General features: G+C 36.6%; 2 protein-coding genes, 1 long non-coding RNA gene and 2 pseudogenes across 3 annotated transcripts; 3 read left to right on the forward strand and 2 right to left on the reverse strand.

The window, feature by feature from the left end:
• Nucleotides 1-1,054: 1,054 nt before the first annotated feature.
• Nucleotides 1,055-1,999, reverse strand: LOC143686710 (olfactory receptor 14C36-like). The gene has a single exon (XM_077163289.1). The coding sequence runs from the start codon at nucleotides 1,997-1,999 to the stop codon at nucleotides 1,055-1,057; it is 945 nt and encodes a 314-aa protein (XP_077019404.1).
• A 1,724-nt stretch (nucleotides 2,000-3,723) lies between these two features.
• LOC143686141 (uncharacterized) lies at nucleotides 3,724-82,320 on the forward strand. The gene is made up of 3 exons (XR_013176926.1): nucleotides 3,724-4,150; nucleotides 6,255-6,400; nucleotides 82,203-82,320. It is a non-coding gene; the product is annotated as an uncharacterized LOC143686141 (long non-coding RNA).
• LOC143685670 (ATP synthase F(1) complex catalytic subunit beta, mitochondrial pseudogene) lies at nucleotides 24,491-26,876 on the reverse strand (annotated as a pseudogene).
• A 3,587-nt stretch (nucleotides 82,321-85,907) lies between the features above and the next one.
• LOC143686711 (olfactory receptor 14C36-like) lies at nucleotides 85,908-86,852 on the forward strand. Its single transcript, XM_077163290.1, has one exon. The coding sequence runs from the start codon at nucleotides 85,908-85,910 to the stop codon at nucleotides 86,850-86,852; it is 945 nt and encodes a 314-aa protein (XP_077019405.1).
• A 26,712-nt stretch (nucleotides 86,853-113,564) lies between these two features.
• Nucleotides 113,565-115,434, forward strand: LOC143686712 (uncharacterized; annotated as a pseudogene).
• Nucleotides 115,435-144,179: the final 28,745 nt, after the last annotated feature.

Here is a 144,179-nt window from a genome sequence, read left to right on the forward strand (position 1 = left end):
TTCAGTTCCAGATCAAATAAACCTTTCTTCCTTAGGTCTCAAAGATTATGTGTGGTCCTAAAATATAGACATTGTCTTCCTTTACCCCTGTGTTCTGAATTACTTTAACCCCAACCTGTCCAGCTTCGTTCTTATCTCTAAATATCAGGTTATATATATAAAACAACCCCTCAAAATCCAGAAATAAAAGTCACCACTCCAGATTTAATGTGTCTGCTCTAAAAGCTTACAATGTAGGTCAAAGCCAATTTATTTTTCACTCTATAGAGATTATCGCGTGTGTATCAAGCATTACTTTGTAGATTCTGGGCCCTCAAATATGTAACCTTTATATGAAAGTCTACTTAAATTAATAATTCCATCATATTATTTTCTTAATATGTTAAAGCAATGAATTAGAAGCTTTATAAACTATAGAGACATAAGTATACCCTAATTTTGCATTCTTTTCACGAGAACATAAATACCTACTATTAAATAACCTTAATCCTAACTTTTCGAAATGTACACTGGAAAATCATTTGTAAATATTACTTTCTCTTTGAGAAAAGTGTTTTTATTGAAAATCTATCCTTTGATATCATGTAAAACAGATGAAACATTATTGATCTCTCTTACCAATCACACCTTTGTCAGAGGCTTCTGTTTAATTAAGATAAAAGATATAATTATTTACAATATTGGTATATACTAAAACATGAATGAATAAATGCCTCTGCTTTGTGATTGCATAAACCAAGCAGGCAATGTTAATGTAGAGCTCTTGTATGATAGATTCCCTAGATTTAGGGGAGAATAATTGGAAAGAAGGCTACTTAACATGTGCTCTTTAACAAATCACCTTAGGCAGTGATTCTTTAGGGATTAGCATATGTGCAATTATTGGAAGGGAAATCTCAAAATAAGATACATTTGTTTTATTTCTATGCTGACACATAATACAATGAGCACATCTTAGAACACATATTAGCATCCCCCAAATTAGAAATAGGAAATAAAGTTAATTTTGAAGCATTTTGAAACTCACCAATTCAACAAGGGAAATTCAAAATAACTAACTTTTCACTTCCCTGAATAAAGATTTTTTGTTCATAATTCTCTTTATAGCATCTTTGATTTGCTTATTTCTAAGACTATAGATAATAGGATTCAAGAAAGGAGGGACCATGGCATAGAATACAGAGGTGATCCTGTCCTGAATTGTGGAAGAATGAGAGTTTGGCTTCATGTACACAGCAGAGACTGAGCCAACATATAGACTCACCACAAGGATGTGGGGAATACAGGTAGAAAATGCTTTCCCTCGCTCTTTCCTGGTTGGAAACTTGAGCACCATAGAAAATATATGAATATAAGACTTGGTGATGAATGCAAAGCAGCCACCAGCAATCATCACTGCAGAAATAAAATTAAAAATTTCATTGAATAAGGTGTCAGAACAGGAGAGCTTCAACAGAGAGGGAACTTCACAGAAGAACTGATGGACCACATTGGACTGACAGAAGGACAGCCGGAATGTGTTGCCAGTGTGGAATCCTGCATAGACCATGCTGCTCAGTACTGAGGACAGTGTCATCCGGAGACAGACCTGAGGGCTCATGATCACGGAGTAGTGAAGGGGCTGGCAGATGGCCACATAGCGGTCGTGGGCCATGATGGAGAGGAACAACAGTTCTGTACAAGAGCACAAGTACACCAAGTAGACCTGAGCTGCACATCCTACCATCGATATCACCCTACTGTCAAGCAGGAAGATGACACAGGCCTTGGGGACAGTGACAGAAGTGTAGCATATGTCTAAGACAGACAAATTCCTAATGAAGAAGTACATGGGGGTGTGAAGTTGCTTGTCGAGGGTGGTTACTGTGGCAATAAGCAGGTTTCCCGTCAAGGTTCCAAAGTACATCAGTAGGAATAGCATGGCATGCGTGACTCTCTGTTCCCACACATCAGAAAATCTTGTAAGCAGGAATTCAGTCACCACGCTGGAGTTGGGCATCTTTAAGGAATATGCTTTTTACACGGAATGAGAAAGGCAGATAGTCCCCAAGCTGCATGGGGTATAAACATGAGGGGAAAAGGGATCTATATATATCCATCAATAGAATCTTTCAAATTTTATTCTTTATAGTTCTTATTGGTTAGAAGCAAGTCACATGGTGTTGCTTTAATCTCCTACAGTCTTGCTATTTGTGTATCTTAATTGCATGGTAGGGGTGGCAATAATGGAAATTTTATAGAGATTCATAGTAGATTACAGGCTGTCGGAGATTAGGGCACGGGGCTCATTGGAGGGGCAGATCTATTGCTTAAGAGTGCACACTTAAGAGAGTGCAGAGTTTCTGTTCCAGTCAATGAAAAAGTGGTAGTAATGGATGTTGGTGATGATAGTACAATATTTTGAATGTAACTAATATCAGTGACTTTTATACTTAAAAATGTTTAATATGAGAAATTTTGACTTCTACATGTGACTAAAATGAAAAGTAAAAAAAAACTTTTAGCGCATGTACTAATGTTTTATTAATTTTCATTACATACTAGTGAAACAATGTAGGACATATTTCCATATTTCCCATCCCTTCCCTACAGGACTTGATGGTTTCAACTCAGGATAATTTATTATTAGCTGGCTTAACCCATGTATAGCAGTATAATATCTGTTTCCCTGACTTTTCCAAATATCGAATGGTTTTATATTCATTTAAAAGTCCCACAATATCTTCTCCTATTAATTATTTCAATAAAATAATTGCTCTGTATTTTCACTCACTTTTCATCCTTACTGCTGTTTTAGAATGAATAGATACATCTATATCTAAGAGTAATTCACACTCTAGTCTTCATTCTCTTTTCTCTTCAAGTAATGTTAAAGTTGCCTACTAAATGCTGTTTTCTCTTTCATTCTTTCCATGTTCCTGAACTGACATAAATGCTTAGGTAATCCTGTTCAAAATATGTGGCCCAAAACTTTGACCCATTAATTGAATATCTTGTTTTTCTGCTACTTCCTTTAATTAACCTTTTAAAAACAATGTTTATCCATCCAATTCAGATTTTTATTTGAAATTTAACAATATGTCTCCTGCCATCATCTTAGATTTTTATTCCAATAACATCTACACCAGAAGACCAAACGGCTGTTACATTCGATCTTCAGCTTTCCTGGCCTTATCAACTCTGAAGTGTGGGATAAGGATTTCAGTGCCACACCTGCTCTGATTCACCATCATATTGGTTTAGTTACTCATTTCACTAAAGACATATGTGGGTGGGTCCAAGGTTTCCTTCCTCAATAGTGAGGTTCACATTGTAGTTTTTATGACATTTAAAGATTCTTTGGAACTCTTTCTTCAATCTTTTTCTGCCCCATTTCCTTTCTACTTTATCTTCTTCAATACTCTGCTGTCATGTGATTTTACATCACCGTATCCCTGTCTTTTTCCCATCTTTGAAAATGTCACTCTTGATTCCCCTTATCCATTGCACAAACTGCAATCAGTTGCAGTAATAATTCTGTCAAGTCACAAAGATGTATCTCATATTACATTTCTTAAGTACACTGCCCTTAATTACAGGTGATGAATTGTTAACATTTCTGACTTCTGATAACACTTCACTTCTTATATTACTTTTTAAAGATCTCATGCTACTTAAAGTTGATTGCATTTGATTTTGTCATGGATATCCACTAGTTTGTTATAAAATACGTTAGTGCAGTCAGTGAGCTATTGAATGAAGACCAACTTACATATAGTATATGACATCATTGAAGCCCATAGAGAAAAGCTCTCCCAGATGGATGTCCAATAATAGCCACTGCATTAATTTAATAATACTAAAAACATATCAAAATGATGATCTCTGAAATATTTTCAAAAATCCTTAAAACATGTTCTTTTAGGGGCAGCTAATGTTTGGTGGTTATTCTTCTGCTAACCTTTTGTTTCCTTTGCATGATTAAAAATTTCTGACTATTGTCATTTTATTGCCATAGGTATAGCAATATTTTGGGAATGATGACCATATCTGAAAAAGCAATGGACTGACAATTCATTGATTCATGTGGATTCCCCACAATCAGTCTTCATGATTCTAAAAAATAGCAATAAACATGACTGCTAGTATCTTTCCTTGCAACTTATAATAAGTAAGTATTAATTGTGGGAATGAGAATTTATCTAATAATATTATGATACAGAAATATGAAATGTGATGTTTCCTGTGTTGTATGAACTATTATGATTTCCCACAAATCCTGAACATATCCTAGAACTTCTATATGCTGAATCAGAAAAAGATAATATTCAGCTCATGGGCAATCCTGTGCATTTTTGGTAATATGTGAGTAATTAATTGATGTTCAGTCACACCTAACTCCTTTAGAACATTCCTTTTAATTATGTCACTATAAATTGTGGAGTTTTAACTTGCTTATGCAATCCCTTGAAGAAGAATCTCAGGCCCCTACACCAAATCAAAAAACTTTTAAGCTCAACACCTATTCTCCTGGACCTATGTTCTTAGATGCCTTGACATGATGAAAAGTACATTTCCGGATCTTTTAATCCTTGACCCCTCTTATTTTTACTGAAAATGCAGCATTCATCAGCCACTGTAATTTATATTTTTCTTTCCTAGTTCCCTTTTCCTTGTGACTAATGTAACCACTGAGAATATAAACAAACTCTGCTAAATGACAGAAGGCAGCATGAGCGTTACCTTCTGTTTGCAAGACAGTATTTTCTCTTTTTTTTTCTCATTTCTGGTGGTCATTAATTCAGGACCCTCAAATATTACTCATTTAATACCTTTTGTCTTTGTCATTGTTGAGGTTTTATGTCAACAGATTGTTGACAGCATTGTGTGACCAACTTACTTAAAATGGCCATTTTTATGTTTATTATTTGCTCCAACCTATTGAAGTGTTTTTCACCTCCATTCAACCATCTACTTGCTTTGTAGCTCTGGGAAATTTTCAGCTTCTTCAAATTCTTCAGCTTTCTTTCCTTTTCTGTAGAATTGCAGTAATGCCTACTTCATGAATCTAATATTTATAAAATATTCCAAATTGGTGAGGAATTCAAAATGGTAGTCAGTTTAAAAAATTAAAAAGCACAGACAGAAGAATCAAACAGCTGATAACACCAGCACTTAAACATTTCTCCACATTATACCCATACTCCTATTGTTTTTAACCGTGCAGCAATAGAGAAGGAAAACTAAGAGCTCTGCATTTGCTAATGTGATTTCTGTTAAAATAAAGGAGTTAATATGAACTGTTCTGAACTGATTTGCATAGAAACTGTTAAATAGAAACCATGTATTTACCAATAGACTGGCAGCAGCCGGGGATCCACTCCACAGTACAGTTTTCCTGGGATATGTAAAATATCGATTGCACGGGTGTTCTCATCACTCCAATTGTAAAAAGATGTTACACATTGCCTTCTCTGCAATAACATGAAGAATATACTTCCAATCTGAAGAAATGGAAGAAGTATTCTGTTCATTAATATATGTATTCATTTATTTCTTCATCCCCATTCTTTATAATATTTAATACCTTTATACTTCACTTAGTATATTTGGGTGGTTTATATGCAGCAACTGCACTAGATAATTCAGTGATAAATGCCTGCATGCCTTTTCATATATTTTAAGCATCTCTAAAAGTACTCCTAACATTTAAGGGGCTGTGCATATATTTTATTTTTGTAACAGGGATTCACTTACCCACTTTGTACAACTGAGGAAATAACACAAAACTTGACAAAGGAAAGATAATACGTGAAAGGTATAAATATTAACTAAATAGCAATAATATAGGCAAATAATTATATCTAATTTTAAAGATAAAGCACAACTCATTATGATTAAATTTCTTCAAGAGTTTTAAGTTAGCATCCTGCATGCTGAAACCGTGGGCAGCCAGCAGAGCTCCTCCTGTCCCTACCTGCTTTGCTGGCATTGACTCCATCAGGTTCTGTCGTTCACTCACTCGGCACTTCCATTAATACTTATAACTTCTGCTAATTCTGCTGGAATGAGTTTTTAATCTGATGAATATAAAAGATATGCTGGTCTCCTTGTGTGAGAATCTTCCTTACCTATGATGATCTCTGAAACATTTTCAAAAATCCTTAAAACATGTTCTTTTAGGGGCAGCTAATGTTTGGTGGTTATATTTTGCTAACCTTTTGTTTCATTTGCATGATTCAAAATTTCTGACTATTGTCATTTCATTGCCATAGGTATAGCAATATTTTGGGAATGATGACCATATCTGAAAAAGCAATGGACTGACAATTCGTTGATTCATGTGGATTCCCCACAATCAGTCTTCATGGTTCTAGAAAATGGCAATAAATGTGACTGCTACTATCTTTACTCGCAACTTGTAAGTAGATATTAATTATGGGAATGAGCATTTATTTAATAACATTATGATGTAGAAATATGAAATGTGATGTTTTCTGTGTTGTATGAGCTATTATGATTTTCCACAAATCCTGAACATATTCTAGAACTTCTATATGCTGAGGCAGAAAAACATAATTTTTCTAATTTAATTCACACACACACAAAAAAATCCAGCAGTGCAGGAGAGAAGTGAGGTGACTCATGGAGAGAGGGGAAGAAGTGGAAAAGAAGAAATTAATAACATCAGACACACATGGGTCATTTACCTTTTCTTATGCAAATAATCAAGTCTGAATTTCTGGTTTGGGTCCAATACTTCCGAGGTGCTGGCAAGGATGAGAGGGCATATTTAATTTAGATGACTGAGGTTATGGCAGGAAACAATGATTTATAACAATGTTCTGTGTCCACATTTGGTTAAAAAAGTGTGGACACGACATTAGAGAAAGCCCCTGGGAACGTAGCACTTGGTGTCACTAATAGCAGGCAGCCAGGGGAAATTTCAAGGAGATAATTAGCTCCAGTTGATGAGGGGAGAAATCCCAATTAGAAATTGTGCATAAAACAACTTTTGTAAATGGAGAAATATTAATACATCTGAACCAATGAATTTCCTGTTGATCCTAGAGAAAAGGAGGAGAGGAAAGGCCCATATCCTGTGGTCTGCAAGATGCTCGGAAACCAGATTTTCCTCTCATCCTCATGGTGTTTCTCTATGGAGAGGAATGATTTTCTTTTTGTTACTGTTGTTTTTTGGCATCAAACCTGGGTCTCCAGCATGGCAGGTGAAAATTCTTTACTGTTGCACTGCCCTGGAATGGAGTGATTTTAATACTCACTTGTGAGGCCAAACTCAGGATTTATTTAATTGGCTCATAGCCCTTAATAGAATTGTGCAAATGTTGGCATCCCGACATCACAACATCGGATCCCATTTATCAGCCTCGTGCCAGAGCTCAGCATGGTGGTCTGTGAGCAACGTGGTCACCACCTTTCACTCCCCCCTTGTGCCTCAGTTCTTCATTTGTTAACACGTTAGCAAATTGTTCACCTTCAGGGGTGTCTTGAGAGCATGACACATAGGACTAAAAAAGCATTTGGGTGACTACCTGGCTCAGGGAGCATTTTAGGAAGTGTTACAATGTCTGTTCTTCAGTTTTCCTAATAACATATGAGTGGATTCATCAGGTCCTGTCAGGAAAGCAGAAACCTTTCCAGGTTCTTTGAAATATTACCTACTTTCTCTAATTGAGTTCAGATTTAAATAAACTCTGCTCACACAGCACACCCAGTATGATTTTAAACCACTGTAATATGTTGACTTTTGGCCCAGTATATGATTTATTTTGAGACACGCTCAAAATGTAGTGGAAAAGCATGTGTATTCTCTAACTTGTGAGTATTAATTTATATATGTACTAATTAGAAAACTTTAGTCAATTGTGGTTTTCAAAAGTTTTATGCCTGTACTGATGTTTAGCTCACTTTTATATATTCACTAAATTACATTTTCATCTCCCATTTTGATTGTAGATGTTTTAAAATTCTCCTTTTTGTTATGTCATTTAGATATTTTGTTATGCCATCTATGCAGTATATGTTTAGATGCTGTGACAGTAGATGCATACAAGTCTGGAATTCTTCTGACTTCCTATTAAATCACCTCCATAACTTTCTGAACCCACGTATTTACCCCCTCAGTACTCACCATTCCTTATTGCATCTAGTGAGTCCATTTGGCATAGGATTCCATAGCCTGAAGAAGTTCTATTAACATTTCTTGTACCATCAAACTGAAGTCATGAAATTTACTCTCCTTCTGTTAGTTATATCTTTATCATTTGTTTCAGTACCTTTATCAGCATCAATTATTTTGCCTTCTGACAGTGAGTAGTTTGACTAATCAAACTTCATAAAAACAGAATCTTAAAAAGTGTTTTCTTTCATAGCTGAGGTTTTTGCGCATCATGAATTCTATCAGATTGTTTATTGCACAGTGTCGGTAACAGTAGTTTTCTATTTTCATTTCATAGACTATTCAATCATATTAACAGTCTACATTTTATTTATTCATTCATCGGATAATGGATATTTTCGTTGTTATCTGAATTTGGCTCAGAAAAAATGCATTTCCTATAAGATTGCTGTACATGTCTTGCCACACATAGACCCTAATTTTTCTAGGGTATGTAGAAAAGGAATCCATAGATCAAAAGAACATGTATTTTGTTTTTCATAGTATATACTGACAAGTCATTTTGAAAGTGGATAAACCCATTTACACACCTTCCAAGAATATAGGAGAATTTCATCTCCTCTACTTACATGGCAAAATAAATAATCAAATTCTTTATAATTTTAGCAAATTTAGAGGGTGTGTAACTGTACATCACAGTGTTATTAACTTTTAGTTTTAAGATAAGTAACCATATTTAGAATGTACTGACATGCTTATCAAACAATCCCACATTTTCTTTTCTGAAATACCTCTTCAATTCTTTCATCTGTTTTATTGTTGGAATTTTAGTAAGAAGTTTTTCATATCTGTTTCCAGATATGTTATTATACTTACTTATAATCCATTATTTTACTTGCTTTTTATTGCTATTAGTGATGCAATTGAATGAACATAAAAATTAATATGTTCATTATTAATATTAATATGTTCATTATTAATTATTAATATAACCAGTTAATAATTTTATAATGTCCAGTGTCATTTGTTTTATTTTATGTTTAGTGCCTTTATAAACATAATTAAGAAGTCCTTGCATGTGCCAAATCAGGAAGACACTCTCCACTATATTTTTTCTAGAAATTTTGTTTGCTTTTTATCTTCATCCTAAAAAGTAAAAATTATTTACCAATCATCAATTTGTATTGATATTTAGGAATTTAAAAAATTGTGGACAAAATTGAATTTTTTAAATATAATTTTCTGAGGAAATTTTATTCAAAAAGACCATACTTTTTCCTCTTAATTGTACTGGTGTTTAATTGTAATTGAAGGTACTGCATGACCTTTCATAATGTGTACACTATGTGTGAAATCTCAGTTGTGTTCCATTTTTCTATTTATCATTTTTCCATGACTACTGCATAAGCATTGTCACTGTAGCTATAGAGAAGACTTGAAATCTTGAAATTCTCCAACACTTTTTTTCCAAAATTTTCATTGACATTCTGGATCCTTGAATTCCATATACATCTTAGAAATAACTAAAGAATAGGAATTAACCAATAACACATAACAAATGAAGAAAATCTACTGTCAATTTCATTCATATTACAATTAATTGTATAGAGAGTTTGTAAAGAACTCATATTGTAACAATGTGGGGTGTTTTCCTGCATGAATTGATAGATGCCCCCCAATTTTTGGTTTTCTGTACTCTTTTCAGCAATTTTAATGGTTTTCTTGAATAAAAATCATGCACTATTTCCATTAGATTTCTTTCTACGTGTTTTTATGGTTGTCACTTGGTTGTTGTTGTTGTTGTATGGACAGGCACTGGGAATCAAACCCGGGTCTCCAGCATGGCAGGCGAGAATTCTGCCACTGAACCACTGTTGCACCACCCTGCCATCATTTGTAACACTATTTTTATCATTTACTAATTTTTCTGTGTGGTTTATAAAGCACATCTAAGATCAAGGCATGATTTCAGCCAAACTGGTGTATGGGGCTCCAAGGGCTTTTCCGTAAACAGACGCAGTGGACAAAATAGCAAAAATTGTCAAAATCAACTTGTAAATAAAGGAGTCAAGTGTTTACAGCAACCGACTTAGTGCTGAATTGAGTAAAAGGCAACTTAAAAATGGTGGATGTCTCAGAAATTTAAATACAGAATTTCCACGTCACTTGGCTTTCCCACTTCTAACTGCATACCCAAAACAGGAATATGAGCAGATATTTGTACACTAATACCCAGAACAAATTCACAATTACTATAAGGTAGAACTCAACCTAATGCTCATCAAGAGATTAATGGGTCAGCCAAATATTGTACATGCCTACAATGGAGTGCTGCTTGTCCAAAGAGAGAATGGTGTTCACATTCCTGCTGCAAAATGGAAGAAACTTGAAGACAATGTGGTGAATGAAATGAGCCAGACACAAAATCATAAAGATTGCATGATCTCAATTATATGAAATAAACAGAATATACAAATCATAAACTCAAAAACTATAATACAAAGTACCAAAGGCCAGATTGAGAGGGGAATGAGAAGTTAATTTTTAATTTATGCAGTGCTTCTATTTGAGATGATGGAAATGATTTGGGCAACATATAATAATGGAGTCACATCTTTGTGAATGTGGTTTAACAGTCCTCAGCTGCTTAGCTGTATATTTGAAGATGGATAAAAAGGTAAATTTTGTTTTCTATATAAGTTCCCATGTACAAAAGCACAGAACTTTACAACACAAAGAGTCAACCCTAATGTAAATGTAGGATAAAGTTAATAGCATGGTTTTAATTTATTTAATCAATTTTAACAAATATACCACACAAATGTATTATGTTAGCCATAGTGAAAACTGCCTGTGTGAAAGTGTATATGGGAACTCTTCACTTTTTTCCTGATTTTTCTGTAAACCTACAACTGCTCTTACAAACAAAAACAATTAAAATGTTGTGGAACTGATATGAAATAGAATAATCACATTCTTTGGAGTCAGAAAGTAGAATATAGTTTTAAAGGGACCGGGTTGGTGGTAGGGAATGGGAGTTAGTCCTTACAGAATTTCTGTTTGGGGTCATGGAAAAATTTTGGTAATGAAAGATGGTTATGGTAGCACAATATATTGAATGTGATGTCACTGAATTATATATTTGATGTGGTTAAAACAAAATTATAGTTTACCTTTATATTACTGTAATAAAACAATTTGAAAAGTCATAAGAATGTTCAGTGCAAACAGCTAACCATCATGTAAACTATGGACTACAATTCACAGTATAATTATAGTGTAATAAATTTGTTTCATCAAATTTAACATAGTTACCACACTAATGCAAAATATTGATAACAGGAATAATAAAGTTTATATGGGACCTCTAATTTTTTACATGATTTTTTTCTAAACGTACATCTCTAATATAAAAATAAAAGCTAAATGAATAAATAGATGTAAATGAATGTAAATAAATAAATTAACAAAGTTTGGAGAGCTTTGTGTCATATTAACTAAGCCTTATTCTCCTCCACTGTCACGTGGTGGCAGTCTTCCAAGGGGCAGCCCAAATTCCCAGTGTGGATTCCTGGTTCCAGAGGAAGCTGGGTGTACTTTGTTCACAAGGAATTGTGTTTTCCTCTTTTAATATTTCTGGGGATAACGAGGCAATAATGCTCAGTGCTTGCATTTGTAGCATCTATTTTGGAACTCTCTGATGGAGGAAAAGAAGCTATGTGCAGAGAATTGCTCATAAATATAGAAAAGACAACTGGACAAGCTGATTATGCATGGAGAAATAGGTTGGTATTTGAGAAAACTACAGGCATGCCTGAATCCTGGGAGGAAAAGTTGCAGAGAGAGTTAAAAATGCTTCCACAGAGAGCAGGGACGTTAGAAGCAACACATAAGTGGGAGGATGTGTGCTGACAAGGATCTGTGAAGAGCTGTAACTTTTGCCTCCAGTTGATATTTGGGCTCAGTGCAAACAAAAAGTGAAGCCCAGGGTAGGGTTTTAAACACCAACATTTTATGTTGTGCCCCCACACAAAGCCACTTTGTAAGACCATGCGAGGTTTATCTTCTCCTTCATTTTTCCTTAGCTCCTAAGTATAAAGAAATCTCTGTTATACTACTAGCTGACAACAAACTCAAATAACAGACATCAGAGGCCAAAACCAACAAAGAATATAGTTATTAAATAGAGTGTAGAAAAGTCACAAAAGCAAACATGACAACTTACAGCAAGCAACCAAAATCTCTGAGCAGGAGGACGTATTTGATTTTCAGTATTACCATATTTTATATTGAAAGTATTCAGTTTTCAAAATAAGAAAGAGATGAGACATTTAAAGAAACTAGAAGGCATGCCCCATGCACATTAAAAATTAATAGAAAATGTTCCATAGGAAACACTAGAACTGAACAAAGACTTAGAATGAATTACAATATGTTGGGGCCCAGTACAGGCCCCTGACTGTTGGCAAAAGCCAAGTCAGAAAAACCTTGGGTTTTTCTGAGTAAACCGGTGAAATGGGGTCTGGCCTGTGGCACCTTATCTAATCCGGCCTCACTGTGGGAAAGTTCCACCTCTGCAGTTTCAGGCCGGTTGGTCAACGCTCACTCTGCTCTCAAGGACGCTGACTCTGGAGCCCAAAGAGAGCCGTATAGAAAACATTCTGATAAGTAATAAATGGTTCCTGGGACAGGAGCAGTGAGCCAAACTCTGTAGCTTTGCAGGCATGACAGATATTAGTTATAATCTTGCTTTGTTATCCTCCCTAAAGCAGTTCCCATGTCAGAGCACAATAAATATGTGGACGTCAGTTTATTTGGTACTCGTGTTCCTGATGAGCTTGAGTCCCCTGACCCCACTTAACTAAGTTCTTGCGTTTGTCATGTCTTAATCGTGCGCGGTGCCCCTTCTTCTCCCCATTCCCTAGGGAAATCCCGCAAACAATAGACCTTCATTTTATGATGACTAAAATATGCAACTTCACATATATGTGATTAGTTATCAAAAATTTAAGGCAGAAAAATATACAGAGTAAAACAGAGTAATTATAGACTAAACCGATGCCATTTTCTCAAGCAGAGTAAAGGATCACAGCATCTCAATAATCTTCATTCCCTCTCTGCAGAGCACTAGTCAGAGTTGTTAAGTTGTGCTGTACCAAACATTAGCCTCTGCATCAGTCATTGTCTGAAGTTCTTTTATCCAACAATCATTTTCAAGACGGCAGACCAATGAGCCAGGGTACCCTTCTGAGTACTGTTCATGAATCCAAGGTAGTTTATTGTGACTACACAATACCTACACATTTACAGTCAACCATCCTTTCTTCACAGCAGCACGTAGGCAATCTTAGTCTCATAATCACTATCATAATTTCAAGATATCCAAAGAAGGACAGTGAGCACAACATATGTACATGGATAAAGGGAGAGAGAAAGAGAGAACTAAAAATCTTCTAAGTTATTTCTATGATTCATTTTGCTTACTTATGGTTTAATAGAGTATTTATTATACTCTATTATTTACAAAAATTGGGCAATGGGTGTGATCACAGAAGAAATCATTGTTAAATTTTAGTGTTCACAATTGTGCACAATTTTCAACTTACGTAAAGCATCTTGGAATGTATCAGTAACCTAAAATGAGGTCCAATTCTACCTTAAATGTTCTCAAAGAACTATCAAGCATAATGGAACAAAAGCTAATGGAAAAGAACCGTAATTTTTTAACAGAGGTTATTAGTAAAGTAACGGAAATTGTAAAGTGGAACTAATGACAATTTGTGAAGCTGAAATATACAATAATTATAACTGAAGACACACTAGAGTGATTCTAAAGCACATTTGAGTAGGCAAAAAGAAGAATCAGGAAACAGGAATATAGGTCATTTAAATAATACAGTCTGAGGAACAACAACAAACAATAGGACGAAAGATGAAAAGGGACTAAGGGTCCTGTAGGACATCCTCAAGCATCCAACACACACATAATGGGAGCCTCAGAAAGAGAGGAGAAAGAGAAATGGGCCAAAGGACTATATTAAAAAATAATGACCAAAACTTATTGAATCTGATGAAAGGCATGGTGAAATCCAAGATGCTCCATGAATCCAAAGTAGATAAAACGCAGAGTTCTATAATTAGACACATTACAATCAAATTCTTGAAAGCCATATATATATATATTGGCATGGATGGGCTCTGGCAATCCAACCTGGGTCTCTGGAATGGCAGGTGAGAATTCGGTCACTGAGCCACTGTTGCACCATCCCAAGTAAAATGATTTTTAAAATAGCAAATGAAAAGTGACCTATCACATGCAGTGGCTGTATTAGATTAATTGCTGATTTCCAACAAAGAAAAGGGAACCAGAAAGAAGTTGGATGATATATTTAAAGTACTGATAGAAAACAATAAAGAATAATTGTTAACAAAAATCTATGTTTAGCAGAAATGTACTTCAGAACTGAAGGCAATGTTAAGATATTCCAAGAAAACGAGTCAAGGGAGTTTATCTCTAGTAGTCCCTTCCTATATGAAATGACAAATCCAGTATTGTTTTATTTGTGGATTGTAACTCCTCTTTTTTACCTATATGCTTTGAAACACAAGTAAATGAAATGATTATTGTAAATCTTTGTTTCTGGGGATATATTTATAAAGTGTGCCAATTTAGATAGATGTAAAATTATGGCATACACACCCAGAAAAGACCCTGAAAATGTTGGAAAGGAAGTGAACCAATGTTAAAATTGCTACTACAAAAAAATAGTTAAACACAAACATGTGAATAATGAAGGAATTAAGGAAAAATAAACATATTTAAAACAAATAGGAAAAGATCAAATATATGCCTGTCCTTATCAATAATTACTTTAAATGTAAATGGATGACACTATCCATTTGAAGGATGGAAATTAGCAGAATGAAAAAAAAAAGATCAGCTATTTTCTGTCTATATAAAACACACTTTAGATCTGAAGAAATGAATATGTTGAAAGTGAAAGAATGGAAAAAGATAATGCAAATAAAACTTACTTGAAATAAAAATTGTGTGATTAGAATAATATGACATACAAGAGATTATATCTAAAATGGCCAGAAAAACTTACATAAATAATATTTGAAAACTTTCTAAATCTGGTGAAAGATATGAAAACATGAATCCAAGATGCCCGAAAAAATGCAAAGCAGGATGAACCCATATATATATATATATATGGTTCATCTCTGTATATATATATTATATATATATTATATATATACACACACACACACACAGATACACTCCAATAAAACTTATGAATGCCAAAGACAAAGACAGAAGCTTAAAAAGAAGAGAAAAGCAACACATCATATATAAGAGATCCTTAATAAGATTAGCATCTGATTTCTCAATAAACCATGAGGTAAGAAGGCAATGAAAAAAGACAATGCTAAAAGAATAAAATAAACATTTTACCCAAGACAATATACCTGACAAAGTGCTCCTTCAAAAACTAAAATGGATAATATATTTTCACTTCCCTTTAGTAATAATGATAGTTCTAAATGAAGAGTGGCTAGATACTATATTTTATTTGTACACATATGATGAAGACTCTGGTGACTGCTACATTATACCAGAGGAATAGTACCTGTCTTTCTCAGCTTCATTGCCCTGATTTTTATTTCTTCAAAATATTTGAATTAAAGCTCACCAAAACTCAGGTTCTGACACTGGTAAACTTGACTTCAGTCGAAGCATACAGAAACCTTATATTTTACCCCTTCATCAGTCTTCTAGCCTTTTTGTACCTGTATAAAAATGTTGGAATAAAGGGTGGTCCCATAGGGTCTCTCAACAAGGGAATGATATAAATGGAAGATGTAGGCTTTTCCTCTAGAAATTGTGCTTTGAGACCATTTGATACCCAAGAGTAACCTAAAAATTAATCTTCTACATTGTTTAATTATAACCAATTGTGTTTCAGGTGTCTTAATAATATATCTGGTACTAAATATATTTACTAAATACATATCCATATGTTGACCTACAATACAATATTTTGTACACTAATCACAGAACTTTAAAGGTTTTTGAACTCTAACAGAAAACTCCAAAAATCTGGTCAGGTTCAGGCAGGACTTGTATCTCTTCCAGGAAGAAATTTAGAGTCTGTGGACAAATCTCAGATGATTAGGGATATCCTTGCTAAGAATATTCTATTTCAAAACCTTGAACTGCTATTTCAAAATCTCTCAATAGACGGAAGGAAATATGAGTGTTTAGAAACAATCAACCCAGATTTCCACATATCTAGCAATATTAAGAAAGGCTAATGTTTCTGTTCAAATTAAAATGTTAAAGAACCTGAGCTAAACCATGGATATTAAAACTAGAGGGTAAGTAAATGATTCTCATTTATGAGGTCTTCTAAATGGGAAGCCTTCTTAGCTATGAAATAATTTTCATTCCTTCTTCATGTTTTGTGTTTTTTCTGTGATATACTGTTTCAGGTTGCTTTTCCACATAGATATTTGGTATTCACATTAACTTATAATAGGGAATTGCAGCCTACATATTCAATAGATAATACAAGTATGATTAGTTTCCTAAATGCTCTCGTCTGGCTAGCATAAGTTACAAAGCAAAAGTATTATGTCTTTTTTTTGGTTTTATTTTCTGTATTTTAAAAAATATTTTTATTATGAAATCTTCACACACAGTCTGTACATAGTATACAATCAATGACTCACAATATCCTCACACAATTGTGCATTCTTCACCATGATCATTTTTAGAATTATGCTTCACTCCAGAAAAAGGAATAAAAAGAAAAAAACTCATACATCCCCTACCTTTTACCCCTTCATCTCATTGACCAATTTTTTTACCCCTTAGCTCCCCCTTTATTTATTTATTTCTTATTTTTGATTTTTTTAGTCATCAGTCTATACCTTGGATAAAAGGAACTTCAGACACAAGGTTTGCACAATCACCTAGTCACATTGTAAAAGCTATGTAGTTATACAATCATCTTTAAGAATCAAGGCTATTGGAACACAGTTCAAGAGTTTCAGATACCTCCCTCCAGCCATTCCAATACACCACAAACTAAAATGGGATATCTATATAATGCGTAATAATCATCTACATGATAGCATTTTGGCACTTCGAAATCTCTCAGCCACTGAAACTTTATTTTGCTTCATTTCTCTTCCCTTATTTGATCAATTAGGCATCTAATCCCACAAAGACAGGGCCAGACTCTACCCTTCAGTCATGTGCCACATCGCCAGGGATATTTACACCCCTGGGCATCATTTCCCATGTAAGGGGGAAGGCAGTTGTTTCACCTGCAGTTTGGCTTGGAGAGAAAGAAGCCACATCTGAACCACAAAAAAGGTTCTGTGGGGGGAACTGTTATGCATATTTATAAGTAGGATTAGCTTCTCCTTTGCAGGAGTAAATTTCATAGGAGTGAACCCCTGGACAGAGGGCACGGCCTATTAAATTGGTTGTCCCCACTTCTTGCTGGAATATCAGTAATTCTCCAGATGGGGAAGTTTAATATTTCCTTCTTTCTTCCCACTCCCCCAAGGGGGCTTTGCAAATACTTTTTATTCTCTGCCCAAATTACTCTGGGATTTATCAGTGTTTCACACTAAAACATACAAAGCAACAAGATCTCATGCCTTATTCAAGATTCCATGTACTTATGGTGTTTAAATAAACTGTCCATAAAAGTTAAATTAAATAATGTGCTACCCAGAATATAAATTTTGCAACAAAGAAATATTTCTCCCTTTGGTCTTGCACAGAGGAGGATGGAGTTTTAAAATATGGACCTTTCACCCTTTACACTACATTCGGATTTACTGTAGTCCTATCCATTTCATTTCATTCTAATCTCTAGTTGAAGCCTGATCACTTTTTCAAATTTTTAAACAGTTACTGTATATGGTAATACTTTCATAGCTTAAGAGCTCTAAAAAGCATTATGTCTTGATTATTTTTGCCTTTCAAAATGTGAGTACCCATAGCTGCTTCAGAGAGGAAATGCTTTATTTCACCAACCTGACAAAACTAGTTGTCAATGGGCAGCCTGTGACACTTAGGATACTGTATTCTCATTCGATTTATTCGGTTGCTTTCCTGGCATCTTGAAGATGGCAGTGCGGGAGCATAAGCAGATGGATGTGAGGGGAGAATCACAATGCTGGGTGGTACAACTCCTCATTTTTCTTTGCTTAGTATTAATTGCTAGTTTTGACCATGATTGTCATGGTTACCTGAGCATTCAGACTCCATTTTCTCTTCCAGTGTCTGGATTCATCACATAACTCAGAGATTGTCACTTTCTGAAGGAAAACTGTCCCTATCCCACCTATCACATTTTTCTGGTTTCTATCTTAATAACTTCCTTCTTAATTCACTTTTTTCACTATTGATAATATCTTCTTCTTTCCAGGTTTTAACATTTTAAAAAATTTTTGTCTCCCAAACCCTTATTTAATAGATGCAGGATCATACAATAAAACTTCAGTTAGCAAACATGGATGACACAGGTTAGCCTTCCACTTCTTCTTTCTCTGACCAGGGAAAAACCCATAATACCCATGGGTATTGGTTTTCTTATCCATAATATGAAATGAAATGGTAGAACCATATGATCATAACCTTTCTTTGAAATTCATGTTGCAAATGCTTCTTAGATGCTTTGTCCCCTTAGCCACAGATGTGTATGCCACACAAACACACACATGCACACAGAGGAAAATGTGCACACGTGCACATACATTCTCATATAGCAGAAAAATATCTTAATCATCTTTGTATCTTCCATTCTTCCCTACATCAGAAAACACAGATCATTAAGAGAGAAGCTTACATTTCAAACTGCTTTATGAATGGTTTTGTTCATGCTTATTTCAAAATTAGTGTAGTTATTGGTTTATGGAAATGTCAGGCAAAAGTACTAGAGTTCCACTTCATCACACCATTACTACCATTTGCATTAGTGTGGTACATTTATTGTAATTGATGAAGGAAAATGTTTATAATTGTACTCTTATCTATAGTCCAAGTTCACCTTTGAGTTCACTGTTTGTGCTGTCCAGTCATACAGATTTCTTTTACAGTTTTCATTCTAGTAAGATCTACAATCCCCAATTAACTCTTTTAATGCACATTCAAATATTTATTTCCAAACCCTTGATTCAGTTCATAGTGTTGTGATATCATCATCACCATCCATTACCAAAACTTTCTATCTCAATTAGAAACTCTGTGCAATTTAAATATTTACTTCTCATTCCTTAACCTCAACAGAGACCCTTCAACCCATATTCTAGCTTCTGACTCTAAATATTTGATTATTCTAATTATTTTGTATCAGTGACATCTTACAACATTTGCCCATTTGTTTATGAGTAGTTTCACTCAATATGATGTCTTCAAGGCTCATCCATGTCGTGGCATTAGTCAGAACTTCATTCTTTTACATGGCAGAATGATACTCCACAGTGTGTATATACGCCACATTTTGTGTTTCCATTCATTAGTAGATAGGTATGTGGATGGTTCCCATCTTTTGGCACTGGTGAATAATGTTACTTTAACACTGGTATGCAAATATCTGTCAAGTCCTTACCTTGAATACTTGTGGCTTTTTATCTATAACTGGAATTTTTAGGTCATATCGTATTTAAACACTTCAGTTTCTGAAGAACTGCCAAAATGTCTTTCATAGTGGATTCAACATTTTGCATTCCCACACACAATGAATGTGCATTCCTATTTCTTTACATCCTTTCCAACACTGGTACTTTTCATTTTTTAATAGCAACTATCCCAGTGTGTGTGAAACGGTTTGTCATTGTTATTTTGATTTGTAATTCCTTAATGGTTACTGTTGTTTTCTTAGCTTCCTGGCTAACAATGAAAACACTATGCACTGGTTTGGCTTAAGCAATAGGAATTAATTGGTCAATGTTTTTGAGCCAAGAAAAGTAAAAATCCAAAGCATCATCGAGGTGATATTTCACTAAGAAGGTGTGGCTCACTGGGACTGTTTTGCCACTTGTCCTTGCGCTTTTCTGTCACACACAGTCTCTCTGAGTTTCTCGGTTCTGTGAGATCCAGCTTCTCTCTGCTCACTGTGGTTCTCTCTCTGGTGACGTTCCCTATAAGGCCTTCAGTACTAGAATTAAGACTAAATAGAATCAAGCCGCACCATAACTGAAGTAACCTCATCCAAAGATGCTATTTACAAGGGTTCACACCTACAGGAATAAATTAATTTTAAGAACATGTTTTTCTGTGGTACACAGTTCCAAGCCACAAGAGATATTTAACATCTTTTAATGTACTTTCTGGTCAGTTGCATATCTTCTTTTAAGAAGTATCTATTCAAGTCTTTTGCCGATAGTTTCATTAGATTTTCTGTCTTTCTGTTGTTGAATTGTGGGGTTTCTTTTCTTTCTGGATATTAAGACATTATTAGATATGTGCTTTTCAAATAGTTTCTCCCGTTGCTTAAGTTGCCATTTTCCTTTCATGACAAAGTCCTTTATTAGGGTTCTGATAATTATATTTAGATCTTAAATCCATTTTGGCTTAATTTTTGTATGTGTGGCAAAGAACTATTTTCATTCTTTTGCTTATGTGCATACAGTTTTTGAGCAGCATTTATCAGAGTCTATCATTTCCCAGATTAGTTGACTTTGCGAACTTGTAAAATATCAGTTGCTCTATAGTGAAGCTTAGTTTTATGACCCTCAATTTGATTCCATTTTCATACATCTCAGGACCATAGATTTTTTATTACTGTAGCATTGAATAATTTTTTAAAAATTTTAAATAATTTTAAAATTGGAAAGTTTGATCTGTCCAACTTTTTCTTTTTACAAGACGGTTTTGTGTATTCAGGCCTCTTACACTTCCATATAAATTTGATTGTTGTTTTTTTTCTATTTCTGTGAAGTAGAATGTTGTAATTTGGTTGGGATTTTGTCGAATCTGTAAATCGCTTTGGGTAGACTAGACATCATTTAGACTTCCACTCCATGAAGATGGAATGTCCTTCCATTCATTTAAGGTCTTCTTCAGTTTCTCTTAGCAGTGTTTTGGAGCTTCTGTGTAAAAGTTTTTACAACCTTTTTAGATTTATTCCTAGATATTTGATTCTACTAGTTGCTAATATAAATGGGTATTTTTCTTATTTCATCTTCTAACTGATCATTACTGATATATAGAAACGTTACAAATTTTTAGGTGTTTTAGTGCAGAAACTGACTTGTGGAAGTGTCAGAACTTTCTGAATATGGAATTTCATAGCAAATATATGCAAAATTAATAAAATTAATTCCGATTTTTAAATTATACCTAATATAACCATTCCCTCTGTTAAATGCTTTTTCTCTCTCAAACACATACAGACACACACACCCTGCAGAAGTAATTAAAGAAAAATCATATCATTCTATATGCTACCTGCATTTTTTGAATTTATAATATTATTGCAAATGACACTGCTCTATACATAATTAGTGATAGGTTCTAGCATACTGATTCATTGACAGTTTTATTACACATTATAATAATATACTAATTAATCATTCAGGAAACACTGTAAAAGCTTATCAAGAAAAGCTTATTTATTATGCTTGTCTCATCAAATAGAAAAGCATCTTGGTATGCACTCAGGAGTAATTTAAGAAGAATATTTATAATGCTTTGGGACTTAAGAACAAATATTTAAGACAGGATTTTCAACATATTAAACTGATTGGAATGAGAAAACTTTGTAACATAATATATTAAGATTGAGGGCATATTGGGCAAAGAGCTTGAAATAAGGGCTTGAGGCAAATTTTGAACAAATTCCAGTTTCATAAGCTAGCTATTTGCTATCAACAAAATATTTTCCTAAATATACTGGACCATGTGAATTTCATGAAGGAAACAATGAACTAAGTTATTGTTTTGTCATCTTAAGCTTTGAGCATAAATTTACTCAAGTACACAGTTACGGTGATGGAAATTGTTCTGGTTTGAAAATGTTACATATCCCAGAAAAGCCATTTTCTTTCTAATCTGATCCAATCTTGTGGGGCCAGACATTGTTAAAGATGGAGCCTTTGATTAGATTGTTTCCATGGAGATTGACTCACTCAATTGTGTGTGTCATTTTTTATTAGATTACTTCCATAGATATGTGGTAGACCCAATTGTGGGTATGAGCTGTTGAATTAGATGAGTTGTGAATCTACCCATTCAAAATGGATCTTGATTAGTTTAATGGTGATGTTCAAAAGGGGAGACATTTTGAAGAAAACACAAACGTTTCAGAAGTGACACAGATGCAAACATTTGGACATGCTTGGAATGCCTATGGCGATGCCTGGAGTGCTGGTAGAGTAGATGTGTAGGCACAGATGTTTGAGATTCAGAGTCCAACAGACATCACTGTCTGCCTTCCCATGAGATGCTAAAAAGCCAGAAGACATAAGGATCCATGGGGCTGAGAGAGCCATTTGAAATCGGAATCCGGCAGAGGATGCAGATTATCAGCCTTTCTCAGCTAAGGTATCCCTCTTCAGATCTTAGTTTAGACATTTGTATGGCCTTAGGACCATAAATGTGTAAAACCCTTATAAAAGCCAATCCATTTCTGGTACTTTGCTTTCCAGCAGTGTCAGCAAACTGTAACAGATGTATTGCATGTTCTCACTGTCATTTTGTGGTTAATGTCAAGCTTGAGCTGAAATACAGATTATTCCCAGGTATAGAAGTGACAAATCAGCTCATAATCAATATTTCCTATATAATCATTGCATATAAAATTTCCTTTTAGAGTCATTTCAACTACTGTAAGTGTCAAGTTTTCTTCTACATCTGTTGGAAGACAGTTGTCATGGGATAGCAGCTGGTCAAAAGCATTTAAGAAACTGGGCATCACGTTTGGAGAAATGTAACACAAATATTAAAAGAAGAATTAGCATCAGAGTTTGTGTTCTACCTTGATCTAGTCCTGGATGCTATATCAGATCAAGGATTTAAAGTCCATCCTCAATTCAGGGAACCAGCAGAACTAGATAATGATCAAACTCATTATCTAGTTTTCTAGTGGACTAAATGACAACAAAGCATGTTTTGGAATTGTCAGCAATATCAATATACAATGATTTTATGCTAGTTATCAGAAAAGTACTAAAGCCTGGCTCATGGCTTACTACTTCCATGATTTCCAATACATTGCTTCATTTATTGTGCTTCATTTTCTTTATCTGCTAGCATTCTAACAACAGTGTCCAATCTCGTGGGCACTTGAAACTGTGACACATGTTGTGGGTAAAGCATTTGGACTAATACCTCACACATAGGGCATATTAAGATCTGCAAATGAAAAGGCATCAATTTATGTATCAAATGATAATGATTTGCATCAACAGGCAAAAGAATAAACAAATTGTGGTTTATCCATACAAGAAAACATAATGCAAAAAAACAAAAGGTGACAAAATAGTCACACAATCACATGCATTATTCCTATAATATTTATAGTAATGAAAGAAACAGAGCACAAAAACTATGCACTGTTGTTAAATTTGTTTAAAATTCTAGAAAAAGCCAATTAACATTTGGTGACAGAAAGTAGATAAGTGGGAAGTCTCTGAGGACATAATTATGCATTGTGGATTGAGAAGGGAATTTTTAAAAACTAATAATATCACAATTTGGGGAGAGATGGGTTTATCTTCATGGACTGGATGATCAAATGAGTGCATATGGTGTGAGAACTTACGTAATTGTACACTTTAAATAATGTTTTATTGTTTTGCAACTCCAAAGGTCTCTGGCTGTGTGGGTTATGTCTCCTCTTTCCAAAATTGTTACGTCTTTTTTTGTGTGTAATGCAGTATTTAAGTGCAAAAAATCAGTTTCTCTTAACAAATGCTGTAAAGGGACGAAGCCAAGGCCCTACTATTAAAATCACTTCACCTACAAGAAACCTCTTACAAAACTCACAGTTTTCCATCAATCCATGGAAATGGTTATTCTTTTCTGGAGACCTCAGTTCATATATACATGGCCTGGTCTGTGCTAAAAACTGTTTCTTGTGGTCGCTCTAAAAATATCATTCTCAAAAACTTCAGTGTTGCCTTTGTCAGAACTATAGAAAAGGAAATCGTTACATATTTATGTTATATCCCCAGAAAAGCAGACAAATTCTGAGGGGTACATATTTTATTGGAAATCTTATGTAATCTTCAGACAGACTTTTCAATGAAGCTTTTGTGTGGCCTATACAGAAAACTGAAGCCTTCTGGACTTGGGGTGAGAGGGACAACACATTGGACAAGTGTTTAATTTGCCAAAAGGACCCCTCATAAATGCTCTTCAGCCAGCTTATCAGCTTTGCCACAGTTTCTCCAATAGGTCCCACGATATAGAAGTCCTGTTCTGGAAGAACGTCAGAGACACCTCCCAAAATCTGTTGGAACCCTTTTATGGTCTCTTTCAGGGGCACCAACTTTCCCATATGACCAGCAAAAACCTCAGCAACCTGGAATGGCTGAGACAAGAAATCTTATATTTTCCATGCACAGGACATAGTCACCCATTCTTCCTCAGAAAGTTCATCCATACCCAAGATTGCAATGATGTCCTCAAGGGATTTGTAGTCCTGTAGGATCCTTTGCACCCCATGAGCAATGTTGTAATGCTCACTGCCAACAATGTGGGGATCCACGATGTGAGTAGTGGAGACTAGAAGATCCACAGCCAGATAGATGCCCAGCTCAGCAGTAGCATGTGACAGCACAGTGGCAGCATCCAAAAGGGCAAAGGCAGTGACAGGAGCAATCAAGTCATCAGCAGGCACATAGATAGCCTATTACAGAGGTTATAGAGCCCTTCTTGGTGGTGGTAATTCTTTCCTGCATGGTACCCATGTCAGTGGCCAAGGTAAGGCTGATAGCTCATGGCAGATGGGATTCTTCCCAGTAAGGCAGACAGCTCTGAGCCAGCCTGGGTGAAACAAAAGATGTTATAAATCAACAGCAGTACATCTTGACCTTCTTGGTCTCTGAAATATTCAGCCACAATCAGTCCAGTTAGAGCTACCCCGGCATGGGCACCAGGTAGTTCATTCATTTGACTGTACACCAGTAGTGCCTTGGAGGTAGCAGCTTTTAAGTTCATAACAACAGACTCAGTCAGTTCATGGTACAAGTTATTGCCTTCCTAGTTCCCCTCACCAATATTAGCAAACACAGAACAACCACCATGGGCATTGGCAATGTTGTTGATTAACTCCATGATCAATACTGTCTTACCAAGTCCCAGCACCACTAATCAGTCCAACTTTGCCACCCTTGGCATAGGAAGCCAGCAGACCCACAACTATGATACCAGAAATTCCTGCTCAACATTCATCTCCATTAACTCAGGAGTCCCACCATGAATAGTTGCAAACTGGTTTTAAAGGGACCTCTCTCATCAATCAGTTCTCCAATGACATTCATGATTCTTTCCAAGATCATGGGACCAACAGGAACTTTGACTGGTGCACCAGAATCCAGGACTTTGTGACCTCTAACCAAGCCTTCAGTATCATCCTTAGCAAAGGTCCTCACTGTGCTCTTACCCAGATGCTGGGCCTCCTCTAAAACCAGCCTGCTCTCCCTGCCTTGCACATCCAAGGGCATTCAGAATGGGTGGCAGGCTCTCATCAAACTGGACATCCATCACTGCACCAATAACTGCCATGATAAGCCCAGTGACGGTGCCTGCCTTTGGAGAAGGACATGTTTGTGCTGCATAGTCACTGGCAGGTTGAAGTGCTGCTGGGATGACCCGTGCTAAAAGCTGGGCTTGGGGTAGCAATGCTGAAGGTCTAAATCCCAGCAAGACCCCCAAGGCCAAGGCAGAGGCACACAACCTTCAAACCCCAACAAGGCACAGTACGGGAGTAGACTGAGTGCTGCAGCTTTACCCCCACCACCAACTCTTGCACAGCTCAGGTGAGGCCTGTTCTTCTGTAGGCACATCCATTGGATCAGGTTGCTGTTTATTCTTGTTCCCTCTTAAAGAACTCCAGTAGGCAGATTAAGAACCAACTTGAATGGATAAAGTTAGATCTCAGTGGAAATCACTTAATCACAAGGTGCCACCCACAATTGGGTGGGTTACATCTTCATGGAAACAACCTAATCAAAAGATCAATCCAGCCATACTGAATCAGGTTAAAGAGTATGGCTCTTCTGACATGCACAACTGTTTCAACCAGCACAGGAACCAAAAATTCAAACAACATCTTCAAGCGTTCATGTAGGGGAAGGTGATATCATCAACATGGCTACTGAAAATCCCCCCCTTCCCACCACCAGGAATTCAATGATAAAAATGGACAATTCTGAATTTTTTAGAGCTCTTGGAGAAGATAAAGAGTGGAGAAGGGCCCTCCTGAAGCTGCATTGTTGAGAGAGAAAAGTATCAGGTATGAAACCTGCATACCAGAGCAGCTGTTCCTCTCCTGTGCATTTCTCTTAGGTTCACACACCTCAGTGAGGCACAGCAACAGAAGCTGCAATCCCTTCCAGCAGGGACACAGAATATAAATTCTCTCACAGCAGTAAACAGACACCGACTATTTGGAGGCCAGGTGGACAGGAAGGGCATCTCATGTCCCAGGTCAATGAGGAATACAGAGTCCGAGAAAGTGTGAACAGAATCTGCATTTACATCCTGGGGCTGAAAGCCCTTCCCCATCACTGAAGAAAACAGCAGCAAGTAGACCGTCTCCTGCCTGGTGGTTGGCCAAACACTTGTTCAGCTGGGGGGTCTGGAAAATAATTTGAGACAAATAAAGTCGGGAGGGGCACAACCCTGCATTTAGCCACATTTGACCAGCAAAGTGAAGGTAAAGGAAATCCACAATTTCAGCCCCACCAAGTCAGAAGTAGCTTAAAATGTAAACAGAAAGTGAGGATGATTATGTTACGAAACATGGCATCTGCTGGACAGAACAGAAAGTGTAAAGGTGTTGAAGGTTTTTTTCAGAGACTTTTCAGAAAATCTCAGAACCATTGGTCTGCTCTAGCCCGCTTGTATGAAAACCTGCCTCTGTGTTGGCTGAGAAACACAGAAAACGCAATTGTTAAAGCACTGTCCTGAAACAAACCCAGATATTGAGAGCCAGTGAAAATAGAACACCATGCGACTCAGCATATTTGTTTTACCAACAGACAGAGATCATATTATCATACCTAGAGCCTGCCCACTATTCCTGAGTTGGGCAGCTGTGGGCATCTGGCTTTTGGGGTGACCAGAGACACAGCCAATCTGACAACTGGCTGGTAAGAGAGACAAACAGCTATAGAATAAATCTAACCAGCAAGGAAATCCTAGTAAAAGAGAGGAAATGACCTCCAGAATAAAATAAGCAAGAAAAGGAAATGCCTAGACACCACAGAAAATCAAGACTCATACCAGGAAGCATGATGATATAGCCCAACCAAAGGACCAAAATAATCCCTCAACTGATATATAGGAGGTGAAACAACTAATTAAAGATATTCAAAAAATATTATAAATGAAATTTAAAAAATCAAATCATTGAGGTGAAGGAAAACATGGCAAAAGAGATGAAGGATAAAAATAAGATAGTAGGTGACCACACAGAAGAACACAAAAGCTTGAAAAATCAAGTGGCAGAACTTATGGGAATGAAAGACACAAGAGAAGTGATGAAAAACGCAGTGGAGACCTACAACAGTGGATTTGAATAGACAGAAGGAAAAATTAGTGAACTAGAGGAGAGGTCATCTGACATCCCCCACACTAAAGAACAGACAGGGAAAGAATGTAAAAGTTTGAGCAGGGTCTCAGTGAACTGGATGATAGCCTGAAGTTTGTCGACATATGGGTCATGGGTGTCCCAGAAGCAGAGAAGGGGAAAGGGGCAGAAAGAATAACGGAGGATGTAATCACTAAAAATTTCCAAACTCTTATGAGTGACAAAAAAATTGCTGATGCAAGAAGTACAGAAAACCCCCAACAGAATACATCCGAATAAATCTACACCAAGACACCTACTAATCATAATATCTAATTTCCAAGACAAATAGAGAATTCTTTGAAAGCAGCAGAGAAAAGCAGTCCATCACATACAAGGGAATCTAGATAAGACTAACTGGAGACCTCTCAGTGGAAACCACAGAGGCAAGAAGGGAGTAGTATGACAAATTTAAGATACCAAAAGAGGAAAACTGCCAAGCAAGAATTCCATATCTGCCAAAAATAGCCTTTAAAAATAAGTGAGAGTTTAAAATATTTTCAGACAAACAGAAACAGAGAGAATTCATGAGAAAATAATAAAAGGAAGCGCTGCAAGCAGATAGGAAAAGATAGGAGAAAGAGATTTGGAAAAGAGTGCAGAAATGAAAATTAGCACTAAGGGTAATTGATAGGGTAAAAGGAGAGAAAGGAAAAGCAAAATACGACAGAGAAAATCCAAAACGCAAAATGGTTAAAGAAAGTTCTTCCTTTAAAGTAATAACATCGGATATTAATGCATTAAACGCCCCAAACAAAAGGCATAGATTGACAGAATGGATATAAACACCGAATCCATCTGCAAGCTGTCTACATGAGACTCACTTAAGTCCCAAGGACTAAAACAGCTTGAAAGTGGAAGTTTAGTAAAATATATTTCATGCAAATAACAATCAGAAAAGAACAGGGAAAGGTATAACATATCACAAAATTAGATTTCAAATGAAAAACATTAAAAATGACAAAAAAGGACACTGTGTATTAATTAAAGGGACAATTCAACAGAAAGACATAACAATAATGAATATCTATGCACCAACCCAGCTTGCTACAAAGTACATGAGGCAAACACAGACAAAACTGAAGGGAGTAGTAGACACCTCTATGATAGTTGGAAACTTCAGTCACCGCTGTCATTGATGGATAGAACATCCAGACAGAGGATCAATAAGGAAATAGAGATTTTGAGTAATGCAATAAATGAACATAATATTGCATCACAGAACAGCAGGATATGCATTCTTCTCAAGTGCTCATGGGTCATTCTTCAGGATAGACCACATGTAAGGGCACAAAGCATGACTCAATAAATTTAAAAAGATCAAAATTATACAAAGCCCTTTCTCTGATCACAATGAATGAGGGTGGAAATCAATAACATCTGGAAGGCTTGGAAATTTAAAAAATATATGGAGGCTAAACAACATGCTCTAAAACAACGAGTAGGTCAAGGAAAAATTGAAGGGAAATGAGTAAATATCTTGAGGCAAATGAAAATGAGGAAATTACAGGATGCAGTAAAGGCAGTCCTACTTCTCTCTTTGTGGAAGGAATGCACGTGTTCCCGTATAGACTGTGGTGGTGAATGCATAGCCATATGATTATACCAGAAACCATTGACTGCACATTTAGGATGGATTGTGAGGTGTGGGAATGAAGCCTTAACAAATAAACACAAGAATACAGTGCTGGAAAATCTGTTTAGAGAGAGATGTACCTACTCACCAATTGTAAAGAAGTAGAATAGTGCAGCTCCTCTGAGGGCAGTGTGGTGTTTCCATCAGAGGCTAAGTGTAGAGTTGTATACTTAGTATATGATAGTGCAACTCTGTTATTTTGTATATACTTGGAAGAATTGAAACCAGGGACATGAATGGACATTTAAGCTCATTCGGATGTTTTTTTCTCAGATTTCAATGACCTTCACATTGAATTTATAGATAGGACTGGATTCCACCATAACAGATGCCTTCTCTCAGGGAAAGGGAGTGAGAGAGTAAGTGTGCTGGTTTGAAAGGAAGTATGCCCCCTAAGAAAAGCCATGTTTTAATATAAATCCCATTTCATAAAGGTAGAATAATCTCTATTCAATACTGTATATTTGAAACTGTAATGAGATCATCTCCCTGGTTGATGTGATTTAGTTAAGAATGGTTGTTAAACTGGATTAGAGGATGACATGTCTCCACCCATTTGAGTGGGTCTTGATTAGTTTCTGAAGTCCTATAAAGGAGGAAACATTTTGGAGAATGAGAGATTCAGAGAGAGCAACACTACAAAGCAGAGAGTCCACCAGCCAGCGACCTTTGGAGATGAAAAGGAAGACACCTCCCGGGGAGTTTCATGAAATAGGAAGCCAGGAGAGAAAGCTAGCAGATGATGCTGTGTTCGCCATGTGCCCTTCCAGCTTAGAGAGAAGCCCTGAGTATATTTGCCATGTGCCTTCTCACTTGAGAGAGAAACCCTGAACTTCATCGGCCTTCTTGAACCAAGGTATCTTTCCCTAGATGCCTTTGATTGGACATTTCTTTAGACTTGTTTGAATTGGGACATTTTCTCGGCCTTAGAACTGTAAACTAGCAACTCATTAAATTCCCCTTTTTAAAAGCCATTCCGTTTCTGGTATATTGCATTCCAGCAGCTAGCAAACTAGAACAGTAAGAGAAGAGCCATAAGAGGGTAACCAAGGAAGAACCCAGTCTCATTGTATTATCTCATATCAGAAGTGACAGTCCATCATTCATGCTGTACTCTGTCACAAATAATTAACTCAGTCAAGCCCCCCCCCCCGATAAAAAGGAGTGGATGGCACATATACACCAGAAATGAGGCTCCTTGGGGGTCATGTTTGATTCACCCACAATACCTCCTTCCTAATACAACCAAATTAACTATAAACAGAGAGAGACATTTCAGGCAATGAAGGTGAGAGAACCCTGAGAGACAGCAAACAGATAATATATTCCCAAATGTGGTACGAGCTCACTGAGTTAAGAGAATTTTCAGACTGCAGCACAGGGTATGAGTACCCAGGTGGAGGTGAGGAGATAGAAACTCTAAGGAAATGAGATTCTGGGCAGGTGCCTAGAGTTTTCAGGAGAGAGTTAGAGAGGACTTAGAGAGTACAGAAAAATAAGTCTTGATATTTGGGAGGATTTCCGTTAAGTTTTCAGCAAATACTATTCTGCATATACATCTGAGGAATATGTCCAAAGTCAATTAAAAAAATACTATCCAAAAGAATTCAAGAGAAAAATGCCAGGTGCTAACACAGTGCCAAGAATTTGTATATATACTCAACAGTCAATAGGAATACCTTGTAATTCTAGGAACATTGGATATAATACTCACAAGGGTCTTACCTCAGTAGTTGAGAATACTAGCCTTGGAATAAATACCTGTTGTGGTTCTATCCACAAATATTAGAGAAAGACTGAAAACTCAAAGCATTTGAACATAGCAGAACCACAGGAATTTGAATAATCTTAAGTACAATTATAGGAATACAAAATATCCATCGCAAAAAGTAAAATTCACAATATAATATTACAATATGGCAATAATATTATAATGATTACAGCAAGTAAATTGAGTTATAATAACTATTTTTCATATGATTGAAAAGTTGAGTAGAGATACAGAGGCTATAAAATATCTAAATGGGGCTATTAGAAGTAAATACTACAAATTCGTGAGATGAAAATTACTTGGATTGGGTAAATTTCTGTTATAATGGTACAGAAATTTCATAAGAAATTATTAGCAAACTTGAAAATTAAAACTAATCAAATAAAGCTTGGAAGAAAATAGAAGTTTTAAACAATGAAAATAGCATCAGTAAATTGGAGGAAATCTTCAAATGAAAACAATTATACGATTGGTGTAACTACAAGAGAAATGTCTGTAGGAGCAGTAAACATATTTGAAGTTATGAGAGCTGAAAGCTTGCAAAGATTTTTTTCAAATACAAACACAATATTAAAGTTTCATATCTAAAGAGTTCAACAAACCTCAAGTACAATGGACAGAAAACAACTTGCCAAAGCACATAATACAAAATTCTGACAATCAGTGATAAAAGAGAAATACCACAAAATGATGAGAAGGAGAGAAACATTACATATAGGAGAGTAAAGATACCAATGATATCAGATTTCTTATTGGAAATGATTTCAGAGAGAAAACACTGCAAGTTAAATCTTTAAATTGCCAAAGAATTGTCAACATAGAATTAGATATACAATAAAAATAATTTTTAGAAATGAAGATATAATAAAGATTTTTATAGACTTCATCACTGAAGTCTTAATTTAAGAGAATGTAAAAAGAAGTCATTTAGGAAGAAGGATGAAAGATATGGGTTGAAAATATAGATTTACACAAACACATTAAGAGCATCAGAAAATGTAAATATATGGCTAATTACATGACCTATTGTATTATTTAAAATTATGTGATAATTGGCTGCTTAAACAAAATTTGTAACTATATTGAAGATTTGTTACCTATATTAAAAATCACATTTATGACAAAAAATAGTGAAGAGGCCATGAAAGGATATCTGGAAATGCATTATTATAATATTCTTATATTTGTTGCAAAATGACATACAATCTAATGAAGGCTGAGTGATGTCATCAACATCATGAGGTAAGATCCCTGGAAAAGTCTCCCTTTGGAATCAGCTAATAAAAGGACAAATTCCACTTCCATGGAAATTTGGAGAATGAGAGAGATAAGAGAAGGAGTTTATAAATGCTCAGTTGAAGAAAAGTAAAAATAATCTAGAAGATCATGTGGGAGATTTACTTCTTGGACCCGCCTTCCTACACCTCTCCTCATCACTCGGTGCCACGCAGCTTGGGAGTTGCACAGAGGTACACTTCCTCCTGCCACGGGTACAGAGTAGAGAGCTACTTACTCCAGCAGGTTTGAAACCCATGTGTCCTGTTGCCAAGGGACCCAAGTCTACAGGGACCTGAGTAGAACACAAACATCTGGGGAGTGCCACATACAGAAGTCCCTCAGAAGGGGGAGAAAACAGAGAATGTGGCAGAACTCTTGGCACACACAATCCAAACTCTGCAGGCTAGATTTTATTTGATATTATTAAGTTGATAAAAATTGCTATAGAATGTATTTGAGTGCATATTTCCAGATGAGCTTTATAAAGTGACATGGTAAAATGCTATGTCTGTTATGAATTGGTCTCCATATTAGATGACACACAATGGCATATTAATAATGTGTGAAGTACAAAATTTAAGAACCTATGTTTAAAGGTTCATGCACTAGGGTAACTCTCCAAAACCTAAAACCTCCAGACAGGTCCCTGGACCAGATAAGTCCTGAAATGCAGCAGGGCCAGCCCTTCCAGAACATCACCTAGTTCCATTGCCCTATCCCATATTATCAACAGCCTTTTCCAACATGAAAACATTAGATAGGGCATAGCCCAAGTACCCCTAAAGAATGGGAGAATGAGCAAAGGGGATGGTGGAGGTGTACAGAGAAGGTCAGATTTAACAAATGAGTATGAGTGCTGAATCACTATTTTGATATTTCTTTTAAGCTCTAGTACGTTAGAGCAGCTAGAAATAAAAACCTAAAAATGTGGAATTTTAACCCATACCAAAGTCTGTTATCTGTTCTACAGCTAATTGTGGTGATGTACTTGGAATTTTATTTTTTTTAGGTCTATATGTTATTCAAAGAGAAGGAGGAATATATAGAAAGAAAATAGAGTATAATAAATGAATATGACTGCTGAATCATTATACTAATATTTCTGTTGGTTTCCAGCATCTTGGAGCAGTTAGAAGAAAAAACAAAAAATTGTGGAACTATAACCTATACCAAACTTTAAAACCTGTTCTATAACTACTTGAAAAAATGTACTTGGAAATTTATTGCTTTTTTGTATATATGTTATACTTCACAATAAAAAAAGTTAAAAAAAACCTATGTTTAAATGTACTGTGCTGTCATTTTATTAAATATTTACACATCACTTGCAACACAATGCCTTTCTACAACACAAACATAATCATGCATAAATGCATAGTGGTATAGGAGGGAACTATAATTTTACTGAAAATTCTACATAATGAAAAATGTTTTTCAAATTTAATAATTGTTCACAGTCATATATTTCATCATATATCTATCAAATGAGTATATTGTGATAATAATCTTAGAATTAATGAAAGTGTGAGTACTGGCTCTAATTAATGAAAATCATTTACCTAATTTACATATCTATAAAACTGAAGCTGTAGTACTTTAGTGAATTTCTGTGCAAGATTGCATGTCTTTGGGAAATTATTCAATATGGCAAACCATTATGTCATCCACTGGAGAGAACACTGCCTAATTCAAAGATTATTATAGGTATATGAGCCATAATATATGACACCTATAATAGAGTCTAGTTAAATACATTGTTTCCTCTTCTAAATATATTTAAAGGATACATCAGAAGCAATATATGTGGAAATAGAAAAAAATCTATTTTTTGCCTCCAGAATGGTGAGTTTAATGCCTACAAACGTATTCTTCATCCTAAACTATCTCGATATATCTGTGACTACAAAATTGGTAAGTTAACATGATTTTTTTCATTTATAGCAGCTTTCTCAGATTCCTCTTTTGCAGTCAAATATCAGAAGCCAGTTCAGGTCACCAACATTAGAAATGGGAAAGTTAATTTGAAATCATATTTTCACTCATGTCATGAATATGGGAACGGCTTCAATTATCCTATCTTTTCCCTAAATAAAGCATTCTTCTAATAGCTCTCTTTATTACCTCCTTTATTTTCTTTTCTATTTTCTTGTTTCTAAGGCTATAGATTATAGCATTCAAGAAACAAGAGACTACAGAATAAAACACAAATGTGATCATGTCCTGATTCATGGGTGAATCGGAGGTTGGCTTCACATATATAGCAGCACCTGAGCTTAAAAGAGTGGTCACCATGAGGATGTGCGGGACACACGTGGAAAGGGTCTTTCCTTGTTCTCCTCTGGTTGGATACTTGAGCACAGTAGAAAATATGTAAATAAAAGGCATAGTGATGAAGGCAAACCAGCCACAAACATTCACCTCTGCAGGGAAAAACATTGAAATTTCATTGATTAAGTTGTCAGAACAGGAGAGCTTCAGAAGAGAGGGGACATCACAGAAGAACTGATGGATCCCATTGGACTGACAAAAGGGAAGCTGGAAAGTATTGCCACTGTGGAATCCATAGTATGCCAGACCACCTGGAACAGAGGCAAGAGTCATCTGGACACACACCCAACAATTCATGATCATAGATCTCCAAATTGGAGATTGCCCTTTTGTCATGGATAAAGATGATGCATGACTTGAGTATTGTAACAGAGGTGTAGCACATTTCCAAGATAGACATATTCCTAAGGAAGAAATACATGGGGGTGTGAAGATTCCATACTATAAATATGAGAAGATTCCCTGCCAGGGTTGCAAAATATATCAGTAGGAAAAGCATAGCATGCATGACTCTGAGCTCCCATGTATCAGAAAAACTTGAAAACAGGACTTTAGTCAGTATGGTGGTGTTGGGCATCTTAGGAAAATCTGCATTGGTCATGAACAGACAGACAATGCTTAAAGTCAAGGAGACTCCACATCTAGAAGAAATTAACCTAAATGTATTTATTGTCTCACACTAATTCAATTTTATTCTTTTTAGTTTGTTTTAGTTAGTAGGATATAACATAATATTTCCACATGCTCTTTAGTCTCCCTGCTTGTGAAACTTATTTCCAAGGTAAGGGTAGAAGTAAAATATACTCTTTAAGAGTTTGTGCCTATATTTGCATGTATTTCTATTACTTTCTAGTTATAAAATGCATCTATTAAATTTAAAAGTTTGCCTGGAAGACTATTCAATGTGGGTAATTTCTATGAACCCTTATCATTAGTAATTCTCCATAAATGTTAATATTTATGATACTGTGATGACAAATTATAAAACAAGTGTATTAAAACAGAATGTGTCTGGAATAGGCGAGTACTATTTATTCAGAGCCACTCAAAATATTATAATCAATCATAATCCATACTTGAATCACCAGGCAAACAATTGTTATACTCTCCACTTCATCCACTATGAATTTTTATACAGATCTCATTTAAAAATTAACCTTTAAAAGTTCCTATCTGGGCGGGCCATGGTGGCTCAGTAGGCAGAGTTCTCACCTGCTATGCTGGAGACCTGGGTTCGATTCCTGGTGCCTGCCCATGCGAAAACAAAAACAAAAACAAAAAAAAGAATTTCTTGTCTGTGATGACCACATTTTCACTGGACAAAAGCATGTAATCTTCCCAGTAACTGTTGCTACATATGCTTTTTACTTTGATATTTGATCCTTCAACATATCCTTCTCATTTCAAAATAGTTTCTCAATGCTTTCAGGGTTCATGTCTTTGTTCAATATCCTAGATAAAATAATCAACCAAGTTAATGCCATTAACACTACATTTTATTTGAAAATAATTTCTTTTTTGGTATACATTACCCATTTATTATGTACTGCAATTCTCACTGAAGCCCTGCAAATTGAGAAGTAAAATATACAATATTAATAATGGGTACATCGCTGAAAGATCAAGGACATGAACATTTTAAGTTGAGGAGTAGGCGTTCAATGTCATATTTGTCTGCTAGGTTAGTGCATTGTCACATGGAACATTGCTTCCAGCACAACTCCTGATCCTACTGAGATTCTCTGCTTCCCACTAAGTCAATCCATCCTCCTCATTCAGAGTCAATATTCACCAGTAAAGAAACAGTCTAGCTTTCTATGTACTGCAGGACCCAAGAGATCCCAAATTTTGGCTGCACTATTACATCACAATGATCCAGACCCGAAACACTTCGCTGATTTCCTACATGTTCAGTATTAGGTTGTCTATGAGGACGGTTCCAAATTATTTTCTACATTGTTCCTTACTTCTGTATTCCTGCCCTTACTCAACAGTATGTGAAAACTTCAACTCAGTATTATTTATTATGATCTAGGTTTCGACCCATTTAAAAGAGTAAAATATCTATATTGCCCTAGTGTATACTCAATGTCAGAATATAGTCTATAACCATTTAAAATATTCTAAGAGATTTTATACTAATATATCGAGAATCAAGAAAAAAATCTTATTTGTTTTTGATGTTTTCCCCTTATTTGCTTTCTTAGTGTGAATGGAGCCATCAATTTTAATGGCAAATTCACCACTCGAGTCCTCATTCACTCTCTTTCACTGTAGTAAATGTTTCCCACTAAATACCAGCATAATATTCTCATGATTATCCTTGTATTCCCTGAATTTAAATAGATACTTAAGTTTATCTGTTGAAAATAATTAATTGCAACTTTTGGTAGGTAGACATTACCTGTGGGGAAATGTAATTTTTTTCATTAATATAAGTTTCATTAAACTAAGTGTATTAAAGTTTCACTTCTGGGTCAGCTACTGTTATATTTTCCCACAAAATCTGGACATATTTTAGTACTCAAATAATGAAAGGCATTGCTTGATGTGTGGATTGCTAATAGATATTGTATTTACATACGTTTCCTTCATAATATTCCCTTTCAAAATTGCCTTTAGCTAAACCCTTAATTAATCCTAGATTGCAGTATCTTTTCTTCTTAAGTTGGTTAGACTGTTTGTTTTCCTTGTTGACTTGAAAGTGCAGGATGCATATTTTCACACTTTCTTATACTTGTACTCTTTCCCTGTAAATGTTAATGAACTTCATATATTTGTTTACATGTTCACTAGTTCTTGTGATGAATGTAGCTATAACGTAGAGAACCTATGTTAACTGTAAGAAGGCAGGGCCAGTGTCACTTTCAGACTGACCTCCTGATCTCAAAGATGAAGGATTTCTCTCTTTCTGATCCTTCTTATTTCAGGATCTTTCAGAATGGTTCAATCATGCATAGGATTTCATAGTTAGAACAACAGCGTAAACATACTTATCATTTCACAATCTCCAATCAATTGTTTTATCTCTGATGCCTCAGTTTCTTCATCTCTTAGCACATTAATGAAGGTCCCACCCTCATTGCTACTTGAGAGAAAGGCTAAGTGGAATGTGTAACCCATTTGGACTAGTACATGGTTTCGAATGCCTGCTGGCATGCCCCACAGTGACTGATGGTCAGCCTCCACAGTCATGGTGTGAGTGGTCATTCTGGTCATACTAGGAAAATAGAAGCCTCAAACAGCTTCTTGGAGGTGCGATTAACTTTTCTGTCCATAATAGGTGAATATAAATTTAGCTTTGTTTTGTCTATCTTGATGCAAAATAACCTTAATTCAGAGCTATATTTCCTGTTTAATAAGAACACAGCCATATAGCCACCTCAGCTCATGGTGTGTGTTTCCTATATACGTATGAAAAAATATATGCATTAAATACATGAACATGCATATATGCATTATACGTCTATATTGTTTCAATTTATTTTCAATGTATAGAATGTGCATTATTTCAAATGGATTTTCTTATCAACACAAAGGTGTTAGAATACTTTGATACATACATATTTTTACTCCACTCTGGCAATCTTTTTCTTTTAATTTGATTATTTGGTTGTTTACATTTAATGTAAATAACTGAAACATTTTGGGTTTCTGTACACTATTTTTTCTACCTGTTCTTTTTTCTATTTCCCTTCTATAGGATTTATACAATATATTTTTGCTTTTATTTTTCTCTCCTTTAGTATATTTTGATAGTACAATATTAAGTTTATATTGCAGCTATTCTTTACAGATTTCTTTATCCATTGTCAACACCTTACAGTCCAGTTTATCTGAGCTGGTTCCACAAATCCTTGAACCTGTGTATTTACCGCTCCCAGTACTCTTATCCCTTCCTCTTCCAGGGCTTCCACCTGTGACGTCTTTGCCCTTCAGCCTCTGTTGACATTTCTTGGAATACTAGGATATTGGCAATCAACTTTCCCTACTTTCATATTTCTGACTTTTTCTTTATTTTTCCCACATTTCAATATCCCAATACACATTATTGTAACTTCTGGAATTTATTATTTTGACTAATCATGAAATAAATAAAATTAGAATCACACAGTATGTTCTCTTTTTATAGCTGGCTTCCCTTGCTCATAAACAGGTCTATCAGACTTTTTGAGGAGTTGTATCAGTGTTTTTACCTTTCCATCTCCAAGAATTTTTTACTATACAAATGTTCACATTTTACTTATAAATTCCCTTGAGAGTGAACAAGCCTTTATTATCAGATTGTGGGCATTAGGAAAAGGAAATAATTGTACAATAGTTGTACTCACTCTTTGTGAACAAACGCTATCATTTCTCTTGAACATACAACTAGAAGAAAAATTGCTGGATGATAATGTAGATTCATGTTTTGCTCTAGTAGATACTAGAAAATTATTTTTGTCAAGGTGTATGTACTATTTTATACTCTCCCCAATAATGTATGAAAGTGCCATTTGCTTCACATGCATATCAAAACACCAAGGAAAATGGTAGAGTAGGACACTCAGTTCCTTCATAGGTGCAGCCGTAAAGCTAAAGAAAACAATCAGAATCAAATTCTTCAAAAGTCTGCATCGTAATAAAAACTTCATTAAACTAGGAGAATGTGAATGTTGAAATAAGTAATAAAATTTTGGTGAAAATGCATTGTCCATTTTTATCTACCCACCTGTGAACTCCCATCCCTCAGTTCATAAATAGCATGGTGATTGTGATGTGCGTTCCTGTTGCAGATCGATGCTATCAATGGGGAAAATGGACCTCATTCTCAAAAAATATTGTGGTGGTTCTTTTTCACTTGTCTGGCATTTTCTTGTGGGTATCGTACTTAGATTTGCCTTCTCTTTTATTTATCACCATAAAACTTAAGTGATTTCTTAGGCAGCGATAGTGAGAGGGAGTTAAGATAATCTCACCCTTGGAATTAGGGGCAAGAGATGGCAGAGAGATTGGTACATGCAGAAAATCCTGGGAATAATGAGGACAAAGAGAAGGAGGCTTGGCAGAATAAGGGTTTTGAAGGGTTGCCATATATATATTCAGATAACTGGAGTGAAATACATGGTCGGGGGACTAATACATGGATGTAAAAGACCAGAGAGAATGCAGGTTTGAACCTCTGTCTAATTCATGGTCTTTATACAAAGATGAAGTGAAGGCTAAGCCAGTATTGTAGGCAGCTAATTTAATTGCTGAAGGAAGGCCACAGTTTACAACTAACTTGTAAGTCCTGAGAGATTTTTTTTTTCTTTTTAGCTGCAGGTATTTAAGAAAATTTGTTTCAGATTACTGGTCACTTAGAAAATGGAATTTAGATTTGACTGAGCACACATAATAAGATACATAATCTTTGCAAAAATAACTTCTTAATGTTACTAAATAACAGAAAACTGTATTCTTCAAAAATCAATAACAGCAAGCCCCACAAAAGGGGGCCATCTAATTTATAGTGTCAACACATTACAATACTGTAAATGACAAGATTTTAATATAAAATTTCATGGCACACGAAAAAACAGGAAAGTTTGATTGATAGAAAAGGAAATTGATATTAACTGTGTCTGATGAAACCCAACATTGGATCAGAAAAAGACTTTGTTAAATGCCATAAATATGATCAAAGAGATGAAGGAAACTATGAACAAAAAGCTTAAGTAAGGATGCCAAAACAATGTATATACATATAGAGAATATCAGTAGAAGAACATTAACTAGAAAAATGAACCAAATAGACATTCTGGAGATGAAAATAATAATAGATTGAATGAAAAATTAAATTATTTTTTCTTACTATAGAAATATTTTACATTTTATTTATCAATTTCTTTGAGAGTGGACAATTACCTGTTGTCTACAACAGGTAATTGGCTATTAAGAAAAATTATCTGCAACAGGTAATTGTCTATTAAGAAAAATAAATCATTTAAAAATAGTAGAACATGTTCCTAAAATTGAAAAAAAAAGCTTCTGTTTTGAGCAGACAAAATAAGAACCAGAATAAGAATAAGAGAGGTTAATTGAACATATCCAGTGGGAGAAACAGAAAGAAAATAAATAAATAAATAAATAAATAAATAAATAAATAGTGCCTAAGGGAACAGGAAAACACCATACAATGTACAAACATATAAACTATGGGACTGCAAGAGAAAAGGGAATTGAAGAGGAGCTGAAACAATATTTGAAGAAATAATGACTATGGTGTGGAAAGATGACAGAATATGGAGTTCCAGGAAATAGGCTTATCACCAAAAAGTGTGGTAAACAGCAGTAACTGTCTGAAACATGTTTTTGATACTCCAGAGGCCAGAAGAACATTGTACAACATCCAGTGAAGGGAGGGAAGAAGAAGCTTAAAAATTATGGTAATGAATAGTAAATTGTTCTCTCTGTGCAGCAGCTACTGGTGCCCATTCCCCACTATTGTGTCAGCCCACCTTGAAATCCAGACCCTGGCAGAGTCACTGTTTATGGAAAGATACAAGTAGATTGAAGATGAAGGGATGTAAAGAAGTACAATATTCAAGTTATAATTAAAAAATTGGTTATATTATTAACCAAAATTAGTATAGGTGGTTGTACTAATATTGGATAAAATAGAATTTAAGTAAAAAATATTTTACAAGGTCTTCATAGTGTGGTAAAGGGGAAAATTCAACAGGAAGATATAACAGTTATTTATATATTAACCTACCAGAAAAGCCCCAATATAGGAAAGCAAATAATGACAAATTTGAAGGGAGAAATTGGTGGTTCTACATTAATGGTAGGAGACTTTAATACAACACTTTCAATAATGGATAGAACATCTACTCAGAAGACAATAAGGAAATGCAAGATTTCAATGATACTCTAAGCCAAATAGACCTAACAGACATATATGGACCCTTTTACCCAACAAGAAAGAATGCAAGTTCTTCTCAAATTTGCATGGAATATTCAATAGGATAGACTCTATGTTGTATCATAAAATAAGTCTCAATAAATTAAAAAATATTGAAACCCTACAAAGTATTTTTGCTTAACACAACGTAAGGAAACTAGAATTCAATAATAGAGGGAGAAATGAAAAAAAAACACACAAACAGGTGAAAATTAAACAACATACTCTTAAACAATCTGTGGATTAAGCGGAAAGCCAGAATCAAAATTAGGAACTATCTTGAGTCAAATGAAAATACAACGTACCAAACTTATGGGATTCTGTGGGGTCAGAACTGAATAGGAAAGTTTTAGCTCTAAACAAATAGGAATATAACAAAAAGGAATCATCCAAATCAGAGATCTAACATCAAATCTGTAAGAGCTAGAAAAATAAGAAAACACTAAGCCAAAAGCGAGTATAAGGAGATAAGAAAAAACAAAGTTTAGAGTAGAGATCAATGAGATAGAATACAAAAGTACAATAAACAGCACCAAGATTTAAATCTTTGAAAAGGTCAACAAAATTGACAACACATTAACTAGACTTAGAAAGAAGAAAAGAAGGAGGGTATAAATACATAAAATCAGAATTCTAGAGGAGGGCATTGCCACCAACCGCACTGAAGTAAATGAATATAAAAGGATACAATGAACATCAGTACAGCAATAAATTACACAAGCTAGATGGAATGGATAAAATCTTAGAAACATGCACACTATTTACATTGACTCAGGAGGAAATGGAAGATGCCAACAAACCAATTACTAGTAAGAAGAGATTGAATCAGTAATAAATACCTCCCCAGGAAGAAAAACCGAGGATCAAATAGCTTCACAGAGGGATACTACCAAATATTCCAAGAAAACTTACCTCCAATTCTGCTCAAAGTCTTCCAAAAATCAGAGGAGGAAACCTCTCTAACTCATTCTATGAAGCGAACCCCACCCTCATACCAAAGCCAAATAAAGATACCACAAGAAAAGAAAGCAGTTCAATATCTTTTATAATAAAAAATCCTCATCAAAATACTAGCAAACTGAATGCAACAGTCTATTAAAAATAATTACACCATGATTAAGTGGGATTAATGTGTGGAATGCAAGGTTAGTTCAACATAAGGAAATCAATTAATGAAATCACCATATTAACTAAATGAAAGAAAAAGTACATGATCATTTTAATTGATGCAGAAAAGACATTTGACAAAATGCAGCACCCTTTCATGGTAGAACAGTAAGAATAAAAGACACATAGAACAATAGGAATAAAAGACAAGTTCCTCAGCAGGTTAAAGGGTATGTATGAAAAACCAACGTCTAACATCCCAATTAATGGTGAAAGACCGAAAGTGTTCCTTGTAAAATCAGGAACAAAATAAAGGTGCCCAATGTCACCACTGTTAATCAACATTGCTCTGGAAGCTCTAGCTAGAGCAATTAGGCAAGAAAAAGAGAAAGAAAACAATGCAACTACATTGAAAAGGAAAAAGTAAATCCCACCCTAATTTCAGATTCTATTACCCTATACACAGAAAATCCTGAAAAATTCACAGCAAATTTATTAGAGCTAATGAATAAATGCAGCAATGTGGGAGGGTGCAAGAGCAACACAACAAAATCATTAGTGTTTCCATACAAACTCAATAAACAATTAGGAGAAGAATTTTTTTAAACTCCATTCATAGTAGCATCTAAAAAAATCAACATCTGGAAATTAATCTAACCAAGGATGGAAAGGACTTGTACATAGAAAACTATAAAATATTACTAAAAGAAATAAACTAAGAACTTAGTAAACTGAGGGACATTCCATGTTCATGGATTGGAAGATGAAATATCATGAAGATGTGAATAGTACCCAAAGCAGTATATAGATTCAATACAATATTAATAAGAATTCCAGTGATCTCTGTGCATAAATGAAAAGTCCATTCATTAAATTTATTTGGAAGGATATGGGGTCCAAAATATCTATAGCCATGTTGAAAACGAATGAAACTAGAGGGCTCACTAGTCCTGTTCTTAAATCATAATACAAAGCCACAGTAATCAAAACACATGATACTGGAAAAGAGACCATTATATAGAATGATGGAATTGCATTGGGAGTTAAGAAATCAACCCTCACACTTATGGCCAATTCATATTTGACAAGGTGGGAGTGACCACACAATTGGGAAAGAATAGTCTCTTCAAAAAACAGTGCTGAGAAAACTGGATTTCCATTTCCCAAATTTAGCATCCTAATGATATTTGGTTGGATACTAGCAACTTCAAAAACATTCACATATACTTTTCTTATAACTCTCTCTCCCCAATTTTCTTGTACTTGTTAACCACCTATACCTTTCTTCATAATATTTCCAAAACCTTAAGTTTATGTTTATCTTTTATGCATTTGCACTTTAACATTTGTAAGAAATAAGAATTTGAGTTATGTACCAAGCAACATAAACAATAATGCTGGCAGTTATAATTGCCCAAATGGTATCTTTACTGCAGATCTTTATTTTTTATGTCTTTTTAAACCACTATCTAGTGTCTTTTCCTTTCACTTTGAAGATATCCCTTTAACATTGCTTATACGGCAGGTCTAGTGGTGATGAATACACTTAGCTTTTCTTTATCTGAGAATGCCTTAATCTATATTTTGAAAGAAAGTCTTACAAGATAAAATATATTTTGTCACTCTTGTTTTCTTTCATTATGTTAAATATTTCAACCAACTGCATTCTTGCCTACATGGTTTCTGAGAGGAATTATGAATATGGGACTCCCATGTACATAATATGTGGTTTTTCTCTTGTAGCTTTCAGAACTCCATTTTTTTTGCATTTAATAGTGTGATCAATATATGAAAAGATGTATTGTGCTTTATGTTTATCCTCGGGTGTTTTTTTATGTTCTATGGGCTTCTTGGATGTGCATGTTCATTTCTTTTGCTAAGTTGTGAAAGCTACCTATAATTATTTTTTGTAACATTCTCTCTGTCCCTTTCTTTATTTCTTTTCTTTCTGGGACCCCCATAATGCAAATATTGTTACATTAGATGGTGTCTCAGGCTACTTTTGCCTTAAATATTTCTTTCTTCTTTTGTCCCCTCAGCCTGAATCATTTCACGTGTCTTGTTTTTGCGTTCATGGATTCTTCTCTCTTTCAATCTGTTTGTGAAAACTTCCTTGCAATATTACAAGTTATTACAGTTATTGCTGTCTTCAACTACAGTAGTTCTATTTGGTTTCTTTTAAAATTTTGATCATTTTACTAAGATTTTTCATATTGCTCTGTCATTGTTTTCCAGATATCCTTTAGTTCTTTCTCTGTATTTTCCTTCATCTCTTGGACATTGTTAAGATCATTTCTAAAGGTTTCTTTCTGTATATTTACATTCTAGACTTCTTTGCTGGTGTTTTCTAGATTTTTATCTTTTTCTGGTGGATGGGTCATCCTTTTCTCTTTCTTTACTGTCTTCTGCTCTTTTGTTGCACACTGTACATTTTAATATCTCAAAATTGTAACTCCAGGATTTATTCTCTGAGATGTTTTGTTTCATGATTTTTGTAAACATTTGGGACAGAGATTATCTTGAACTTTTCCCCTCCTATCAGCAGGTTATACCAAAGATGAATGTAGTATGCAGGGTTTCCTGTGTCTTGTCCTGGCCTTTTGCCTTGTTTATTTGTTTAAGGATTTCCCTTGCTTACATGAAGACACACCATTTTCCCAGAAGACAGGCCTGCCTTTGCTGGGTGTTTGAAGCTGGCAGGTCTTTGCCATAGACTGCCCACCGCTAAATTTTCTTACACTCATTTCAATATCTCAAGCTGCTTTTGCCTGGAGTGCAAATTTTAAGAGGAAGGACAGGCTGGAGAGGCTTTCCCAAGTTAAATTCCCAGGAGAAAGAGTGCCAAGAACCCATAAAATGGGGCATACCAGCTCCAAATTGCCATAAGGAAAGGATTAAGAAGGGCACCAGTAACTTCTTCCAAAGATAAGTTTTCTTGACCCTTCCAGCAAATGCAGTCCAACTAACTGTCCCCTGTAACCTCACAGAAGGAAAGCATTTTATGTCTACTCTGCTGCAGCATTTGTCTATAGTAGGTTGAAATAATGCCCCCCCCCCCAGAGCCTGTCCCCAGCAATCCAAAGTTACTATTCAAAAAACATTTTTAGTTATTGCCCATGCCAACCCTTGGGGTGGAGGATTTTTATGCCCCTTTCTGTCACCAGCAAGCTCACCTGGGTTTGGACTCTATAGCAGGCTGCCTCAAGAGTAGGGGATGGACACCGGTAGTTGTAATTTGACTCTTTAGTATAGTTTATCAACCTCTTCCACTTGCTTTTCCATGGGTGTGCTGCAGGGTTCTTCTGGTCTCTGAAATTTCTAAATATTTTTAGGCAGTTTCTCTCTAATGGTTGTTCTAGTGAAAGTACTGGTTCCTGGATCTTCTTGCTCTGCCATCTTCCCACAGTATCCCCTCTATACTTAATCTTATTTAAAAAGTGCTGTAAAGAATTAAAGAACACTAAAAATGAGAAGGACTACTTTGCTCATGGATGAGAATTATCACTATTTTTAAGATGTCAGTGGCCATCAAAATAATATTTAGTTTCTACACAATACAATAAAATCCCACAATGTTTTGTAGAAGTTGACCAACCAATTCTCAAATTTGTTAAGGTAAATATCTATAGTATCCAAAAAATCCCAAAAAGCAATACTTACACAAGTTTATTTAAGCGTTCACTAAAACTGCTGTAATCAAGAAATTTATGGAATGGGCATAAGGAAGACAATTAGATAGATATAACAGAATGGATAATCCAGATATGGAAGTAGGCAGTTAATTGATTTTTAAAAGGATTACAATCAATCCAATGGGGAAACTGGCTAAAACAATTTGATATCACATGCAATCTAAAATTGACAATTTAAACATCAAAATTATAGCTTCTCTTAATCAAAATACAACTTAAAGAAAGTTAATACACAAGTCAATGATTTGGGATATAATATTCACAAAACATATCTGAGAAAAAACTTAATTACAGAATAAATTTTAAAAGTTCCCGTATCACAAATTTAAAAGGGAAAACTTATATATACCAATAAAATGGGTTTGAATAAACCCTTCATAAACCAAGCTATATTAATTGATATATATGTGATAAGTAGCATTACTAGAAATGTTTGATATGCATAGTAAAAGTACCATGAGATCCACTGCACTTTATTCCATCACTGTGCTTCCCTTTGACATATGTACATAGTACAAGATATATCTTCAATTTGATAAAACAGGAATCCAGGACCTGAAGATCAAAGGAAAATCTATAGTCATGGTTTTCATTTTTCCCAAAGAATAAATAAACAAAAGAACACATATGAAAATCCATTACATGAAATATCAAACGGTAATAAAATATTAGTGCTAAATTATTTCATATGCTTAAATGTTATGTGATAATTATTAAAACCAATCAAGACAATTATGAGATGATTAGCTAATTCTTAAGGAATAAAATTGTAAAACTTCATAGAAGAACATAAAATAAAATCTATCCAAAATATATACCCTGTCAACTGATAGGAAAACTATAGTACAAATATGTTAACTATTAAAAATTATGCTATAAATTTAATAAACTTCCAACCAAAGTCTCGTCAGGATTTTTTTTAATGGAAACCTCAGAAGTGATAGTCAGACCCATATGAAGGGTCTCAACTTCAGGCCACGTCAAAATGACTGTTACCAGATTTACTTTCCCTCTAAAAAATGATAAAATTGAACAAAATATATTAAATACTAGTTTTTTAAACATTGGGAAAGACTGCGAGGTCTGTAAGAGTGGAAATAAAGGAGATTAGCTTTAGTGTTCCCCTCCTGCCTACCTGAGAGTACTCTCAAGACTGTGGCACAGGAAGAGGCAATCCAAGAAGAACACACTGTCTTCACTCAGTTCAGCAGAGAGAGATTGGAGTTTCAGAGGCTGAGGTAGCTGGAGTTTTCTTGTTAGAGAAAAATCAGAAAATACACAGTTTCTTAGAAAAAGCTCAAGAGCTGTGAACAGTGCTGCCTTGAGTCTGTTACTTAGGATAAAATTCCTTAACGCTTTGCAATGAAGTTCAGGGTAACTCTAAGAGGTAAAATTCTTGGAGTTATACAGCACTGACAGATATTTCAGTTTTGACCAGCCAAAGTGAAGAGATCTCCTTGACTACCAAGACCATTCATTGGAAACATCAGAAGGAGAAGAAATTAATAGTAGAAATAAACTATCCCTAGAATGGAGGTACTCTGTATATGCCTAACCAAGACTGTCAACAAGCCCAGAAGTGGGCGAATTAATCTGAAAATAACTTCCTTCAAAAACAAATTTCAGGGCAATGCAATGGTGGCTCAGCAGGCAGAATTCTTGCCTGCCATGCTGGAGACCCAAGTTTGATTCCTGGAGCCTGACCATTTCAAAAAAAAAAAATAATAAACAAGCAAATAAACAACAAATTTCAACACTCATTAATAGAATACAACAAAAATTCAGATGCACAAAATTTAAGATTTGCAATATCCAACATCAAATAAAACATAATATGTATAAGAAAAAGGTAAAGGTGACACATAGGTAGGAGAAAAATCAATCAACAGAAACAAACCAAACAAGGACAGACATAATAGAATTAGTAGAAAAGAACTTTAAAAAGCTATTAATAAACATGTTCATGGATATAAAAGAATACATTAACAAAATGAAGGAAAAATAGATCATATAAAGTAAGCCAAAAGAATTTCTAAATTTAATAGATTTAATATTTGAAATAAAAACTGAACCTTAGACCAAATTAATTACCACAGAAAACATTAGTGGACTTTAAGACAGAAATATAAGATATTTGTTCAACCCTAAGATTGCCATCCAGATAGAAAACTAACAAACTGGGGAAAGCAAGCCACCTAACCTCTAAATCATGAACCAACAAATCCCTTTTGTCAAGCCATCCCATTGTGTAGTATTTATCTTGGTACAATGACAAGGTTAGACACAGACACACCAGCAGCCTTTTCTGGTATAGGATTCTGCCACAGAGCCTCACAAGTCAGCACACGGAGGTGGCCTGGATCATATTTCCCAACCGAAGTCCATATTGACTGAATCCAGAATCTGCAGATCGTAAGATTCTCTGCTCACCAATATCTGTGACAACCCTGGGGCTCTGAGCATCACACCTGGTTCTTCCTCTATGAAAAATTCATCAAGCCTTCCCCTTATCTCTTCAGTTCTATGTCTGCATAATTATAATTATATTATATTATTATATATTATAATTAATTATTATTAATATATTAATAATTTAATGTAATTATTAAATCTATATAATTACAGTTATTCTCCCTGGTTCACAACATTCATGTTCCTCACCAATTTATGAATTTGCATGATGCATATTTTGTTCATTTTATTCTCTGTACTTCTCTGTATAAGGTTCTGTTTCATGCTCTTGGAGGTGGTCTATCTTGGTCACTGTCAATGTGAGTTTGATAAGGATATTTGTTGTCCTACTGCTGATGAAGTATTCTATAAATTTCAATAAGATCCAATCAATTAATGATATTGTTCTGTTCAACTATATGCTTACTGGTTTTCTGCCTGCTGAATCTGTCGATTACTGATCAAGGGGTATTGATGTCTCCAACTATAACAGTGAATTAGAAATAGTCTATTTTCCTTGCAATCTTATCAGGTTTGCCTCACATATTTTGATGCAAATATAATTATAATTATAATATAATTAATTAATTATATTATAATTATTAATAATTATATTAATTATAATATAATATAATATATTATATAATTAAATATTATATATCCCAATTCTCCAGGGAGAATCCTGGACTTTTCAGGATTTTCAATATGTAAGGTTATATCATATGCAAATAGAGAAAGTTTCACAACTTCCTTACCAATTTAGATTACTTTTATTTCTCTTTTCTAATTGTTTAGGCCAGGATATCCAGTAAAATACTGAATAACAGTGGTGACAGTGAGTATCTTTGCTTTCATTCTATCTTAGAATATGATGTTAGCTGTAAGTTTTTCATGTAATCCTTGATCATGTTGTGGAAGCTTCTTTTTATTCCTAGATTTCTAAGTGTAGCAAAGGAAAATTTTGTCAACTAACTTTTCTGAATTGATTGAGATGATTATATAGTTTCTATTGCCTTTTTTCCATTATTGTGATCACTAATTATGGTGAATCCCCTTTTGCATAACTGGGATAAATCTCAATTTGTCACATGGTATATAATCTTTTTAATGTCCTGTTGCATTTGGTTTGCTAGTATTTTGTTGAGGTTTTTAATGCATATTCATAAGGGATACTGGTCTTTTATTTTCTGTTTATGCGGCATCTTCATATGTCTTTGGTATTATGGTGATGTTGGCCTCATAGATAGAGATTTTGAGTTTTATCTCCTCTTCAATTTGTTAGTGTTAATTATTCTTAGGATGTTTGGTAAAATTCACCAATGAAGCCTTCTGATTCTGTGCTGTTTTTAATAGTGAGTTTTAAATTTCTGATTTAATATCTATAATTGTTATTTCTTTATTGAAATGTTCTATTTCTTCTTGAGACAGTATAGGCAGTTTGTTTCTAAGCGTTGTCCATTTCATCTAGGTTATCTAATTTGTTGGCATAGAGTTTTTTTAATCTTTAACTTCTTTTATTATATAGTATAACATATATACAAAACAAAGAAATAAAAAAGCAATAGTTTTCAAAGCACTCTTTGACAAGTTGTTACAGAACAGATCCTTTCATATATTTTCTTCTAGCAGCTCCAGAATATAGAAGGATAAAGAGGTTAAACTTTTTTATCATCACAATTGACATTTTTCCTTCATTTTTTTGTGAAAAATAACACATATACAAAAAAGCTATAAATTTCAAAGCACAGCACCAAAATTAGTTGTAGAACATATTTCAGAGTTGACATGGTTTACAATTCCACAATTTTACATTTTCACTTCTAGCTGTACTAAAATACTGTGAGACTAAGCAAGATATCAATTTAATGATTCAGCATTCATTTTCATTTGTTAAATCTTATCTTCTCTGTATAGCTCTACCATCACCTTTGATCTTTCCATCCCTCTCTTTAGGTGTTTTTGGGCTATGGAGATTCTAAATTTCTCATATTGGAAGGGTCTGTCACTAATGTGGGGTAGGGAGATGGAACTATCTGGTGTTCTGTAGAGGCTGGGCTAGGTTTCAGGACTTACCTGGACAAGGGACCCATCCGGAGGTTGTAGGTTTCTGGAAAGTTCATGGAACACTTGTGGAATCTTATATATTGCCTTATGTGCTCTTTAGGATTGGCTGTAATGGTCTTGCTTGGCAGGTTATGATAGGTAGCAAGGTCTAACTGAAATTTGCATAAGAGCAACCTCCAGAGTAGTCTCTCAATTCTCTTTGAACTTTCTTTTCCACTAATTCTTTATTAGTTACACTTCTTTTCCCCCTTTTGGTCAGTACAGAATTGATAATCCCATGGTGCTAAGTCTGGATTCATCCCCAGGAGTCATCTCCCATGTCTCCAGGAAGACTTTCACAGTTTCGGTTTTGTTGGTTCAACCTATAGTTTTTTCTCTATTTCAATTTTTGTCTAAAATGTATTTCCTTCCCTCTGCTCAGTTTACATTTACTTTTTTTCTTCTAGATTCCTTAGTTGTGAAGTTGCTTAAGAGTACATTGTGAAAAAGTGGAATAAGTGGAAAAGTGAGACTGATAAATCGCAGCAAAAACTCTGCTGTCAAAACCACACCCTTGGCAGGAACAGTGTCAGATAAGAAAAGGCATAGTACCATGTTAATTCTGTGGGAAGCAGTAGGTTGAAGAGTACCATCAGCTGAGCAAGACAGGAAGAGAATAGAATCTGAAGGCTTCACAGTAAAGAGTGGCACTTCTGCTGAGTGTCATCCATAGAGAACCTTGATACTGATCTACACTCCATGTATGAGTCCATGAGTCCAGCTACTGTTTTCTCTGGGATAAACTGGCTGGGATCAATCATTTCGGGAGGGGAGGGGAGACCTTCTTCCAAAACCAGCACTCTAGGTAAAATTTGCTACAGATAGCAAAAGGAGTATTAAAATAAAAACCAAAGAGAATAGATCAACATTCCCTGAGGAGAAAGATAGAAGAGAGTTCTTTATTGTAAGTGTGAAACAATAAGACAAATAGGAAAATTTAAAAATCATTCTTTATGTGTAAGACAAAAATAAGTTAAATAAGAGCTGAGAAGTTCTCATCAGTTAAAAATAATATACTCTACAGGTCTAGAATAAAATTGAAACAAGTGCCAAAGAAGAGTTAAAGCACAAAGCCAATCACCAAGTAATCTTGATTCAAGAGAGAAAAATGAGCTTCAGTATAAACTCATCAGGGAAATCAGATGCCTAGACACCAGCAAAAAAATCGCAAGTCACACTAAGAAGCATGAAAGTATAACCAGTAAATGGAACAAACTAAAACTTCAGATGAGATACAGGAGTTGAAGTAATTAATTAAGGATGTTCAAGCAGATCTTCTAAATCAATTCAATGAGTTGATGGAAAATATGGCAAAAAGTTGAATGATTTCAAGAAGAAACTGCGTGACCATAAAAAAGAACTCAGAAGATTGAGAAAAACAGAACAACTGAAAAGATAAGAAAAAAATGGAAACATACAAGAGCAGTATTGAAGAGGCAGAAGAAAGGAGCGATGAACTACATGAAAATACATGTGAAATCCCACACATAAAAGAACAGATAAGAAAAGAACAAAAGCACTGAGCAGGGTCTCAGATCACTGAATAACAACAAGAAGTACATGAGTACTTCTTGTTATGGGTGTCCCAGAAAGTGAAAAGAAGGGAAAAGGGACAGAAAGAAAAATTGAGGAAATAATCACTGAAAATTTCCCATTTCATATGAGAGGTATCATTTTACAGGACTGAAAACATATGCAAAACACAATAGAACCAAATAGAACCACTTCAATATACTTACTAATTAGGTTGTCAAATTCCAAAGACAAAGAGAGAATTCTGAAAGCATCAAGAAAAAAGGAAACCTTCACATCCAAGGGAAGCTCAATAAGACTATGTGTTGATTTCTCAGCAGAAACAATGAAGTTGAGAAGAGAGTGGAATGATATATTTAATATTTTGAATGAGAACAACTTCCACCCAAGAATTCTAACCATGGAAAAATGGTCATTCAAAATAATGGAGAGTTTTAAAATTTCACAGATAAACAGGCACTGAGAAGTTTAATTAACAAGATACTTTATCTGCAAGAAATATTAAAGGGCTGATATCTGCAAGAAATTTTAAAAGGCTGATAAGAATAGGAAGAAGAGACAGGTTTGGGGAAGAGTAGAGAAATGAAGATTATCATTATGGGAAACCAAATGCATTAAAGGAGAGAAAAATAAGATACGGCATATAACATCCAAAGGATAAAAGGGTTGAAGAATACACTGCCTTTACACTAATAACATGGAATGTTACTGGAGTACACTCACCATTCAAAAGACATAGACTGGCAGCATGGAGAGAAAAATAGGTTCCATCTATATACTGTCAATGAGAGACTCATTTTAGGTCCAAGGTAAAAATAGATTGAGTGGGAAAGATTGGAAAATATGTTCCACACACACAGCAACCAGAAAAGAGCAGGGGTAGCCATACTAATATTGGATAAAATAAACTTTAAATGTAAAACTGTTAAAAATAAAAGACAAAGAAAGACACTATGTATTAATAAAAGTCACAATCCAAAAGGAATAAATATAATTATAAATATTTACACACTAAGCCAGACAGCCCCAACATATATTAGGCAAACAGTGGAAACACTAGAGGAAGAACTAGACAACTCTACAATGATAGTTGGAGATTTCAATAGCCCACTCTTCAGTTCATAGAACATCTAGACAGAGGATCAATAAGAAAGTAGAGATCTTGAATAATATGATAAATGAATTAAGACTTAACAAACATTTACAGAATATTGGTCCTCCAACAATATGATATACATTCATCTCAAGTGCTTATGAATCATTCTTCATGATCGACCATATGTGTGGTTACACAACAGGTTTCAATACATTTAAAAGTTTGAAATTATACAAAATACTTTCCAGAACATAAGGGATTGAAGCTGGAAATGAATGGAGACAGAGGACTGGGAAATTCACCCATATTTGGTGGCTAAAAATGCACTCTTAAACAACAGTGAGTCATAGAAGACATTGGAAGAAAAGTCCGTAAATATCTTGAGGCCATTGAAAATTAGAACATGAGATATCAAAACTTGTGGGATGCAGGAAAAGCAGTGCTGAAACATAAATTTATTGTTCAAATGCCCTATATTAAAAAGAAGAAAGAGTAGAAATTGAGGACTTAACTGCACACCTAGAGACACTACAAAAAGAAAAGAAAACTGACCCCAAAGCAAATATAAGGTAAGAAATTACAAAGACTGGAGCTGAAATACATGAAATGAAGAACAGAAAAATAGAGAGAATCAACAAATCTAGAGAATCGGCAAAACCAGGAGGTGTTTATTTGAGAAGATCAATAAAATTGATGGGCCCTTAGGCAGATCATCAATGAAAAAGAGAAAATGCAAATAAACCAAATCAGAAATGAGAGGGGGACAATTATGAGTGACCACATGGAAATAAATGTGATAAGAGGAGCATACTATGAGAAACCACATGCCAGCAAACCAGACAGCTAAGATGAAAAGTACAACTTCCTAGAAAAACATAACCCCCTAACACTGTCTGGAGAAGAAATAGAAAACCCAACAAATCAATCTCAAATAAAGAGATTGAATCAAACATCAGAAACGTCCCCCCCCCCCAAAAAAAATTCCAGATGCAAATAGCTTCACAGATGAATTCCACCAAGAATTGCAGCCTTACATTATGCCCAAACTCTTCCAAAATACTGAAGAAGATTTAAAGCTACATAACTTTTTGTTCAGGCAAAGGCTTTATTTCAGAGAGTAACAGAGCCACCTGGGCAGCATTTCAAGAGAGGGAGAGAAATGGCTACCCCAAGGTGGCAGGGAATAGGGCTTTTATGACTTGGAATTAGGGAGTTGGGGGCAAAGTCTAGGCAGATTCTTATTGGCTAGTTTTCAGAAACAAGGGGTTAAGTTATGAGTTGGCAGCTTTCCACTGGTTAAGTTTAAAATTTAAGTGCTGCCTGTCATGGCCAGGTTCATATGTCAACTTGGCCAGGTGGTTGTGCCCAGTCATTTGGTCGGGCAAGCAGTAGCCTGTCTGTTGCTGTGAGGACATTTCATGGGCTTAAATCATGATGATGTCAGCTGCATCAACAGCTGTAAGCTGATTTCATTTGTGATCAGTTATGGGAGTGTCTTCTGCAATAAGTGGTGCTTAATCTAATCACTGGAAAGCTTTTAAGAAGGATTCAGAAGAAATAGTCCATCCTTTCTACTTCAGCCAGTGAGCTTCTCCTATGCAGTTTATCCAGATTCTTCATCGGAGTCACAACTTCACAGCTTGTTGTATGGATTTTGGACTCTTCCATTCCCATGGTTGTCCAGCCAGACTCTTCTGAGAGTTCGTTGAAGAATATCATCAGAGTTACAAGCTTGTGGCCTGCCCTACAGACCTGGGACCCTTGCATTTCCATGGATGCCTAGTCAGCCTCTCCTGAGAGTTCATTTAGGACCTTCATTGGAGTCACTAGCTTGCAGCCTGCCGTACAGACCTTGGACTCTACATTCCCATGGTTACATGAGACATTTTTATAAATTTTATTTCTATGGATATCTCCTGCTGATTCTCTTTCTTTAGAGAACCCTAGCTAATGCAGACTGGTACCAGGAGTGGTTCTTAAGGAACAGAAACTTAAATATGGGTTTTAATGATTGGTTTTCTACTCTGACTGGAATCAAAGGCACTAAGTATTCTGTTTCCCATAATCAGAATGGCACTGATAATCCGGGATGTGCTGGCAAAAAAAATAGTGAAAATCACCATTGGATTCTTCTAATGCTTCACTTCTATGAAGCCAGGCTCTGGGGGATAATGTTTTTAACACCTTTACAGAGTTTTGGGAAAATAGGAGGTATAGAAATGTTGGCTTGTTGTTGTTAGACTTGCTATATACATTAATGAGGGAAGCGGATGAGCTGAAATCTTCAAATGAGAAGCTTACATGCTGTATGACAGATGTAAAGGTTTTTATGTGTTCCCTGAAAGAAAATTTTATTTCCTGTAGCTGCAGACTTGAGATCTCTGAAAATCAGACTCAGAATCTTATTGTTAGAGTAGCAACTGTACAACATAAACTGAAATCTCAATCTTGCGTGGTATCTGCCATTAAAGTGAGGGTATTGATTAGAAAGAAGTGGGAGCCAGAAAATGGTATGGTGAGATATGGATTGATAATGATTTTGGCAGAGAAGTCAAAACCTTAGTCCATGCTGAGTCTTTTCTAGATAACTTTGTAATAGGCTGCCCTGAGGACATAGCCACCCCTCCTCCAGCCAGCCCTGAGTAATTGGACACATAACCTTGACCTGAAGAGATTAGCCCTACAGTGATTAATCATGTTTCACCAGATGAAACTGAAAATGAATGCCCTGAAGCAAATGGCTTGGAAGATATTTCTAAATCTTTTCATGACCTACCCACACCACCCCTCATTTCTTCCAGACCTATAACTAGACTAAAGTCCCAACAGGCCCCTAAAAATGATGTGCAAAGTGTCACTCAGGAGGAGGTATGTTATATTCCAAAAGCACTGCATGAATTTTCCAATTTATATAAGCAGAAATCAGGGGAATATGTGTGGCAATGGATTTCAAGGGTGTGGGATAATGGTGGGAGGTGTACAAAGCTGGATCAGGCTCAACTTATTGATATGGGGCCACTAAGCAGAGATTCTGCACTCAACATTATAGCTTGAGGGGTTAGAAAAGGTATTAACAGTTTGTTTGGATGGTTGGCTGAAACACAGATCAAAAGGTGGCCAACATTATCTGAGGTTGAAATGCCAGAACTGCAGTGGTATAACATAGATGAAGGGATCCAACAGCTTAGGGAGATTTGAATGTTAGAATAGATTTATCATGGAAAGCCTGCTCACACACCCCAGGAATGCCCAGAGGAGGCACCTTTTACCAGAACTGTGAGAAATAAGTTTGTGAGGCTAGCTCCATCATCCATGAAGTGGGAACTGCTGTCACTGAGCTGGAATCTTCAAACATAATGGGATGATCAGATCCGAGTTGGCAGAAGCCAGGTGGCAGTACTTAATTGCCAAAGACAAGGTGGATGTGGCTATCATAATGGACAGCGGACTCAAGTCAGGAACAAAATAATCTAACTCACAGAGACTTGTGGCACTGGCTAGTAGTAGATCATCAGGTACCTAGAAGTAAAATAGATGGGCAGTCTACTAAATTCTTGCTTGAGTTGTATAAGGAAAAGAGTTCTAGGTCAAGTGAACAAGAAATCTAGTTTGATTTACAAAAACAGAAGGACAAATCCCCTTAATCAATTTCTGCACTTGAAGCAGATTACAGCCCCAAAGCATCTGGAATGAGGGGGAGGCCAGGCCCCTTTGGGGGAGGACCCTGTTACACTGCCACAAATGTATACTGTTAATCTTCCTCCAAGTCTTACCCAGGAGACTGGCAGCTTTTATCAGGATAACCATGCATTGGAGAAAAGGAAATGATCAGATATTTGTGGAATTATTAGACACTGGTTCAGAAGTGACATTAATTCCAGGGGACCCAAAACATCACTCTTGTCCACCAATCAGAGTGGGGGCTTATGGAGGTCAGATGATTGACAAAGTTTTAGCTAAAGTCCATTTCATAATGGGTCCAGTGGGTCTCTATACCCATTCTGTAATTATTTCCCCATTTCCAGAATGCATAATTGGAATGAACATACTGAGCAACTGACAGAATCCCCTCGGCTCTCTAATTAATGGAGAGAAGATGATTATGGTAGGGAAGGCCAAATGGAAGTCACTAGAACTACTCCTACTGAGCATGGTAGCAAATCAGAAGCAATAACAGATTCCTGGGGGGATTGCAGAGATTACTGTCACTCTTAAGGACTAGAAGGATGCAGGGGTTGTGATTCCCACCACTTCCACATTCAATGCTCCTATTTGGTCTGTGCAGAAAACAGATGGTTCTTGGTGGATAACAGTGGATTATAAGTTCAACCAGGTGGCAAATCCAGTTGCAGCTGCTATTGCAGATGTAGTATCATTGCTTGAGCAAATCAACACATCCCTTGGTACCTGGTATGCAGCTATTGAATTGGAAAATGCTTTTTTCTCAGTTTCTGTCAGTAAGGGCCACCAGAAATAGTTTGCTTTCAGCTGGCAAGGTCAGCAATATACTTTCACTGTCCTACCTCAGGGGTATATCAACTCTCCAGCCCTATGTCATAACTTTGTTTTCAGGGACTTGATCATTTCTCCTTCACACAAGACATCATGCTATCCATTATATTGATGATATAATGTTGATTGGAACTAGAGAGCAAGAATTAGCAACTACTGTAGACTTATTGGTAAGGCATTTTGGTGTTACAGGATGGAAGATAAATGCAACAAAAATATAGGGGCCTTCAGCCTCAGTGAAATTTCTAGGCGTCCAGTGGTGTTGGGCATGTCAAGATATCTCTTCTAAGGTGAAGGATAAGTTGCTGCTTCTGGCCCCTCCTATGACCAAAAAAGAGGCACAACACCTAGTTGGTCTCTTTGGATTTTGGTGACAACGCATTCCTCATTTGGGTGTACTACTCCAGCCCATTTATTGAGTGACCAGAAAATTAACTAATTTTTAGTGGGGACCCAAGCAAGAGGAGGCTCTGTGACAGGTCCAGTCTGCTCTACAAGCTGCTCTGCCACTTGGACCATATGATCCAGCAGATCCAATGGTGCTGGAAGTGTCAGTGGTAAGTAGAGGTGCTGTCTGGAGCCTTTGGCAGGCCCTTATAGGAGAATCTCAATGCAGACCCTTAGGATACTGGGGCAAAGCCTTATCATCTGCTGCAGATAACTACTCTTCTTTTGAGAAACAGCCCATGGCCTGCTACTGGGTCTTAATGCTTAACCATGGGCCACCATGTTACCGTGAGACCTTAGCTGCCTATCATAAACTGGTGTTGTCTGACCCAAAAAGCTATAAAATTGGGCAAGTGCAGCAGCACTCCATCATAAAATGGAAATGGTATATATGAGATAGGACAGGGCAGTTTCTTAAGGCACAAGTAAGCTACCTGATGAAGTGGTCTGCACTCCTGCCACAATACCTTCTCTTTATAAGATCAAGGATATGGCCTCTTGGAGGGTTCCTTACAGTGAACTGACTGAGGAAGAAAACACTTGGGCCTGGTTTACAGATGATTCTGTATGATATGCAGGTACCACCCTAAAATGTACAGCTGCAGCACTGCAATCCCTTTCTGGAATGTCCCTGAAGGAGAGTTGTGAAGTGAAAACCTCCCAGTGAGCAGAACTTTGAGCAGTGCACCTGGTTGTTCATTTTGCTTGGAAGAATTGAACAGAGGTGCATTTTTATACTGACTCAAGGGCTGTTACTAATGATTTGGCTGGGTGGTCAGGAACTTGCAAAGAGCATGATTGGAAAATTGGTGACAAAGAGATCTGGGGAAGATGAATGTGGATAGAATTTCTGAGTGAGCTAAAAACATGAAGATATTTGTGTCCCATGTGAATGCACATCAGAAGGTGCCTTCAATGCAGGAACTTTTTAATAATTAAGTGGATAAGATGACTCATTCTGTGGCTACCAGTCTGCCTCTTTCTCCAGCAACTCCTGTCATTATCCAATGGACTTATGAACAAAGTGGTCATGGTGGTAGGGACAGAGGTTATGCATGGGTTTCAGCAACATGGAATTCCACTCACCAAGGCTGACCTGGTTACAGCTACCTCTGAGTGCCCAATTTTCCAGCAGCTCAACCCCTAATGTGGCACATTCCCTGAGGTGATCAGCTGGCTACACAGTGGCAAGTTGATTATATTGGAGCACCCCCATCATGGAAGGGGCAGTGATTTGTTCTGACTAGAATAGAAACATACTCTGGATATGGGTTTGCTTTTTCTTGCATGCTTCTGCCAACACTACCATCTGTGGACCCACAGAATGCCTTAACCATCACCATGTAGTCCATACAGCATTCCTTTTGATCAAGGAACCCACTTCACAGCAAATGAAGTGTGGAAATGGGCACAAGATCATAGAATTCTCTGGTCTTACCAAGTTCCCCATTATCCACAGGCAGCTGGATCAATAGAACAGTGGAATGGCCTTTTGAAAACTCAATTACAATGCCAAGAATGTTGCAATACCTTGCAAGGCTGGGGTGATGTTCTCCAGGAGACTCTGTATGCTCTTAATCAGCCTCTTCTGTATGGTGTTGTTTCTCCCATAGCCAGTATTCATGGGTTGAGGAACCAAGGGGTGGAAATGGGAGTGGCACCACTCACTATTACCAATAGCAATCCAGTATGGAAAGTTTTGCTTCCTGTCCCTGAAACCTTGAGCTCTGCTGGTCTACAGGTTTTAGTTCCAGAAGGGAGAGTGCTTCCACCTGGAGAAAAAACAGTTATTCCATTGAGCTGGAATCTAAGACTGCCACCTGGTCACTTTGGGCTACTCATGCCCCTGGATCAACAAACTAAGAGGGAGATTACTTTACTGGCTGGGGTGATTGACCTTGACTATCATGGGGAAATAGGACTGCAACTACACAATGGAGGTAAAGAAGAGTTTTCCTGGAATACAGAAGATTCCTTAGGGCATCTTTTACAACTACCATACCCTGTGATTAAAATCAATGGAAAACTGCAACACCCCAATCCAGGCAGGACTACCAATGGCTCTGAAACTTCAGGAATGAAGATTTGAATCACCCCACCAGGCAAAAAACCATGACCAGCTGAAGTGTTTGCTGAGGGTAAAGGGAACATGAAATGGTTAGTAGAAGGTAGTGATAAACATGAACTATGACCGCATGATAAGTTACAGACATGAGGACTGCAATGTTGTTTTGTTCACGTTATAGTATTTAAGTTGTAAGATATCAAGTTTAAGAGTGAATATTATCAGTTGCACCCTATTCTTGGGGTATTTAATGTGTTTCCATTTGTACCTGGAACAGTTGAGTATTGTTAGGCAAGGAAAAAATGTGGCTGCTTTTGTTTTCTATTTAGAGATTAAGTATGGGTTAAAGTGATGTGTTTAGCTGCCAAGTTGACAAGGGATGGACTGTCATGGTCAGGTTCATGTGTCATTTTGGTTAAGTAGTGGTACCTGGTCATCTGGTCAGGCAAGAGCTGACCTGTCTGTTGCTATGAGGACATTTCATGTACCTAAATCATGATTATATCAGCTGTATCCACAGCTCATTGCAGCTGTAATGACCTAAGGGGAGTATCTTCTGCAATGAGTGACACTTAGTCTAATCACCAGAAGGCTTTTAAGGAGGATTCAGAAGGGACAGTCACTCTTCCTGTTGCAGCTGGTGAGTTCTCTTGTGGAGTTCATCCAGATCCTTCACTGGAGTCATCATCTTCACAGCTTGTCTTATGGATTTTGGATTCTTTCATTCTCCTGAGAGTTTGTTGAGGAACCTCATTGGTGTTACCAGCTGTGGCCTGCCCTACAAACCTTGGACTCTTACATTCCCATGATTTCCCAGTCAGCCTCTCCTGAGAGTTCATTGCAGAACTTCACTGGAGTTACCAGCTTGTTGCCTGCCACAGAGAACTTGGAATCTACATTCCTATGGCTACGTGAGATACTTTTATGAACTTTGTATCTATGGATATCTCCTACTGATTCTCTTTCTCTATAGAACCTTAGCTAATACAGGGTCCATGGAGGGAATTCAAGCAACTAGTCCATGAAATGACTAAAATCATATTAAAATCTCTGTGTAGGTGAAATGTTCATTTCTCTAAAACAATTTCATAGGAAGCATTATAAAGTAAGGGCATTTGCAATTCCTGTCCTAAATCTTAAGTAGTATTGCTGACACATTTTAATCAAAGAGTAGTATATATTTTTATATAAAACTGAGCCTTGAGTTCAGCAATTTTTTAAATACAATTTAGATCAGGTAACTACTAAATGTAGAAAGGAAATGAGAGATATAGTGTAATAATATGTACCAAAGAAAAATTTTCATTATAACTAGAATATTCTAGTACTTAGCTCTACAGATGTGTAGTGAGCTGGTTTAGAAAGGAAAGTGGCTTTATTCAAGGAAGTATTAGTTAGGGTTCCCTAGAGAAACAGAATCAACAGGGAACACTCGCAAATATTAAATTCATAAAAGTGTCTCACATGACCGCGGGAGCGCAGAGTCCAAAATCCGCAGAGAATACTGTGAAGCCGATGATTCTGAAGGAGGGTCTGGGTGAACTACACAAGAGAGGCTCACCAGCTGAAACAGGAAGAGCCTGTCTATTCTGAATCCTCCTTATAAGGCTTTCAGTGATTAGATTAAGCATCACTCATTGCAGAAGACATGCCCTTTTGGCTGATTACAAATGGAATCAGATGTGGATGCAGCTGACACGATCATGATTCAATTCTATGAAATGTCCTCATTGCAACAGACAAGCCAGCACTTGTCTAGCCACCACTTGGCCAAGTTGACACATGAACATGACCATGACAGTCCACCCCTTGTCAACTTGGCAACTATACAAACCACCTTAAACCATACCTAACTTCTAAATAAAAAACAATAAAACACACATTTATTTTCTTTCAGCTAACAATACTCAACTGTCTTGCATATAACTGGAAACACATTAAATCTCTCCAGAATAGGGTGCAAATCCTTGGGTAATATTCATTCTTAAACTTGATATCTTACAACTTAAGTATAACATGAACAAAACAACATTACATTTCTCGTTTCTGTAACTGATCACATGGTCGAAGTTCATATTTATCACTACCTTCTTCCACTACCCATTCCATGTTCCCTTTACCCTCAGCAAGAACTTCAGCTGGCCGTGGTTCTTAGCCCGGTGGGGTGACCCAAACCTTCATTCCTGAAGTTTCAGAGCCATTGGTAGTCCTGCCTGGATTGCGTTGTTGCAGTTTTCCATTGATTTTAATCACAGGGCATGGTAATACTAAAAGACGCCCTAGGGAATCTCCTATATTCCAAGAAAACTTTTTTTTACCTCCATTATGTAGTTGCAGTCCTACTTCCTCCTGATAGTCAGGGTCAATTACCCCAGACAATAATGTAATCCCTTTCTTGGCTTGTTGATCCAGTGGCATAAGTAGACCAAAGTGACCAGGTGGCAGTCTTAATTTCCAGATTAGTGGAATCATTGCTGTTTCTCCTGGAGGAAGCACTCCCCATTTTGGAACTAAAACCTGTAGACCAGCAAAGCTCAGTGTCACAGGGACAGGAAGCAAAAATTTTCCTAGTGAATCACTAGGGGTAATAGTGAGTGATACGACTCCCATTTCCACCCCTTGGTTCCTGGACCCACGGATCCTGGCTATGGGAGAAATGGCACCATACAGCGGACACTGATTCAGAGAATATACAGTTTCCTGGAGAACATTACCCCAGCCCTTCAAGGTATTGCCACCTAGTTGGCACCGTAACTGAGTTTTCAAAAGGCCATTGCACCATTCTATCAATCCAGGTACTTCTGGATGATGGGGAACATGATAAGACCAGAGAATTCCATGAGCATGTGCCCATTCCCGCACTTCATTTTCTGTGAAGTGTGTTCCTTGATCTGAAGCAATGCTATGTCGAATACCATGGCGATGGATAAGGCATTCTGTAAGCCCACCGATGGTAGTATTGGCAGAAACATTGCGTGCAGGGAGAGCAAACCCATATCCAGAGTATGTGTCTATTCCAGTTAGAACAAATTGCTGCCCCTTCCATGAAAGGAGTGGTCCAATGTAATCAACCTGCCACCATGCAGCTGGCTGGTCACCTTGGGGAATGGTGCCATATCGGGGGCTGAGTGTGGGTCTCTGCTGCTGGCAGATTGGGCACTCAGCAGTGGCTGTAGCCAGGTCAGCCTTGGTAAATGGAAGTCCATATTGCTAAGCCCATGCATAATTTCCATCCCTACCACCATGACCACTTTGATCATGAGCCCATTGGGCAATGACAGGAGTTGCTGGTGAAAGAGAGTGACTGGTATCCACAGAACGGGTCATCTTATCCATTTGATTATTAAAATCTTTCTCTGCTGAAGTCACCCTCTGGTGTGCATTCACATTTGACATAAATATCTTCATGATTTTAGCCCACTCAGAAAGGTCTATCTACATACTTCTTCCCCAGACCTCTTTGTCACCAATTTTACCATTATGGTCTTCTCAAGTCCCTGACCATCCAGCCAGACCATTAGCAACAGCCCATGAGTCGATATACAAATGCACCTCTGGTCAGTTTTCCTTCTAAGCAAAATGAACAACCAGGTGCACTGCTCGAAGTTCTGCCCACTGGGAGCATTTCCCCTCACCACTGTCCTTCAAGGACACCCTAGAAAGGGGTTGTAATGCTGCAGCTGTCCACTTTTGGGTGGAACCTGCATATCGTGCTGAACCATCTGTAAACCAGGCCCGAGTTTTCTCTTCCTCAGTCAATTCACTGTAAGGAACTCCCCAAGAGGCCATAGCCCTGGTCTGGGAAAGAGAAGGTAATGTGGCAGGAGTGGAAACCATGGGCATTTGGGCCACTTCTTCGTGTAACTTATTTGTGCCTTCAGGACTTGCTCTGGCTCTATCTCATATATACCATTTTCATTTTACAATAGAGTGCTGCTGCACATGCCCAACTTTATGGTTTGGTGGGTGTTCTAGTTTGCTAGCTGCCGGAATGCAACACACCAGAGACAGATTGGCTTTTAATAAAAGGGGATTTATTTTGTTGGTTCTTCAGAGGAAAGGCAGCTAACTTTCCACTGAGGTTCTTTCTTACGTGGAAGGCACAAGATGGTCTCTGCTGGTCTTCTCTCCAGGCCCCTGGGTTCCAAAAACTTTCCCCAGGGTGACTTCTTTCTGCATCTCCAAAGTCCTGGGATGAGCTGCTAGTGCTGAGATGAGGAATGCCGAGCTTCTTAGGCTGTGCTACATTGCACTCTTTCATTTAAGCATCAGCCAATTAAGTCAAACATCACTCATTGCAGCAGACACGCCTCCTAGCTGAGTGCAGATGTAATTGGCAATAGATGAGGTTCACGTACCATTGGCTTATGTCTGCAGCAACAAGACTAGGTATGCTCACCTGGCCAAGTTGACAACTGAATCTAACACAGTGGGTCAGACAACACCCTGCTCATGATAGGCAACTTGGTGGTCCATGGTTAAGCATTCAGTCTCTACTAAGGCCCAGTAGCAGGCCACAGGCTGTTTCTCAAAAGAAGAGTAGTTATCTGCAGCAGATGGTAAGGCTTTGCTCCCAAATCCTAAGGGTCAGCATTGTGATTCTCCTATAGGGGCCTGCCAGAGGCTCCAGACAGCATCTCTATTTGCCACTGACACTTCCAGCACCATTGGATCTGCTGGAACATATGGCCCAAGTGGCAGAGAGCTTGTACAGCAGCCTGGACCTGTCACAGAGCCTCCTCTTGTTCAGGTCCCCACTCAAAATTAGCAGCTTTTCTGCTATTCGATAAATGGGCTGGATTAGCATACCCAAATGAGGAACATGTTGTCGCCAAAATCCAAAAAGATGAACTAGGTGTTGTGCCTCTTTTTTGGACATAGGAGAGGCCAGATGCAGCAACTTATCCTTCACCTTAGAAGGGATATCTTGACATGGCCCACACCATTGGACACCTAGAAATTTCACTGAGGTGGAAGGCCCCTGTATTTCTGTTGGATTCATCTCCCATTCTCTGACACGCAAATGCCTTACCAGTAAATCTAGAGTAGTTGCTATTTCTTGCTCACTAGGTCCAATCAACATGATATCATCAATATAATGGACCAGTGTGATGTCTCATGGGAGGGAGAAACTATCAAGTTCCCTGCGGACAAGATTTTGACATAGGGCTGGAGAATTGATATACCCCTTAGGTAGGACAGTGAAAGTATGTTGCTGACCTTGCCAGTTGAAAGCAAACTTTTTCTGGTGGTCTGTGCCAGTAGCAAGGGGATAGAAGTATTTGCCAGGTCAATAGCTGCATACCAGGTACCAGGGGATGTATTGATTTGCTCAAGCAATGATACCACATCTGGAAGAGCAGCTGCAATTGGAATTACCACATGGTTGAGCTTACAAAAATCCACTGTCATCCTCCAAGACCCATCTGTTTTTTGCACAGGCCAAATAGGAGAGTTGAATGGAGATGTGGTGGGAATCACCACCCCTGCATTCTTCAAGTCCTTAAGAGTGGTAGTAATCTCTGCAATCCCACCAGGAATCCAGTATTGCTTCTGATTTACTAATTTGCTTGGTAGGGATAGTTCTAGTGGCTTCCACTTGGCTTTTCCTAGCATAATAGCCTTCACTGCATGATTTGGAGAGCTAATGTGGGGATTCTGCCAGGTGCTCAGTATATCTATACAAATTATCCATTCTGGAACTGGGGAAATAACTACAGAATGTGGGAAATAACCCACTGGACCCACTGTGAGATGGACCTGAGTTAAAACTCCATTGATGACCTGGCCTCCATAAGCCCCCACTCTGACTGGTGGTCCAGAGTGATGTGTTTGGTCTCCTGGAATTAATGTCACTTCTGAACCAGTGTCTAATAATGCCCGACATATCTGATCATTTCCTTTTCCCCAGTGCACAGTTACCCAGGTAAAAGGCCTTCGGTCTCCTTGGGGAAGGCTTGGAGGAAGATTAACAGTATAAATTTGTGGTAGTGTAACAGGGTTCTCCCCAAAGGGAACTGGCCTCCCTTTCATTCAAGGAGCTCTGGGTTTGTAAACTGTTTCAAGTCTGGAAATTGATTAAGGGGCCGTGACTCTGTGTTTTTGTAATTCAGGTTAGACTTCTGCTTGCTTGACCTAGAACTCTTTTGTTTATACAGCTCAAACAAGAATTTAGTAGACTGCCTTTCTATTGGATTTCTAGGTACCCCATGATTTACTAGCCAATGCTACAAATCTCTGCTATATAATTTTGATGCCTGCTTTGAGTTTGCTGTCTATTATTATAGCCACGTCTACCCTGTCTTTGGCGATTAAGTGCTGCTACCTGGCTTCTGCCAACTCAGAATCCTGTCATCCCCGTTGTGTTTATGGAGTCCAGCTCAGTGACAGCAGTTCCTACAGTAATATCTGACCTACAGAGAAGTGCAACCACAGAGCTCTTTAGGGATGAAGGTGCTAGTCTCACAAATTTATTTCTCACTGTTCTGGTAAAAGATGCATCCTCCAGACATTCCTGGGGTGTAAGAGCAGGCTTTGCATGATCAATCCACTCTAGCATTCCAATCTCTCTAAGTCTTGGATCCCCTCATCTACATTATACCAGGGCAATTCTGGCATTTCAACCTCAGGTAATATTGGCCACCTTTTGATCCATGATTCAACCAACCATCCAAACAAACTGTTAATACCTTTTCTAACCACTCAAGCTATAACATTGAATGCAGAATTTCTGCTTAGTGGGCCCATATCAATAAATTCAGCCTGATCCAACTTTATATTCCTCCCACCATTATCCCATACCCTTAAAATCCATTGCCACACATATTCCTCTGATTTCTGTCTATATAAATTGGAAAACTCATGCAGTTATTTTGAAGTATAACATACCTCCTCATGTGTAATACTGTGTACCTCACCTTTAGGGGCCTGTTGGGACTTTAGTCTGGTTATAGGTCTGGAAGAAATGAGGGGTGGTGGGGGTGGTTCATGAAAAGAATTAGAAACATCTTCCAAGCCATTTGCTTCAGGGCCTTCATGTGCAGTTTCATCTGGTGAAACAGGATTAATCACTCTAGGGCTAATCCCTTCAGGAGGACGTTGGGTGGCCAACTCCTCAAGGCAGGCTGGAGGTAGGGTGGTTAGGTCCTCAGGGTAAACTATCACAGGGTTATCTAGAAAAACTCAGCATGATCTAGGGCTTCAACCTCACCCCCAACATCATTATAAATCCATATGTCACCATCCCATTTTTCAGGGTCCCACTCCTTTCCAATCAATGCCCTCACTTTAATGGCAGACACCATGCAAGATTGAGATTTCAGTTTACATTGTAAAGTTGCTACTCTAACAATAATATTCTTAGTTTGATTTTCAGAGATCTCAAGTCTACAGCTACAGGAAATAAGATTTTCCTTCAGGATACTCATAGAAACGTGTACTTCTTTCAGATGGCGCTTAAGCTTCTCATTTGAATTCTGAAGCCCATCCCCTTCACCCCTTAATGTAGCCAGTGTATCTAACAACCAACCAATATCTCTATACCTCTTATTTCTACAAAATTCTGTTAAGGTGTCAAAAACATTATCCCCCAGAACCTGGTTTCATACAAGCAAAGCTTAGGAGAATCAAATGGTGATATTTTGACTATCTCTTTTGCCAACTTGTCCATGGATTGGGAGTGTCATTCTGACTACAAGAATCAGAGTCCTTAGTGTCTTTGAGTCCAGTCAGAGTAGAAAAAATTATTAAAAACCCATTTTTAAGATTATGTTTCTTAATAACCACTCCTGGTACCAAGATGTATTAGCTATGGTTCTCTAGAGAAACAGAATCAACAGGGAACATTCACAAATATAAAATTTATGAAAGCATCTCACATGACCGCGAGAATGCAGAGTCAAAAATCTGCAGAGTAGGCTGTGAAGCCAACGATTCCGATGGAGGGTCTGGACAAACTACACAGGAGAGGCTCACCAGCCGAAACAGGAAGAGCCTTTCTCTTCTGAATCCTCCTTATAAGGTTTTCAGTGATTATATTAAGCATCACTCATTACAGAAGACAAGCCCCTTTGGCTGATTACAAATGGAATCAGATGTGAATGCAGCTGACATGATCATGATTTAATTCTATGAAATGTCCTCATCGCAACAGACAAGCCAGCACTTGCCAAACCACCGCTTGGTCAAGTTGACACCTGAACCTGACCATGACATCTGGTATAGGGAAGAATAGAAGATACAAAGATGATTAAGATACTTTTATGCTATATGAAAATGCATGTACACATGTGCACATTTCCCTCTGTGTGCATGTGTGTGTTTGTGTGGCATACACATCTGTGGCTAAGGGGAGAAGGCATCTAAGAAAAATTTGCATCATGGATTTCAAAGAAAGGTTATGATCATATGGTACTACCATTTCATATTATGGAGAAGAAAACCAATGCCCATGGATATTATGGATTTTTCCCTGGTCAGAGAAAGAAGAGGTACAAGGCTAACCTGGGTCATCCACGTTTGCAAATTGGAATTTTATTGTATGATCCTGAATCTATTAAATAAGGATTTGGGGAACAAAAATTTTTTTAAAATGGTAAAACATGGAAAGATGAAGACATTATCAATAGTGAAAAAGGTGAATTAAGAAGAAAGTGATTAAGATAGAAACCAGAAAAATGTGATAGGTGGGATAGGGACAGTTTTCCTTCAGGAAATGACAACCTCTGAGTTACGTGATGAATCCAGTCACTGGAAAAGAGAAGATGGAGTCTGAATGTTCAAGTAACCATCACAATGATGGTCAAAACTAGCAATTAATACCAAACAAAGAAAAATGATGAGTTGTACCACCCAGCATTGTGATTCTCCCCTCACATCCATCTGCTTATGCTCCCACACTGCCATCTTCAAGAAGCCAGGAAAGCAACTGAATAAATCGAATGAGAATACAGTATCCTAAGTGTCATACACTGCCCATTGACAACCAGATTTGGCAGGTTGGTGAAATAAAGCATTTCCTCTCTGAAGCAGTTCACGGATACTCACATTTTGAAAGACAAAAATAATCAAGACATAATGCTTTTTAGAGCACTTAAGCTATGAAAGTATTACCATATACAGTACCTGTTTAAAAATTTGAAAAAGTGATCAGGCTTCAACTAGAGATTAGAATGAAATGATATGGATAGGACTACGGTAAATCTGAATAAAGTGTAAAGGATGATAGTTCCATATTTTAAAACTCCAACCTCCTCTGTGCAAGACCAAAGGGAGAAATATTTATTTGTTGCAAAATTTATATTCTGGGTAGTGCATTATCTAATTTAACTTCTATGGACAGTTTATTTGAACATCATAAGTACATGGAATTTTGAATAAGGCATGAGATCGTGTTGCTTTGTATGTTTTAATGTGAAACACTGATAAATCCCAGAGTAATTTGGGCAGAGAATAAAAAAGTATTTGCAAAGCCCCCTTGGGGGACTGGAAAGAAAGAAGGAAACATTAAACTTCCCCATCTGGAGAATTACTGATATTCCAGCAAGAAGTGGGGACAACTAATTTAATAGGCTGACCCCTCTGTCCAGGTGTTCACTCCTATGAAATTTACTCACGCAAAGGAGAAGCTAATCCTACTTATAGATATGCCTAACAGTTCCCCAACAGAACCTTTTTTGTGGTTCAGATGTGGCTTCTTTCTCTCCAAGCCAAACCGCAGGTGAAACAACTGCCTTCCCCCTTACATGAGAAATAATGCCCAGGGGTGTAAATATCCCTGGTGATGTGGCACATGACTGAAGGGTAGAGTCTGGCCCTGATTTTGTGGGATTAAGATGCCTAATTGATCAAATAAGGGAAGAGAAATGAAGCAAAATAAAGTTTCAGTGGCTGAGAGATTTCAAAGTGCCAAAATGCTATCATGTAGATGATTATTACGCATTATATAGATATCCCGTTTTAGTTTGTGGTGTATTGGAATGGCTGGCGGGAAGTACCTGAAATTCTTGAACTGTTTTCCAATAGCCTAGATTCTTAAAGATGATTATAACTACATAGCTTTTACAATGTGACTAGGTGATTGTGAAAACCTTGTGTCTGAAGTTCCTTTTATCCAAGGTATAGACAGAAGACTAAAAAATCAAGGATAAGAAATAAATAAATAAAGGAGGGGGCTAAAGGGTAAAAAAAAATTGGTCAATGAGAGAAAGGGCTAAAAGGTAGGGGATGTATGAGTTTTTTCTTTTTATTCCTTTTTTCTGGAGTGAAGCATAATTCTAAAAATGATCATGGTGAAGAATGCACAATTGTGTGAGGATATTGTGAGTCATTGATTGTATACTATGTACAGACTGTGTGTGAAGATTTCACAATAAAAATATTTTTTAAAATACAGAAAATAAAACCAAACAAAAGACATAATACTTTTGCTTTGTACCTTATGCTAGCCAGACAAGAGCATTTAGGAAACTAATCATACTTGTATTATCTATTGAATATGTAGGCTGCAATTCCCTATTATAAGTTAATGTGAATACCAAATAACTATGTGAAAAAAACAACCTGAAATAGTATATCACAGAAAAAACACAAAACATGAAGAAGGAATGAAAGTTATTTCATAGCTAAGAAGGTTTCCCATTTAGAAAACCTCATAAATGAGAATCATTTACTTACCCTCTGGTTTTAACATCCATGGTTTAGCTCAGGTTCTTTAACATTTTAATTTGAACAGAAACATTAGCCTTTCTTAATATTGCTAGCTATGTGGAAATCTGGGTTGATTGTTTCTAAACACTCACGTTTTCTCCTGTCTATTGAGAGATTTTGAAATAGCAGTTCAAGGTTTTGAAATAGAATATTCTTAGCAAGGATATCCCTAATCATCTGAGATTTGTCCACAGACTCTAAATTTCTTCCTGGAAGAGATACAAGTCCTACCTGAACCTGACCAGATTTTTGGAGTTTTCTGTTAGAGTTCAAAAACCTTTAAAGTTCTGTGATTAGTGTACAAAATATTGTATTGTAGGTCAACATATGGATATGTATTTAGTAAATATATTTAGTACCAGATATATTATTAAGACACCTGAAACACAATTGGTTATAATTAAACAATGTAGAAGATTAATTTTTAGGTTACTCTTGGGTATCAAATGGTCTCAAAGCACAATTTCTAGAGGAAAAGCCTACATCTTCCATTTATATCATTCCCTTGTTGAGAGACCCTATGGGACCACCCTTTATTCCAACATTATTATACAGGTACAAAAAGGCTAGAAGACTGATGAAGGGGTAAAATATAAGGCTTCTGTATGCTTCAACTGAAGTCAATTTTATTATAGTTAGAACCTAATTTTTGGTGAGCTTTAATTCAAATATTTTGAAGAAATAAAAATCAGGCCAATGAAGTTGAGAAGGAGAGTTACTATTACTCTGGTATAATGTAGTAGTCACCAGAGTCTTCCTCATATATATACAATCAAATATAGTACCTAGCCACTCTTCATTTAGAACTAACATTGTGACTAAAGGAAACTAAATTTATATTATCTATCTTAGTTTTTGAAGGAGTACTTTGTCAGCTATATTATCTTGGGTAAAATGTTTATTTTTTTCTTTTAGCATTATCTTTTTTTTTATTAATTAAAAAAAGAATTAACAAAACAATTAGAAATCATTTCAATCTACATGTACAATCAGTAATTCTTAATAACATCACATAGTTGCATATTCATCATTTCTTAGTACATTTGCATCGATTTAGAAAAAGAAATAAAAAGACAACAGAATAAGAATTAAAACAATAATAGAAAGAAAAAAAAACCAAAAACAAAAAACCTATACCTCACATGCAGCTTCATTCAGTGTTTTAACATAATTGCATTACAATTGGGTAGTATTGTGCTGTCCATTTCTGAGTTTTTATATCCAGTCCCGTTGTACAGTCTGTATCCCTTCATCTCCAATTATCCCTTCTCTTTTTTTTTTTTTAATTAACGGAAAAAAAGAAATTAACCCAACATTTAGAGATCATACCATTCTACACATGCAATCATTAATTCTTAACATCATCACATAGATGCATGATCATCATTTCTTAGTACATTTGCATTGGTTTAGAAGAACTAGCAACATAACCGAAAAAGATATAGAATGTTAATATAGAGAAAAAAATAAAAGTAATAATAGTAAAATCAAAACAAAACAAAACAAAACAAAACAAAAACCTATAGCTCAGATGCAGCTTCATTCAGTGTTTTAACATGATTACTTTACAATTAGGTATTATTGTGCTGTCCATTTTTGAGTTTTTGTATCTAGTCCTGTTGCACAGTCTGTATCCCTTCAGCTTCAATTACCCATTGTCTTACCCTGTTTCTAACTCCTGCTGAACTCTGTTACCAATGACATATTTCAAGTTTATTCTCGAATGTCCGTTCACATCAGTGGGACCATACAGTATTTGTCCTTTAGTTTTTGGCTGGATTCACTCAGCATAATATTCTCTAGGTCCATCCATGTTATTACATGGTTCATAAGTTTATCTTGTCTTAAAGCTGCATAATATTCCATCGTATGTATATACCACAGTTTGTTTAGCCACTCTTCTGTTGATGGAGATTTTGGCTGTTTCCATCTCTTTGCAATTGTAAATAATGCTGCTATAAACATTGGTGTGCAAATGTCCGTTTGTGTCTTTGCCCTTAAGTCCTTTGAGTAGATACCTAGCAATGGTATTGCTGGGTCGTATGGCAATTCTATATTCAGCTTTTTGAGGAACCGCCAAACTGCCTTCCACAGTGGTTGCACCCTTTGACATTCCCACCAACAGTGGATAAGTGTGCCTCTTTCTCCGCATCCTCTCCAGCACTTGTCATTTTCTGTTTTGTTGATAATGGCCATTCTGGTGGGTGTGAGATGATATCTCATTGTGGTTTTGATTTGCATTTCTCTAATGGCCAGGGACATTGAGCATCTCTTCATGTGCCTCTTGGCCATCCGTATTTCCTCTTCTGAGAGGTGTCTGTTCAAGTCTTTTTCCCATTTTGTAATTGGGTTGGCTGTCTTTTTGTTGTTGAGATGAACAATCTCTTTATAAATTCTGGATACTAGACCTTTATCTGATATATCATTTCCAAATATTGTCTCCCATTGTGAAGGCTGTCTTTCTACTTTCTTGATGAAGTTCTTTGATGCACAAAAGTGTTTAATTTTGAGGAGTTCCCATTTATTTATTTCCTTCTTCAGTGCTCTTGCTTTAGGTTTAAGGTCCATAAAACCGCCTCCAATTGTAAGATCCATAAGATATCTCCCAACATTTTCCTCTAACTGTTTTATGGTCTTAGACCTAATGTTTAGATCTTTGATCCATTTTGAGTTAACTTTTGTATAGGGTGTGAGAGATGGGTCTTCTTTCATTCTTTTGCATATGGATATCCAGTTCTCTAGGCACCATTTATTGAAGAGACTGTTCTGTCCCAGGTGAGTTGGCTTGACTGCCTTATCAAAGATCAGATGTCCATAGATGAGAGGGTCTATATCTGAGCACTCTATTCGATTCCATTGGTCGATATATCTATCTTTATGCCAATACCATGCTGTTTTGACCACTGTGGCTTCATAATATGCCTTAAAGTCAGGCAGCGCGAGACCTCCAGCTTCGTTTTTTTTCCTCAAGATGTTTTTAGCAATTCGGGGCACCCTGCCCTTCCAGATAAATTTGCTTATTGGTTTTTCTATTTCTGAAAAATAAGTTGTTGGGATTTTGATTGGTATTGCATTGAATCTGTAAATCAATTTAGGTAGGATTGACATCTTAACTATATTTAGTCTTCCAATCCATGAACACGGTATGCCCTTCCATCTATTTAGGTCTTCTGTGATTTCTTTTAGCAGTTTTTTGTAGTTTTCTTTATATAGGTTTTTTGTCTCTTTAGTTAAATTTATTCCTAGGTATTTTATTCTTTTAGTTGCAATTGTAAATGGGATTCGTTTCTTGATTTCCCCCTCAGCTTGTTCATTACTAGTGTATAGAAATGCTACAGATTTTTGAATGTTGATCTTGTAACCTGCTACTTTGCTGTACTCATTTATTAGCTCTAGTAGTTTTGTTGTGGATTTTTCCGGGTTTTCGACGTATAGTATCATATCGTCTGCAAACAGTGATAGTTTTACTTCTTCCTTTCCAATTTTGATGCCTTGTATTTCTTTTTCTTGTCTAATTGCTCTGGCTAGAACCTCCAACACAATGTTGAATAATAGTGGTGATAGTGGACATCCTTGTCTTGTTCCTGATCTTAGGGGGAAAGTTTTCAATTTTTCCCCATTGAGGATGATATTAGCTGTGGGTTTTTCATATATTCCCTCTATCATTTTAAGGAAGTTCCCTTGTATTCCTATCTTTTGAAGTGTTTTCAACAGGAAAGGATGTTGAATCTTGTCGAATGCCTTCTCTGCATCAATTGAGATGATCATGTGATTTTTCTGCTTTGATTTGTTGATATGGTGTATTACATTAATTGATTTTCTTATGTTGAACCATCCTTGCATACCTGGGATGAATCCTACTTGGTCATGATGTATAATTCTTTTAATGTGTTGTTGGATACGATTTGATAGAATTTTATTGAGGATTTTTGCATCTGTATTCATTAGAGAGATTGGTCTGTAGTTTTCTTTTTTTGTAATATCTTTGCCTGGTTTTGGTATGAGGGTGATGTTGGCTTCATAGAATGAATTAGGTAGTTTTCCCTCCACTTCGATTTTTTTGAAGAGTTTGAAGAGAATTGGTACTAATTCTTTCTGGAACGTTTGGTAGAATTCACATGTGAAGCCATCTGGTCCTGGACTTTTCTTTTTAGGAAGCTTTTGAATGACTAATTCAATTTCTTTACTTGTGATTGGTTTGTTGAGGTCATCTATTTCTTCTTGAGTCAGAGTTGGTTGTTCATGTCTTTCCAGGAACCCGTCCATTTCCTCTAAATTGTTGTATTTATTAGCGTAAAGTTGTTCATAGTATCCTGTTATTACCTCCTTTATTTCTGTGAGGTCAGTAGTTATGTCTCCTCTTCCATTTCTCATCTTATTTATTTGCATCCTCTCTCTTCTTCTTTTTGTCAATCTTGCTAAGGGCCCATCAATCTTATTGATTTTCTCATAGAACCAACTTCTGGCCTTATTGATTTTCTCTATTGTTTTCATGTTTTCAATTTCATTTATTTGTGCTCTAATCTTTGTTATTTCTTTCCTTTTGCTTGCTTTGGGGTTAGCTTGCTGTTCTTTCTCCAGTTCTTCCAAATGGATAGTTAATTCCTGAATTTTTGCCTTTTCTTCTTTTCTGATATAGGCATTTAGAGCAATAAATTTCCCTCTTAGCACTGCCTTTGCTGCGTCCCATAAGTTTTGATATGTTGTGTTTTCATTTTCATTCGCCTCGAGGTATTTGCTAATTTCTCTTGCAATTTCTTCTTTGACCCAGTCGTTGTTTAGGAGTGTGTTGTTGAGCCTCCACGTATTTGTGAATTTTCTGGCACTCTGCCTATTATTGATTTCCAACATCATTCCTTTATGGTCCGAGGAAGTGTCGTGTAAGATTTCAATCTTTTTAAATTTGTTAAGACTTGCTTTGTGACCCAGCATATGGTCTATCTTTGAGAATGATCCATGAGCACTTGAGAAAAAGGTGTATCCTGCTGTTGTGGGATGTAATGTCCTATAAATGTCTATTAAGTCTAGTTCATTTATAGTAATATTCAGATTCTCTATTTCTTTGTTGATCCTCTGTCTAGATGTTCTGTCCCTTGATGAGAGTGGTGAGTTGAAGTCTCCAACTATTATGGTATATGAGTCTATTTCCCTTTTCAGTGTTTGCAGTATATTCCTCACGTATTTTGGGGCATTCTGATTCGGTGCGTAAATATTTATGATTGTTATGTCTTCTTGTTTAATTGTTCCTTTTATTAGTATATAGTGTCCTTCTTTGTCTCTTTTAACTGTTTTACATTTGAGGTCTAATTTGTTGGATATTAGTATAGCCACTCCTGCTCTTTTCTGGTTGTTATTTGCATGAAATATCTTTTCCCAACCTTTCACTTTCAACCTATGTTTATCTTTGGGTCTAAGATGTGTTTCCTGTAGACAGCATATCGAAGGATCCTGTTTTTAATCCATTCTGCCAATCTATGTCTTTTGATTGGGGAATTCAGTCCATTGACATTTAGTGTTATTACTGTTTGGATAATATTTTCCTCCAACATTTTGCCTTTTGTATTATATATATCATATCTGATTTTCCTTCTTTCTACACTCTTTTCCATATCTCTCTCTTCTGTCTTTTTGTATCTGACTCTAGTGCTCCCTTTAGTATTTCTTGCAGAGCTGGTCTCTTGGTCACAAATTCTTTCAGTGACTTTTTGTCTGAGAATGTTTTAATTTCTCCCTCATTTTTGAAGGATAATTTTGCTGGATATAGGAGTCTTGGTTAGCAGCTTTTCTCTTTTAGTATTTTAAATATATCATCCCACTGTCTTCTAGCTTCCATGGTTTCTGCTGAGAAATCTACACAAAGTCTTATTGGGTTTCCCTTGTATGTAATGGATTGTTTTTCTCTTGCTGCTTTCAAGATCCTCTCTTTCTCTTTGACCTCTGACATTCTAACTAGTAAGTGTCTTGGAGAACGCCTATTTGGGTCTAATCTCTTTGAGGTGCGCTGCACTTCTTGGATCTGTAATTTTAGGTCTTTCATAAGAGTTGGGAAATTTTCAGTGATAATTTCTTCCATTAGTTTTTCTCCTCCTTTTCCCTTCTCTTCTCCTTCTGGGACACCCACAACACGTATATTTGTGCGGTTCATATTGTCCTTGAGTTCCCTGATACCCTGTTCAAATTTTTCCATTCTTTTCCCTATAGTTTCTGTTTCTTTTTGGAATTCAGATGTTCCATCCTCCAAATCACTAATTCTATCTTCTGTCTCTTTAAATCTATCATTGTAGCTATCCATTATTTTTTCTGTTTGCTACTTTATCCTTCACTTCCATAAGTTCTGTGATTTGTTTTTTCCGTTTTTCTATTTCTTCTTTATGTTCAGCCCATGTCCTCTTCATGTCCTCCCTCAATTTATCGATTTCATTTTTGAAGAGGTTTTCCATTTCTGTTCGTATATTCAGCATTAGTTGTCTCAGTTCTTGTGTCTCATTTGAGCTATTGGTTTGTTCCTTTGACTGAGCCATATTCTCAATCTTTTGAGCGTGGACAGTTATCTTCTGCTGCTGGCGTCTGGGCATTTATTCAGATTTCTCTTGGTGTTGGACCCAGCAAGGTTGTAATATTTTTCTGTGAAATCTCTGGGTTCTGTTTTTCTTATCCTGCCCAGTAGGTGGCGCTCGTGGCACACGTTTGTCTGCGGGTCCCACCTGTAAAAGGTGCTGTGGGACCTTTAACTTTGGAAATCTCTCACCGTCCTGGGGGTTCGCTAGCCGAAGCGGCTTGAGCTGGCCCGGGGTCCAAACGCAGGGAGGGTGTCTGAACGCAGGGAGGGTTGCTGGTCGCCGCAGCCAGGGAAAGAGCCCGTCAGAATTTCCTAGTCGGCCCTGGGCAACAAGCGTGGCGGGAGGGCGCCAGCGGCAGCGGCCCGCCCGAGAGAGTGCACGTTCCCCGGGAGTCACGGGGTCACCGTTCTCCGCGGCTGGGGGTTTCCGATCCAATTCTCTCAGTTGGTCCGGGGGCTGCGCGTGGTGTGGGCGCCAGTCGCCTTGGTTTCAGGGGACCACCTCTCCAATTCTCCCAGCCGGCCCGGGAAGGGGGAAGGGAGTAACTCCGGCCGCTTGCCACCCCGCCCGGTAAGGCCCGCGCGCCTCGGCGATCTCACCCGAGCTGCTTCTCTCAGCCAGCCAGCCGTTCCAGGATGGGGTACGCTGTCTTTTTTATCTCTGTTGTGGCTTTGGGCGCTTTCTGTATCGTTTCTACTCCCCTAGTAGGTGTCCTGGAGAAGAAACTAAGATCCGCGCGTCTTACTAAGCCGCCATCTTCCAGGAAGTCCCAGCATTATCTTTTTTCATTGCCATCTTACCTCACGGTTCTTTTGAGAAATCAGATGCTAATCTTATTAAGGATCTCTTATTTATGATGTGTTGCTTTTCTCTTGTTTTTAAGATTCTGTCTTTGACTTTGGCATCCATAAGTTTTATTGAAGTGTATCTCTCTCTCTCTCTCTCTCTCTCTCTCTCTATATATATATATATATATATATATATATACAGAGATGAACCATATATATATATGGGTTCATCCTGCTTTACAGTTTTTGGGCATCTTGGATTCATGTTTTCATATCTTTCACCAGGTTTAGAAAGTTTTCATATATTATTTATGCAAGCTTTCTGGCCATTTTAGATATAATCTCTTATATGCCATATTATTCTAATTGTACAATCTTTATTTCACATAAGTTTTATATGCATTATGTTTTTCCATCCTTTCACTTTCAACGTATTCATGTCTTCAGATCTAAAGTGTTTTTCATTTAGACAGCAAATAGCTGGATTTTTTTTCATTCTGCTAATTCGCATCCTTCAAATGGTAGTGTCATCCATTTACATTTAAAGTAATTAGGGTCTATGTGTGGCAAGACATGTACAGCAATCTTATAGGAAATGCATTTTTTCTGAGCCAAATTCAGATAACAACTAAAATATCCATTATCTGATGAATGAATAAATAAAATGTAGACTATTAATATGATTGAATAGTCCATGAAATGAAAATAGAAAACTACTGTTATTGACACTGTGTAATGAACACTGATAGAATTTATGATGAACAAAAAGCCCAGCTGTGAAAGAAAACATTTTTTAAGATTCTGTTTTTATGAAGTTTGAGTAGTCAGACTACTGAGTGTCAGAAGGCAAAATAATTGATGCTGCTAAAGGTACTGAAACAAATGATAAAATAAAGATATGACTAATAGAAGGAGAGTAAATTTAATGCCTTCAGTCTGATGGTACAAGAAATGTTAATAGAACTTCTTCAGGCTATGGAATCCTATGCCAAATGGACTCACTAGATGCAATAAGGAATGCTGAGTACTGAGGGGGTAAATACGTGGGTTCAGAAAGTTATGGAGGTGATTTAATAGGAAGTCAGAAGAATTCCAGACTTGTACGCATCTACTGTCACAGCATCTAAACATATACTGAATAGATGACATAACAAAATGTCTAAATGACATAACAAAAAGGAGAATTTTTAAACATCTACAATCAAAATGGAAGATGAAAATGTAATTTAGTGAATATGTAAAAGTGAGCTAAACATCAGTACAGGCATAAAATTTTTGAAAACCACAATTGACTAAAGTTTTTTAATTAGTACATATATAAATTAATACTCACAAGTTAGAAAATACACATGCGTTTCCACTACATTTTGAGCGTGTCTCAAAATAAATCATATACTGGGCCAAAAGTCAACATATTACAGTGGTTTAAAATCATACTGGGTGTGCTGTGTGAGCAGAGTTTATTTAAATCTGAACTCAATTAGAGAAAGTAGGTAATACTTCAAAGATCCTGGAAAAGTTTCTGCTTTCCTGACAGGACCTGATGAATCCACTCATACGTTATTAGGAAAACTGAAGAACAGACATTGTAACACTTCCTAAAATGCTCCCTGAGCCAGGTAGTCACCCAAATGCTTTTTTAGTCCCATGTGTCATGCTCTCAAGACACCCCTGAAGGTGAACAATTTGCTAACGTGTTAACAAATGAAGAACTGAGGCACAAGGGGGAAGTGAAAGGTGGTGACCACGTTGCTCACAGACCACCATGCTGAGCTCTGGCACGAGGCTGATAAATGGGATCCGGTGTTGTGATGTCGGGATGCCAACATTTGCACAATTCTATTAAGGGCTATGAGCCAATTAAATAAATCCTGAGTTTGGCCTCACAAGTGAGTATTAAAATCACTTCATTTCAGGGCAGTGCAACAGTAAAGAATTTTCACCTGCCATGCTGGAGGCCCGGGTTTGATGCCAAAAACAACAGTAACAAAAAGAAAATCATTCCTCTCCATAGAGAAACACCATGAGGATGAGAGGAAAATCTGGTTTCCGAGCATCCTGCAGACCACAGGATATGGGCCTTTCCTCTCCTCCTTTTCTCTAGGATCAACAGGAAATTCATTGGTTCAGGTGTATTAATATTTCTCCATTTACAAAAGTTGTTTTATGCACAATTTCTAATTGGGATTTCTCCCCTCATCAACTGGAGCTAATTATCTCCTTGAAATTTCCCCTGGCTGCCTGCTATTAGTGACACCAAGTGCTACGTTCCCAGGGGCTTTCTCTAATGTCGTGTCCACACTTTTTTAACCAAATGTGGACACAGAACATTGTTATAAATCATTGTTTCCTGCCATAACCTCAGTCATCTAAATTAAATATGCCCTCTCATCCTTGCCAGCACCTCGGAAGTATTGGACCCAAACCAGAAATTCAGACTTGCTTATTTGCATAAGAAAAGGTAAATGACCCATGTGTGTCTGATGTTATTAATATCTTCCTTTCTATTTCTGTCCCCTCTCCATGAGTTACCTCACTTCTCTACTGCACTGCTGTTTTTTTGTGTTTTTTTCTGAGAATTAAATTAGAAATGAATATGCAGGTAAGGAAGATTCTCACACAAGGAGACCAGCATATTCTTTTATATTCATCAGATTAAAAAGTCATTCCAGCAGAATTAGCAGAGGTTATAACTATTAATGGAAGTGCCAAGTGAGTGAACGACAGAACCTGATGGAGTCAACGCCAGCAAAGCAGGTTGGAACAGGAGGAGCTCTGCTGGCTGCCCACGGTTTCAGCAGACAGAATGCTAACTTAAAACTCTTGAAGAAATTTAATCATAATGAGTTGTGCTTTACCTTTAAAATTAGATATAATTATTTGCCTATATTATTGCTATTTAGTTAATATTTATACCTGTCACATATCATCTTTTCTTTGCCAAGTTTTGTGTTATTTATTCAGGTTGTACAAAGTGAGTAAGTGAATCCCTGTTACAAAAATGAAATAAATGCACAGCCCCTTATATGTTAGGAGTAATTTTAGAGATGCTCATAATATATGAAAGAGCATGCAGGCATTTATCACTGAATCATCCAGTGCAGTTGCTACATTTAAATCACCCAAAAATATTGAGTGAAATATAAAGGTATTAAATATTATATAGAATGGGGATGAAGAAATAAATGAATACATATGTTAATGAACAAAATACTTTTTCCATTTCTTCAGATTGGAAGTATATTCTTCATGTCTTTGCAGAGAAGGCAATGTGTAACATCTTTTTACAATTGGAGTGATGAGAACACCTGTGCAATCAATATTTTCATATCCCAGGAAAACTGTACTGTGGAGTGGATCCCCTGCTGCTGCCAGTCTATTGGTAAATGCATGATTTCTGTTTAACAGTTTCTATGCAAATCAGTTCAGAACATTTTATATTAACTCATTTATTTTAACAGAAATCACATTAGCAAATGCAGAGCTCTTAGTTTTCCTTCCCTATTGCTGCATGTTTAAAAACAATAGGAGTTTGGATATAATATGGAAAAATGTTTAAGTGATGGTGGTATCACCTGTTTAATCCTTTTGTTAGTGCTTTTTAATTCTTTTTAATTTTTTTCACATGGCTACCATTTTGAATTCCTCACCTATTTGGAATATTTTATAAATATTAAATTCACGAAGTAGGCATTATTGCAATTCTATAGAAAAGGAAAGAAGGGTTTGAAGAAGCTGAAGAAGTTCCCAGAGCTACAAATGGTAGAGTGGAGGTGAAAAACATATCTTTCCCAGAAGTCTGTGAATTTTTAACTTGGCCACACTGACACATGGAAATTTAATCTACAAGCCTAAAATTGGTGATTGTGAAATGGAAGTGTTTTACTTTGTGTTCAAACTTGAAACCCTGTTGTATATCATAATATGGTTGTTGGTTTCTGACAATCAGTTTGAAAATGTAGCATGGTATGTAGAAAAAGCCAAGCAAATATGTATACAATCTCCACTTTTAGTGTGAAGCTCACTTCAATAGGTTGGAGCAAATAATAAACATAAAAATGGCCATTTTAAGTAAGTTGGTCACACAATGCTGTCAACAATCTGTTGACATAAAACCTCAACAATGACAAAGACAAAAGGTATTAAATGAGTAATTTTTGAGGGTCCTGAATTAATGACCACCAGAAATGAGAAAATATTGTCTTGCAGACAGAAAGTAACACTCATGCTGCCTTCTGTCATTTAGCAGAGTTTCTTTATATTCTCAGTGGTTACATTAGTCACATGGAAAAGGGAACTAGGAAAGAAGAATATAAATTACAGTGGCATGATGAATGTAGCATTTTCAGTAAAAATAAGAGGGGTCAAGGATTAAAAGATCTGGAAATGTACGTTTCCTCATTTCAAGGCATCAAAGAAAATAGGCCCAGGAGAATATGTGCTGAGGTTTAAAGTTTTTCGATTTGGTGTAGAGGCCTGAGATTCTTCTTCAAGGGATTGCATAAACAAGTAAAAACTCCACAATTTATAGTGCCATTATTAAAAGGAATGTTCTTAAGGAGTTAGGTGTGACTGAACATCAATTAATTACTCACATATTACCAAAAAATGCACAGGATTGCCCATGAGCTGGAAATTATCTTTTTCTGACTCAGCATATAGAAGTTCTAGAATATGTTCAGGATTTGTGGGAAATCATAATAGCTCATACAACACAGAAAACATCACATTTCATATTTCTGCATCATAATATTATTAAATAAATGCTCATTCCCACAACAAATATGTACTTCTCATAAGTTGCAAGGAAAGCTACTAACAGTCATGTTTATTGCTATTTTCTAGAATCATGAAGACTGATTGTGGGGATTCCACATGAGTCAATGAATTGTCAGTCCATTGCTTTTCAGATATGGTCATCATTCCCAAAATGTTGCTACACCTATGGCAATAAACTGACAAAAGTCAGAAATTTTGAATAATGCAAATGAAACAAAAGGTTAGCAGAAGTATAACCATCAAACATTAGGTGCCCCTAAAAGAACATGTTTTAAGGACTTTTGAAATGTTTCAGAGATCATCATTTTGATATGCTTTTAGTATTATTAAATTAATGCAGTGGATATTATTGGATATCCATCTGAGAAACCTTTTCTCTATGGGCTTCAATGATGTCATATACTATATATAAGTTGGTCTTGATTCAATAGCTCAGGATATGTTCAGCTATATGTTCAGTATTTTATAACAAACTAACGTATTTTATAACAAAGTAGTGGATATCCATGACAAAATCAAACGCAATCAACTTTAAGTAGCATGAAATCTTTAAAAAGTACTACAGGAAGTAAAGTGCTGTCAGAAGTCAGAGATGTTAATACATCACGTGTAATTAAGAGCAGTGTATTTAAGAAATGTAATATGAGATACATCTTTGTGACTTGACAGAATTATGACTGCAATGATTGCAGTTTGTGCAATGGATAAGGGGAATCAAGAGTGATATTTTCTAAGATGGGGAAAAGACAGGGATACAGTGATGGAAAATCACATGAGAGCAGAGTATTGAAGAAGATAAAGTAGAAAGGAAATGGGGCAGAAAAAGATTGAAGAAAGAGTTCCAAACAAAGAATCTTTAAATGTCATAAAAACTACAATGTGGACCTCACTATTGAGGAAGGAAACCTTGGACCCACCCACATGTGTCTTTAATGAAATGAGTAACTAAACCAATATGATGGTGAATCAGAGCAGGTGTGGCACTGAAATCCTTATCCCACACTTCAGAGTTGATAAGGCCAGGAAAGCTGAAGATCGAATGTAACAGCCGTTTGGTCTTCTGGTGTAGATGTTATTGGAATAAGAATCTAAGATGATGGCAGGAGACAGATTGTTAAATTTCAAATAAAAATCTGAATTGGATGGATAAACATTGTTTTTAAAAGGTTAATTAAAGAAAGTAGCAGAAAAACAAGATATTTAATTAATGGGTCAAAGTTTTGGACCACATATTTTGAACAGGATTTCCGAAGCATTTATGCCAGTTCAGGAACATATAGAAAGAATGAACGAGAAAACTGCATTTAGTAGGCAACTTTAACATTACTTGAAGAGAAAAGAGAATGAAGACTAGAGTGTGAATTAGTCTTAGATATAGATGTATCCATTCATTCTAAAACAGCAGTAAGGATGAAAAGTGAGTGAAAATACAAAGCAATTATTTTTATTGAAATAATTAATAGGAGAAGATATTGTGGGACTTTTAAATGAGTATAAAACCATTCAATATTTGGAAAAGTCAGGGAAACATATTATTCTGTTATAGATGGGTTAAACCAGCTAATAATAAATTATTCTGAGTTAAAACCATCAAGTCCTGTAGGGAAGGGATGAGAAATATGGAAATATGTCCTACATTGTATCACTAGTATGTAATGGAAATTAATAAAACATTAGTGTTTGAGCTAAAAGGTTTTTTTTATTTTTCATTTTAGTCACATGTAGAAGTCAAAATTTCTCATATTAAACATTTTTAAGTATAAAACTCACCGATATTAGTTACATTCAAAATACTGTACTATCATCACCAACATCCATTACTACCACTTTTTCATTAACTAGAACAGACTCTGCACTTTCTTAAGTGTGCACTCTTAAGCAATAGATCTGCCCCTCCAATGACCCCGTGCCCTAGTCCCCGACAACCTGTAATCTACTATGAATCTCTATGAAATTTCCATTATTTCCACCCCTATCATGCAATTAAGATATACAAATAGCAAGACTATAGGAGATTAAAGCAACACTATGTGACTTGCTTCTAACCAATAAGAACTGCAAAGAATAAAATTTGAAAGATTCTATTGATGGATATATATAGATCACTTTTCCCCTCATGTTTATACCCCATGCAGCTTGGGGACTATCTGCCTTTGTCATTCCATGTCTAAAGCATATTCCTTAAAGATGCCCAACTCCAGCGTGGTGGCTGAATTCCTGCTTACAAGATTTTCTGATGTGTGGGAACAGAGAGTCACGCATGCCATGCTATTCCTACTGATGTACTTTGGAACCTTGACGGGAAACCTGCTTATTGCCACAGTAACCACCCTTGACAAGCGACTTCACACCCCCATGTACTTCTTCCTTAGGAATTTGTCTGTCTTAGACATATGCTACATTTCTGTCACTGTCCCCAAGGCCTGTGTCATCTTCCTGCTTGACAGTAGGGTGATATCGACGGTAGGATGTTCAGCTCAGGTCTACTTGGTGTACTTCTGCTCTTGTACAGAAATGCTGTTCCTCTCCATCATGGCCCACGACCGCTATGTGGCCATCTGCCAGCCCCTTCACTACTCCATGATCATGAGCCCTCAGGTCTGTCTCCGGATGACACTGTCCTCAGTACTGAGCAGCATGGTCTATGCAGGATTCCACACTGGCAACACATTCCGGCTGTCCTTCTGTCAGTCCAATGTGGTCCATCAGTTCTTCTGTGAAGTTCCCTCTCTGTTGAAGCTCTCCTGTTCTGACACTTTATTCAATGAAATATCAAATTTTATTTCTGCAGTGGTGATTGTTGGTGGCTGCTTTGCCTTCATCACCAAGTCTTACATTCATATATTTTCTATGGTGCTCAAGTTTCCAACCAGGAAAGAGCGAGGGAAAGCATTTTCTACCTGTATCCCCCACATCCTTGTGGTGAGTCTATATGTTGGCTCAGTCGCTGCTGTGTACATGAAGCCAAACTCTCATTCTTCCACAATTCAGGACAGGATCACCTCTGTATTTTATGCCATGGTCCCTCCTTTCTTGAATCCTATTATCTATAGTCTTAGAAATAAGCAAATAAAAGATGCTATAAAGAGAATTATGAACAAAAAATCTTTATTCAGGGAAGTGAAAAGTTAGTTATTTTGAATTTCCCTTGTTGAATTGGTGAGTTTCAAAATGCTTCAAAATTAACTTTATTTCCTATTTCTAATTGGGAAATGCTAATATGTGTTCTAAGATGTGCTCATTGTATTATGTGTCAGCATAGAAATAAAACAAATGTATCTTATTTTGAGATTTCCCTTCCAAGAATTGCACATATGCTAATCCCTAAAGAATCACTGCCTAAGGTGATTTGCTAAAGAGCATATGTTAAGTAGCCTTCTTTCCAATTATTCTCCCCTAAATCTAGGGAATCTTATCAAACAAGAGCTCTACATTAACATTGCCTGCTCTATTCATGCAATCATAAAGCAGAAGCATTTATTCATTCATGTTTTAGTATATACCAATATTGTAAATAATTATATCTTTTATCTAATTTAAACAGAAGCATCTGACAACGGTGTGATTGGTAAGAGAGATTAATAATATTTCATGTGTTTTACATAAGAGCAAAGGATAGATTTTCAATAAAAACTTTTATCAAAGAGAAAGTAATATTTACAAGTGATTTTCCAGTGTACATTTAGGAAAGTTAGGATTAAGTTTATTTAATAGTAGGCATTTAAGTTTTCATCACAAGAATGCAAAAATAGGGTATACTTATGTCTCTATTGTTTTTAAAGCTTCTAACTCATTGCTTTAATATATTAAGAAAATAATATGATGAAATTATTAATTTAAATCGAGTTTCATATAGGGTTACATTTTTGAGGGCTCAGAATCTACAAAGCAATGCTTGATACACACGCAATAATCTCTATTGAGTGAAAAATAAATTAGCTTTGGCCTAGATTGTAAACTTTTAGAGCAGACACATTAAGTCTGGAGTGGTGAATTTTATTTCTGGATTTTGAGTGGCTGTTTTAAATATATAACCTGATATTTAGAGATAAGAACAAAGCCAAAAAGGTTGGGGTTGAAGTAATTCAGATCACAGGGGTAAGGAAAACAATGTCTATATTTTAGGACCATGCATAATCTTTGAGACCAAAGGAAGAAGGTTTATTTGATCAGGAAGTGAAATTTTCTGTAGTGCATAATCTAACTCAACCTATCTATAAAGCTCATTTTAACAACTGAAACACAGACAGCACAGAACGAAAAGGAGGTCCTTTACTCCTGTATAAATTATTGTAATGCCTGGAAACGTCCTAGAGTATACTAAGCAGATAATCAAAAAGTATTGGCAAAATCCCCTGAGGGAGGGGAAAAAGACTATGGAACCATTAAGCCTTACTGTCAGGGAATCCCCTGATACTGTGTCAATGTTTAGGGATACCCAAATCAATAGACCATGCCCTCGATCATGAGGCTTCCTCTTGTGAGGCTTATTTATGTAGCAGAGAAGCCTAGACTACCTATATTCATGCCTTAGAGTTACTTCTGGAGGACCTCTGTTGTTGCTCAGATGTGGCCTCAGTATCTCTAAACCCAACTCTGCAAGTAAATCATTGCACTCACCCTATGTGGGACATGACATCCAGGGGTAAAAGTCTCCCTGGCGACGTGGGAGATGACTCCCAGGGATGATTCCAGGCCTAAAACTGTGGGATCAACAATAACATCCTGACCAAATGGGGAAAAGGAAATGTAATTAATAAAGTATCGGTGGCAGAGAGAGTTCAGATAGAGTTGAAAGGCTACTCTGGAGGTGGCTCTTATACAAGCTTCTGGTAGACCTTGCTACCTATCATAACCTGCCAACACCCAACCAGGACCATTTCAGCCAATCCTAAAAAACACCTAGGGCAAGATATAAGATTCCACAAGGGTTCCAAGCACTAGAGTAACTTTCCAGAAACCTACAACTTCCAGATGGGTCCCTGGTCCAGATTAGTCCTGAAACCTAGCCCAACCTCTCCAGAACATCAGATAGTTCCATCTTCCTACCCCATATTAGTGACAGACCCTTCCAATATCAAAAATTTAGAATTTCCATAGCCCAAACAACCCCAAAGAAAGGTATGGAAAGATTAAAGGTGGTTGTGGAATTATGCATAAAAGATATGAATTAACAAATGAATATGAATGCTGAATTATTAAATTGATATCTCTTTCCATGTCCAGTATTTTAGAGTAGCTAGAAGTAAAAACCTAAAGTTGTGAAATTGTAACCCATGTCAAAGTCTGAAATATGTTCTACAACTAATTGTGGCACTGTGCTTTGAAATTTATAGCTTTTTTGTATTGTTCACAAAAATAGAAGGAAAAAAAGTCAATTGTGATGATAAAAATTATTTGAGCCCTCTAGCTTCCTATATTCTGGAGCAGCTGGAAGGAAAAATATGAGAGGATCATATGGTAGCCCATGGCAAACTCTGGGATCTATCTTGTAACCACTTTTTGAAGGGTGCTTTGAAAACTATTGCTTTTTTATTTCTTTGCTTTGTGTATATATTATACTACACAATAAAAAAAGTTAAAATAAATTAGCTTTGTTGGACAAATATATCCAAAACTTTTGCAATATTTCATACTGCAATAGTCAATTTCTTGATCTAAATTAAGAACCCTACTGCACTAATTATAAGAATCAATTTCATTCATCTTAATTTAAAAATTTTTGTCACCACAGCATATTGATGTGATCATTAATTTACAAAAAATAGCGCTTCACAAATTGTTATGAAACATGCATTTTTTATTGCAGGGCATTGGGGTTAAATGATGTCCTATCCTTATATATATGACTATGCATTTATGCATTATCATATTTGTAATTGTACAAATGCACTGTGGAGTTAATAATGTATAAACATTAATGCAATTTGAAATAATACCAGCAAAATAAACTTAAATGCAGGTTCTTACATATTTCTTATTATATAAATATTATACATTGCTATTTACTTTAGCCTACTGTTTACTTTTTTTACATGGTAACTTATATGTAAACTAAAAGTCCCCTTTCAATCCATTTTGAAATGTACAATTGGACAGCTGAGTACTCAACTATATTCACAAAGATGTGTCTCCATTACCATCTTTTGCTGCAAAATCATTTCCGTCACTCCAAATAAAAATGCTCTAAAGTCAAAAATTAATTTCTTATTCCCCTTTCACATCTGGGCCTTGGTAAACTCCATTCTAGTTTCTGAATTTATGATTTTCATAGTCTGTTTATTTCATATTATTGAGATAATGCAATATTTGTAATTTACTCTCTGGCTTATTTCATTCCCTATGCGATCCTCAAGTTACATCCATCTGGTAACATGAATCAGAACATTATTCTGTTTGCGGACAAAAAATACTCCATTATAGGTACATGTCATGCTTTGTTGATCCATTCAATTGTTGATGGAGGTATATATCCTGTTTGGTTGATCCATTCAACTCTTGATGGGGCATTTGTTTTACCTCCACCTTAGAGCAAATGTAATTAATGCTGCTTTGGATGTCAGCATACTGATATGTGTTCAAATCCCTGCTTTCAGTTCTTTTGGGTTTATACTTATACTGGGTTAGCAGAGTCACATGACGATTTTATACTTAAATTTCTGAGACTCCAACCATTATTAGGTTGCCTTTCTCTCAACTAAGCAAGCACTCACTTGGTTGCAATAAATATTTGACTAATATCTTTGCAAGTAGATTTGGTCAATTTTTGCTGCTTCTGTGTAGAGAAAGTCCCTTGGAGCACAGTATTTTACCCAGTGGCTGAAATCACACCCTGACCTTACACATACTTTATATACACTACAAAAATAATTAGTAAATAAGAAAAATACATTTAAGCAGTGATGTCCCTAACATATATGTAGAAATAAATCTAATGAAAATTGTGCATAATTTATTTAGAATGCTAGAAAGTATTGCTGAAAAATGACAGAAAATCTAACATTATACTTTTATATCCAATTCATGGGGAAAAGCACACAATATTGTTAAGATTTCAGTTCTTACCAAACAACCTGTGTAATTAATTGCCATCTGAATAAAACTACCAATAGAGTTTACTTGTTGGTCTGTGTATTTCTGTGAACTTTCTATTATTTCGTTATTTCTAAAGTATTGATGGAATTCAAGGATCCACAACATCCATGAAAATTTTAAATAAAAGTAGTGTTGGAGAATTTCAAGATTTTAAGACTTTTATAGAGCTATAGTAACTAAGATCATGTAGTATGGGGGATACTGATAACCAGACCGTGAGAGAGCATTACAAGAATATACAAATTACTTGGGAAAATCATATTTATATTTTTAAAAGTAAACTTTACCAATAATTCTCAAAATTTCTAAACATCACTACAAGATAGATGATAGGAATATGATTTTTTACAAATTGAGGAAGGCAATAAAAAAGAAACAAAGCTTCTAGTCAAATATATAGAAGGGTATCTCCCTGATTTGGCATCAGCAAGGATTTCATAATTATGTTTGTTAAGGTAGAAAATATAAAATAAAAATAATTGAAATTGAACCTAATTAAAATGACTAATTTCTGTTCATTAAACTTCATCATCAGTAGAAACAAAAACCAAGTAAAATAATGGATTGAAAGTAAATATAATAATATGTCTGACAGCAGATTTATATCTAATATGTGAAATACTTCTTACAAAAATTCCAATAATAAAATATATGAGGGAACTAAAGAGGTATTTCAGAAAAGAAAACAAGTGATTGATAAGTGTATGAGTAGATACAAAACATGATTAGATATTTTTTAAATGAAAGTTAATTCCACTTTAATATACCATTACACACTCTCTAGATTTTAGGGAATTTGAGCACGCACTTTGTCATCCAAGGGAAGGAAATCAGACTCTAATATATTTCTGGAAGTTGTGTAAAAGGGATTATTCACTTTGAAAACGACTTGTCAGTAATACTATGAAAAAAAAATGCATGTACTTTTGATCTAGAAACTCCTATTCTACATATTCAAAAAGTATATGTTTATGTTTGCCAAAATGTAGACAGTAATCTAATAGAACATTCATTTTTCCTAATACGAAAATTCTGGTAACAACCAAAATATCCATTATTAGGTGACTGAATAAATAAAATGTGGACTGCAAATATGATGGAATAGTCCCTGAAATGAGAAAGAAAAACTACTGACAGAGTACATGGAACAACCTAATAGAATCTGTGATGAGCAAAAAACCCACCTACAAAAACATTTATTGTAAGAGTCTGTTTTTATGAAGTCTGAGTAGTCATACTTCTCAGTGTCAGAAGTCAAAAAAGGTTGACTTTTTTTAACTTCTAAAAAGTACCCAAACATGGGAAACATACAGATATGCAAGTAGGAGGAGAGAAAATTCAATGCCGTCAGTCTGCTGTGTAAGAAATGTTAGCAGAAGTGTTTTCAGGCTGTGGGAACACATTACAGATGGACACAATAGAGGCAAGAAGGAAATAAGAATAATGAGGGGTTAGCGTGGGATCAGAAGGTTGTGATAGTGTATTTAAGGGAAATATATAATAATTCCAAACTTGTATGCACCTAGTGAGCATATAAAACATGAAATAAACATCAGTAAATGTATAAAGCACTTGAACAGCATAATTGACTAAATTTTTCTACTTAGTGCATATATAGATTGACATTCCCAGTGCACAGAATACACATGCCTTTCAAGGGTAATATTGAGCACTTTTCAAAACCGACCATATCCTGGCCTAAAAAATAAATGTGGGTATTTTTGTGCATTTTTCAAAATAGATCATGTGCTGGCCTAAAATTAACTGTATTAGAGTGCTTTAAAGTCATAATGGGTGTGTGGTCTGAGCTTAGTTGATTTAATGTGAATTCTCAGTGACTGAATGTTATGAAGTACATCTAACAAGTGTAAAAACTTTCTGCTTTCTGAAGAGGATATGCCTAATCCCTCACGTAATTTTTGTGGAAACTTAAGAGCATATATTGTAACACTTCCTAATATGAAATATGTGCCAGGTACTGTTCCAAATGCCAGGTGCTATTCCCATGTGTCATGCTCGTAAGTGGCTTCTGGGAGTGAATACTATGCTAATGAGTTAATAGATAAAGAACTCAGGTACTCAGGTGCATCCCCTGAACTCAGGTACAGGGGATGAATTAAAGGTGGTGACCATACAGGTCACAGACCATTGGGCTGAACTTTGGCACCAGGGTGATAATTGACATTTGATCCTTTGAGGCCAACATTTTGGACAATTCCACAAGTGCTATTGTCTATTAAACAAATCCTTTTTTCCAAACATCTAAAAGAGCCCAGCACATGGGCCTCTCTTTCTCTTCTCCTTTTTTAATAGGATACACAAAAAACTTTCAGGTTCAGATATATTAATAATTATTGATATCAAAATTTGCTGCATGCACAATTTCTATTTCGTAACTCTTTCCTCACCAAATGGAGTCAACTATGTCCTTGAAATTTCCCCTGGCCACCAGCTATTACTGACACCAAGTGCTAAGTTTCCAGGAGCTTTCTCTGATGTTATTGGGTCCACAATTTTTCAACTAAAACTGGACACAGAGGCCATTGCTTTAAAACAGAATGTTTCCTGCCATGATCTCAGTCATATCAATTTAATATATCCTCTGATCCTTACCTACACCTGAAAAAGGATTAGACCCAAACCAGAAATCCAGACATACGTGTTTGCATAAGAAAAGACTATTCATTTGTGTGTGTATATGGTGTTACTAATTTCTTCTTATCCTTTCCCACACCTCTCTCTTCATTGCTCAGTGTTGTCGGTTTTTTTCTTTTTAAAGAGAGAGACTGAAAACTAAATTAGAATAAAAAATATAAGTAAGGAAGGTTCTCATACAAGGTAACCAACATCTTCTTTAATATTCATTGGATTGAAAACCCATTCCAGCAGATTTAGAAAAATTGATCTCTGTTGATGCAAGTGCCAAATGAGTGGATGACAGCAACTAATGGAGCTAATGCCAGCAAAACAATTAGGGAAGGCTTCAACTCAGCTGGTTGCCCCGTTTCAGTTTGCAGAATGCTAATTTAAATCACAAATTTAATTATGGTGAGCTGCATTTTATCATAAAAAATAAAAATAATCATTCATGTATATTAAGGTCACTTATTTAATAATTACAACTCTCACCTGTTTTCGTCACTTTATCAAATTGGAGTTATATTTTCAGGTGAAAAAAAAATAGGATCCCGGTCATAAAAATATAGTATATGCACAACCCATTATATGTTAGGAGTAATTTTAGAGGTCCTCATGATATACCGTGAAAGAGTATGCAGTAATTTATCACTGAATCATCCAGTGCAGTTGCTGCATATAAATCAGCCAAAAACTTGAGTGAAGCCTAAATGTATTAAATGTTATGTAGAAGGGGGATGAAAAATAAAACAATGCACAATATGTTTCTTCCTCTCCTTCAGACTGGACATACACCGTCCATGTGTTTGCAGAAAAGGCCATACCCAGGAAACCTTTACTGTGCAGCATCTATTGGTAAATAAATGTTCTCTGTTTTACAGTTTCTAATCACATCAGTTCAGAACATTTTATATTAACTCATTAATTTTAACAGAAGTCACATTAGCAAATGCAGAGTTTTAGGTTTTCCTTCTATATTGTTGCATGTTTAAAAACGGTAGGCGTATGGATGTAAGATGGAAAGAAAGTTTAAGTGCTGAACGTATCACCTGTTTAATCCTTTTGTCACTGTTTTTTAATACTTTTTTCATTTTTCTTCAACACAGCTACCTTTTTGAGCTCCTTTTCTACATGGGATATTTTGTAAATATTAAATTCATGGGGTAGCATTATTGCAAATTCTATAGAAAAAGAAAGAGCGCTCAAAGGTGTTCAACAAGTTCCCAGAGCTACAAAGCAAGGCAATGTCAGAATGGAGGTGAGAAACTTACCTTCCCTGGAAGGCTATGAATTTCTAACTTAGCTACAGTGACACATGGAAATTTAATCTAGAAACCTAAAATTGGTGATTGTGAAATAATGGCACTATTTTATTCTGTGTTCAAACTGTGAAACCCTGTAATATTTTCTTAATGTGGTTGTTGTCTTCTGAGTCATCAGTTTGAAAATATAGCGTGTTATGTAGAAAAAGCCAAGCATATCTGCATAGAATCTCAACTTTCAGCATGAAACTGACTTCATCAGGTTACAGCTAATTATAAATGTAAAAGTAGTCATTTTAACCAAGTTAGTCACACAGTGCTATCAATAATATGTTGGCATAGGAACTCAACAATAAAGACAAAAGGTATTTAAAGAGCAATTTTTTTTATGTATGCTGTATGGTGGGGTCACATTTCATTATTTTCCCATGTGAGTATCCTGTTATTGCAGCATCTTCTGTTGAGTTTTTTTGTTTGGTTCTTATTTGTTTTGCTTGTTTGTCTTTTGGGAAGTGCATGCACCAGGAATGGAACCCAGATCTCCTGCCTGGCAGGCGAGAATTCTACCACCAAACTACCCTTGCAGCCCCGTAATGAGCCATTTTTGAGGTCTTCCCTGATGGCCAACAGAGAGGAGTTAAAGAGAAGATTTTTAGTCTTGCTAAAAGGTCACACCCAGGCTGCCTCCTGCATTTAGCAGAGGGTCTTTGTTTTATAAAGTGGAACTGGGAGGGCAGAACGTGAATCATGCAGGCATATTCTTCCACTTTCAGTAAGAAGCTGAGAATCCAAGGATAAGAATTCTGAACATTCACATTTCACCATTTCAAGTTATCAAAGAATACATTCAAGTTCAGAAGAATATGTGCTGTGCTTTAACTTTCTTTAAGGGTTTGGTGTAGGGGTCTGAGATTCTTCTTCACAGGATTGAATCAGCACACTAAAACTTCTCAAATTTAGTGATATTATAAAAAGGAGACTTCACAAGGAATTAGGTGTGCCTGAACATCAATCAATTTCTCACATATTGCCAACAAATGCACAAGTTTTCCTATGAGCAGAAAACTCTCTCTTTCTGACTCAGAATATTCACATTTTCAGATATGTTCAGGATTTTTGAAAAGCATACTATTTTATACCACATAGAAGACATCACATTTCATATTATTCTACTTCATTTTATTATTAACTATTTATTCCTGCAATTAATATCTACTATCGTATGTTTAAAGATACCAGTAGTCATTATTCCTATTTATAGAACCCAGAAGATAATCCAATCAGATGAGGGCTTTTATGGAAGAAAAGAGACATTTCACTGCTTCCTCACTCAGAGAGCACCACTGTGTCTCTCACCACAGCATCTGGAGAGAGAGCAGTGTTGTGTGTAGGCGTGGGAGAGGGTGGGATGCTGATATCTAAAGCTCTGAGGATAAAGGACACTCAGACTTTGAAATCCTGAGGAGTTTGCCCCGCAAGGTTATGGAACTGTTTGATCCAGTAACCCCTGTGTCCTTCTGACTTCTCCATATGTAAATGGAAACGTGTATCCTATGACTGTCCCTCCTTTGCATATTGGCATAAGATAACTTGTTCTGAGTTTCACAGATCCAGAGCCAGAGGAGAAATTTTTGCCTTAGGACACACCACACCTATAAATGACTTTGATGAGATTTTGTACTCATTGTGATTCGTATTTGTATTGTTACTGAAATGGTTTAAAGGTTTGTGAAATTTAATGGAGTTAATGTATTTTGTATATGGAAGGAATGTGGTTTAAGGGGCCCAGATGGTGGAATGTGCTGTTTGAAACTGTTATGTACCCCAGAAAAGCCATGTCACCGCATGATCCAACCCCTGTGGGCTGCCATTTCTTTAAATATTGATTCCACATTGTAGGGTGGAACCTATGATTAAGATTATCTCTATGCAGATGTGGCATGCCCAGTTGTGGGTGTGATCCTTTGATTAGATGGAGATGTGACTCTGCCCGGTCAAGGTAGGTGTGATTGGTTCACTGGAGTCCTTTAAAAATGGAAACATTTTGGAGAAAGCTCTGAGCTGTCATAGAAGTTTAGAGACTGATATAAAAATAGCCCATGTGTTAAGCACTAACTCACAAAGAAATCTCTTGTCCTGGCAGATGTTAATCTAGGAGATGAAACCCAGAGTTTTGTCCCAGAGCAGCTAAGTGAATGCCCACAGATGTTAAGAGGGGAAACCACTCTCACTAGAAACTGGAAGCAATGGAACCAGGAATGAGGTCCAGTGGATGCCAGTTATGTGCCTTCCCACATCACCCTTATTGAGCCAAGTTATCTTTCTCTGGATAACTTAGTTAGGACCTATTTATGGTTTTAGAACTGTAAATATGTAACTTATTAAATTCCTTTTTAAAAAGCCAATTCATTTCTGGTATATTGCTTTCCAGCTGCTTTAACAAACTAATACAAATGCCACTTTTAGGATTCATCAAATAAGATGGCATGACAATTTTATACATATGAAACAGCCCGACGGGCACAAGGGTGATTCAGTGGTAGAATGCTCGCCTTCCATGCGGGAAACCCAGGTTTAATTCCCTGACCATGCACCCCCCACCTCCACCCACCCCCCAAAAAACTAGCGTGACAATATATGAAGCAAAACTTGAGAGAATGAAATGGAGAAATGGAAAATTTTAAACATTTTAAGATATGTTTCACAAAAATGGATTAAACAATCCAATAAAAATCAAGGAAACATACCAGATTAGAACAACCCAATTTGTCACCTTGACCGAACTGCGATTGTTGAACACTACACCATAAACCTGTAGACTACACGTAGTTCTCAAATGCATATTGAGCATTTACCAATTAGGCCATATAGTGTGTTAACGTTTACTCAGTATTCAAAACTTGAGCCCTTCAGAATATGATTTCTGACCTCAGCAACTAATGGAAAGAGGGGAGGAATCAAAAATCTCTCCCGATAATTGTTTACACATCTATTTCCCCTTGCACTTCTATCAGTTTGCTTCATTTATTGTGAAGCTCTGTTTTTGCTGTGACACACTTAGGATTTTTATGTCCTCTTGTTTGACCCATGAACTGCTATGGAATGACCTTCTTTATCACTGAAAATAATCTTTGTTCTGAAGTGTACTTTATACTTCTGTTAGCACTTACATTTTTATTTATGTTGTACTTTGAACGTATTTGTGTCTTTATGTTTAAGTAGCACTTTTGAAAGCATCATAGAGTTGGGTCTTAGCAGAAAATCTCTACCTTTTAATTGTGGTGTTTGAATAATTATACTTATTGATAAGTTAAGATTTCTTTATATCATACTGCTACTGGTTTTACCTCATCTGTTCCTGTTCCGTCTCCCCTTTTATGGCTTCATTATTGTTAATTAAGCATATCCACTTTATTGGCATATTAGCTATATTTCTTTGCTATCAAATGTTGATTACTGCTTTAGGGTTTATAGTATACAAATATAACACATTACAGTGCAGCTTCATTTGATATACAACTTTCAGGTATAGTCTAAGAAACTTCCAATTGTATCCCTTGGATAGTAATATATTCATCATCCATTTTATTAATAGATACGTTATAAACCCAATAACATATTATTATTTCTGTGTAAGTAGTAGATTATCATTTCCAGAGTTTCTAATAATAAGAAAATAGTTTTACATAATTACCCATATATATTTATAATTAAAATATTTTAATTATATATATTTAAATATAAATAATTTTATATCTATATAATTTCTAGTGACCTCCATTCTTTTCTTTAGATCACTATTTTTAACCCATATTTTCATGCTTTTCAATAAAGGACTTCTTTTTACATTTCTTATACTGGGGCACTGGTGGTGAGGAATCTTTAGCTTTTGCATATCTACAGAATTCTTTATTTTATCTTCATTTTTAAGAGTTAAATTTTATTGGATATAATTCTTTGTTAGCTTTTTTCTTCCAGCTAGTTAAATAAGTTGATCTATTGTCTTTTCTTTCTCTTTCTTTCTATCAGCCAGAAGCTGAAAATAATGAAAACAGGGGGACAATGACCAGCAGACATAACCAGATGCCTTCTCGTGTGACAGAGGTATACTGGATTGCCAGCAGACTTTCTTTAGGGAGAAAGTATCATCCTGTTGGTGCCTTAATCTGGACATTTTCACAGCCTTAGAACTGTAAACTTATAAGCTATTAAATCCCCATAGTAAAAAGCCAATCTACTTCTGGTGTATTGCATTTCACCAGCACCAAAACAGTCATAAAAGAGATGAAACATAAAAATAAGTAATAAAAGTACAATGATGGGTACACAGGTGGTTCAATGGTAGAATGCTCACCTTCCACATGGGAGAACCAGGTTCAATTCCTGGACCATCACATAAAAAAAACAATAAAGTTTCATGCAAGAGCCTTTGTTTGCATATAGGTTTGATTACCACCCTTTTAACAATATATTTTATTGTAGTAACATATATATGGCTCAAAATTTCCATACTAACCAATTTAATGTGGACAATTCAGTGGTACTAATTACATTTGCAATATTGTGCTACTATCACTAGCATCCATTATTCCAACTTTTCATTTCCTCAATGAGAAACCATCAAATAGTATGTGCTTTTTTTTTTGATTTTTAGAATCAATCCTGTTGAACATTTGTATTCCTTTAGCATGAAATGCCCAATCTATAATTCTTTCTATCTGCTGATAACCTCTGTTCTCAACTTCAACAATCAAAGTTTGCTCATAAATGTTGTCACATATTACTGAGACTCTACAGTATTTGTCCTTTTGTTTCTGGCTAATTTCACTCAACATAATGTCCTCAAGGTTCATTCACACTGTTTTATGCATCACAACTTTACTCTGTCACCCAGCTTCATAATATTCCGTCATATGATTATTCTATAGTTTGTTTATCCACTCATACACTGATGGACATTTTCACTATTTCCATCTCTTGGTAATCATGAATAAGGCCATTATAAACATCTGTATGCAAATGTCCATTCTTGTGCTTGCATTCCATTCTTTTGCATATATACCTAATTATGGGATTGCTGAATCATATAGCAACTCTACTCTTAGCCTCTTGAGGAACTACCAAACTGTCTTCCAGAATGGTTGCATGATTCTACATTCCCAACAAAAGTGAATTAAGTGTGACTGTTTATCCAATTATTCTCCAACATTTATAGTCTTCTGTGTTTTGATGATGGCCATTCTAGTTGATGTGAGTTGATACCTCATTGCTGTTTTGCGATGCATTTCCCTGATAGCTGGTGAGGTTGTACATACATTTACATATTATTGAGCCATTTGTATTTACTCTTTGGCAAAGTCTGTCCATTTCTGAATATTAAAACTTTCTTTCATATTGTGTCCCATGGTATAGGCAGTCTTTTTTCTTCCCTGACAAAGTCCTTTGATGCACAAAAGAATTCAATTGAGGGATATCCCATTTATCTGTTTTTTCTTTCATTGCTCACATTTTTGGTGTAAGGTCTAGGAAACTACCTCCTATGAAAATATCTATAAGATATTTCCATAGATTTTCATCTAAAAGTTCTATATTCTTAGCTCTAATGTTCAATTTTTGATTCCCTTTTAATTAATTTTTATATAAGGTTTGAGATAGGGATCATCTTACATTCTTTTGATATGTATATCTAGTTCTCCAAGTACCATTTATTGGAGAGGCTGCTATGTCCCGGTGGAATTGACTTAACAGCCTTATCAAAGATCAATTTTCCATAGATGAGAGGGTCTACTTATGAACACTCAGTTCAATTCCATTGGTCAGTATATCTATCTTTATATCAATACCATGCTGTTCTACTTTAAATTCAGATAGAGTGGGCCCTCCCACTTCATTCCTCTTCTTCAAGGTATATTTAGCTATTTTTGGGCACACTCCCCTTCCAAATAAATATGGATAGTGGTTTTTCTATTTCTACATAGTAAGTTGTTGGGATTTTCATTGGTATTTCAGTGAATCTAAAAACCAATTTGATTAGAACTGACATCTTAACTATGTTTAGTCTTCCAATCCATGAACATGTCATATCCTTTGATTTGTTTAGGTCTTCTTTAATTTTTTTTTTTTTTTTTGCAATTTCTTGTACACTACTGTGCATCGGCCTTTTGTGGCCTTGGTTAAATTTATTCCTAAATATTTGATTTTGCGGGGGGGGGGTTTCTGCTGTAAGGAAATGTTTTTTCCTTTATCTCATCATCAAATTGTTCATTGCTATTGGATAGAGTCACCGATGAGTTTTTGGTGTTTATCTTATTCCCTATCACTTTGCTATACTTACTTATTAGATCTAGCTTCTTCGCTCTAGATTTTTTTGGGTTTCCTATATATAATATCAAGTCATTTGAAAACAGTGAATATGTAACTTCCTCCTTTCCTATTTGGAGGCCTTTCTTTCTTTTTGTTGCTTACTTACTCTAGCTAGAATTTAGGGCACAATGTTGAATGACAGTAGTGTCAGGGGACATCTTTGTCTTGTTTCTAATCTTAGAGAACTGCTTTCAGTCTTTCCCTATTGAGAATGATGTTAGCTGTGGGTTTTTCATACATTCCCTTTATCATGTTGAAGAAATTCTCTTGTTTAAGTCTGCCAAAGTTGACAGAATGCAACACACCAGAGTTGAATAGGCTTTTAATAAAATATTTATTTAGTTAAAAACTTATAGTCCTTCATAGTAAAAGCAGGTAACTTTTATCTGATGTTCTCTCTGACATAGGAAGTCACAGGGCTATATCTGCTGGTCTTCTCTCCCAACTTCTCAGTTCCAACAGCTTTCCCTGAGGTGATTTCTTTCTGCATCATCAAATGTCTGGTCTGACCTGCTTGGGCTGTACTCCATTGATATCTCTTCTGACCTCTCTCTCTTAAGCCTCCAGCTAATTAAGTTAAACATCACTTATGATAGGAGGCATTCCCTTTAGCCAACTGCAGATGTAATCAGCCATGGATGAGTTTCACATGCTAACAGTTCAAATCCACAGCAACAGAACCAGGCACCATCACCTGTCCAAGTTGACACCTGAACTTAACTCCACATCTTCAATTTATATTCTTTGAGGTGGTTTCATCAGGACAGGAAGTTGAATTTCATCACATGACGTTTTTGCATCAGTTGAAATTATCATGTGGTTTCTCCGCATTGGTTTATTGATGTGGTCTAATCCATTAATTGATTTTCTAGTAGTGAATCAGGTTTGCATACCTGGAATCAATCACACTTGGTCATGGCTTATCATTCTTTTAATATGCTGCTACATTCAATTTACAACTATTTTGTTGAGGATATCTGCCTTTATGTTCATTAAAATGATTGATCTGCAACTTCCTTTTCTTGCAGTATGTTTGTCAGGCTTTGCTATTAGGGTGATGCATCATCATAGAATGAGTTAGACTGCTTTCATTCCACTTCAATTTTTCTGAAGAGTTTGAGAAATATTGGTTATAGTTCTTTCTTGAATGTTTGGTAGAATTAACATGTGAAATTATCTGGACTTGGACTTTTATTTGGGGAAACTTCTTGATGATTTAATCTCTTTTCTTGTGACTGATTTCCTGAGGCCTTTTATTTCTTCTCAAGTCAATGGTCGCTGCTCAAGCTTTTCTAGGAAGCTGTCCATTTACTCTCTGGGGTCTGGTTTATTAACATATAGTTTTCATAGTGTCCTGTCATTAACTCCTTTATTTCTGTGGGGTCAGTAATTATGTCTCATCTCCCATTTCTAATTGTATTTATTTGCATCCTTTCTCTCTCTTTTTCTTCAGCCTAAGTGTCCAGTGATTTTATTGATTTTCTCAAAGAAACAACTTTTGGTGTGGTTCAGTCTCTATTGTTTTCCTGTTTTCAATTTCATTTATTTCTGCTGTAAACTTTCTTATTTTTTTCCTTCTATTTTCTGTGTGGTTAGTTTGCTGTTCTCTCACCAGTTCCTTCAGTTGACCTGTTAATTCTTAAATTTTTTATCTTTTTCATTTTTAATATTTATATTAAGAGCAATAAGTTTCCTTCTCAGAACTGACTTTGCTGCATTCCATAAGTTTTAATATGTTGTGTTTTCATTTTCATTGGCCTTAAGATGTCTACTGATTTCTCTTGCAATTTGTTCATTCATCCCCTAGTTTGTAAAGTGAGTGTTTAGCCTTCATATATTTATGAATTTTCTGGACCTCTGTCTGTATTGATTTCCAACTACTTTCTATTATGATCTGAGAAAGGGTTTTGCATAATTTCCATCTTTTTAAATTTGTGTAGACTTCCTTTGTGGCCCAACATGTGGTCTATCCTGGAGAATGAACCATGACCACTTGGGAACCTTGTGTATCCTGCTGTTGTGGTGTGTGATGTTCTCTTAATGTCTGTTGTCTAGTTCATTGATTTATACTATTCAAAATCTGTTTCCTTTCAGATCCTGTGTCTTGCTGTTCTATGCTTTGATGATGACAGTGTACTGAAGTATCCATTCATTTTTGTAGGTGTCTACTTCTCCGTTCAGTGTTGTAAGTGTGTGTCTCAAGTGTTTGGGAGCACTATGCTTGGTGCATAAATATTTCCAGTTGTTAGGTCTTCTTTGTGAATTGTCCCTTTCATTAATACATGGTGTCCTTCTTTGTTTTAATTGTTTTACATTTGAACTCTATTTTTTATGATACTAGTATAGCTACCTCCACTCTTCTTGTTATTGTTTTTGGTTATATCTTTTTGAACTTTTCACTTTCAACCTACTTTTGTCCTTGAATCAAAATTGAGTCTTTTGTATACAGCATACAGATGAGTCTGTTGTTTAATCTATTCTGCTTTGACATTTTCCAACTGCTTAGTAAGTGTCTTGGACTAAGTCAATTTGGACTTATTTTATTTGGGGTATGATATACTTCTTAGATCTGTAATTTTATGTCCTTCCTAAGAAATGGGGAATTTTCAGTGATTATTTCCTCCCTTAATCTTTCTCCCCACTTTCTCTTCTCTTCTCCTTCTGAACCACCCAAAACGTATATATTTGTTTGCTTCTTGTGATTCAGGTGAGCATGTGTGAGACCATGCTCATTTTTTCCATTCTTTTCTCCATCCGTTCTTTTGTGTGTGAAATTTCAGATGTACTGTCTTCATGTTCACTAATCCTTTCTTCTTCCTCTTCAAACCTTCTGTTGTATGCCTCCATTGTGTTTTTCATCTCTTTTATTGTGTCTCTCATTCCCATAAGTTCTGCCATTTGTTTAAACTTTAGAGTTCTACTGTATGGTTGCTCTCTGTCTTTTCTTTTTCAGTGATTTTTGAGATATAATCATCTAATCCTTGAACTAATCATAGGTCATGAAGATTTGCCTTCCTTTATCTTCTAGAAGTTTTAGACTTTTAAATCTTATACTTAACATTCTTTGTCTATTTTAAGTTAATTTTTGCATAAGATGCATGGGAAGGATTTAACTTTATTGCCTAACATCTAGATATCCAGCTTTTCCACAGCTTTTGTTGAAGACACTGTTCTTCTACCTTTGTATATAATTAGCATCCCTGTAAAGTTCAATTGACCAGGGTGATATCTAAGACAACCCTATAAATAAATAAGTCCTATTTGCTTAGAACTATAGAGGACAGCAGATACTGCAGAAGGCTCCACAAATGTTAAAACAAATAATCAGAAAAATATCAGTTAAGAAAATTCCATCCTGAACCACTGGTACATTCTCATTCCCCAGGCCCTCACTTGTTTTTGTGCAGATTGAGTCACACTGAGGCAGAAAATCCTGTGTTCCTACCACAAAGGACAGAGAGTGCAGAGCAGGGCATCAAAGGAAGCAAGATGGTCATGCCTTTCCAAGCACCAGAACCAAATTCTGCAGAGACTCAGGCTAGAACACAACTAGATGAGGTTTGCTGAATACAAAAGCATACCATGGAGGACTTCCGGAGAAGATGGCGGCTTAGTAAGATGCGCGGGTCTTAGTTCCTCCTCCAGAACAGCAACTAAAGAAACAGAAACAATACAAAACCGCTCCCGGAGCCACGACAGAGACCAAAAAGACAGCGTACCCCATTCTGGAACGGCTGAACGGGCAGGGAGAATCCGCTGCGGTGAGATACCTGAGGGGCACGCGTTTTCCCGGCCGGGGTGGCTGGCAACTGGGGTCCCCTCCACGCACGTGGCTCCCCGGTCTGACTGGGAACGTTGGATAGCGGGGCCCTCCCGCCACGCTTGGCGTCTCCGGCCAGCTGGGCAATTTGAACCGGCACTCCCCTAGCCGCGGCGGCTGGTGACCCCCCCTCCACGCACGGTTTCCCGGGCTGACTGCAACATTCAGATTGGCAAGTTAAAGGAGCCACAGCATCTTCTACTGGTGGGACCTGCAGACAGATGAGCGCCACGAGCGCCACCTACTGGGCAGGAAAAGAAAAACAGAGCCCAGAGATTTCACAGAAAAACCTTTCAACCAGCCGGGTCACACACCCGGGGAAATCTGATCAAATTCCCAGACACCAGCAGAAAATAATGGATGACACTCGGAAAATTGAAGATATGGCCCAGTCAAAGGAACAAACCAATAGTTCAAATGAGATACAGGAGCTGAGACAACTAAAGCTGAATATACGAACAGAAATGGAAAAACTCTTCAAAAACCAAATCAATAAATTGAGGGAGGACATGAAGAAGACATGGGCTGAACAAAAAGAAGAAATAGAAAATCTGAAAAAACAAATCACAGAACTTATGGGAGTGAAGGACAAAGAAGAAAAAATGGAAAAAACAATGGATACCTACAGTGGTAGATTTAAAGAGACAGAAGCTACAATTAGTGAACTGGAGGATGGAACATATGAATTCCAAAAAGAAACAGAAACTATAGGGAAAAGAATGGAAAAACTTGAGCAGGGAATCAGGGAACTGAATGACAATACGAAACGCACAAATATACATGTTGTGGGTGTCCCAGAAGGAGAAGAGAAAGGAAAAGGAGGAGAAACACTAATGGAAGAAATTATCACTGAAAATTTCCCAACCCTTATGAAAGACCTAAAATTACAGATCCAAGAAGTGCAGCGCACCGCAAAGAGAATAGACCCAAATAGGCGTTCTCCAAGACACTTACTAGTTAGAATGTCAGAGGTCAAAGAGAAAGAGAGGATCTTGAAAGCAGCAAGAGAAAAACAATCCATCACATACAAGGGAAACCCAATAAGACTATGTGTAGATTTCTCAGCAGAAACCATGGAAGCTAGAAGACAGTGGGATGATATATTTAAATTACTAAAAGAGAAAAACTGCTAACCAAGACTTCTGTATCCAGCAAAATTATCCTTCAAAAATGAAGGGGAAATTAAAACATTTATAGACAAAAAGTCACTGAGAGAATTTGTGACCAAGAGACCAGCTCTGCAAGAAATACTAAAGGGAGCACTAGAGTCAGATACGAAAAGACAGAAGAGAGAGGTATGGAGTAAAGTGTAGAAAGAAGGAAAATCAGATATGATATATATAATACAAAAGCCAAAATGGTAGAGGAAAATATTATCCAAACAGTAATAACACTAAAAGTTAATGGACTGAATTTCCCAATCAAAAGACATAGACTGGCAGAATGGATTATGACCCAGCAATACCACTGCTAGGTATCTACTCAAAGGACTTAAGGGCAAAGACACAGATGGACATTTGCACACCAGTGTTTATAGCAGCATTATCTACAATTGCAAAGAGATGGAAACAGCCAAAATGTCCATCAACAGACGAGTGGCTAAACAAACTGTGGCGTATACCTACGATGGAATATTATGCAGCTTTAAGACAGAATAAACTTATGAAGCATGTAATAACATGGATGGACCTAGAGAACATTATGCTGAGTGAGTCTAGCCAAAAACTAAAGGACAAATACTGTATGGTCCCACTGATGTGAACCGACATTCGAGAATCAGCTTGAAATATATCATTGGTAACAGAGACCAGCAGGAGTTAGAAACAGGGTAAGATAATGGGTAATTGGAGCTGAAGGGATACAGACTGTGCAACAGGACTAGATACAAAAACTCAAAAATGGACAGCACAATAATACATAAGTGTAATGTAACTATGTTGGAACACTGAATGAAGCTGCACCTGAAATATAGTTTTTTGTTTGTTTGTTTGTTTGTATCTTTTGTTTTTGTTTTTTCTTTTTCCTTTTTTATATATATATTTTTTATTAGTATTATTATTTTAATTCTCTTCTCTATATTAACATTCTATATCTTTTTCTGCTGTTTTGCTAGTTCTTTTCCTAAATCGATGCAATTGTACTAAGAAATGATGATCATACATCTATGTGATGATACTAAGAATTACTGAGTGCATGTGTAGAATGGAATGATTTCTAAATGTTGTGTTAATTTCTTTTCTTTTTTTTGATTAATAAAAAAAGTTTAAAAAAAAAAGCATACCATGGAATAAAAAGAGACCATGATAGTAATGCTTACAAGTAATGTGCCCTTATTCAAGACAGTGGCAGCCATCTGGACCACCTAAAGGCAAAATAGAATGTTCTGAAGTGACCCACCTTTCTTGACTTACCCCACTTGGCTGTCATAACATATTCTAATTGAGAAGAAACCAGAGGTAGGAAAGCCTTATAGAAAAAAAAAGTTGATGTAAACCTGAACTGCTGTAAGATAAGATGGGCCCCTGAACTAAAATGTGTAAGGAAAATGGAGCACTGAGTGATGGAGAATATTTGTACAAATGATAGTAGCTGAGGAGAAAAGTGCATAAAACTAACAAAGTGGCTCAAGATTCCCAGAAAACAAACAGATGAAAGGAAGCAACACCTGGAAGTAAAACAACTGCACAAAAGTGTGATCTGAGGAAGGTCATGGTGGCTCAGCAGGCAGAGTTCTTGCCTGCCATACCGGAGAACTGGGTTCAATTCCCAGTGCATGCCCACGCAAGAAAAAAAAGTGCAATCTTAAAAATTGCACTGCATAACCAGGACAAGGTTCAGATGAAGAACTGAGAAAATCTGGACAGTCAAATATGGGCTATTCTAAAGATCTAGAATAAGGTACACAAAGCTTCAAAGAACGAGCCTTAACTCAAAGTCAATCAACAATAAACCATGGGCAAGAGGGAGAACTAGGCCTTCAGAGTTAACTCATCAAAATAATCAGATGCCAAGACATCAGCAAAAAATTAGCAGCCATCCTAAGAAACAGGAAGAGAGTCCTCTGTCAAGGAAACAAATTAAATCTTCAGAGGAGGCAGAATTTGAAACAAATAATATCCTATTTTATTTCTGTAAGAGTCAAGATAAAAACAACAATAAAAATACATTTCCTGATCATGGACACAACATATAAAGAGGTTATATTGGACAAAAGCAACATAAAGACCAAAAACAGAAGTTTATGGAAGCAGAGGACATGTATGCTACTGAAGCAAAAATTGGTATCTTTTCAAATTAGTAGGTTATAGGTTTGGATTGTGTAATAAAAACCCATGGTTACCATAAAGAAAGTATTTTGAAAATGTATACAAAAAGAAATGAGAAAGTGTTCAGTTAGAAACATCAAAAAAGATCAACTAAACAGAAAAGAAGGCTGCAGTGAATATAAAGAGAAACAAGAAATACATGCATATAAAACCAAAGTATAGAACCTCTCACCTCCCTCCACTCTGTACTTGTGAGAATACCCACATGTCCTCTACATGTGTTCTCAAAGTTTCTGCCTGCTTATTCTTTGTTTTGCAATGCTCTAGAATTCTTTCTTGCTGCATGGCCAAGAACCTGGAAGCCAAAACCTGGGAACATATTTTGGTGATCCAGTAGGAGACACTTCTCTCTGACCTTCTGGACTAGTAAGTCATGACGAATGACTGGGAGGTTTGTTTGTCTCTGTTTGTCTCTCCTTCCCTCTCCTCAGCTCTCTGAGACTTTCTCTTGTTCACTGAATTGTGTCTCTAGGAATCTAGGCTTTCAGATTCAGCTAACAAAGGACAGAAACTTGTTCACATTGAGACCTCAGCTCTCTCACTGAAGTTGGAGGGACCTGTTTCCATGCTGTGTAGATCCAAGGAGGCTCCGGGCAGTGGGTGATGCTTCCCCTTGAGACCTCATTGAGTGCTTCTCCCCGTGTCAAGGAGGAGTCCAATGGGAGTCAAATCAACTCTCTCTCTTTCCTCAGCTCTCCAAAACTTCCCCACACTCTCTCTCTTTCCTTCCCTCTGAGGACCCAACCCCTTCCTCCTGCTGAATCTGTTGCTTTTCACAATTCTTCAAGAGAGGTCCTCTCCCCTGACTCCATGAGAGTCTCCTTTCTCCTCTGCCTGGTTTTCAATGCCTCCTGAGACATTCCATCATTTTAACACAGGACTTTGGGTTAAGGATTCTGATATCAAGCAAGGTGTTGTCTTTAATGTTCTAGGGAGTCACCTCTGGTTTGGGCCCATGGGAACTGGGTACTTTCAAATGGGAGTGTCTCCCCTCCAAGCCTTGAGCATTTATGCTCTATTGAGAACCCCCGCAGTCAAATATAAAGCCCCCCTACTAGATAATGCTTGCTTTATAGTCCTCAGGAATAAGGTAACTTAGAGGACAAAGGCTTTCCCAGGAGCACTGTCCTACACTTCTCTTAGGTGGAGAAGTGAACCCCCACTGGGGAGTGTACGTCTCAAAAACTCCTTTGGAGGAACATCCTGGGAAAGTATGTGGCTGTACTCCCTGTGTTCCCAGGAAACTGGATGGTGGAGGGATATTGCCCAGCTCTGATGTGTGTTGGGACACCACAGGGTCACATGACATAAGTGAGTCTCCTCTTTTCCCCTTTCCAGAGAAAATAGAAAATGCCAACATTCTATAAACTCAAAGATGGGGGAAGCTTAGCCCTTCAGTGGGACTCTCAATTACAGTGCAAACCCCCAGGCTGTAAAGGTCAGGGAAAGTAGAGTTGACCAGGGGTGGAAAGCAAAGGGAATAGGAGTTAATGCATAATGGGTATAGGGTTTCTGTTTGAGGTGATGGGAAAGTTCTAGTAATAGCTTGAGGTGAGGGTAGCACAACACTGTGAATGTAATTAATCCCAGTGAAATAATATACTTGGGAGTGGTTGAAATGGGACAGTTTATGCCGTATATAAGATTTTACAACTAAAAACACATCTAAGAAAACAATGAGAATGACAGTGATCTTTGACAGGATTTAATAATGGAGGAGAAAAGATTCAAAATGATATTATTGGGACATATTTTAAAATTATGATATAGACTCTAAGCTTTATATCAATGTGAAATTCCTTGAATTTAATAAACTGCACTTAAAAGTGGATAAATGGAGGGGGCAAGTGTAGTTCAGTGGTAGAATTCTCACCTGCCATGTGGGAGCCTCGGGTTCAATTCTCAGTCCATCCATTTCCTAAAACATAAACAAGCAAAACAAACAAACAAAAACAACCAAACAAAAATTCAACAAATGGTGCTGCAATAATGGGATACTCAGACAGAAAAATAATGAAATGAGACACCACCATACAGTATACAAAACAAAGTGGATTCCGAGGGTATGGACATATGAATCAAATATATATGGATAAAAATAAATAAATAGTAAGGGGGATAATGGGGTAAAACAAATTTTTAGATTGAAACACTGGAGGTCAATGAGAGGAAAGGGTAAAAGGTATGGGATGTCTGAATTTTTTTTTTCTTTTTCTTTCTTTTTCTGAAGTGATGCAAATGTTCCAAAAATGATCACAGTGATAAATACACATCTATGTGATTATATTGTGAGCCACTGATTGTATACCATGTATGTGTATGCAGATTTGTTATTAAAAGTATTTTTTAGGTGGATACATAAGCAAATATCCTTGTTCTTAGGAAATGCACATGAAACTATTAAGTGGTAAAGGAGCATGATGCATACAACCTACTCTCAAATTTTCAGAAAACCAATAAATAAGTGGATAGATAGATGGATTGATAGATGGATAAATAGAATGATATGAGAAATGTGGCAAAGTGTTAAAATGATGAATCTGGGTGTCAGGGGTAGCATATGATAGAGTATACGGGGTTTGTGTAACTGTTGCAATGTTCTGTAAATTTAAAATTATTTAAAAATAAAAAGTTTTACAAAAAGATTATTATTTTCAGGATGGTATTACATTCTGCATTACTGTCCAGTGGACTTTTCTAACCCAGTTTGAGAGGCAGAATGTCATTTCCTTAGATATTAAGGGTTAATGCTTATTTTGATCATCAAGCAATATAACATGGGAGAGAATCAACTTTTCTGGTTAAAGAGGGACACAGTTTTGCCATTTCTTTTGTATGTTATGAGGAACTATGATTTTAGCATAAATAAATATTTTAACTTTAAGCCAATCTATATTAAAATTTTGGGTAAGAGGGAGAATCTGACTTCCAGATTTAGCACATCAAAATAAACGATTGCCCAGACTTTGACAAAAGCAAGACACACAAAAAAACAGGAAGAGATAACCCATTCGAGAAAACAATGACAACGACAACAGAAAGAGGAAACCCAGACATTGGAACAACTAATCATAGGCATTAAGTCAACTGTCCTAAATGAATTAAAGGAGCATAGATGTAAATCTAAACAAAATTAGGAAGACAATGCCTCACAAAAAGGAGAAATTACAATTTAGAAAAAGAAACAAACAGAACTTTAGGGGATGAAAAATACAACACTGATCAAAAATACACTAGAGGTATTCAACAACACATTTGAAAAGGCAGACAAAGAATCAGTGAACTTGCCCACATTCTCTGCCAAACTAAAAAAGAGTAAAAAAGAAAAAAAAAATAGCGAGTTAGAAGATGTGAGTTTGACATCATTGAGATTGAAGAGCTAATACAAAAAAGAATGAAAAATAAAGTGAACAGAATCTATAGGATCTTTGAGACAACATGAAGTGTAATCAACATACAGGTTAAGGGCATTCCAGAAGTAGAAGAGAAAGAGAAAAAGGGGCAGAAAAATACATGAGCAATAAAAGCCAAAAGTTTTCCTCCATTCTATAATACACAAACTCAGAGGTGGAAATTGAGAGCATAGGTTATCAAATTAAGGCCTATTTTATAGGGTTTTAGGTTATAAGCTCTCACAGCAGTCACATATTCAAGAGTTTTAACTGTAATTTCTAAATCCTGAGGTGCTGATTTGTTTGTGTGCCACCTGGTCATTCCCTGGAACTTCTGGTGTTTGTTTGGCACCTGAGACTCATGGTTAAGGCTCTGAAGCTATGAAAGTCAGCGGCACCCTATACAGGAACTGTTTTTTTAAAAAGGTGAAAAAAGGGCTTCTGAGAAAATGGCAGAATAGGACAGGCTGAGTTCATCTCTGCTCCAAGAAACAACTAGGGAATTGACAAAAAAAAAACATCTGGGACAGCAGTTCCATGTGTGTGTGACCTGAGAGGGTCTTCTACACTATACAGGGACATCCTGGATGAAAAAGCTAAGGAATTGGGAAGCAGAAAACAGGGTAAGTGGGTTTTGTCAGGACTACACTGGGAACAAGAGGCTGTGCTTAACAAAGTGCCTGTCCCTCTAGTGAGCTTGGAATATCAGCCCCCTCAGCTCCATAGCCCGAAGTTCCCTCAGGGACCTGGACCCAGTAAACTTGCTTTTGCTGTTCATAGAGATCATCCAGCTAGCACAGAGCGTATGGCTTCCCTTTCCATACAGAGACCTGTAGCCCTCAATAGTGCACAGACAGGGAAGCAGGGACAAGGAAGCAAGCCATGGTGTACCTCTAGGCCACAGCACTCATGCTTGCTGCACCTCATGTAACCTACCCCACCCCAGCCCATGTTTAATGCCCCTGCCCAAGCATCCTGTGCCCCTGCATGCCCACAACCTGCCCTATGCTGCATCCCACCCAATGTCCCATATCCCTGTTCCCAGACACTGCAACCCATGCCACACCCCACATTCCCATGCTGCCAAACACCACACCATACTCCCTCAAACTAGACCCTGCCCTGCATCCCACCATGTCATGCCTGGCCAACAGGTTTTCCCAGGTAAGCTTTGGACAGGGGTAGTTAACATACCCTGTTCAACAACCCAAGGTCATTCCAAAAGTGTGTCTGGGGGCCATCATTTCATCAGGTTGACAATCACAATCTCTGCTGAGGTGCACAGTGCTCACCGCCAAGCCCCAAGGTTGGAGGTTTTCAGCATACACTGAGACCAGCAGACATGGCTGAAATTATACCTGATCTCCATCCAGCCCACCCAGCTGTCACAGTCAGGGAAAGGTGGGTCTGTGGGGAAGAGGAAGCCCAAGAGCACCTTCCTCTGGTAAAAATGGAAAGTGCAGTTTGGTAAGCTGCCTATCTGTCCAGCGATAAGCGGATCCTCACGTAGAATTGCATCCACTGTATGAGGTCTGGGCCTTGGTTTGGTGGGGAGTTATTCATCAACCTAGTGAAAAATGAGACCTTCAACACAAACCCAAGCAAATACAAAACCTGAGATGATTAAGGGAAATCAACTTCCAAAAAAATTCTATCAAGATAATTAAATGTCTCGAAGCCAACAGAAAATCACAAAGCATATGAAAATGCAGACAGATAGAGCCAACCCCAATGACCATATTAAAACACCAAAGGGAATATAGAATCTAGAACAACTACTCAAAGATGTTCAAACAACTCTCCTAAATAAATGTAATGGATTGGCTAATGACATAAAGGATATCAAGGAGACACTAGAAGAACATAAAGTAGAATTTGAAAGAATAAGTAGAAAAATATCAGATAACAGCGATGAAAGATACTGTAGACAAAATTAAAATATACTCAAGATGGCTGCTCCTCCTGTCCCAGCTGTGGGTCAGGTGTCTACCTATGGAGTGAGAATCTCTGGGCTGAGGTCAGCCCATGGGTCAGCTCTGGGACAAGTTCTGACCTCCTGGGAACCACCATAGACACAGAGGTGAGATGCGTCTTCCCAAGACTCTTCCTGTGTCCAAGGGAAGAACACAGAAAAAGGACAAGGTTACTGAACAGGGGGATGCAAGGTCTCAGGTGTCTCCCACCTTCAAGGATGTGGCTGTGCTTTTTACTTGAGATGAGTGGAGAAAGCTGGATCTTTCTCAGAGAAACTTGTACCAGAATATGATGCTGGAGAACTATAGGAACCTGATCTCAGTGAGATTTCCATTTTCCAAATGAAAAGTAATTTTCCTGTTGCAGCAATGAGATGATCTATGGAAGGTTGAAAAAGAAAGTCCTGGAGCCTCCTCTCTAGGCTAGATGAGCAGTCATAAAACCACAAATTCAACTCAAACACAAGACTCATTAGTTCAGGGACTGGTAAAGACAAGATCCAAAAGGATGGGGCCCTGAGACTTTAAAGCAGTAAATCCCTGCATATATGAAAATGTATTAGAACAACTGGATGAAAAAGAAAATATCTCATTATAGAAAGAAGACACAGTAATATGAATTTGGCCAAAACTTAAACCTAAAGCCAGTCCCTGATAGGGAACAGTAGTTCCTAAGGGAAAAAAGAGCACTGTCAAAATGGGAAATACAAGGGAATAGCTTAAAACAGAATTCAAATTTACTTAACCAACCAAAAGTCAACACAACAGAGAAACACTATAAGTGTGGTATGCATGAGAAAACCTTCATTAACAAATCATCCCTTTGTAAACATGAGAAAAACCATAGTGGAGAGAAATTATTTAAATGTAAAGAATGTTTGAATGCATTCAACCAAAGTTCAGCTCTGATTCAACATCAAATAACTCATACTGGAGAGAAACCCTATGTATGTAAACAATGTGACAAATCCTTCAGTTGAAAGTCAGGACTTTTTACACATCAAAAAAAAATCCAGGCTGGTGAAAATCCCTATAAATATAATCCTGGTAGAAGGTTCTCTAGTTGCAGCACTTCCCTTCCTGGCTGTCAGAGAATTCATTCCAGAAAGAAGTCCTATTTATGTAATGAATGTGACAACACCTTTAAGTTTAATTCATCCCTTCATTATCATCAGAAAATTCACACTGGAGAGAAACCACTTAAATATATTGAATGTGGGAGAGCCTTCAGTCAGAGTGCATCTCTTATTCAACATGAAAGAATTCACTCTGAGGAAAAGTCTTATAGATGTAATGGATGTGGAAAATACTTCACTTCTATTTCATGACTTAATAAGCACCGAATAATGCATATTGGTGAGAAATTTTACAGTTGTAATGAATGTGGCAAAGTGTAAAGTCCCAAGTCAACACTTATTATCATGAAAAAGTTTATACCAGAGAGAAACCATGTGAATGTAAAGTATGTGGAAAAGCCTTTACACAAAGTTCAGCTCTCTTTCAACATCAGAGAATACGTACTGGAGAAAGACCCTATAAATGTAATGAGTGTTGGAAAACATTCAGATGTAACTCATCCCTTAGTAATCATCAGAGAATTCATACTGGAGAGAAACCATATCGATGTGCGAAAGTGGGATGTCTTTTGGCCAAAGTTCAGCTCTTATTCAAAACCACAGAATTCATGCAGGAGAGAAACCCTTTAAATATAATACAGGTTGCGAAAAGTTTTAGACAAAGTTCATCACATATTGCACATCAGAGAATTCATACCAGAGAGAAACCCTATGAATGTAGTATGTGTGGGAAACTTTTCAACCACAGGTCATCCCTTGCTAATCATTAGAAAATTCATATTGAAGAAAATACTTAGAAAGTAGATTTTCATGGATAAAAGCCTTAAACCAAAGATTATCAGAATACATAGTTGTAGGATGATATAATAAAGGTAATGGATATGTGAAAAGTTTATATAGGAATTAGTTCTCATCAGATAATAAATTTCAAGGATAAACCATGACTAAGAAATAGATATAAGGAAAGCATTCATGTCTTTCATTTTATCAGACACTTAAAATAACCCGAGATGAAGAATTTGCAACAGGAAACAATGACTTTGGGTGTTTGTAAAATTAAATTTTTTTTCTCTTCCTTTCTACTGCATTATACATTAGATGTCATATGTGATTGTCAGAAACACCTGGGTAGATGGGAAGGTTTACATTGGATTTCTCACTAGAAAAATATCAAACCATATAAACTGGCAATATATCTTTATAACATTTAAATAGAATACAAAGCATTGTTTTTAAAAAACTACATACCTAGAGAAAAAGAATAACAGATTAAAAAGAAAAATATATACTAGAGACACATAAAAGCAGATTTGAAGAGGCAGAGGAAAGTATTCATGAACAAGAGGACAGGACAGTTGAATTCAAAAGTGTAAAAGAACAAATGGCCAAAAAAGATGGAAAATTTTGAAATGGATGTCAGGGAAATGATGGAAATCTGAAGCACAGATATATGAGAATCATTAGTGTCCCAGAAGAAGAAGAGGAGAGTAAAAGGCTAGGAAAATTATTTAGAATGACCATAGCCCAAATACCCCTAAAGAGAGAGATGGAAAGATCAAAAATGATAGTGGAGTTATACAGAGAAGATAGGATTGAACAAATGAATGTGAATACTGAATCATTAAATCACTATGCTATATCTTTGAGTCATCACTATTTTAGAGCAGCTAGATGTAAAAACCTAAAATTGTGGAAAAGTAACCACGTCAAAGTTTGAAATGTGTTCTGCCACTAATTGTGGGGCTGTGCTTTGAAATTTATAGCTTTCTTGTATATACATTATTTTTCACTAAAAAGGAGAAAAAATAGTTGATCTGATGATAAAGAATATTTAAGTCCTTTGGTCTACTAATTCTGGAGCAGGTAGGAGTAAAAATATGAGAGGATCCTATGGTAGCCCATGACAAACTCTAGGATCTGTCCTGTAACTACTTGTTGAAGAGTGTTTTAGAAACTATTGCTTTTTTATTTCTTTGCTTTGTGTTTATGCTATACTGTTCAATAAATAAGTTTTTAAAAAAAGGCTAGGAAAATTGGTTTAGGAGATAAAGGGGGGGAACTTCCCAACCCTTATAAAAGACATATATATATATATATGCAAATCAAAGAAGGCCAATGAACCCCAAACAGAATAAATCCAAAAAGGCCTACTTGAAGGTACACACTAATCATTCTGTCAAATGTTGAAGAGAAGCTGAAAGTCTTGAAGGCTGCAAGAAAAGAATGACTCACCATCTGTAGGGATTTGTAGATCTGTAGGGAGGTGTAGAACTGAAGAGTGCCAGTAAGGGTAACCTCAAGGATAAAATGGAAACAGGAAAAAAATATATAGATATGACAAATAAAACTAAAAAATAAGATGGTAGATTCAAGAAACACCTTTACGGTAGTAACTTTTAATGGTAAAGGGCTAAACCCACCAATTAAAGATACAGATTGGCAGAATGGGCTGAGAAATATGACTCATCTATATGCTGCTTACAGGAGACTCATCTTAGCCCCAAGGATACAAATAGATTGAAAGTAAAAGGGTGAAAAAAGATGTTCCATGCAAGCTGTAATCAAAAGAATGCAAGACTAACTATGTAAATATTGGAGAAGTAGACTTTAAATATAAAGATGTCTTAAGAGACAAGGAAGGATACTCATATTAATAAAAAGGACAATTCTCCAAGAAGCAACAATCATAAATATTTATGATCCAAATCAATGAGTTCCAAAGTACATGAAACAAACATTGGCAAAACTGAAGGGAGCAATAGATGTTCACACAATAATGATGGAAGAATTCAATACACCACTCTCTGCTATAGACAGGACAACCAGAGATAGGATCAACAAGGAAATAGAGAACTATGCAATAAATGAATTAGGCCTAACATAGATATATAGGTTGTTACACCCCAAAACACAAGGATATACATTCTTCTCTAGTTCTCATGGAATGTTCTCCATGATAGATCACATGCTGGGGCACTAAGCAGGTCCTTATAAATTAAATAACATTGAAATTTATTCAAAGCATTTTCTCTGATCAGAACAGGGTGAAGCTAGAAATATAACCATCAAAGAACCAGAACTTTCACAAATATGTAGAGATTAAACAACACACTCTTAATTAGTTGGCCAAAAAAGAAATTGCTAGAGACATTGGTAAATATCAGGAGATGAATGACTATGAGAATACAACATATCAGAACTTATGGGATTCAGCAAAGGCAGTGCTGACAGGGAAATTTATTGCCTTAAATGCATATATTTTAAAAAGAGGAAAAAGCAAAAATCGAGGGCTTACCTGCTCACCTGGAGAAATTAGAGGAGAAAAAATCAACATAATCTCAAAGCAAATAGAACAAGAGAAATAAATTTAAAGCAGAAATAATTGAGTTGGAGGACAAAAACAATGGAAAGAATCAATAAAACAAAAAGTTGGTTCTTTGAGAAAATCAATAATATTGATGGAACCCCAGTTATGATGACAAAGAAAAATGAGAGAGGATGGAAATAAACAAAAACAGAAATGAAAAGGCAGTCATTACCACGGATCCTGAAGAAATGAAAAAAAAACTCATAATGAACAACTCTATGCCAACAAGTTTGATAACTTGGAAGAAATGGGCAAACTCCTAGAAATACACAATCTACATTAACTGAAGAAGAAATAGAAGCTTTCAACAAGCTAATCACAAGTAAAGAGATTCAATTAATTATCCAAAATCTTCCTACAAAGAAAAGCCAAATAGCTTTACTGGGGAATTTTATCAAACATTCGAAAAGAACTAAGACCAGTCCTGCTGAAGCTTTTCCAAAAAATTGAGGAATAAGGGACACAGACTAACTCACTTAATGAAGCTAATATCACTGTGATATCAAAACCAGGTAAACGTACTACTAGAAAGGAAAACTAAAGGCCAATCTCCCAAAGAACATAGATGCAAAAACTTACCATACTGAAGGTGAACATGATTGAAAGGAGCAGTTTAGAGCTGTGTATCCCATCAATTAACACTACAAGTATAAATAAGGTCTTGCATGAACTATTTCAAAAGTACAAATCTTGTACAAAGAGTAAATAATAGATGGGTATAGGGGGAATACTAATATTGCATGCTGTGATCTGTATTTAACAGGAAGACATCAACAGTACCACAGCAATTCCAGGGCTACACAATTGGATATTCTATTCAGTGAGGGTGTGTTCATCAGTTATCTTTCTTTCTGGATCAATGATGATGATGATTGTACAACTAAGTGAGGGGATTACATGACATGATTGTTGACTGTGGACGTTATACATGGTGCCCAGTGGAAGGAGGGGGCTGAAGGATACATAACCTAAGAAGTAGATGCAAATGGTAGAGCTGTAAATATTATTACTAGATTTTGAAATGCTGTGCTATGTATATATAACCTAGTAGCTCCCTAGAACTTTGGGTATCTGTGTGACACCTAAGACTCAGAGTTAGAGTTCTGCAGCTCTGAAAATAAGCACTGTTCATGCCACAACTGTTAAAGAAACCAAAAAAGAGATCAGATTTCAATTAGAGATAAGAATGAAGCTAATCAGGTTGGGATGAAGGAAAATCAGAATACGGGGGAAAGAATGACATTGTCAGTATTTCAGAATGCACTTACTGTATGAGACCAAAGGAAAAGAGGTTTATATTTCCAAAATCTAAAATTTCTGTAGCATATGCATAAGCATAACTTAACCTGTCTGGATAGTTCATTTAAACAATCTAGACACATGGAGCCCATAATAAGAATGAGAGCTTATAATTCTGTATAGCTTAATATTATACAACCCAGATACATCCCAGAGTATGTTGAGCAGATAATTAAAAACTATTGACAAATTACCTTCAGGGGCAGGAGAAAATACATGGAAATATTAAGCTTTATCACAGGGGAAATCCCTGACACTGTCTCAAATATTAAGGACTCACAAGCCAATAGGCCAGGACTTTGCTCTTGTGAAACTTATTTCTGTGGTGGAGAAGCTAAATCCAGGAAACTTCTCTTGTTCTCACATCTCTCGCTAAGCCAAACTCTTCATGTAAAATCATTACCCTCACCTCTACATAGGACATGACATCCAGGAGTGAAAGTTTCCCTGGCAATGTGGGGCATGTCTCCCAGGGATGAGCCCTGCCTTGGCACTGTGGGGTCAACAATGCCTTCCTAACCAAAATAAGGAAATGAAATGTAAGATCTCAGTGGCTAAGGGATTTCAAATAGAGTCACAAAGCCATTCTGGAGGCTACTAGCCTCAATTTGACATTGCTAAGAGCTCTTACACTAGCTTCAGCTTGACATTGCTAATTACCTGAGTTTGCCAAACCCCAACCAAAACCATTCCTACCAACCCTGGAGAACATCTAGGGTTTTATCTGAGATTCTCCAAAGGTTTCATGCCCTAAGATTACTTTCCAGAAATTTGTCACCTCCATATGGGTGCCTAGGCCAGATAAGCCCTGAAAACCAGAGGGGCCATTCTCTCCAAGAACATCAACTGGTTTTATTCCTCTATCCCATATTACTGACATCCCTTTCCAACATGGAAAAGTTAGAATGGGCAGAGCCCAAATACCCCTAAAGATCGGGAGAAGGATCAAAGGAGAAGGTGGAGTTATAACAGAAAAGATAGAATTTAAAATGAGTATGACTGCTGAATCATTATGCTGATATTTCTTTCAGTCTCCAGTGTCTTGGAGTAGCTAAAAGGAAAAACCTGACATTGTGAACCCACACAAATCACAATTGTGAATTGTGAACCAAACTCTGAAATCTGCTCTATAATTACTTGTTATAATGTATTTTGAAATTTATTGCTTTTTTTGTATACATATAATATTTCACAATTTAAAAATATTTTTAAAAAACGTAATCCTACTGTATTAGCTACGGTTCTCTAGAGAAACAGAATCAGCAGGAGATATCCATTAACAAAAAATTTACCTAGGTGCCTCACATAACCATGAGAATGTAGAGTCCAAAATCTGTAGGGCAGGCCACAAGTTGGTAAGTCCAATGAAATTCCTCAATGAACTCTCAGGAGAGGCTGACTGGGTAGCCACGGGAATGGAAGAGTCCAAAATCCACAGGGTAGGCTGTGAAGCTGGTGACTCCAATGAAGGGTCTGGACAAACTCAACTTGCCTGCTGAAGAAGAAAGAGAGAATGTCTCTTCTGAATCCTCCTTAAAAGGAGTTTTGGTTTGCTTTGCTATGTTTTCCTTAGTTTGAGGGTGGATAAGTGTGGAAAGTTGGTAGAAACTAGAGAAACAGCTAAGTTCATCATAGCCTTTAGTTCATAGCAGACAATTCTCATGGGTCCATTATTATATTATATCATATCATATTATATTACATTATATTATACAAATAATCTCATATAATCGTTGAAGTATGACATTTGACTCTGTCTTCTCTTGTTGTAAGACACTGACTGATAGAAGCACTTAATATTGCAGCAGAAATTTGGGTATTTATGTGACACCTGAGGCTCAGAGTTAGAGCTTTGGAGTTATGGAAGTCAGCACTACCTCACACAGGGGCTGCTTAAAAAGTTGGGAAAGTGATCAGACTTCAAGTAGAGATATGAACGAAGCTGATATGGACAGAACAGAATACAAGGGAAAGGATGATGTCATCCATATTTTATAACTTCAACCTCTGTGTGAAACCAAAGAGAGAGAGATGTTTATTTGGTGCAAAATTTATATTTTGGGTAGTGCATTTCCTACTTTTACTTGCATGGTCAGTTTAGTTGAACACCATAAGTACATAGAATCTTCAATAGGGCTTCAGATTTTGTTGGTTTGTCCAGGTCAGTGTGATGCCCTGATATACTCCAGAGTAATTTGTGCAATGAATAAAGAAGAATTTGCAAAGTCCCCTTGGGGGACTGGGGAGAAAGGAGGAAATATTCAACTTCCTCACTTGGAGAATATCTGATATTCTGGCAAGCATGTGAGGACAATGAAATCAATGGGCCAAGCACTCAGTCTTGGAGTTTGCCCCTGTGAAATTTAATCCTGCAGAGAATAGGCTAAGACTTCTTAAAATTAGGCCCAACAGACAGGCCCAGAGATTCCCTTTTACTGGTCAGATGTGGCCTCTCCTCTCTAAGCCAACTCAGCAGGTGGAGTCTCTGCCCTCCCCCCATGTGGAACATGACTTCCAGTGGTGCGAATCTCCCTGGAAACATGGGGCAGAACTCCTGGGATGAGCCAGGATTCAACATCAGGTGATTGAGGGAGCCTGCTGGACCAAAAAGGGAAGAGAGAATCAACAAAAGATTCAGCGACTGAGAGATTTCGAGCAGAGGTCAGATGTTATCATGGAGATTATTCATATCATTATACGGATATCCTTTTTTCGTTTACAGTATAGTGGAGTGGCTGGACAGAACTACCTGGAACTGTTGAGCTGTTTTCTAGTTGCCTTGATTCTTGAAAACGATTGTATAAAGATATAACTTTTACAATGTGACTGTGCCTGTCAAAACCTTGTGTCTGATACTTCTTTTATCCAGGGTATGGACAGATGAGTTACAAAAGATATGAACAAAATATAAATAAATAATAGGGGGGACAAAGGGCAAAATAAATTGGATAGATGGAAATAGTAGTGGTCAATGAGAGGAAGAGGTATGGTATGTAGCAATTTTTCTTTTTATTTCTTTTTCTGAAGTGATTAAATTGTTCTAAAAAATGATTATGCTGATGAGTACACAATTATGTGATGATATTGTGAGCCATTTATTTTACACCATGTATAGAATGTATATGTGTGAATATTTCCCAATTAATTTATCTTTTTAAAGAAAGTTAATGGACTTTGGGCTCGTTAACCCCGCATAACTTGAAGAAGAAATCAGCCTGGGAGTGTGCCGCCGTGTAGGAGGTGCCTATCAAAAGCACAGCTGAGCCAGAAAAGGGATAAGGCTGCCAGCTGTAAAAAAAAAAAGATTATGCAGTTCACTGCCAACACAACGGTTGTTGTTGTGGTTTGTTATTTTTTCCCAAGTAAAAATTGATTTAAAAAATCAATTGTCCATAGATGAGAGGGTCTGTTTGTGGACACTTGATTTGATTCCATTGGTCAACACATATATCTTTGGCTATTAAAATGGGTTTTTTTTGACCATTGTTGCTTTGTAGTATGCTTTAGAGTCAGGTAGGGTGGGACCTCCCTCTTTGTTTTTCTTTCTCAGAATATTTTTAGCTATTCGTGATTCCCTGCCCTTCCAGATAAATTTGATTATTGGTTTTTATATTTCTGCGACATAAATTGTTGGGATTATGACTGTCATTGCATGGAATCTGTGGGATTAGTTTGTGAAGAGTTGACATCTTATCTATATTTTATCTTCCAACCCATGAGTGTGGTATGTCCTTCCATTTATTTGAGTGTTCCATGGTTTCTTTTAACAATGTTTTGTAGTTCTCTGTGTACAGTTTTTTTATGTCCTTGAATAAAATCATTCCTGAATATTTGTAAAAATTAAAAATAAAAATAAAGTTAATGGCCTAAACTCTCCACTTATGTATGTCAGTGGTATGTGCTTTCGAGTTTGGATTATATTCCAATACCATGCTATTTATTTTGTTTCTCACATTTTTCCAGCTTTGACCATTAGGAACTCTTTCAGTTGTCTCCTTTGTCCCTTTGATATAGCCTTATCATTGTGTGTCATTGTGTGTGTCATTGTGTGTGTGTGTTATCTATATGTGTGAATGTGATTTTTGCTTTTTATGGGTATTTTCTGCTTGTTTTGTTCTTCTTGACTTTCTTAAACATTGCCTCATTAATCTTGTACATTTGTTGCCATAGACCTAGAATTAAGCAAATCTTCAAGTAGCCCAGTCCCTTTCATTGGATGATGGAATTAGAATCCAATATCAGGTCTCTGGATGAACAGGAATTTTTGTTCTGGTGAAGGAATGCTACTTTGTTTCCAATCAGCACCTTAAATTGCAGAAATAAGCCACCTATTTCCCATCATCTAGAAACACAAATTGAAAATTAAGGTCTTTCTCAAATCTGGCTCATGTTTCTTAATTGGGAGGGAAGGGACATTTTAGTGAATGACTTTCCCTGGATGCTGATATTTTGCATCATTCATGTTAAATATTCTGCCAGGAAGAGTAAAAAGTACACATTTTGCTGGTAAAATCTTGGATGATGGTGGATTTTAGAAAGTCTGAAATGAAACTGGGAATATCTTAGCTTGTGTTCTAGGAAGCAGGTGAGAAATCTATATGCCTCTTTTTTTCTTCCAGAACAATCAAAGCATTTTAGAGGCATGTTTTAAATTTTCTGCATAGGCATTTCCAAATCACTTTGAGAAAAAAAGTACACATGAATACCTTCACTTCTTCATAAAATCTGGTAAGATTTTCACTGGGGAATAACTTAACTGAATTTGTTAATGCTCAAAGAGTCAGTCTGTTCAATTCCTTGGTAAGTGTCTCATAAATACCAGGCACTGTGGAAGGATAAAAAGTGCAGACACACTACTAAGAGTGATTTACTATCTAAACTGGGAAGTTGTGAATAAAATATATGCATAAAGTTTCCTCATAGGAATGGGCACAACAAGGTAAGGGCCATTGGTAGTTGGTAGTGAGTGGGACAAGCAAACTACCAATTATCTGTTTGATTGTTCCAGGAAATACATCATGGGAGGTGATGATTTTGTCACGGACGTGGTAGGTTTCAGGCTTCCCATCTTTTCAGTTGAAAGTAAGTATAAAATAGTGTTGGACAGTATAGAATTATACTTATAGAAGATCCTCTTTAATCCTTACATTCATTCAGCAAATAATAATTAAGCATCTACTTTTATTCTAGATGCTGAAATTCAACAAGGAACAAATGGAAAGAAATAACTGTCCCTATATTGCTTAATTCTAATGTATGTAATTCCTATGGCATGCAATTCTATTGTGTATCAATTATGGGAATTATATATATGTGCATCTATATACTTTGACAGGCTATCATATCTACCTAGCCATGTTTCTATCTATTTATTTAGTTAATAAAAACTGCATACAATTATTCATTTCATTATGCTCAAGAATTTTGCCATAGTATAAAATTGGAAACCTTGCAAGAATTCAAGGGAAACTGCAGTTAATGATAGTGTGGTTTTAGATAATGTTAAGGGCACTGAGTTTTGAACTACTTCATACCTGGTTCACCATCTTACTGAAACTCCTGAACATCAATATTGCCTTAACAATGTTTCTGTTTCTCTGCCTATGTCAGAAGAGAGTTTTGAGGTCCCGGTGATAGCCAATGTAAATACATAATCACATCAACTCCTAAGATAAAATGTTCAATATCTTTCTACTTCATTGTGGCACATGATGTGACATATTTTCAAAGAGCACCAAAGGGTAAATATCTTAAAATGTAGGTCTTCCTTCTATTTATGATCCCAAGAAAGCAGTTTCCCTCCACAGAGAGTGCTATTAGGCTTTTCCTTGTGACTCTTAGAAACAAAATCCATTTACATTAAAGTGTGTGCTTAATGCATATTATTCTGTTTTTAATGAATTTTACCATTTTAAGCATGTGCTTCTAATTTTGCTCTTTACAATCTGTTATAGAGACCATTGCCTATGTATTTGCTTTGTTTTTATCAATGTTGGCATCATTTCTGATTTTAGCATTTTGATGGCCATTTGTTTCCCATATTTCAGTACCATGGAAAAAGCTGCAATGATTGCCTTTCTACATGAAAGTGACTGTATCTGGGCTGATGTTTATGTGCAGTTTATTATTATAGATGATATAAATCATCCCCTAAAAGTGTATATACCCTCTTAAATGCCTACCATTAATATATGAGACTGATGACTTCCCTCTCATTTTCCAATACTGTATGTTAACAAAAATTCACCAAAAGATCATTTAAGAAAATAGATGACAATTATATATAATTGGGATTTTTATTTCAATGTGTTTAATAATGAATACTATATAGTTTCTTTATATATGTATAATTCTTTTGGTAAAGAGAAGTGCCTCTTGTAAAATTAGTTCTTTTGCCCATTTGTCATTTGTGTTGCCATTTTTAAGACTGATTTTTTTACATTGATTTATACTTTTTAAAATACACTTTTGTGTATCATATGTGTTCTAAATTATTTTACCAGTTTGGCACTTCTTTTTATTTTGGCATTTAATTTTTATTTTATTCTGTGACAAAAGTATTTATATATGCTTATTTAAAGGAATAAATGTCATAATATACATGAAACCATTTGTCCCACGTCTGGCTTATAGCTAGATATAAGTAAATATTAGTTCACTACGTGTTTCTATCTTCTCTTATTTGAAGACAGTGTACAGACACTCAAAAAATGCAGATGAATGAAATTCTATTGAAAAGCTTCAGTTATTCCTTTGAACATTCAGAGCTAATTTTCTAAATCCCTAGTGCTTAAGCTGTAAATTGAAGTTGAAAGAATGTTCTGATTTAGGGGAAATGTTCCCCTCTCTTCTTCTTAAATATGGGTAGTCTCAGTGTTTCCTTGTATCTCCAGGAAATAACAGTGAGAGAGCCACAAAAATAATGAATAAGGGAAATAAAATAACTGTGGACAACATGCTATAATTAAAAAGTACAAAAGTGAAAGAGTGGCTGAATTTAGAGATGGAAAAAACTAATAATATATTAGAGAGAAAGTAAAAAGAAATGAACTTAGTCAAAGCAACAGATACAAAGAAATGCTCATGCTGGACCAGGCTGACAGGTGTGTCGGTTTGCTGTTTATTGTACTCTTTTTCTCTCATTATTATACAATCATTCATTGGTAAGCTAAAATCTCGGGTTTATTGTCTGTGTGTGTTTGTATATGTCTGTCTGTGCATGCATGTAGGTTTTATTAAGGAAGATGCCTTCAAATGTTTAGACAATCATACTTTGAATGTTTTAGTATCTTACTGACAGTCTGTTATGATTGGATTATGAGGTTCAAGAAACATAAAAGCATTGAAGTAGATTATGCATAGTTTTTCACTATTTTCCTATACACTGTCCCTAATTTTATTAGGTCCTTGCTAAATACTAAGAAAGATTTTCAGATCTGGAAATTATCTGCTTATGCTAAATCCTCAAAAAATGAATGTTTATTCTATCTGAAGAATCACATGCTTTTTCATTATTTTCTTGTTGCACTCTTCTATGCAATCAGATAAATACTTTGAATAGGTATTATGTATTGCATTTCATGGAGAAAAAATCAATAACCAATGATTATGCATTGGTAAAGGGAAGTTCCATGATTAAGTATATATGTTTATTTTGTACAATTATTCCTTTCTCTCTTGCAGACAAACTGTTTCTAACCTGTGCTTTTCCAAATTAACTGAAATAATGCAGCAAAATAGCACTGTAGGCAGTAAATAGTTAAGAAATGTCTGGAACAACTGTTTGGGTGACTTCTGTGACTAGCCACAGACACTTGATATTATAAAGATATAAAGTGTCTTTATTAATACTTGCTTTTCATAATACATTTTTATTGTGAAATATAACATATATATATATATATAAAGAAAAGAAAAAAGCAATAATTTTGAAAGTACTCTTCAACAGCTAATTACAGAACAGATTTCAGAGTTTGTTATGAGTTACCATTTCACTATTTCAGATTTTTCCTTCTAGTTGCTGCCAAACACTGGAGGCTGCAAGAATGATCAATATAGTAATTCAACAGTAATATTAATTTGTTAAATTCTATTTTCTCTCTTATAAATCCTACTTCTCCTTTGATCCTTCTCCCAATCTGTAGGAATCTTTAGGCAATGCTAATTCTGACTTTTTCAGGTTTAGAAGGGGTGTCAACATTAAAGGATAGGTGGATGTAATTTGTTGATTTTCTTGGAAATGTTGGTCCCTCTGGCTTTCAGGACTTATTTGACCTAGGAGCTCTCTGGAAATTATGGGTTCGAGGGAAGCAAACCTAATCTATGAAACATTTATAGAACTTCAGTTCAAACCCTAGGTGTTCTTAAGAGTTAACTAGAATGATGTTGATGGGGGTTAGCATACCATGGCAACTAAAACTCCATAAGAAACTTGCATAAGAGTACCTTCCAGAACAGCCTCTTGGCTCTGTCTGATCTCTCTTAACAATTGATGTCTTATTTTATTACACTTATTTTCCCCCTTTCGGTCATGAAGACATTGTCAATTCCACATGCCAAGTTCAGGCTCATCCCAGGAGTCATTCCACATATTGTCACAGGAGACTTTCAACCCTGAACATCATATCTCATGTATGGGGAAAGGTCATAGTTTTCCTTGCAGAGTTGGGCTTAGGGAGAAAGAGGCCACATCTGAGAAAAAGATCAGTTTTTGTGGAGGCAACTCTCAGGCTTTTTTAAAGGTAGTCTTAGCTTCTCCATTACAGAAAAAAGCTTCATAAATGCAAGCCTCAAAATCAAGGGCTTGTCCTATTTTCTTGGGAATCCCCAGTGGTTGAGAAAGTAGTTGGTTTTTCTCAGATTGGATAGTTTAATAGTTCTATATATATATATATATTCTTTGGACTCTCAAGGGACTCGACCAATACTTTTTAATTATCAGTCTATCATATATTGGGATATATCTGGGTATTACACTAAGCTTTACAGAATTACAAGGACTCATTCCCATTTTGGACTCCAGGAGCTCATGTTGTTTAAATGAGCTATCTAGACAGGTTGATGTAGATTGTGTAGTACTGAAAATTTACATTCAAGACATAATAATCTTCTTTGCCTTTTGTCTCATACAGTAGATGAAGGTCTAGAGTACATACATTATCATCTTCTACCCAGTATTCTTATTTACCTTAGCCCCAACCATATTGGGTTCATTTTTATCTGTAATTGAGGCCTGATCAGTTTTTAAAGTTACTTTAACTGTTTTTGATAATAGTAATGCTAATTTTCAGGGCTGCAAAACTTCACTTCTTGGTCTTTGGACTCTCAAGGGACTCAACAAATACTTTTTAATTATCAGTCTATCATATATTGGGATATATCTGGGTATTACAGAGTGTTGGGTGTTACAGAGTTACTCAAAGTTCCAGGGAAACACCTGCTTATATTCATATAGCTCAGTGTCTCAGAATGTAGAATACAGTTGCCATTTCAGTCCAAGTGTGGCTCTATAAAGGGTTACAATCTAGGCTCCAATTTTCTTATGAGTATTTTCTGAAAGAGACCTTAGTATATTTGTTATTTTGTTTCTAACTTATTTCATGCAACACATTGCTACCAAGATTTATTTGGTTCATTCTGTGCCTCTTCACATCCTTCCTTTTTGTAGCCTGTATTAGTCAGATTCTCTAGAGAAACAAAACAACAGGAGATATCTGTATATATGAAAATTTTAAGGAGGCTCATGCAACCACAGGAATGGAAGAATTGAAAATTCATAAGGCAGCTAAGAATCTGGCAGCTCTGATGCAGGGTCTTGATGAACTCCACAGCAGAGGCTTGCTGGCTGAAGAAGTAAGAATCATCACTTCTTCCTTAAACTGATTGGATTATATCATTTGTGGGAGACACATCCTTATTTGATTGTAGATGTAATCAGGCACAGCTGTAACAAACCTACTGATGATTTAATGAATCTGCCTTCCAGTTTATCACCCCAACACAAAATATACTTGTAGCAATGAATATGCCAGTACTTGTCTGACCAGGCAACTGGGTATCATCACCTGGTCATGTTGACATTAGAACTTAACCATCACAATCCACCCATTTTCAACTTGGCAACTATATACATCACCTTAAAACATGCTTAATTTCTAAATAAGACAGAATATAAGACACGTGTTTCACCTAAAAGTACTCAACTTCAAAACAGAAGCAGTGTTTGCGGTGCCTGTGTTCCCTCCCAGCACAGTTTCAGAGCAGACCCTTTGACAAGAACATGGTATTTACCAGTTGGGAGGTACCACCCCTGCCTGCCCTAGATCTTCTAGTTAGAGTTAGGGTCCCAGGTCTCAGTGTATGCTCCACCCAGATCAGACTCCCTGTTTGTGCCAAAGCAGGTGCACATATGCTTCACTCACAAGCCCTCATTCAGGACACAATCTCAGAATCTTCTTAGGGCACAGCAAGCAGAGCCCTAACAGAGCTCAACATCCCTCTGTCTAGTGGTTCATATGCAGAGATAGAGGTCAAGAAAGGGGAAGGGAAATGTCTAGGGTCGCACAGCAAGGCACTGGCAGTGCCAGAACTGGGGCTTAAGACTCCTGACTCTGGATTTGTCCATTCCTGCCTTTGCATGACCATCTATATAAACCCTAATCTGAATAATGAGCCTCAACATCTCTCTTGTCTCTCCATACATATTTCCGATGATGTCCCCATGTAGGTGATGTTGTGAGCCATTCCCACCACCATCTCCCAAGCTCACAAAACCTGTCAGCAGCTGAGGGGATGAACTTACTCCACACCTAACCCTGGATACTCTCTCTTCTATCTTTGAAAGTGTATCACTTAGGAACTATGCAATTTTAACCATTGGTATGTCCACTGGTTGTGAGCCAACCGTCCATCTTACCTGATGAACTGCAGGGTTGCATCCCCTGGGCCTGAAGACATGCACCCCACAGAAAATGCTGGATGGGTGATTTAGGCACAGCAAGATTGTTGGGGGCAAATAAATGAGGCTCGGGAGGCTGGAGAGTGGAATCCTCATATCATTGTTCAGTCACCAATACTCTCTGGAACAGATTCGTGCTAGAATATGGTGCTGTTGGTACAGAGCTCAATATGAAAAGTAAAAAAGGTCTCAGTCTGTGGGGCAATGGCTCAAGGCAAGTGGGCATATATTTTCACTAGGCAGGGGGAAAATGTGATCTACCCAGAGAATCATACAGAAAGTCTGTATGATCCATGAGTCTCAGTCTTGTTTCCAGTAATCCCTGGCTCATAGAAGGGGTGTGATGGAAGTGGAAGGACAGATGAAGTATTGAGTATTTTATGACTGGAGGGTACAGTGTGTGTTTGAGTGGGAACAGACTGTGAGGGCCACGAATGCCACACTAAGGTTCATGGATATTCTCTTGGGCTCTTGGGGGTAAACCTGTACAGTGCTAAGTGAAAGCATTCAGATGGGGCTCCAGCTTCTCCCAAAAGGACTTTTAACAGTTCATAGAATTGAATTTTTCTAATTTCCCGACTTTGAGGAACTTCAAACCATGAGAAGAAGCCTCCTGTGAAGCAGACAGAATGCAGGCCAGGCTTTGAGAAGCCTCAAGTGCATTTCCAAGAAAGGACCCACTATATGACCTTGAACAAGTCCCCCATTCCCTCCCTTGGGCTCAATCTCCCATTCTTGGCTTTAGGGCCTAAGATGGTAAAGTTCATATGTCTACATGGCCAGGTTGTGTTGTCCAGTTGTTTGGTCTAGCAAGCATAGGCCTGACTGCTACTGTGAGTCTATTTTGTACATTTTTATATAACCAATCAGTTAATTTCATCTATAGATGGTGACATTTACATTCTATTGAGGAGATTGCCTTCAGCAGTGGGAGGAGTCTCATCCAATCAGTGTGAAGCCTTAAAGGGAGAACTGATGATTTCAACAGTTTGAAGGAATTTCTGTCTACATATCAGCCAGCTTATCCTCACAAATTCATCAAAATCATCATCCCAGTTCACAGGTTTTGGCCCACCCTACAGAATTTGCATTTGTCAATCCTCAAAATCATGTGAGTCATTTCCTATGATAAATCTCATTATGTTTGTGTATATTGTATGTGTATATATATATATGTACATGTAATGTACATGCATACACACACAAAATCATATGTCTCCTGTTTCTTCTGTTTCCCAGAAGAGCCTTGACTAATACATTGTCCCCTGAAGAGAGCTGCTGGGTCAAGATAATACATCAGAAAGTAGCTGAAACTTTGAATGCCACTAACCAGCTGGAATTCTCAAGAAGGGTAGACAAAGAGGGGGACTGGGACTGATTGAATTTGAAGTCTCTGATCAGAAGCACAAAGGGTGGGGGAGATAGGGCCACAGAAGCTTTGGGAGACCCAGAGATTCTGAGGGACTTCAAGCTAACATTCATTGAGGGACCTCAGGAATCAGTGGTTTGAGTGGAAAATCCCCAGTTTAGCATAACTTGAAATAACAGAGGATGCCTTTCTCTCACCTATGCATGCATCACCTTGCCTGAGTACATCTTCTGTGCTAGGAACAGGGCTGACTATTGGGAAACAAAGATGAATAAGGTTTGTTTCCAACCCTTGATTAGCTCACAATCTAATAAGTGGAGATGAACCATTAAATTGAATTTAAAAAACTGCAAAGAGAAAAATTCTTAAAATGGAAAACAACACTAAGGAGCACTAACTGTGATATGCACAAAAGGTTCTAACAAACTGTAAAGTATTTTAAAACCATAACGTGTTTTACTACCTCTACTTTTACCATACTTTCTGTACTTCTAATCATCTAAGAAAAGTGTTTCAAAAAAGGACTTAAATTTGTTTACCACATATATACAGTAGTGTCAAATAAATGACATACATGTAACAATGGTTATATCAGAAATTGTCTTCTAAATAGAAACATTCTGGTCTATTGTTCTTCATTCCTTCTGATTTATTCTCTCCACCACAAACCCAGTGAATGAGTTACTGGTACATGTGTCACTTCGATGTGGTTTCACAATTTAATTTGAAAAGTAACTTTCAGAAGTCAGCCTTTCTAAAAATTTTCACACACAGTATACAGAATGTGCTAGTTTACTAACTTGACTTTTGTCACACATTGGCAACTTTTTTAATATCTAGAGACTAGCATATTTATAAAATTAGGACTCATTCATCCAGCATATGTAAATATATAGAGTATAGCAAAGTTAAATAAATCCACGTAGAATGCAGGGCAATGGGTGAGCAGAAATTTTCTAGTACACATGAGTGAATTACTTTTGGCAATTGCTTCCCTCCAAAATTGAACCAATGAACATGTACAAGAGTACAATGTTCAGAAGTGCTTTCACAATCCATTCCCAAAGACAATATTGGCCACTAATTTTTTTACATGGGCAAGCTCTGGGAATTAAACTAGGGACTCTAACATGACAGGCAAGAATTCTGCCACTGAGCCATCATTGCACCACCTTGCCACTGATTTTTAAAAGCTACTTACAGGGTTAGCCCACTACCTCGAACTTTAAACAAATAAAGCACAGCTAAATATTTAGAAAGACTAGATGCTTCCAACAAGAACTTACTTTTCCACTACACACATAGTATTGATTTTGTTTGTTTGTTTTATATATGCTGTATGGTAAAGTCATATTTCATTCTTTTTCCATGTGAATATCCCACTATACAGCAACAGTTGTAGAATTTTGTTTTGTTTGCTTGCTTCTTTGTTTGTTTTGAGAGGTTCGTGGACTAGGAATTGAACCCAGGTCTCCCACATGGCAGGTGAGAATTCTACCTGCATTACCCTTGCACCCCCCATACATAGTATTGTTAAATAAAACTGCATACATATAACAACGGTTATAATCTGAAGTAGCTACATAAATATAGCCATCTTGATTTTGAGCCATTCCTTTCTCAGTTCCTTTATTCCACCACCAGTTCAGGGGACATGTACAAGGAAGTGTACTGCTTAGGAATGGTTGAACAAATTCACACCCAAAATTGATTTGCAGAAGACAAGCTTTCCAATGAATTTCAATGCAAAGTGTACAAAACATGCTAATTTTAATAACTCTACTTTGTCAAACACTAGCCACCTCTTTAACATTTTAGGCACTAGATGTTACAAAATTAGGACTCATTTGTCCATTACGTACAGTATATATACAGCTAAACAAGATGCACAATACATAGAGAAAACAATTTATCTGAAAATAACCTAGTATGAATACACTAGCATCTTAACTTCTGCATTTGCTTTCCTCTCATCTCCAAACCACTGAAAACAGCAATATGCTGTTCACAGACTAGGTTTAACAATCCTATTTCCAAAAAACACCATTTTCTATGAATTTGAGGAAAACAATATTTACAAAGTAATATTTTCTTATCTCTACTTTTAACATACTTGGCAGACTAGATGTTTTTTAAAAAAGGTTTAGTTTGTCCACTATATAGAGAGCAATCTTGAATAAACTGCACACATGAAATAGCAGGTATAATCTGAAAATGTCTTCTGTATATGAATATTGTGGTCTAGGACTCTTCTTTTTTATTCCTCCTCCACCAAATCTGTGGGCAATAATGCTCAAAATTTCAGAAGACCATCTTTACTAGGAATTTTAAAACAAGATGTACAAAATATTTTCTTTTACTGCTTTTTGTTGTGTTCTGGCAACCTTTGTAACATCTAAAAGTTCGGATGTTGTAAATTAGGCCTTGTTGCTCATTATATACACAGCAGAGTAAAACTAAATGTAGAAACATAGTGAAAATGGTTACTCTAGACTTATTAAAAGTACACTGGTATAGAGCCCTTGGCATTTCCTTCTCCCTCCACCTTCAAACCAGTGCACAAAATGTGTACTACTTGAAGAGGTTGTGCAGCATTCTAATAAAAGTCATAATGCTTCGTATTAGTTTTAACAGAAAGATGTTTACCAATTATGTTCCCTCACTATCTGTACTTCTAACATATGTCAGCTCTTTCAGAACCTCTAGGAACAGGGTATATATCAGAAAATTACTTAGCATTGTCAACTACCTAAAGAATAGTGAGGAATAAAATGCACACAAAAAGCAATGGTTCCAGTATGAAAATATCTTGTAAATATGACCACTCTGGTCTTATTTCATTCCTCTTCTCAGACTTCACTCCACGTCCTCTGACTCACAGAACAAGTGTGCATGTGTGTCCTCACTGTGTGGCTTCCAGAGGCAGTCTAAATTCTGTTTCAGGCATTTCCAGGTGATGTTAATTTTTTGCTAGTCCTCTTAGGGCCTGTACCCATGCCTGTCAGGATGAGGTGGCATCTCATCCAACTGGATGGGTTAGTCACCCTTGTCCCAGATCTGCACAGCTCCATGCCTGAAGGGGTGGCTACACGAGTCCACACAATTACCGTCTGAGCTGTCATGTCCCCCAACAGCCTTCCATGGCATTTGGGAAGCCACCATTCTCCTCTCCCTGCTGTGCCCATCTCCCAGCAGATTTGAGCAGGGAAATCAGGTGGCAGGTGGGGTCCAGGCCTAGGGAAGCTCCATGGCCAAAAGAAAACCAAGATTCCTCTGCTTCAAGGACTCTGGGTCTCCACAGTGTGCATTCTGTTTGTGCTGTTTCAGGGAGGAGGGACAAGGGAGTACCAGGGCTCTATGTCAGTAACTCTACAGTTGGACCAGATAAACCATCACCCTATGCTCTGTGCATTTTGTTCTACCTTACTATGTGTATAATGTATATAATGTACGAATAAGCCCTGATTTTATATTGTATAGTCTTTTTAGATGTTAAAGAAGTTGCTAGTGTATGATAAAATTAGAGTTAGTAAACTAACACATTTTGTTTTAAAATTCATAAGGAAGTCTTTTTAATGAAAACAAGGAATTTTCCTTGTGGAGCCAAGTAGTTAAATCCCCTCTAAACATTGCAGATGCAAGCACTGAGTTGATAGATAGAGAAGATGAAAGGTTCTAGGCTAGAATCTTCCTATTTAGAAAACATCTTCTGAATTTCTGGGAAGATGACCAAATAGAGTAGCTTGTGTTCAGAATTGCTCCATGGAAAAATTAGAGTGGGATGGAAGGGCAACTGAGATGGTGACTCAAGAGGGCAACTGACCTGGGAGAGCCTTCTGCACCACATAAGGCAGCTCTGGTGGCAGAGGCTGAGGAACTGAGAAGCAGAAAGCTGGAGCCTGGCATGGAGGTGCAGAGCCTGTGAGAGTGCACAGATGGGAGCCAAGGACTAGGAAGTAAGCCAGGTCATGTTCTTTGAATGCATTACCCTCTCCAGTGCAGCCCTGTGATCAGCAACTCACCCCACACCCCATGCACCCAATCCCATAAACCGCTCCCATTCCTCATATTCCAAGTGCCCCAGGCCCAACAACCTCTAGCACACTTAATTGCTCCCCGCCCCTACCCCAAGTGCAGCCCAACCAACCTCTCATGCACCCCTCCTGAGCACTACCTCGCCTTCCCTGTTCCCTGCATGCAGTTGCCAGTGCATAAAGGCTACAGGTGCAAACTTCCAGACCCAGGCTAACCCCACTCCCTAACAGTGTCACACAGCCTCACCCTGCCTCCCCACCCAGAGCTCTGTGCATCAGTTTATGACACTCTTAGTCCCATGCATGCACATGGAGCCTCAATCACATCCTCCAGCTTTGGGAACTTCAGTTTGCAACACTCCTAGACTCATGCATGTGCATGGGCCTGCAATCATGTCATCCAGCTCTGGGAACTTCAGTTTACAGAAGTCCTAGAACTGCACATGTGCACAGACCTCGGTCTCACTTCTCAGCACTGAGAAAGTGCCAACTTGCACAGCTGGGTCACATCTGCCCCCCAAAAATGAAGGCATAACACTGACCTGCTGCCACAGCTCTGCACAGGTGCACAAAAAGCCCTGTGCCCTATACCAGGGCACCCCAGGGTCATGCCTCTCAGGCCAGTGCACCCACACAGTGACATCCTCTCTGGCCACTGGGTGCCCACATTCACAAGCCTCAGCATAATATCCCCAACCGGTGCCTATACCTGCCCTGAAACAAATGACCACACTGATGTGCCCTGCCATGTACCCTGCTCCCTGCTGGATATACTGAAAATGGTAATCTAAGGTCTACTGAGGGGAATCAACTCCCAAAGTAAACCAATCAAGATATTTACAAGCAATGAAAACAACAGAAGATCACTAAGCATATTACAATGCAGACAGATAGAGCCCTGCTAAAGACAAAATTAAAACACCAGAGGAGACACAGACATTGAAAAAACAAATCAAAGATGTTCATACAACAGTACTTCACAAAATAAGTGGGATAGCAAATGACACAAAGGAGATCAAGAAGACAGCAGAAGAGCACAAAGAGGAATTTGAAAGAAAAAGAGAAAAATAGCAGAGATCAAAGAGACTAAAGGCTCTGTTGACCAAATAAAAAAACATACTAGAGGCACACAGCACCAGATTTATAGAGACAGAAGAAAGAATAAATGATATAGAGGACAGGATAGCTGAATTCAAAGACTCAAAACAGCAAATGACAAAAAAAAAAGACAGAAAATTTAAATTGGATCTCAGGGAAATGATAGACAAAACAAAGCATGCAAACATACGAATCATTTATGTCCCAGAAGGGGAAGAGAGGAGAAAAGGGCTAAAAAGAACAGTTGAGGATATGATGAGGATATAAGCTTCCCAAACTTTATAAGAGACATAAATACACAAGTCGGAGAAGCCCAATGAACTCCAAACAGAATAAATTCAAATAGGCCTTCCCTGGGGACACACACCAATCAATCTGTCAAATGATGAAGAGAAGCAGAAAATTCTGAAAGCAGCAAGAGAAAAACAATCTACTACATACAAATGAAACCACATAAGACTGAGTTCAGACTACTCAACTAGCACCATGCATGCAAGAAGACAGTGATATGATATATTTAAGGTCCTACAAGAGAAAGACTTCCAGCCAAGAATCATATAGCCAGACAAATTGTCCTTCAAAACTGAGGGAGAGAAAAAAAATGAGAGAGAGATTAAAGTTTTCACAGACAAAGAAATCCTGAAAGAATTTGGCAACAAGAAACTGGCCCTACAAGATGTGCTAAAAGGAGCCCTTCCAGTTGAAAAAAATGATAGGAGAGGGAGGTCTGGAGGAGGGCACAGAATTAAAGAGTACCAGTAAGGGCAATTTAAAGGATAAAAGTAGAAGGAGGGAAAAGAACGTATAGCTCTGACAAATAAAATCCAAAAGATAAGATGGTGGATTCAAGAAACTACTTTAATTCCAGTTATTACTGGATTCAGTAATAACTTTGCTTGCTAATGGACTAAACTTACTGTGATAGTTAGATTCAGTTGTCAGCTTGGCCAGGTGAAGGCACCTAGTCCTGTTGCTGCGGACATGAGCCAATGGTACGTGAACCTCATCTGTTGCTAATTACATCTGCAGTTGGCGAGGAGGCATGCCTGCTGCAATGAATGATGTTTGACTTAATTGGCTTGTGCTTAAATGAGAGAGTGCAACATAGCACAGCCCAAGCTGCTCAGCATACCTCGTCTCAGCATTTGCAGCTCAGCCCAGACCTATGGAGATGCAGAAAGAAATCACCACGGGGAAAGTTGTTGTAACCCAGAGGCCTGGAGAGAAGGCCAGCAGAGACCATCTTGTGCCTTCCCACGTAAGAAAGAATCTTGGTTGAAAATTAGTTGCCTTTCCTCTGAAGAACTAACAAAATAAATCCCCTTTTATTAAAAGCCAAACCGTCTCTGGTGTGTTGAATTCTGGCAGCTAGCAAACTAAAACACTTACCAATTAAAAGACCAGACTGGCAGAATGGATTAAGAAACATAATTCAGCTATATGCTGCTTAAAAGAGACTCATCTTAGATATAAGGATACAAATAGATTGAAAGTGAAAGGATGGAAAAAGATTTTCCACACAAGTTGTAACTAAACAGAGCAGGAGTAGTTATACTAAGATCAGACAAAATAGACTTTAATGTAAAGGCATCATAAGAGACAAAGAAGGAGAGTATATACTATTTAAAGGGTCAATTTAGCAAGAAGACATAACAGTCATAAGTGTTTGTGCTCCCAATCAAGGAAATCCAAAGTACATGAGACAGACGTTGACAAAACTGAAGGGAGTGATAGATGTTTCAACAATAATAGTAGGAGACTTCAATACACCACTCTCCTCTAAAGATAGAAAAACCAGACAGAAGATCAACAAGTAAATAAAGAAGTTAAATAATATGATAAATGAATTAGACCTAACAGATGTATGTAGGTTGTAGCACCACATAACACAAAGATATACATTCCTCCCTAGTGCTTATGGAACATTCTCCAGGATACCTCATATCCTGAGGCACAAAATGGGTCTTTATAAGTTTAAAAGCATTGAAATTATTCAAAGAACATTCTCTGATCACAATGGGATGAAGCTGGATCACAATAACCACCAAAGAATGAGAATATTCACAAATATATGGAGATTAAATAACATGCTCTTAAACAACCAGTAGGTCAAAGAAGAAATTGCTAGAAAAATAAGTAGCTATCTGGAGATGAATGAAAATGACAATACAACTTATTATAACTCATAAGATCTGGCAAAGGCCCTGCTGAGAGGGAAATTTATTGTCCTAAATGCCTATATTAGAAAAAACAAGAAAAAGCAAAACTTGAAGACTTAACAGCACCCCTGTAGGAACTTGAGAAAGCAGAGCAAACTAACCCCAAAACAAATATAAGAGAAATAACACAGATTAAATCAGTGATAAATGAATGGGAGAACAAAAGAACAATAAAAAGACCCAGTAAAACCAAAAGTTGGTTCTTTGAGAAAATCAATAAAATTGATGGGCCACTAGCAAGACTGACAAAGAAAAAAAGAGAGAGAGGATGCAAATAAACAAAATGAGAAATGAGAATGGGTGTGTTACCACAGGCCCTGAAGAAATAAAAGAAATCATAAGAGGAAACTATAATCAGCTATATGCCAAGAAACTAGACAACTTACATGAAATGGAAAAATTCCTAGAAACACACAAGCAACATACACTGACTCAGGAAGAAATAGGAGATCTCAACAAACCAATCACAAGTAAAGAGATTCAATCAGTTACCAAAAATCTTCCTACAAAGAAAAAGCCCAGGGCCAAATGGCTTCACAGAAGAATTTTATAAAACATTTCATAAAGAGTAACACCAACCCTGCTCAAACTTTTCCAAAAAAACTGAGGAAAAAGAAACTCTACCTAACTCATTTTATGAGCTAATATCATCTTAATACCAAAACCAGTTAATGATGCTATGAGAAAAGAACACTACAAGTTGAGCTCCCTAATGAACATAGATGCAAAAATTCTCAACAAAATATTAGCAAATTGAGTCCAACAGCATATTAAAAAAATTATACACCACGACCAAGTGAAGTTTATACCAAGAATGCAAGGATGGCTCAACACAAGAAAATCAGAAAATCAATTAATTTAATAAAGCACATTAACAAATCATACCGGAAAAATCACATGATCATCTCAATTGATGCTGAGAAAGCATCCAAGAAAATTCAGCATCCTTTTCTGATAAAAACATTCCAATAAATGGGAACCAAATGTAACTACCTCAATATGATAAAGGGAATATATGAAAAACCAATAGCCAGCATCATACTCAATTGAGAGAGACTGAAAAATTTCCTACTAAGATGAGGAATGAGACAAGGATGCCCACCATCACCACTATTATTCACTATTGTGGTAGAAGTTCTAGTTAGAGCAAACAGGAAGGACAAAAAATAAAAGGCATCCAAATTGGAAAGGAAGAAGTAAAACTCTCCTTATTGCAAGGTGGTGGGACATAAAATCAACGTGCAAAAATCAGTAACGTTTCTATACACAAGGAATGACTTAGCTGAGGAGTCAGTTAAGGAAAAAATACATTCAAACAACAACCAGAAGAATCAAGTATATAAGACAGAGATGTAGAGAAGAGTGTAGAAATGAAGACTATCAGTAATGTAAAAAAGAAAGAAAAAATGCGATGAGATATATCAGAATAAAGTCATGGCACATCTGAATGGAACTTGAGGATATTATGTTGAGGGAAATTAGTCAGAAAAAAAGGACAAAAACTGTGTGGTTTCATTAATATTAGCAAAGATTAATGAGCAAATCTTGAGAGTTAATATTGAGGTCACAGTTTATCAGGATAGAAAGAGGATAGAGATTGGGCATCTGAGGCTGAAGGAATACAGAATGTTCAACAGGATTGATTGTAAAGATCAAGAAATGGATAGTACCATACTGTCTAATGGTTGGACTGTATTGTAAGTACACTGAACAAAAGTGAGTGTGAGTATGATTGAAAGAGGAAGGCTAGGGACATGTATGACACCAGAAGGAAAGGTAAAAGATAAAACCTGTTACTGTGTATCTTAGTGAAACTTAGATGAACAATGATGTATTTAGGTTTGCTAATGTTGCTAGAATGCAATATGTCAGCAATGAGTTGGCTTTTATAAAGGGAATTTATTAAATTACAAATTTACAGTTCTAAGGCCATAATGATGTCCAAACATGGGCATCCAGAGAAAGATTTCTTGACTTAAGAGAGGCTGATAACATCCAGAACACCTTTGTCAGCAAGGAAGGCATGTGACTGGTGTCTCCTAATTCTTCCTTCTAGTTACATTGCATCCAGCTTCTGATTCCAATGACTTCCTCACTTAGTGTTTGTGGGACCACACTTTGGTGCTCTGAGACAAAACTCTGAATTCCATCACTTAGCTTAACAAAAAAGATTTCTTCTCTTCAGTTTATGGCTATTTCTGTGAGTCCTTGCTTAGCATCCAGGGTATTTCTGTCTTGATCTCCAAATGTCTGCATCTATGACACTTCTGGAGTAACTCCAAAATGTTTTTCTTTTTACAGGACTCCAGTTAACTAATCAACACCCATCTCGAACTGGCAGACTTACAACTCTATCTATTCAAAATGGCACTGGGTGTGTTGCATCTCCATGAAAGTAATCTGATCAGAAGGCCACACCCACATTTAAGGGGGTTAATATCTGTAGAAACAATCTAATCAGTTTTCTGTTCTTAATAATAGTTTTGCCTCCACAAAATTAGATTAGGAAAAAAACACATCTTTTCTGTGGCACGTAACATTTTAAATGAGTACAGAAGATGTTTAAATCCCCAAATGTAAGAATGTTTTTACAGGAAGGAGAACAAATGAATGTCAACAGTGCAAGGTATTGTAAATGGGATAGTACATGGAAACACGCAATCAGTACAATCTGGAGTCAATAGTAATAATAACGGTAGTAATGTACTGTGCTTCCATTAAATGTAACAAAGGCAGTATACCTAAATTATATGTCAAGAAGAGGGGGATATGAGGGAGGGTTATGGGATTCATAGAGGAGAACTCTATTCTATTTTAGTTATTTGTGTTTTTTTTTTAGTTTTCATTTTTATCCTTTTATTTTTTCTTTGGGGAAGAAATGGAAATATTGTCATATAAATTTAGGTGGTATATTGGTCAGTGTTCTCTAGAGAAACAGAAACAAGAGTAGAAATTGGTAAATATGCGATTCATGAAAGTTTCTCACACAACAATTGGAATATAAGAGCTCAACACCTGGAGGACAGGCCACAAGTTGGAAGCTCCAATGAAGGTTCTCAGTGAACACCCCAGGAGACGATGCTGGCTGAAAAGAGAGATTCTCTCTTCTGAGCTCTCCTTTAAGGGCCTGAAGTGATTAGATAGTGTCACTCATTGTAGAAGACACTCCCTTTAGCTGACTGCTGATGTAATCAGCTGTGGATGCATCCAATGTGCTCATGATTTAAGTCCATGCAATGTCCTCACAGCAACAGAAAAACCAATGCTTGCTTGACCAAACATCTGGCCACCATCACCTGGCTAAGCTGACACAACAACCTAACAGTTACACGTGGTGAAACTTAAATATGGGGCTATACCTGGAACCGTTGATTGTTTACTTAGGATTAATTGTATGGTGTGCAAATAAAACTGCTTAAAAATAAACTGAAAAATAACATGGGCTGGATAAATTATGGAGAGTGAGTCATACCTGTTGACTGTTGGTAGGAAGTAGAAATTTTAGAGAAATAACCAGAAATGAAAAGACAGACATGATAATGCCTCACTAATATGAAGTATCTAAAATGTGCAAACTCTGAGAAATGAATTTGAGAGCATAAGTTAGGAGAAGCTTATTGTAAAGGTTCCTAAAATATAAGCTTTTATAGCAGTTACATCAGAGTTGTAGCAGTTATTTCTAAATTTTGAGATGCTGAGCTCTTTGTGTATAACCTGGTTGTGTCCTGGAACTTTGGGTATCTGTGTGACAACTGAGGCTCAGATGTAGAGTTCTTCAGGTCTGAAAGTCACCATTATCACATGCAACAAATGTTTAAAATGCTGATAACAAGATCAGATACTACGTAGAGATATGAATGAAGCTGATCTGGTTAGGACTAAGGTAAATCAGACCAAAGGATAAAGAATGATATTGTCTGTATTTTTCATAATGTCTCAGCAAATGAAATTCTATACTGTTTTATGTCTCTTCCCCTTTTTGGTCAAGAAGTATTTCTGAATCATGGGCTAAGTCTTACTGAAATTCACCATCTAGAATTTCACAATCTTATGTCTTTGTATGAGTGTTTTTTTCCCATGTTCTTCATTTGGTAAGTGGAATATTTAGTGGGTCCTTTCAATCTGGGGATTGACATTTCTTTTTGTGAAATATAACACATCACAGAAAAGTGATAAATTTCAAATTAGTTATAGAACAGATTTCAAAGTTTGGCATGGGTTACAGTTCCAAAATTTCAGGTTTCTCTTTCTACCTGTTCCAAAACACTGAAGATGAAGAGAAATATCGATATAATGATTCAGCAGTCATAGTCCTTTGTTAAATCCTCTCTTCTCTGTTATAATTTCCCCTTCTCCTTTGGTCCTTCTCCAAATATTTAAGTGTATTTGGGTTTTGCTCTTCATAACTTTGGAAAGGGGTGTTGGCAATATGAGATACGGGGATGCATCTAGGTAATGTTCTTTGAGAGGTTGCCCCCTGTCTGTTTCAGGAAATAGCTGGCTAAGGAATCATCAGGAGGTTGTAGGCTTCTGGAAAGTAATCTTAGTTTATGACATTTTCTAATATCTCTGATTGAGGCCTACATGCTCTTAAAGCTTAACAGTAATGATATTTGTTATGGTTTGGCAAATCATGGTAATTAGCAATACCTAGCTGAAACTTGTGTAAAAATAGTTTCCAGAACATCAACTCTATTTGAACTCTCTTAGCCACTGATATCTTATTTTGTTACATTTCTCTTTCCCCTTTTGGCAAGGAAGGCATTGGTAATCCAATGGCATCAGGGCCTGTCTCACCCCTTGAAGTTATGTCTCACATTGCCAGAGAGACTTTCACCCCATGACGTCATGTCCCACATAGGGAGTTGTATAATAATTTTACTCATAGAGTTTGGCTTAGAGAGAGAGGCCACATCTGAGCATCAAAAGAGGTTTTCTGAAAGTAACTCTTAGGATTACCTTTAGGTAGGTTTAACTGCTCTGGTACAGAAAAAAAGTTTCATGAGAGAAAGCCTCAAGATCAAGAGCTTGGCCTATTGATTTGGGAGTCTGTAATGTTTGAGATAATATTAGGGGTTTCCTTAATGGAAAGTTTAATAGTTCAATATTGTTTCTCCAGTCCTTCAATGGACTTTGCTAATACTCTAAGTATATGCCTGTACCAGGTTGAAA

The sequence above is a fragment of the Tamandua tetradactyla genome, chromosome 6 (genome assembly GCF_023851605.1).
Source record: "Tamandua tetradactyla isolate mTamTet1 chromosome 6, mTamTet1.pri, whole genome shotgun sequence".
Classification (NCBI taxonomy): Eukaryota; Metazoa; Chordata; class Mammalia; order Pilosa; family Myrmecophagidae; genus Tamandua; species Tamandua tetradactyla.

Bases quoted from the DNA above. Each gene is read 5' to 3' on its own strand.
- LOC143686711 (XM_077163290.1), top strand. From the start codon at position 85,908: ATGCCCAACTCCAGCGTGGTGGCTGAATTCCTGCTTACAAGATTTTCT.
- LOC143686710 (XM_077163289.1), bottom strand. From the start codon at position 1,999: ATGCCCAACTCCAGCGTGGTGACTGAATTCCTGCTTACAAGATTTTCT.